General features: G+C 41.6%; 1 protein-coding gene across 2 annotated transcripts; it reads left to right on the plus strand.

Moving 5' to 3' along the window:
• The first annotated feature begins 33,309 nt into the window (after window positions 1-33,309).
• On the plus strand, window positions 33,310-98,825 carry gosr2 (golgi SNAP receptor complex member 2). Of its 2 annotated transcripts, XM_043675306.2 has the most exons (6): window positions 33,311-33,822; window positions 56,821-56,885; window positions 58,995-59,103; window positions 62,164-62,296; window positions 68,795-68,935; window positions 97,327-98,825. In XM_043675306.2, exons 1-6 carry the CDS (start codon window positions 33,794-33,796, stop codon window positions 97,486-97,488), a joined length of 639 nt encoding a protein of 212 aa, XP_043531241.1. In that variant the 5' UTR covers window positions 33,311-33,793; the 3' UTR covers window positions 97,489-98,825. The 2 variants fall into 2 exon arrangements, with proteins under 2 accessions (XP_043531242.1, XP_043531241.1); XM_043675307.2 differs by lacking the exon at window positions 68,795-68,935 and having other exon boundaries at window positions 33,310-33,822.
• Window positions 98,826-144,179: the final 45,354 nt, after the last annotated feature.

Here is a 144,179-nt window from a genome sequence, read left to right on the forward strand (position 1 = left end):
TTCAGATCTGAGCCTGATGTACTTCCTTTGATTCAGTGGAAGTAAAAACCATGAGAGATTCTCATTGTCACATTATAGGAAAGATGTGGAGACTTTGGAGAGGGTGCAGATGTTTACCAGCATGCTGCTTGGATTAGAGGGCATTAAGGAGAGGCTAGAAAAACATAGATTGTTTTGTCTGGAGCAGCGGAGGCTGAGGGGAAACTTGATAAAAGTCTGCAAAATTATGAGCTGCATAGATAGGGTTGACAGTCAGAATTGTTTTTCCGAGACTTGAAATGTCTAAAACTAGGGGGCATGCATTTTAGGTAAGAGGGGGAAAGTTCAAAGGAGATGTGAGGAACAGGTTTTTCATGTAGAGAGTGGTAGAAGTGTGAAACATGTGCCGGGGTGGTGGTGGAAGCAGGAGGGGCGTTTAAGAGACTTTTCAACAAGCACTTGAAGTGCAAGGAATGGAGGGATATGGATCAAGGGGTTCGTTTAATTTGGTGTAATGTGCGGCACACCATTGTGGATCGAATGGCCCATTTGTGTGCTGTACAGTTTTATATTCTAGATCTCTCATAGATGGTTGATCTCATAATGTCTATTATGTTATCCCTAATATCCTAAGTTACAATGACCCACATTTAGTATAGATTCCACTGAAGATACTACCATTTGTATTGTTTATCATTATTGAAGAACACTTGCACAAATGTGCAAAGGCCTTACATTCATGGTTTCCATAACTAGGTGAGGATTTCAAGCCTCTACATAATTAGAATCGATAACACAACAATCCAGTACAACTGAACTGATGCAATTCAATTTGAATCTGTATTGCTCAAATAAAATCTGAGAGTCTGGCAGAATGGACCAGGATTAGAGAATAACATAGATCTATGGAGCTGAAAAAGGCCATTTGGCCCATTCACTTCATGCTGGCAATTATGCTGAAATAAAATCTTCTCTGACATTTCCTCATCTACCTCAGTCAGTGTAACTCTTTGTCCCCTTTCGCTCCAAATGTTTATCTGGCTTCCCTTTAATGAATATTCCCCTTAACTAATCCCCATGATAGAGAATTCCACACTCTTGCCAGTCTATGAGTAAAGGTGTTTCCTGTGAATTCCCTACTGGATTACTTGGTGACTATTTTGTTATAATTGTTAACTCTAGTTATGCTCCTCCCCAGGAGAGGAAATATCCTCTATCAAAACCTTTTCTAATATTACAGACTGTTATTAGGTCACTCTTCAGCCTTTTCATTTCAAGAATAATGAAACTGAGCCTGTTAACTTTTTTTTTGTCAGGTGTAACTTCCCATTTCCGGTAACACCCTTACAAATTTTTTAATTGTTTCTATGTTTGATTTGATTTGATTTAAACTTTATTGTCAAGTCAACTCACGTACAGAAATATAGGAGTACAGTGAAAAATGTACACTGTTGCCACACATGGCACCACCTTGGATACGAAGGTACCTAGGTACAAATCTTAGGTACAAGTGGTAACATAGAAAAATGAAATTAAAGTAAAGCATTACTTCTGTTCTTAGTATTAAGCAGAAAAATAAAAGAATAAAGGTTAAACAATCTTAAGTACATGCTCTGCAAGGGCTTAGTCTCCTCCGCTTTGACCTACTGTCCAGGAAACCTCGGGCTTATCCTTATTATAATATGGTTACAATTGTACACAACGCTTGAACTTTGGTTCAATAAAGGTTTTGTGAAATAACTATACAAAGGCCGGTATCTGTCACCAAGTCACCCTTTAGTTACATGTGCACAGCACACTGGCCGTAACCAGCCAGTTTGGAGTCAGTACCTGAAGTCAGAAGACTCTCTGAATCCCTAGCTTATATCTGTCAGCCAGGGCTCGCTGATTAGCCCAGGTTAACAACCCCAATCAAGGATCTCATAGTCAATAAGATTCACCTGACTCCAATCACTACAGTTTGATACAAATTTAACTTAAGTATTTTACTTTTCATTTTGATCCTTCTAGAAATGGCCACTGATATTTGGCTTGCATTTTTTTTATGGCCTTATTAGCTGTGTGATTACTTAAGTGATTGGTACATTTATGGTCCCAGATCCCTTTGCTCCTTGATTCAATTTGGATTCTTAATTTCCAAGCAATATGTGAGCTCCTCATTTTTCTTATCAAAATGGAGTTACCTATGATGAGATATATATGCTAATACTATATCAATCTTGCAAGTCATTAATGTCTCCTTGTAATTTATTGTACCATTGAATAAGTGATGCCTGCAAATTTAGAAATTGTTTCTTTTGCTCTAAAGTCTATATCATTAACATACATTCTGGACAATTGATCCAGCTGACAGTTCCTTTAAAATGGATTTGCTTTGGCCCATTGTTTTAGCAAGTGGTTCCTTTAATTTAGTTTGCCCAGTACTGCAAAGATCTTAGTTGGCACAGTATGAAACCTGTAGGTTTTTTTGTACCTATTCACTAACCCCCTCCTCCTGTCCTCCTCACAACTCAGCAGTAATCATTGTGGGGCCTCACTGCTAGTCTGAAAAACTACCCTCACTCTCTGTTTCCTGTCTTGCAGCCAGTTAGATATCTATATTCACCTTTTCCCTTCCTCCACACACTCTGATCTGATTTCTGAATCTGTTATGAGGTACCTTACCAAAGGCCTTAGGGAAATCTAGGTGAGTTACATTTATTGCATTACCCTTGTCTACTTTGTCTGTTACTTGTTCAACAAATTCAGTGAGGTTAGTCAAGTAAGGCTTTTTATTTTGAAATGCATGGTGACTATATTTTATTGCATTTCTGGTTTCTAGATGCATTTCTATTTTGTTTGTAGCAGGGATTCCAATGTTTTATCTACTACAGATGTTAAGTTAACAAGTCTCTGGTTGTCTGGGCATGTTCTATCTCCTTTCTTAAATATAGGTTTAGAATTATTGATTGAACATTGTCTATCCATCAGGTACTAGACCTTTTATCTCATGGTGCACTAATTGTTTGTAAAAATGCTGCTTCTCTAGATTATTTTAAAATATTAGACTGTTCAAAAGAGAGAACGGTACCATTACTTAGAGGGTTAATGCTTAACTGGCTCTTTAGCTCTTTCTGGAACGTTTGATGGATGAGCTTCTTATACTCTTGTCAGGTTTATCCCCTGCAGTGGTGGAAGGCGTAGCTAGGACCTGTTTTGTGTAACAGAGACTGACAAAGCTGGGATGCGTCAGTCCATACCTCCAGGTGCTTCACTTAACGTATTCATCAGCCCTTTGCTATTCATTTCCCTCACTGCCTGCCCCAGGACATGAAGGCTCCTCCTGATAAAGCTCTTCATTTGTCCTCCTTCCTGGGTGAATCTGGTCAGAGAAATCACCTGGGGACATGTAGTACAGTGGTGGCCCACTGCTCCCAACATTCTAATCCTATTTACAATACATTGGCTTTATCTGACATGCTCCATTTGCCTGTTGCTGCTGGCTGTTGTGGCTGTGGGAACTGAGTTGCTGACTAGCTCCGGTGTGAGGGGATTGACTGGTCTTGTGATGGATTTCCTGAGGTTCACTCCCACACACCTGTCCCAATGCAGCACCATCCTTCACACAGAAAAAAAAAAGAAACTTGGCGTCATATTTTCTTACTTTGCTCTTAGTTTGTGCTTGAGTCATTTGTGAACTCCAAAAGCAAGGGCTTTGTAGCACAGCAAGTCAGAAATTTCCATATATAGGGGAATTTCTGTCTGAAATCAATAAACATTTTCTATTCCACTCGGAATTTGAAGATTATTTGTCCATAACAGGCACGGACTGTTGTGTACTTTCAGAATTTTCTGTTTCTACTTTCAGGCTTCCATCATTTTCTTTTTATATTTACAAAGTCTAAGGTTCAAAATGTACCCTGTTTTTATAAAGTTAAAAATCACACAACACCAGGTTATAGTCTAACACGTCTATTTGGAAGTATTAGCTTTCAAAGCGCTGCTCCTTCATCAGATGGTTATGGATGAAGGAGCGGCGCTCCGAAAGCTAGTGCTTCCAAATAAACCTGTCGGACTATAACCTGGTGTTGTGTGATTTTTAACTTTGTACCCCCCAGTCCAACACTGGCACCTTCAAAAAAAAGCCTATGTAACCTATTTTTAAATGAAAGGTACAGTTAACATTGTTCTTCTTCACAATTCATCTCAGCCAAGGCAGTCCCACAGCTGTTTGTTACCTGCATACTATTTCATACCTGAGCACTGCTCCAGCACTCTTTGGACGTCCATATATATCCCATTTATCTTAGCACCATGGATATCATGCTACAGTTGCTGCCAGACCTTTGGTATCTCATCCATATATGATGAAATAATCAGTCAGTAACTTGGTCAAATGTGGTTGGTATCACTGATTAACTCAGTCATAGGGTGAAGAGAAATGCCCTTTGGCCCATTGAGTTGATGATGGTCAAAAACGATCACCTAACTATTCTAATCACATTTTCCAGCCCTTGGCTCAGTCCTGTACATCCAACCAAGAATCAAAAAGCCAAAGGACTGCGGATGCTGTAAATCAGAAACAAAATCATAAATTGCTGGAAAAACTCAGCAAGGACTGGCAGCATCTGTGAGGGGACAGCAGAGCTAATGTTTAGACTTATACATTTAATAGACAATAGACAATAGGAGTAGGCCATTCTGCCCTTCGAGCCTGCACCACCATTCATTATGATCATGGCTGATCATCCTCAATCAGTATCCTGTTCCTGCTTTATCCCCATAAAACTTGATTCCACTATCCTTAAGAGCTCTATCCAACTCTTTCTTGAAAGTATTCAGAGACTTGGCCTCCACAGCCTTCTGGGGCAGGGCATTCCATACACCCACCACTCTCTGGGTGAAGAAGTTTCTCCTCAACTCTGTTCTAAGTGGCCTGCCCCTTATTTTTAAACTGTGTCCTCTGGTTTGGGACTCACCCATCAGCAGAAACGTGCTTCCTGCTCCAGAGTGTCCAATCCTTTAATAACCTTATACGTCTCAATCAGGTCCCCTCTCAGCCTTCTAAACTCAAGCATATACAAGCCCAGTCGCTCCAATCTTCCAGCGTAAGATAGTCCCCCCATTCTGGGAATTGCCCTCGTGAACCTACGCTGCACTCCCTCAATAGCCAGAATGCCTTTCCTCAAATTTGGAGACCAAACTGCACACAATATTCCAGGTGCGGTCTCACCAGGGCCTTGTACAGCTGCAGAAGGACCTCTTTGCTTCTATACTCAATTCCTCTTAATATGAAGGCCAGCATGCTATTAGCTTTCTTCATTGTCTGCTGTACCTGCATGCTGGCTTTCATTGACTGATGTACAAGAACACCTAGATCTGATGTACAAGAACACCTTTACCTAACTTGACTCCATTTAGGTAGTAATCTGCCTTCCTGTTCTTGCCACCAAAGTGGATAACCACACATTTATCCACATTAAACTGCATCTGCCATGCATCCGTCCACTCACCTAGCCTGTCCAGGTCACCCTGTATTCTCCTAACATCCTCCTCACATTTCACCCTGCCACCCAGCTTAGTATCATCAGCAAGTTTTCTAATATTACTTTTAATACCTTCATCTATATTATTAATGTACATTGTAAAAAGCTGCGGTCCCAGCACTGATCCCTGCAGCACACCATTGGTCACCGCTTGCCATTCCGAAAGGGACCTGTTTATCACTACTCTTTGTTTCCTGTCAGCCAATTTTCAATCCATGTCAGTATTTTGCCCCTAATACCATGTGCCCTAATTTTGCTCACTAACCTCCTATGTGGGACTTTATCAAAGGATTTCTGAAAGTCCAGGTATACTACATCCACTGGATCCCCCTTGTCCACCTTCAGAGTTACATCCTCAAAAAATTCCAGAAGATTAGTCAAGCATGATTTCCCTTCATAAATCCATGCTGACTCTGACCTATCCTGTTACTGTTGTCCAGATGTGTCGTAATTTCGTCCTTTATAATTGACTCCAGCACTTTTCCCACCATGTGGGAATCTACTATTACTGCTGATCCCCTTCTCTGGTGATCCTCACCCTATGGTCCAGCTACTTCCATCACTCACCAATACCCGAGTCCCTCCATCCCTGAGTCCTCAGTGGGGTGTCTTACAGGCAGTGACTACTGCCTCCCTAGTGACTCCCTAGAGGGGTCAGCCTCTGTTGGCCAAGTAGCTCATAGTAGATGGGACCTTAAGCCTGTGGGCAGGCCCATCACTGATCTGTCAAGTGGCTGAGATCTGAAGTTGTGGCACATTTTCTCAAAATGATACCAGCATGTCACCAGATCTCCAGTTGGCAGCTGACACCCCTCTATAATGTCAGACATTAAGGTACGGTCTAAATTTCTGAAGAATTTGTCTCATGTAGGAGCAGGAATTGCCATTCAGTCCATCAAACCTGTTCCACTGTTCAATAAGGCAAAAACATGGATGAGAGATAATGGCATCTTCCTCACTAAGAGAAGACATCCCTACCCTGACTATTCCTTCCACACTGACCTTAAGTTCACTTGGATCGTCTCAGACACCACCCTCTCCTTCCTGGACCACTATATCTCCATCTCCGGCGACTGACTCAACACGGTCATCTACTTCAAACCCACCGACTCCCACAGCTACCTGGACTGCACCTTCTCCCAAACCCCCTCCTGTAAAAACGTGATTGCTTACTTTCAATTCCTCCACCTCTACCGTATCTGCTCCCAGGAGGCACAATTCCACTCCAAGACAGCCCAGATGGCCTCCGATTTCAAGGACCACAATTTCCCCTCCCATGTGATCAACAATACCTTCTAGTGCATCTCCTCCACTTCTCACACCTCCGTCCTTGAATCTCACCAGTCCAACCGCAACAAGGATAGACACCCCCTCGCCTCTACCCCAATCCTCACCTTCCATCCCATTAATCTCTGGCTACAGTGCATAATCCTCCACCATTTCTGCTGCCTATAATCAGACCCCACCACCAGAGATATATTTCCCTCTCCATCCCTATCAGCATTCCACAGAGACCATTCTCTCTGCGAGTGCCTCGTTAGGTCCATGCCCCCCCACCTCCCCTCCCGACCAACCCACCCTCCAATCCCGGCACCTTCCCCTGCCACCACAAGAGGAGCAAAACCTGTGTCCATACCTCCTCCCTCACCTCTGTCCAAGGTCCCAAAGGATCCTTCCACATCCGGCAGAGATTTTCCTGCACATCCAAACACCTCATCTACTGTGTCCGTTGATGTCGATGTAGTCTCTTCTATACTGGGGAGACAGGACACCAACTCATGGAATGTTTCAGGGAAACTCTCTGGAGCACACGCGCACACACACACACACACCAAACTACCCCAACAGTCCTGTGGCCGATCACCTCAACTCCCCTTCCCACTCTTCCAAGGACATGCAAGTCCTGGGCTTCCTACACTGCCAAATCCAAAGTACCCTGACACCTGGAGGAAGAACACCTCATCTTCCATATTGAGACCCTCCAACCACATGGCATCAATGTCGATTTCACCAGTTTCCTCAAATCCCCTCCCCCAACCTCATCACAGATCCAAACCTCCAACATGGCACTGCCGTCTTGAACTGTCCTACCTGTCTATCTTCCTTCCCACCTGTTCGCTCCACCCTCTCCTCTGACCTATCACCATCATCCCCCATCTGTAACTACCTATTGCCTTTCCAGCTACCTCACCACCAACCCAACCCCCACCCTCCTATTTATCTCCTGGACCCCTTCCCCACTCCTGCACATTCCTGATGAAGAGCTTATGCCTGCAATGTCAATCATCCTGCTCCTTGGATGTTGCCTGACGTGCTGTGCTTTTCTAGGGCCACACTTTTCCACTCTGATCTGCAGTCCTCACTTTCTCCTATTCCTTCTAATAGCTAACTCACCCAAAGCATCACAGTTGCAGAATGCCTCTGATCACCAAATCACACCTTGGCCTACTCACTCTATTCCTCTGATCTGTACCTCAACTCCATCCAGATGCCTTCTGTTAAAATCCTTTAACAGCTTTAGTCTACAAAGATCTATTGGTTTCCACGTTGAAATTTTCAATTGACCTCAAGATTCAATAGCATTTAAGGGATTTCTGCCACTGTTTGTATGAAAAGTGCTTCTTCATATCAAATCTGAATGGCTGAGATCTAATTTTAAGATTCTATCACCCTCTTTTTTGCTCAAATCCAAGCAACCCGATGTCTGGAGGAAGACTGCCTTGGGACCCTTCAACTACATAGCATCAACGTTGACTTTACTAGTTTCCAAATCTCCCCTCCCTCCAGATCCAACCCTCCAACTCATGACCGCCCTCTTCACATGTCCCACCTGTCCATCTTCCTTCCTTCCATCTGCTCCACTCTCCCCACTGACCTATCACAATCACCCCCTCCCCACCTGCATCCACCACCTTCCCAGATACCTTCCCTCAGCCCTGCTCCCACCTCTCAGCCCTCTTCCCCTACCACATTCCTGATGAAAACGTATGCCCGAAACGTTGGCATTCATCCTCCTTGGATGTTGCCTGACCTGCTGTGCTTTTCCAGTACCGCACTTTTTGACTTTGTATCAAAAGAGCCCTGCAATCCTTTCTATTCTGCATTCAAGGGCCTGTGTAATTATCAGTGCTGGAAGATAGACCATTGTACAGCCCGATCAAGAACAGAATCTTGTCTTACAAGATGTGGTTTATTGCATGATAGTAAATGATATAATTAACATTACTTATTTAGGCAGAATTATAACTGTCAGGAGCCAGGTACATGATGTTTATATTCATCGGGACCTCATGAAAGACTAATTGTTTCCTCACCCAGATTTGTCAGGTTGGATGGCTCTAAAACAACAGCAACTTTTACTCTCTCAGAACTGATACCTTCTTGAACATTTGGGAGCTCAAATTAAAACAAAATGTTAATATAAAACTTCCTTCTGAAGGTAGGAATCACATATTACAATTGCCAAAATCTTAAATTATCAATACCAATAGACAATAACTTAGTTGATGTATTTTGAATATAATTATTATGTGTGGGGTGTCAGTTGTGGAGAATTATTTGTACATTTCTGAATGAAGCAGCACAAAGCAGTCATCAACAAGTTTTAATAGGTAAAAACCTATTCCTATTCCTAAACCTAAAATTTCCTGGTGAAGGGCTTTTGCCCGAAACATCCATTTTCCTGCTCCTCGGATGCTGCCTGACCTGCTGTGCTTTTCCAGCACCACTCTAATCTAGAACAAGTGTTAATATCGGAGTAAACCTGTGAGGCTTGGTGACTGCCACGGGGCCTCATTCAACATGAACATGGTTTTGAGATAGAGGATTAGCCATGGCTAATCATACTGAATAGTAGACTGGGTTCAAAAGGCTGAATGGCCTACTCCTATTCCTATGCTTCTATGTGAGTGTGTTATAGACCCAGCCCATATCTAAGAGTGTTACCACTCTCTCCCTCTGATCTGTGCTCCTGTCCAGCAGAGCTCCAACTGGTTAAAAAAAATCCTTTTAATGAACCACTCCATTCATTCTCCCCCAGAACATGCTGAACCTAAACTCAAAGAAAACAAGCTCTAATCCCACAGCAAAGATTTGACCACTTCCCAAATCAAGCATAGTGCCCCAGAGGGAGGTTTAGTTTGTGATTGCAGTTTGTCTTGATATATGGGACATATTAAACTGTAAACCATATCTGCTGTGGTTGAATGGAAATGGCGTAAATATATTTACATAATATTCTTGCAATTGACAGGTATGTTTAAAGAGCAATTAAATTCATGTTAGAGAATGTGTCTTTGTGTTGGGCCGGAAGGGATTTTATACAAATCCTCCGTCCCTCCCGGTTTGTTGGGAGTTAGCTCATCATGGAATAACATAAACAATAAAAATGTTTCTAAACAATTCCATAACAAAACATTAATAGTAATGTCTTGTTGCTGTTTGCTGAGACCACATTTGCAAGTCAGGTAATAAATGCGATTTTTGAGAAGATTCGTAGCTCAGGTTGAGGTTCAGGTTGTAAGTTTGCTCGCTGAGCTGGAAGGTTTGTTTTCAGACGTTTCATCACCATGCTGGGTAACATCAACAGTGAGTCTCTGGTGAAGTGCTGGTGTTCTGTTCTAATTTCTATTTATGTGTCTTGGTCTCTTAAGGTGGATGATATCGTATACACGAACACCAACTAGCCACCAAAAGACATGGCCCACTATCCCAAGTATCCTTAAACACAGACAAAGAAGGACACCACTTTGACTGGGACAACACATCCATCCTAGGACAGGCTAAACCGAGACACACACAGGCATTCCTAGAGGCTGGGCATTCAAACTGGAATTCCTTCAATAAACAGATCAAATTGGACCCAATTTACCAAACTCTCAAAAAGAACTGGAAATGATATCACCCACAGTATCAGACCAAGACACGTAAATAGAAAGTGGGACAGAACACCAGCGCTTCACCGGAGAGTCGCTGATGATGTTACCGAGCATGGTGATGAAACATCTGAGAACAAACCTGCCAGCTCACTGAGCAAATTTACAATCAGATAATATATATATATTGTGAGGCAGTTGTGGCAAGGATGGGTTAATGGTTCAGAACTCCCAAATGTACCAATCCTTGCAGGAAGAACATCTCATGAGCACCTGGTCAATAGTTTTCTCTTCCAATCATTTATTAGGATCCAGAACTGCAGACTGAACCAACAATTCCTTCACTACCAAGTGTTCATTAGGAAGAATTGACCATTGTATTGCCTTCCAGCAGAACCTTTCTTCATATTTATCGTTAAATTAAGTTCTTGGGGCTGAAATTGGTCCTCATAGCTTCGCATATGTGAGGACAGAAGGCCAGAGTTCTTGTGCAATGGTAATGTCCCCACCTCTAAGCCAGGAGGCTTTGGTTCAAGTGCAATCTGCTCTAGAGATGTGGAATAAAATCTCTGAATAACTTGAAATGAAAATATCTATACAGATGTGCCTAATTACAAAAAAAGGTTATAAGGATTAATTTCAGGGAGAAAGCTCTGTTCTCAAGCAATCTTAGGTGCTAACATTTTGGCATGGGCATCTGCACAGGCACATGTGTCACCTTTGTGAAACAGGAGTTAGATCCCTTTTGTATCGGAATGAGGGACCTATAGTGTCTCTTCCAGAAATTCTGCATTAAATTAGGGAATGATGGAAGAAACAAGCTCTGTGCCTGTGAAGGGGAATCAATCTTGCCTTATCTGTGACCACAGGAAATGCACTCTTGTTCCCCAAAATATGTTGGTGTGGAAACAGAAATTCCTTGTTTAGCTCCACAGTACAATTGCATCCTGCTGTTGACCTGCAAGTGGCTCTGCTCCTGTTATTGTCTTCCTGTCCTCTGGAAGCTGTCCAGGCAGGTGCCTGGAATTTGATTACTGAAAACAGATTAGTGATAAGTCCAAGATCCACCTCTGGGGACTCTTTGAGGGCCCGGACCCATTGACCAACTGGGGTCTGTTGCTACATGGAGTGGACAACTAAACCTATGCAGCCATTCAGGGAAGGGTCTATCAAGCAAAGACACTCAGTACCTGGTCAAGGGCTGGATGGGTGAGGCAGTTATTGACAGCCCTGTACCCTCTTCTCACAAATCCCATCCTGAGAAATCACACCCCTCCACCCCTTCCATATCAATGGCCTGGGTGACTCTGGGGGGGGAGGGGGGGAGGCCGTCAAGTGTTCTTTCTCCAGTGGTGACCTCCCCAGTGGAACTATTGAGCACAAGAGCTGCTGGTCTCCAACTTACCGGCAACTCTTAATGGGTGAGGCTTCTGAGAGTCTTGATTCCAGGCGATGGTTCAGGAGTGTTCTTACTACTACCTGATTGGCTCGATGTTTAATGGACCTTCTCGAAAACAGGCAGCATGGGTCACTCCAGCTGGCAAGCAGGCAAGACCCTGGGCAAAGTTCACGCTTTCTCCATCATTGATCAAAAACTTGGCTGACAGGAATCATTTCAGCTTTGTGTCTCCACACCCATAATAGTAATAATCTGATAACTCGCCTCTCATACCTCTTTCACCACTGGCAACTGTGGAGTTTTTAAGTGGAGTTGCAGGAAATTTCATCAGGGTGAGTCGGGCATGTACAACTCCTTTCCTGCAAGTTTGATTCCACAACGTTTCTGAACTGTCTCCACCCTCACATGCCGACCCCAACCAAACTGTTTCACTGCTTTTGTCATCAAATCCATACAATTTTTAATGGTAGGGTTTCTGGAGAAAAGTTCTATTTCTGGATAAGCCTCAGTTCTTTAGTCTGGGATACTCCTACAATGTGTCACAGGCACTGAATTAACCACTTGCACATACATAATGTGGTGGAGAACCATGAGTCCAGAAGGTTTTGTGAAGTTATTGCAATAACTCCTCCCACTTGACTTTTCCTTAATTTATTCACAGGATGTGGCCATTGCTAGCTGTGCTATTATTCATTGCCCATCCTTAATTACAGAGGGCAATTGAGAGTCAACCACATTGCTGTGAGTATGGAGTCTGTAGGCCAGACCAGGTAAGGATGTAAATTTCCTTGCCTAAAGGACATTAGTGAACCAAATAGGTTTTTCCTGATAATTGAGTCATGGTTGTAATCATTAGACTTCTAACTCCAGATTTTTATTGAATTCAAATTCCATCATCTGCCATGGTTTGTTTTATGCAAGACAGGAATAACTTTATTACTAATGAAAAGTACTTTACAAAATTCTAGGAATGGCAATGACACTAGCTTGTTAAATAAAACCCACTCACTAACCACTCGGACCATAAGTCCAAAATCCCCTTTCTCCCCGAGCTGGCACTTAAAACTGACTGACAAGTTAAAAGGTTAGTAGTAGAGGTTAGACTTTAGGTTAAAGATAGAGAAAGGTGGTAAGCCATGTGCCTGGACCCAGACTATTTGAATCTCAAATTAGCAGTTCCAAGCTCTGAATGTGCTAAACCCCTCAAAGTAGCTCTATGATGGTTGGTGAGTTTGGAGATAAAACCTCAGATGGAGCTACTGAGATGTGTTGGTTCCTTCTTCTGGGCAGTCTTCTTGTGGCACCCTTACAACGTGACACTCATAATACGGCTTCTTGTTGAAGATGGTTTTCCAGTTCATTCTTTACTTCTCGAGTCACATTTATATGTTCTTTGCTTCAAGCAGTGTCCCCTGTGGTTCCTGACCAAGTGGGCACTCACTGCATGACTCCTGGCCAGGAGCAATCCTTTCTCGGACCTCATTGCTGAAGCTCTAGCGATCAACTCCTCACATGGTGCTTGGCTTTACAATTCCAGTGCCTCATTTTCCCTCACATTGTAACTTTTCTTATTGGTTGGGGGTGGGAGTGTGCTGGGTGCAGACTGAATCTTGTACCTCACACAGAATCCCAGTCTTTTCTGACAAAAAAAAATTCTAAAGCATGAATGTTAGAAGTTAATTATAGAAGGAAAAGTTAGATAGAACAGATAGGGTTAGAACAAAACAAATCAAGGAATCATCAGGAGGAGCAGTATCACCAAGTACTACCGGAAAATATGGCTCCAATACGGTGGGAATACACATATAAGGATTGTGTGGTGCTGGAAAAGCATAGCAGGTCAGGCAGCATCCGAGGAGCAGGAGAATCGATGTTTCGGACATAAGCTCTTCATCAGGAATCAGGCTTATGTCTGAAACGTCGATTCTCCTGCTTCTCGGATGCTGGCTGACCTGCTGTGGTTTTCCAGCACAACATTCTTGACTCTGATCTCCAGCATCTGCATTCCTCACTTTCTCCACATATAAGGATTGTCCCTATTGGTCTTATCCTTCCAGGATACAAACCATCATGATTGCCTGTTATAGTATACAGTTATTTTGTAAATGACTTCAGCATCCTGTTTTCAATTATTATTGCTGGGAACTTATTCCAGCTGTGAATCATCCTCTGTATGACGACTTAATCCTGATTTTACCTTTCCCAATCTTGAATTTGCCCTCTCTTTTTGTTCCTGGTGTATTTTCTCAAAACCATTAAGTCATAGAGTTATACAGCATGGTAACAGACTCTTCGGTTCAACCAGTCCATGCCAAACATAATCCCAACTTAAACCAGTCCCACCTGGTCTGCCCCGGCCCATATCCTTCCAAACCTTTCCCATTAATGGAGTTACCTAAATGTCTTTTAAACCTCAGATGGAGTTACTGAGGTTTAACTGTATTGACACCCAACACTTCCTACAGTACATAGACGGGCCCTTTGGCCCAAATTGATCCATGCCGACCAAAATGCCCATCAATGCTAATCACATTTCCCTGCACTTGGCCCATATCCTTCTAATCCTTTCCTATCCATGTATTTGTCCAAATGCCTTTTAAGTGCTGTTAAAATACCTGCCTAAACCATTTCCACGGGCAGCTCATTCCATTTGTTTACCAGCCTCTGTGTAAAAAAACTGCCCCTCAGGTTCTTCTTTATTCTTTCCGCTCTAACCATAAACTGATGTCCTCTAGTCCTTCATTCCCTAACTCTGGGAAAAAGACTGAGTGCATTAACCCATCCATGCCTCACATGATCTTATACACTTCTATAAGATTGCCCCTCAGTCTCCTACGCTGTAACGAAAAAAGTCCTAGCTTCTCCAATCTCTCCCTATAACTCAGACCCTTGAGTCCTGGCAACATCTTTGTAAATTTCTTCTGCACTCTTTCCAGTTTAATAACATCCTTCCTATAGCATGGTGGCCAAAACTGAGCACAATACTCCAAGTGCGGTCTCACCAAAGTCCTATACAACTGCATCATAACTTCCCAACTTCTATACTCAATGCCTTGACTGATGAAGGCCAGTGTGCCAAAAGCCTTTTTCGCTGCTTTGTGTACCTGTGACTCCACTTTTCAAGAACAGCGCACCTGAACTCCAAAGTCCCTCTGTTCTAATACACTTCTTAAGGCTCTACTATTCAGCATGAAACTCCTGCCTTGATTTGATTTTTCAAAATGCAAGACCTCACACTTATCTATATTAAACCCCATTTGCCATTTCTCAGCCCCTCTTCCCCAGCTGATTAAGGTACTGCTGCAAGGAAAGACTGGTGGGTATAGGGAATGCTGGATGACTAAAGAAATTGAGGGTTTGGTTAAGAAAAAGAAGGAAGCATATGTCACATGTAGATAGGATAGATCGAGTGAATCCGAAGAAGAGTATAAAGGCAGTAGGAGTATACTTAAGAGGGAAATCAGGAAGGCAAAAAGGGGACATGAGACAGCTTTGGCAAATAGAATTAAGGAGAATCCAAAGGGTTTTTACAAATATATTAAGGACAAAAGGGTAACTAGGGAGAGAATTGAGCCCCTCAAAGATCAGCAAGGTGGTCTTTGTGTGGAGCCACAGAAAATGGGGGAGATACTAAATGAGTACTTTGCATCAGTAATTACTATGGAAAAGGACATGGAAGATATAAAATGTAGGGAAATAGATGGTGACATCTTGAAAAATGTCCGTATTACAGAGGAGGAAGTGCTGGATGTCTTGAAACACGTAAAGGTGGATAAATCCCCAGGACCTGATCAGGTGTACCCTAGAACTCTGTGGGAAGCTAGGGAAGTGATTGCTGGGCCTCATGCTGAGATATTTGTATCATCGATAGTCACAGGTGAGGTGCTGGAAGACTGGAGGGTGGCTAACGTGGTGCCACTGTTTAAGAAGGGTGGTAAGGAAAAGCCAGTGGACGAAAGTCCAGTTAGCTTGACGTCGGTGGTGGGCAAGTTGTTGGAGGGAATCCTGAGGGACAGGATGTACGTATCTTTGGAAAGGCAAGGACTGATTAAGGATAGTCAACATGGCTTTGTGTGTGGGAAATCATGTCTCACAAACTTGATTGAATTTTTTCAAGAAGTAACAAAGAGGATAGATGAAGGCAGAGCGGTAGATGTGATCGATATGGACTTCAGTAAGGCATTCGACAGGGTTCTAGAGACTGGTTAGCAAGGTTAGATCTCATGGAATACAGGGAGAACTAGCCATATGAATACAGAACTGGCTCAAAGTAGAAGACAGAGGGTGGTGGTGGAGCGTTGTTTTTCAGACTGGAGGCCTGTGACCAGCGGAGTGCCACAAGAATTGGTGCTGGGTCCTCGATTTATCATCATTTATATAAATGATTTGGATGGGAGCCTAAGAGGTATAGTTAGTAAGTTTGCAGATGACAGTGAAGAAGGGTACCTCAGATTACAACAGGATCTTGATCAGATGGGCCAATGGGCTGAGAAGTGGCAGGTGGGGTTTAATTCAGATAAATGTGAGGTACTGCATTCTGGGAAAGCAAATCTTAGCAGGACTGATACACTTAATGATAAAGTCCTTGGGAGAGTTGCTGAACAATGAGACCTTGGAGTGCAGGTTCATAGCTTCTTGAAAATGGAGTCGCAGGTAGATAGGATAGTGTAGAAGGCGTTTGGTATGCTTTCCTTTAGCAGTCAGAATATTGAATACAGGAGTTGGGAGGTCATGTTGCAGCTGTACAGGACATTGGTTAGGCTACAGTTGGAATATTGCATGCAATTCTGGTCTCCTTCCTATCGGAAGGATGTTGTGAAACTTGAAAGGGTTCAGAAAAGATTTAGAAGGATGTTGCCAGGGTTGGAGGATTTGAGCTATAGGGAGAGGTTGAATAGGCTGGGGCTGTTTTTCCTGGAGTGTCGGAGGCTGTGGGGTGACCTTATAGAGGTTTACAAAATCATGAGGGGCATCGATAGGATAAATAGACAAAGTCTTTTTCCTGGGGTGGGGAGTCCAGAACTAGAGGGCATAAGTTTAGGGTGAGAGGGGAAAGATATAAAAGAGACCTAAGGGACAATTTCTTCATGCAGAGGGTGGTACGTGTATGGAATGAGCTGCCAGAGGAAGTGGTGGAGGCTGGTACAATTACAACATTTAAGAGGCATTTAGATGGGTATATGAATAGGAAGAGTTTGGAAGCATATGGGCCGGGTGCTGTCAGGTGGGACTAGATTGGGTTGGGATTTCTGGTCAGCATGGACGGGTTGGACCGAAGGGTCTGTTTCCTTGCTGTACATCTTTATAACTCTGTGACTCTATAATTCCTGATAACCTTCCTCACTTTCTATGATATCTCCTATTTTAATGTCATCTGCAAACTTGCTAATCATGCTTTGTACATTCTCATCCAAATGATTGATATAGATGGCAAATAGCAATGCACCCAGCACTGACCCCTGAGGCACTCCGCTAGTCACAGGCCTCCAAACCAATTTGCATTTTTGCACTATTACCCTCTGCTTCCTACCATCAAGCCAATTATGTATCCAATTTGCCAGCTCCCACTGGATTCCATATGATCTAACCTCCCAGAGCAGCCTACCATGTAGAACCTGATCAAAGGCCTCACTGAAATCCATGTGGACTACATCTACTACCCTGCCCTCATCAACCTTCCTGTTCACTTCATCAAAGGACTCTAACAAATTTGTGAGGCATGATCTCCCATGCATAAAGCTTTGCTGATTATTCAAACCCTTTCTTTCCAAATGCATGTATATCTTATCTCTCAGAATCTTCTCAAGTAACAAACTTATCATAGATGTTAGGCTTACTGATCTATAGTTCCCAGGTTTTTGTTTAATAAGGGCACACCACTCGCTACCCTCCAGCCTTCTGAGGCCTCACCCATAGCTAACGATGATGTAAAAATATCAGCCAGGGCCCCACAATTTCTTCTCTAGTCTCTTGCAGTGTTCTTGGATGTATCTGGTCAGGACCAGGAGATTTATCGACTTTCATATATTCTAATACATCCAACACCTCCTCTATTGTGATATGGACTGTCCCCAAGATATGACCATTAACTTCCCCAAATTTACAAGTCTTCATATCTTTCACTATGGTAAACACAGATGAGAAATATGCATCGAGGAACTCACCCATCTCTTGTGGTTCTACACGTACATGTTCACTTTGCCCTCTGAAAGTTCCTTCCACAAGCAAACCACCGTCCATGTACAAAAAGCATCCTCTGTGTATGAAATTCTTGATGCCTACTATCTCCCATGGTCAGTCATTTTTCACTCTTTGCCAGGTAAATGTTCTTTCAATACACGTCCTTCTATTAATGTAGCATAGATCTCAGTAATTACAAGCTATAAATAATATTCCTCTCAACCCAATTTGTAGCCCAGAAAGAACATAGGGAACTCTGGATATGGAAATGATGGTCATGAGCGCATGCAGTCTGTGTGCCGTCACTAATCACATGAACACAAGATTATTCGAGCTTATTTTAAAACACGTGTTTTAAAACATGTTTATCCAGGCATGACATCTGATACATATTCATATGGTATTTTTCAAGGGTGCAGGTGGTTGCTTGAATTATTCAGATATATTCATATGAATATATTAATATATCTGAATAATTCAAGCAACTAGCTGCATTCTTGAAAAATATCACTTTTAAAACCAGGACCATTATCATGAATGACACAAGAGGCTTGAGGGGCTGAATGACCACCTCCTGTTTCTAAAACACAAGCATTGTGGAGTGTTCACTATTAAATATGTGCCAATATGATAATTACACTATCTTATTTATGCAATTTCAAAGGATTGGTTTTTCAATGCATCAACTAATGGCTTATTCAACATTACCCAAATATCATTCACTGCAGAGTGATTTTACTGAGAGGCTGGAAACCGAAATCTGTTTCTCCCTGGAAACTGAAATTTTCTTCTCGAAGAGAAATTTTCTTCTCTTATTTGTTGTTTTAGGACCTGAAGACAGTGCAGTAACTCAAACATGTCAATTATTGGAATAACATCAAAATTGAGGTGGATCTTTCAGAATTGAACCAGTTTGCGATGTTGTTAGACAAACAGCTCTTTCATTTTTGAACCTGAATTTCCAATACTTTCCCAATATTCATAAACATATTGACTTCCAAAGAAAGCAGTTATCCTTCATTTAAATACCTTACTTCATCTTTTGACTCCATTTTTTGTCACATCAGTTTATATAGTTTTCTTCCAATCTTGTTAGATCATAAAAGACCAAGGTCTATCTGCTTGCCTTCTATAATTCCTGTGATACAACAATAATAACACCAGTAAGTAAGCTAAAACCTCACTGTAAATATCCTTTTTGGGGAAATGCAATTCATTTGAATATTTAAGAAAGGTGGTTTTACTTATTCCAAATGCAGATAGAGCAGTCTTAGATTTGATTTTACCAAAGCTTAAAATATGGAGAAGCAATGTTTTGAGGTATAACTGATTTATTCAAAATTTTGATACAACTATTATTTATTACAAATTACTTCATAAAATTTGGGCTGCAGTTTTCCGCCAGCTAGTAGCAATTTATTGCTGACATTTTGGAGCAAAACATGTTGTATTTAATGACATTGTTATGCATCATCAAATGTAGATAAGAGCAGAAATTGAAGCATCTGATGACTGTATTCTTCATTTACACCAACTCCCATTTATTCATCACCCTCTACTTGCAGACTTACTTCAGTTCCTAGTTTGTCAAAGTCTTGATTTCCAGATTCTCATTGTCATGTTCAAATCCCTTCATGTTGCTGACCCTCTGTAATCTTTCCTCCTGGGTCTCTGTACTCCTATAATTCTGGCCTCCTGAACACCTTTGATTTTCTTTGCTTCACCATTGGTTGCCATCTAGACCGAAAGTCCCTCCCTAAATTGTCTACCTCCCTCTTCATTTAAGACACGTGTTACAGCTTAGCTGTTGGACCATGCTTTTGGTTCCTCACAATAATGGCTCCTTCTTTAAATTGGAATCAATTTTTGGCAAGTACCTTGTGACATTCTATGAGTACCATGAAGCTTACTAGATAAATGCGATTTATTGTTATTGTTTGAACTGGGTTGTATCTATGGATGGTCAAAGTAGCTGTTCATTCCCTTCTTTCTTAATGAAGGTGATGCCTTTTTGATAATTCTTCTGGAAGTACGAATGGGAATTATGCTAAAAGTGAATATATACGGCAGAACTTTTAGACCACAATTAGCTCTGACTCCATCCTGCACTCCACACTAGTATAGTTTTCCACTGGGCATGTGGAAACTCTCTGTATCATGTTCAGTGCAGTTATTCATTGCTATATGAAATGACCTTTCAAATAATCCTTCCCTTCCACCATTCTATTTTAAATCAGTATAATTAAAATTCCTCATAATAATCTTCCGCCCTTTACCCAATTCATTTTATATTTGTTCAAATAATTCCACATCAGTTTCCTCCACTTGCCCAGATGGACTGCAACAATCCCAATTATTAATTTCCTTTTGCGTCACATTTTTCCACCCAAACTGACTCATATCTCTCACCATCCAAAATCAAATCTCCTCTTTTGATAACACTCAGCTACTCCCTTTCCAAGAGTGCTTTCCCTCCTCCACCTCATTTTTCGCACCGCCTCAAAACAAAAAAAATTGTTTACGTAGAATTCTGTAATTGCTTTGAGGAAATTTGTTTGCGGAACTTGAAAGCTATTACATTTTTTCCTCTTTTTACTCTTCCGATCCAACTCTCCTAAAGTTGGCAGGTTGTGGTGAGATCTCCCTTGTAAGGGAGCTGACCATTCTTTGACAAAAAGAGAAAAAGGAACACTTGCATTTATATAGTACCTGTAATAACCTCAGAATGTCCTAAAACACTTTACAGATAATCAAGTTCTTTCAACTGTTGTAATGTGGGAAACTCAGCCAAATTGCACACAGTAATTCCCACAAGCAACAATGGCTTTGGTAGTTGAAGGATACATATTGACCAATTAGGGGGAAATTCTCCATCTCATCATCAAAAGAGTAATTTAAGACCTTTATATCCACTTCTATTGATTGTTTTCTTTAGATTACCAAATATCTCTTCAGCTGACTCCACGTTCCCCTTTTAGTGGAAGGCCCAATTCATTGCCCTAGTTATATGAAATGCTAGGGCATTGATCACACCCCAATATAAGAGAAGCCCGAATGAGTGGAACAGATTTCCCTGTCACTGATACCAGTGCCAGCCACCCCACACCCCCATGAAAAAATTTTTCGAATAAAAGCAAATCCGTTAGGATGCTGAAGGTCTGAAACAAACACAGAGAATGGTGGAGAAAGTCAGCAGGACTAAGCAGAGCTAACAGACCTGCTGAGTTTTTCCAGTATTCTCTATTTGTTTGTTATTTAATTCTCTAATCTGGTTCACCCTATGCCAACATGGTTAAGGTAATAATCCACAGAGTATTATTTCTGAGGTTCTGGCTTTTAATGTAACTGTAACTGCTCGACCTCTCTCATGATTACTTGTGCCCTCAACCCATGAAGAAATATGAGAATTTACCATAGCTTAATACCCCACTGTCAACATCTGGGGCTTACAGCTGACCAGAAACTGAACTGGACCAACAAGAGCAGATCAGAATAAAATGAAGGACTGCGCATGTGATGACCTGAAACACAAATAGAAATTGATTCACATGTCTGGCAACATTTGTGGAGAAAAAGTAGAGGGAACTTTTTGAATCCAGTGACATTTCTTTAGTACTGAATAGTTGCTAGGAAATGACATGGAGAGAGAGGTAAAGGAATGAGCAGACAGGTGGAGACAGAGCAGAGAGAGTGGAAGAAAGAAATTTAAGCAGATAAAGGATGGTTATTAGTAAAGCAGGGAAAGAGAAAAGCTGATAATGGGAACCCTGAGTGGGTGAAAATGGGTTGGCTATGCTGAAAGCAGCCCATGTTATGACAGAGCCTATGATGCAAGTAAAGGACATGGAAAAATAATTGAACCTGATATTGAGTCCAGAATGCTGCCGGGTCCCCAAGTGGAAAATGTTGTTCCAGTTTGCGCTGAGCTTCACTGAAGCACTGTAGGCAAGCCTGAGACAGCAATGCTGGCTGGCAACTAGAAGCTCAGGGTCTTTTTTGCAGACAGAACATAAGCATTCTGTGAAGCAGTCACCCAGTCTGCACTTTGTTTCCCAATGTAGAGCAAACCACGTTGTGAGCAGTGAATATAGTCGACTCAGTGGAGTGAACTGCTTCACCTGGAAAGTGTGTTTGGGTCCTTGGATAGTGAGACTGGAAAAACACAGCAGACCAGGCAGCATCCGAGGAGCAGGCGAATCGACGTTTTGGGCATAAGCTCTTCAGAAGAAGAAGGGCTTAGGCCCGAAACGTCGATTCTCCTGCTCCTCGGATGCTGCCTGGCCTGCTGTGTTTTTCCAGCACCACATTTTTCAACTCTGGTCTCCAGCATCTGCAGTCCTCATTTTTTCCTTGGATAGTGAGGAGGGAAGAAATAAACAGGCAAGTGTTGCACTTTCTGACATTATATGGGAAGGTGATGTGGAAGTGTGGGGAGGTGTTGGGAATGGAGCAGTTGACCAAGGTGTATCAGAGGGAATAGTCCATGTGGAATACTGACAAGGGAAGGGAAGGGAAGGGAATATGTGTCTGGCAGTGGCATCCTTTGGATGGAGATGCTGGTGGTGTGGTAAGTGAGGAAGAGGGGACCCTCTTGATCTTGTGGGAGGGAAGGGAAGGAGTAATGACAGAAGTGCAGGAAATGAAACGGAATGGTTAAGGGCCCTGTTGACCATGGTGGTGGGGAATCCTTAACTATGGAAAATGGTGGATATTTCGGAGGCTCCCCTATGAAAGGTAGCATCATCAGAACAGATGCAACAGAGATGAAGAAACTGGGAGAATGGGAAGGAGTCCTTACAGGAAATAGGGTGTGGGAATGTACAGTCAAGGTAACTATGGGAATTGGTGGGTTTGTAAAGAATGTTGGTGGCCAGCCTATCCAGAAATGGAAACAGAGATCTCAAGGAAGGGAAGGGAGGAGTCAGAAGTAGACCAGGTGAAGGTGAGGGCAGGGTGGAATTTGCAAGGGAAATTCATAAATGTTTCCTGTTCGGGATGAGAGAAAGAAGCAGCAGCAATGATGCCTTTGCTCTACTGGAGAAAGAGTTGTGGGTGGGGACCAGAGAAGGACTGGAACAGGAATGTTCAAAGTACCCCACAAAGAGACATAAAACAAGACTGGGGGCCATGTGGATACCCATAGCCACACCTTTGACCTGAAGAAAGTGAGAGGTGTTATTGGAGACGTTGTTCAAAGTGAGGTGAAGCTTGGACAGGTGGAGAACAGTGGTGGAGGATAGGACTGGTTCAGACTTACTTACCTGAAAGATTTGGAGATGCCGGTGTTGGACTGGGGTGTACAAAGTTAAAAATCACACAACACCAGGTTATAGTCCAACAGGTTTAATTGGAAGCATACTAGCTTTCGGAGCGTCGCTCCTTTATCAGGTGGTAGTGTAGGCCTCAACCCTAACACACAGAATTTATAGCAAGAATTTACAGTGTGATGTAACTGAAATTATACATTGAAAAATTGATTGTCTGTTAAGCTTTTCATCTGTTACAATACCGTGATAGTTTCATTTCTTTCATGTGTAAGTCACAAAACCTTTTTTTAAAAAGTTGCATTCTCAGGTTAGCTGTTAACAATGGTGATAGCTAGACAATATGTTGAAGGTGTTAGCCCCCTCTGTTCTCTGTTTATGCCATAATGTTTAGATTGATTCTAATCTAAAAAGTGAGATAACGGAGTTTTACATGAATTCATGCAGTTTTTGAGTTCAGAGTTCTACATGAATGCATGCAGTTTTTGAGCAAAGTACAATTTAATCCTGCAAGTACAAATTCACCCCACAAAATATATGTGTGCATGTGGGTCTTTGTCTGCCTGGGTGTGTGTGTGTCTGCCTGGGTTGGGGGTTGAGTTACACCATTCTGATGAGGAATGGATGTGTAATCCATGTGAAGAGGGGGCAGCTACTGATTAAAAAAAAGAGTAGAGGTAGAGAGAAATAAGTTTTGTGGGGCAGGAAAAGGCAGAAAAAATGAGTTTGTTATTTAATACAATGGTATTATACTGAAGTGGTGGTTGACACAGGGCATGCTGACATGGGGCACACAGACACAAGACGGCCACTGAGGCATAAGTTGGTCACTTAGCAGACAAAATGGTCGCTGAGCCATTACATGGAAAGGTATAGCGAAGCATTCACAGATACTGCATAAGGCCAACAGGAAACCAGCACAATAGATACAGAACATGTTTTCTTACTACCAGGTGAAACTAACCAAATAGACCAGTAGAGGGGAGGTGATGAAGGGGATTGTAAACCCATTATGTTCTGTCAATGAGCTTATTAATTCAGCCAGAGTAATGACATCCTGCTTCTACATTTGTCAACCAATCAGAGAAGGTACGATGGCTTAAATTCAGAAACTGTCCAGTTTAAGGCAGGTGATCACGACCCAAATACTGCAGCAGTGGACTTTTGCATAGCTGCTGAAACTGATAATGACTCTGTAAAGTTTTCTGTAAACAAACCATGCTGCACAAAAAAAAAGACTCGATACCTGGACCATTATACCATGCAATGTATAAAATATCGTGATATGTACTCCGAGGGGGAGAGAAGGCTCGCAGCTGACAGCCGTGCTGCTGGACGTTTCTCTCTCCCTGGAGCTCCGGTTTCTTTGTACAATAAACTCTGTCGCTGAATCCCGATTCTGACTCTGAGACTGGAGATTTTCTCCACAATAATATTAAATAACTAATTATTTTGATGAAGATAAGTAATAGCAAGTTATAATCCCCTAGTTTGGAGTCAGAAGAAGAAGATGAAAACATTCCTGGCAGTAAATTGATGAGGATAAACAGCAGCATTCCCCTTTCTCCTTCAGCATCCAATTGACATTTGCACTAAATTCCCAATTTTAGCATTTGGTTAACAAACCCTTCATTTCACAGTCACTCTTTGCTCCGCAATGCATTAAGTCAAAAGGTCCTTCGGCATATCCTTAGGTTGTGAAAGGGGTTCTAAACATAGAACATAGAACAGTACAGCACAGAACAGGCCCTTCAGCCCACGATGTTGTGCCGACCACTGATCCTCATGTATGCACCCTTAAATTTCTGTGACCATATGTATGTCGAGGAGTCTCTTAAATGTCCCCAATGACCCTGCCTCCACAACTGCTGCTGGCAACGCATTCCATGCTCTCACAACTCTCTGTGTAAAGAACCCGCCTCTGACATCCCCTCTATAATTTCCTCCAACCAGCTTAAAACTATGACCCCTCGTGTTAGTCATTTCTGCCCTGGGAAATAGTCTCTGGCTATCAACTCTATCTATGCCTCTCATTACCTTGTATATCTCAATTAGGTCCCCTCTTCTCCTCCTTTTCTCCAATGAAAAAAGTCCGAGCTCAGTCAACCTCTCCTTATAAGATAAGTCCTCCAGTCCAGGAAGCATCGTGTTAAACCTCTTCTGAACCCGCTCCAAAGCATCCACATCTTTCTTATAATAGGGCGACCAGAACTGGACGCAGTATTCCAAGTGCGGTCTGACCAAAGTTTTATAGAGCTGCAACATGATCTCATGACTCTTAAACTCAATCTCCCTGTTAATGAAAGCCAAAACACCATATGCTTTCTTAACAACCCTGTCCACTTGGGTGGCCATTTTAAGGGATCTATGTACCTGCACCCCAAGATCCCTCTGTTCCTCCACACTACCAAGAATCCTATCCTTAATCCTGTACTCAGCTTTCAAATTTGACCTTCCAAAATGCATCACCTCGCACTTATCCAGGTTGAACTCCATCTGCCACCTCTCAGCCCATCTCTGTATCCTGTCAATGTCCCGCTGCAGCCTACAACAGCCCTCTATACTGTCAACGACACCTCCAACCTTTGTGTCATCTGCAAACTTGCTGATCCATCCTTCAATCCCCTCATCCAAGTCATTCATAAAAATTGCAAACAATAGAGGCCCAAGGACAGAGTCCTGTAGAACACCACTCACCACAAACTTCCAGGCAGAATATTTTCCTTCTACTACCACTTGCTGTCTTCTGTTGGCCAGCCAATTCTGTATCCAGACAGCTATGTTCCCCTGAATCCCATTCCTCCTGACCTTCTGAATGAGCCTACCATGGGGAACCTTATCAAATGCCTTGCTAAAGTCCATATACACCACATCCACAGTTCGACCCTCATCAACTTTTCTAGTCACATCCTCAAAGAACTCGATAAGGTTTATGAGGCATGACCTGCCCCTCACATAGCCGTGTTGACTGCATTTAATCAAGCCATGATCTTCCACATGGTCATAAATCCTATCCCTCAGAATCCTTTCTAACACCTTGCAGACGACAGACGTGAGACTTACTGGTCTGTAATTGCCGGAGATTTCCCTATTTCCTTTCTTGAAGAGAGGAATTACATTTGCCTCTCCCCAGTCCTCAGGTACAACTCCAGTGTAGAGCGAGGATGAAAAGATCTTCGCGAGTGGCGAAGCAATTGCATTTCTCATTTTCCAAAGCAGCCGAGGACAAATCTGGTCCGGGCCTGGCAACTTGTCAATCTTAATGTTTGACAAAATTTTCAGCACATCAGCTTCCTCTATCTCTATCCATTTCAGCATGCACACCTGCTCTTCATTCACTACAAAGTTTGTTTCTTTCATAAAGACAGAAGCAAAAAACTCATTTAGGGCTCCCCCTACCTCCTCAGACTCCACACACAAATTCCCTATGCTATCCCTAATCGGGTCTACTCTTTCTTTGACCATTCTCTTATTCCTCACATAAGTGTAAAATGCCTTTGTGTTCTCCCTAATCCGTTCTGCCAAGCCTTTCTCGTGCCCCCTCCTGGCTCTCCTCAGACCATTTTTAAGCTCCTTCCTTGCCTGCCTGTAATCCTGTAGAGCTGAGCTTGACCCTAGCTTCCTCCACCTTACGTAAGCTACCTTTTTCCTTTTGACGAGAAGCTCCACCGCTCTCGTCATCCAAGGTTCCTTTATCTTACCACTTCTTGCCTGTCTCAGTGGGACATATTTATTCATCACTTGCAACAACTGTTCCTTAAACAGTCTCCACATGTCTATAGTGCCTTTACCATGGAACAATTGCTCCCAATCCATGCTTCCTAACTCATGTCTAATTGCATCATAGTTTCCTCTTCCCCAATTAAATATCCTCCCATTTTGCCTAATCCTCTCCTTCTCCATAGCTATGTAGAATGTGAGGCAGTTGTGGTCACTATCACCAAAATGCTCTCCCACCACAAGATCTGATACCTGCCCCGGCTCATTGCCGAGCACCAAGTCTAGAATGGCCTCTCCCCTCGTCGGCCTGTCAACGTACTGAGTTAGGAAACCCTGCTGAACACACCTTACAAAAACAGCTCCATTCAAATCTTCTGCTCGAAGGAGGTTCCAATCAATATTTTCCAAAATCTGCCGAACTATGCTTTCTTCCATCTCCCTGCTGCTATTGGGGGGCCTGTAGTAAACCCCTAAAGAGGTGAACTGCTCCCTTGCTGTTCCTAATTTCCACCCATACTGACTCGGTAGGCAGATCTTCCTCGACAATGGAAGCTTCTGTAGCTGTGATACCCTCTCTGATTAGTAGTGCTACACCCCCTCCTCTTTCCCCACCCCCCCTATTCTTTTTAAATGCTATAAACCCTGGAACATCCAGCAACCATTCCTGCCCCTGAGAAACCCATGTCTCTGTTATGGCCACAACATCATAGCACCAGGTACTGATCCATGCTCTAAGTTCGTCACTTTTATTCCTGATACTCCTTGCGTTAAAGCAAACACTCTTTAACTGACACCTTGGTTCCTTGCCAGGAAAATCCTTCCCACTAGCTGGTCTACCTCTTGCTACTGCCTCATCTGCATCAACTCTCATCTCCAGTATACAGCTCAGGTTCCCACCCCCCTGCCATACTAGTTTAAACCCTCTCGAACTACTCGAGCAAAACTTCCACGCAGGACATTGGTTCCCTTCCAGTTCAGATGCAACCCGTCCTTCTTGTACAGGTCCAACCTTCCCCAGAAGGCATCCCAATTATCTACATATCTGAAGCCCTCCCTCCTACACCAGCTGCGCAGCCACGTATTAAGCTGCACCCTCTCCCTGTTCCTGGCCTCGCTATCTCGTGGCACCGGTAGTAAACTAGAGAACACTACTCTGTTCATCCTGCTTTGCAGCTTCCATCCTAACTCCCTGAAATCACTTTTTATATCCTCGATCCTTTTCCTGGCTATATCATTAGTGCCAATATGTAACAAGATTTCTGGCTGTTCGCCCTCCCCTTTTAGAACCTTATACACCCGATTGGAGACGTCCCGGACCCTGGCACCAGGGAGGCAACATACCTTCCGGGAGTCCCGATCCTGACCACAAAATCTCCTGTCAATTCCCCTAATTATCGAGTCCCCTACCACAAGTACTTTTCTAATCTGCCCCCTTCCCTTCTTAGCCACAGTGTCAGGCTCAGTGCCAGAGAACTGACTGCTATGGCTTTCCTCTAGTAGGTCATTCCCCCCCAGCAGTATCCTGGGTAATGACATGTAATTTCTTTTTCTTCATTTCCTTCTTTCTTATATTGCCACAGTTTGTGGGGTCAACATCATTTTGCTCATGATGTCTGAAAAAAAGTAGTTCTGATTTTAAAATGATTGCAGTATCTCATTACAGATAATATCTAATCTTTCAAGGCAATGTCAATGGAAGAAATATAGTCTTCATGTCAACTCCCATTAGTGGATCAATTGGACTTGATTGTAAAGGCATATTGTAGCCAATACATTTTGATAATAGCTAACTTATATTATTATTTATGATTCATCAACAAAACATCATTAATTTAGGAAGTAAAGCATTACAGTTGGTTGGAAGATAGGAGATCCATTCAGGCATAGATGAAGATTGAACTGCTATTGCCAGACACTTGTTACTTCTTCAAATGGGCACTGTTTCTAAATAACACACACAGCAAAACCCCAAACACAACAGGCAAATCTTGCATGGATTGAGCCTGGTGAATGAAACCACTTAAGTAGACAGCACCAACTTTTGTAAGCGCGTAGCAGATGAGAGGGTGGGAATAATTGTCATTCACTCCCATGTTTTCTTACTACCAGGTGAAACGAACCAAATAGACCCAAGTAGAGGGGAGGTGATGAAGGGGATTGTAAATCCATTATGTTCTGTCAATGAGCTTTTTAATTCAGCCAGGGTAATGCCATCCTGCTTCTACATTTGTCAACCAATCAGAGAAGGTGCGATGGCTTATATTCAGAAACTGTCCATGTTATGATTTTTAGTTAAAGGGACCCTGGCAGGGTTCAGACTGCACATTGATTGGAAAGAATGAAAAAAAAAGGAATGGAGAGATCTCCTTGATTTTTTTAAAGAAATAACAAAGAGGATTGATGAGGCAGAGTGGTGGATGTGACCAATATGAATTTCAGTAATGCATTCAACAACGTTCTTCATGGTAGACTGGTTGGCAAGGTTAGATTATATGGAATCAGGAAGAACTTATTTAGAGAGCTATTTAGGTACAAAACTGACTGGAATTTAGAACTCAGAGGATAGTGGTGGACAGTTGCTTTTCAGACTGGAGGCCTGTGACCAGCAGTGTGCTACAGGGGTGGGTGCTAGGTCCACTGCTTTTTGTCATTTATATGAATGATTTGGAGGTATGGTTAGTAATTTTGCAGATGACACCAAAATGGGAAGTGTAGTGGACAGTGAAGAAGGTTATCTCAGAGTACAACGGGACCTTGATCAGATGGGTAAATGGAGTTTAATTTAGACAAATGCGAGGTGCTGCATTTTGGTTGAGCAAATCAGGGCAGGACCTCTACACTTAATGGTAAGGTCCTGGGGAGTGTTACTGAACAAAGAGACCTTGGAGTGCAAGTTCCTAGTTCCTTGAATGTGGAGTCGCAGGTAGGCAGGTTAGTGAAGAAGGTGTTTGGTATGCCTTCCTTTCTTGATCAGTGCATTGAATGTAAGAGTTGGGACGTCATGTTGTAGTCGTACAGGACATTGGTTAGGCCACTTTTGGAATATTATGAACAATTCTGGTCTCCCTCCTATTGGAAGGATGTTGCGAAACTTGAAAGGGGTCAGAAAGAATTTACAAGGATGTTGCCAGGGTTGAAGGAGTGGCTGAATAGACTGGGGCTGTTTTCTCTGGAGGTCGAAGATTGATAAAATCATGAGGGGCATGGATAGGGTAAATAGAGAAGGTCTCTTCTCTGGGGTGGGGGACTCCAGAACTAGAGGACATAGGTTTAAGGTGAGAGGGGAAAAATTAAAAAGAAACCTAAAGGACAACGTTTTCACACAAAGGGTGGTGCGGGTACGGAATGAATTGCCAGAGGAAGTGGTGCAGGCTGGTACAATTACAACATTTAAAAGGCATCTGATTGGATATGTGAATAGGAAGGGTTTAGAGAGATTTGGGCCATGTGCTGACAAATAGGACTAGATTAGGTGAGGATATCTGGTTGGCATGGGTGAGTTGGACCGAAGGGTCTGTTACATCTCTGTGACTTTATGACTTACCTGAAAGCTCCGTATTGGACTTGTGCTCACACCCAAATGAGTAGTGATAAAAATGGCTTTGGCAGTTACAATTCTGCATTTACATTTGGCATTATTGTGATTCATGTTTGCCAGTAAAATGTAAACTTGCAGGTTTAATTAGATATTCCTACCTATGATGGCACTGTTAGCCTCCAGTAGCAGGGAACATGAAATCACAATATGACAAGATCTTAATGGTAGTTTCCCATTAAGAAGCTGTCATGAAGGTTTGTGATGGAATCAATTGGAAGGAAGTATTGGCAAATACACATATTCATGTGTGGAATATTCTCAAGTCTTACTATCTGCTCTAATTCTGGCTTCACTGATTTCCTTTGTCTTGCAATTGATGGCCACGTCTTTAGTTGTCAAGATGAGGCAGTTCCAGTGTTGCACTGGGGTGGACAAAGTTAAAAATCACACAACACCAGGTTATAGTCCAACAGGTTTATTTGGAAGTACTAGCTTTTGGAGTATTGCTACAGCGCTCTGAAAGCTAGTACTACTAAATAAACCTGCTGGACTATAACCTGGTTTTGTGTGATTTTTAACTTTAGCTGTCAAGGTTGTCTCTGTACTGACTGTATGTTAATTTTGTCTAATTATATGCAGGCTATGGGCAGTAACTAGAGGTGCACTTTTGTGCCATCATATGTCAGAGGCAGGTTCTTTACGCAGAGAGTGGTAAGGGCGTGGAATGCCCTACCTGCTATTGCAGTCAACTCAGCCACATTAGGGAGATTTAAACAATCCTTAGATATGCACATAATGATTTTGGGATAGTGTAGGGGGACGAGCTGAGAATAGTTTACAGGTCGGCGCAACATTGACAGCCGAAGGGCCTGTTCTGCACTGTATTGTTCTATGTTCTATACTGTGTAATGATGGAAAACACAGAAGGTCAGGTAGCATCTGAGGAGCAGGAGATTCGACATTTCGGGCATAAGCCCTTTGTCAGGAATTCCTGATCTCAGACATCTGCAGTCCTCACTTTCTCCTGCAATCATACTGAACAAGTCAAAAGTATGCCTTTTCAGTTAGGTGCTTGCTCGTCATGTGTAACTCTGCAAATAAACGCTTGTAAAATTGTGCAGAGTTTGACTCAATTGTATTCTTCACAGCACTGCTTTCTGGAATATAATACAAAGTTCTGGAATTCTCCAACTGGACTTTCCGTGTCTTATATGAGAACTTTCCTAAAACCTACCGTATTGGCCTAACTTTTGGCCATCTGTCTTGCTCCTGTCTCTGATTTGCATCTGTTCCTATACCTGATCTAAATTGCTGCCAGCTCTGATCTTGATCTGCTCCTGTCACTGGTCCTCTGCTGTTTCTTATCCTGATTTGCTCCTGGATCTGATCTGAATTTTCTTCAGGTGTGATCTGTATCAATAGCTACTCCATTTTCTGATCCAGATATAGTTGGATGTATTCCAAATTCTGTTGTGGAGTTGGATCTACTTCAGCTTCTGATCTGAATTAAGATTTCCTCCGGTTTCTGATCCAGCGGCAGGATCTGAATCTACTCCAGTTTCTTATCTGGATCCAGATCTGCACCAGTTTCCGATTTTATCGGTACTGGTTTCCAACCCGGTTCTGAATCTGCTCCCGTTTCTGACCAAAATCTGGATCCTGCTCAAGTTTCCGATCGGGACCCGTTCCAGTTTCTGATCCGGATCCGCTTAGGTTTCTGATCTGGATTCGCTCCGGTTTCTGATCGGGACCCGCTCCGGTTTCGGATCCGGATCTGCTCCGGTTTCTGATCGGGACCCGCTCCGGTTTCTGATCGGGACCCGCTCCGGTTTCTGATCCAGATTTGCTCCGGTTACTGATCGGGATCTGCTCCGGTTTCTGATCCTGATCTGCTCTCCTCCTGATGCAGATCTGCTCCAGTTTCTGATCTGGATCCACTCCGGTTTCTGAACAGGATCCGCTCCGGTTTCTGATAAGGATCCACTCCGGTTACTGATCGGGATCCGCTCCGGTTTCTGATCGGGATCTGGTCCGGTTTCTGATCGGGATCCGGTCCGGTTTCTGATCTGGATCCATTCCGGTTTCTGATCTGGATCCGCTCCGGTTTCTGATCTGGATCCACTCCGGTTTCTGATCGGGATCCGCTCCGGTTTCTGATCTGGATCCACTCCGGTTTCTGATCAGGATCCGCTCCGGTTTCTGATCGGGATCCGCTCCGGTTTCTGATCTGGATCCATTCCGGTTTCTGATCTGGATCCGCTCCGGTTTCTGATCGGGATCCACTCCGGTTTCTGATCGGGATCCGCTCCGGTTTCTGATCTGGATCCACTCCGGTTTCTGATCTGGATCCGCTCCGGTTTCTGATCGGGATCCGCTCCGGTTTCTGATCTGGATCCGCTCCGGTTACTGATCTGGATCCACTCCGGTTTCTGATCTGGATCCGCTCCGGTTACTGATCAGGATCCGCTCCGGTTACTGATCTGGATCCACTCCGGTTTCTGATTGGGATCCGCTCCGGTTTCTGATCTGGATCCGCTCCGGTTACTGATCAGGATCCGCTCCGGTTTCTGATCTGGATCCACTCCGGTTTCTGATTGGGATCCGCTCCGGTTTCTGATCTGGATCCGCTCCGGTTACTGATCAGGATCCGCTCCGGTTTCTGATCTGGATCCGCTCCGGTTACTGATCAGGATCCGCTCCGGTTACTGATCAGGATCCGCTCCGGTTTCTGATCTGGATCCGCTCCGGTTTCTGATCTGGATCCACTCCGGTTTCTGATCTGGATCCGCTCCGGTTTCTGATCGGGATCCGCTCCGGTTTCTGATCTGGATCCGCTCCGGTTACTGATCAGGATCCGCTCCGGTTACTGATCTGGATCCACTCCGGTTTCTGATTGGGATCCGCTCCGGTTTCTGATCGGGATCCGCTCCGGTTTCTGATCGGGATCCGCTCCGGTTACTGGTGCGGCTGTGCTCCGGTTTCTCTCTCCGTGGCTCCTCCTCACTGCGGGAGTCGGGTCTCTGAAGCTGCTGCGTGAATCTTCAGCAACATCCGAGAGCGAGACCCGGGGGGAGGCGGCTGCGGGAGACACAGAGACAGAGACAGAGGGTGGGGGCAGGGCTCGGGCCTGGGCCTGGACCCGGACCCGGATCCAGATCGATCGGGGCCCGAGGCAGCGGCTGCTGACGTGTCCGTGTGTGAGAGAGGGAGAGAGCGGGAAATCCGGCCACAGCGGGATAGGCCCCGGGACCGGGACAGGGAGAGACCCCGGCACCGGCCTCGGCCTCGGCCCCTTGCCCCGACTTGCTGCCGGGATGGAGACGCTCTACCATCAGACCAACAAGTAAGTGGAGGGGCTGGATCGTGGGGCATGAGGCCTCTCAGGGTCCCCTTGGGTTCTAGGTGGGAACTGGAAGCTGATCCCAGAGTAAAGTTCAAACTGTAATTTATATTTAAAAACTAGAGAGGAAGAGTGAGATTAATTGGATTTGGTCAAGGAGCCAGCACAAACCTGATGGAGCGAATGGTCTGCAGAGCAGTTAGATTCTGTGTCTGGTGTCTGGCAGAATATGATGATATTTTGAAAATATGTTTGTAGGTAAACTTTCCCTTTTTTTATGTTGGCTGACACAAGGCTGTTACTTTTCCCTGGGCGAACACCGTTGCTTTCCTATTGCCTAACAGGTTAGGTGATGCTAGGGTGGGACTGAAAGGTGGGACTGCAGTCCATGTATTCCTTTTCTCCTGTACCACACTCTCCCCAAATAACAAGTGGTGCTTAAAAAGGATTGCTTGAATGCAATTCCCTTCGAATCTATCTTGAGCTCATCATAATTTGCAACAATTGTGCATGTTGCTACTCAGTTTCATCATCTAAATTTACAGCACTATTTTCAATTGTATGCTGTAACCAACTCCATAAGACATAGGAGTGGAAGTAAGGCCATTCGGCCCATCGAGTCCACTCCGCCATTCAATCATGGCTATGCGCATTTCAGCTCCACTTAACCAGCGTTCTCCCCGTAGCCCTTAATTCCTCTAGACAACAAGAATCTATCAATCTTGGCCTTGAAGACATTTAGCATCCCGGCTTCCACTGCACTCCGTGGCAATGAATTCCACAGGCCCACCACTCTCTGGCTGAAGAAATGTCTCCACATTTCTGTTCTGAAATGACCCCCTCTAATTCTAAGGCTGTGTCCACGGGTCCTAGTCTCCTCGTTTAACGGAAACAATTTCCTAGCATCCACCTTTTCCAAGCTATGTATTATTTTGTACGTCTCTATTAAGTCACCCCTTAATCTTCTAAACTCCAACGAATACAATCCCAGTATCCTCAGCCGTTCCTTATATGTTAGACCTGTCATTCCAGGGATCATCCGTGTGAATCTCCGCTGGACACGTTCCAGTGCCAGTATGTCCTTCCTGAGGTGTGGGGACCAAAACTGGACACAGTTCTCCAAATGGGGCCTAACTCCACCTAACCACTACCATAATCCTTGATCTCTGTATTGGTTTTGTGCTGTTATCCTGGATGAACTGATATTTCTTCTAATTGACCTTAAAGTAGTTTATGAAATTAGGAGGGGTATAGATAGGATAAATAGACAAGGTATGACTCTATGACTACAAATATTGCAAGGACAGAAGGTCTTGTCCATGGCTCCCTCCACAATCTCTGTCCCAGACACCGATTCCATTTCTTTCTCTTGACACCTTCTGCTAAATAAGAACCGTTGCAACTTTGGGACTGTGTTTCATATCGATTTGAACTTCCAACCTCATCCTCCCCATCACCAGTATGTCTCTACACTTCTGGGATGTCTTTCTCCAGTTCCCCTGCAGGCCATCTGCTTAAATCTTCATGCACAGTTGACTTCCAGAAGTGGCAGAGCAGAGTCACACGGAAACAGACCCTTCGGTCCAACCAGACCATGCCAAGCATGATTCCAAACTAAACTAGTCCTACCTGCCTGTTACTGGCCCATACCTGTTCAAACCGTTCCTATTCATGTACTTTTAAGGATTGTAAATGTGCCTCAATTCACCACTTCATCAGGAGGTTTATTCCACACACGAACCACCCTCGAATACTTTCCCCTCACCTCCTTTTAAAATTTCTCTCGTCTCATCTTAAAAATATGTTCCCATGTCTTGAAATCCAACCCCCCCAAGGAAAAAGACACTTCCCCCTTTACATTTTAATGGTGGCTGTTCTTTTGTTGTCCATGGGGAATTGTCTCCCTGAATCCCTCTTCTCCTTGAAATCCATCTTTGACCAAGCTCCAAGTCAAAATCTCTTTTTAAACTTCTGTTTGAATACACTTCTGTGAAGTGCCTTGGAACTCTTCTCCCCCAAACATGCTATATACATACATGATATTGTTGTTATTCTTATTTCAGACACTAATGAACCATGTGTGTTCTGATATTTCTATTGTTGCTTATTTTTAAATGTTAAATTAATTACGTTCCAAAAATATTTCGAAATGACTTCAAAATCCCAGAAGATATGATAATGTAGGTTCTGTAAGTTAATGTTTAACCTCAAACTCTGTACTTCCAGTGATTAAACTGAAGAACTTCTACGGTAGTTACTTTATGAGCTCTGAATTAATGCATGTGTTCAGATTGAACCAGCAATTTGCAATCAAAGTGAGAATTAATTTATTCTTGAAGAGAGTATGTTTTGGTTGTGAAATGTCTCTTCATTTGGTTCAAGAAAGTTGATGCTGAGAAATGGAATGCTTTCTATTTTGTGTATTTGGTCTCAAAATCAGACTCAGGTGTATAATATTAGAATTGAAGATCTTCTAATCTACCCAAGCTTTAGACATCCCTATGTTAAAAACATAGAAGCTGTTGCTTCTTGGAGTAGCCCTGTTAATTGAGCATCAATTTGGTACAATTTTGTATATTTGACGTAAAGCACTGAAATTGAAACTGCCCAAACCCTTTTCATATCTTGTAGCCAATAGACTAGAGACTTTATTTCAATGGTCAGCTGTATGTAACCCCACATGCCAGATCCTGGTGCTGTGTTCCAACCAGACCTGAGTTTCCCATGATCTCTGCATTACCAAGGCTGTTTATATCCACTTGCACAAGATTTTATACATTTCCTTTGGTAACTGAAACAGGCTTTTCCCACCTCTGGAATTGATTGCCATCCTTTATAAACTCAGTTGCAGCAACCTGGCTCCCATCCTACACTAATCCCATTTACCAGTTCCTTCCCATCCTCATGAACCTATGTTGGCTCTCTTTGATACAATCTATTTTATATAAAATTCTTTTCTTTCCAGATTTCTTCTCAGTTTTGCTCCATCCTACCTCTGCAACTTCCTCTCAGCTTGTAAATCTTTGCTGCTCTGTATGTGGTCTTCAATACTGTTCTCTCCTTCACCCCTCCATAAGGAATGGAACTCTTAGCTACCTCTTACCTACTCTTTTGCTTTCAAAGTCGTATCCAAAACTGAACTGTCTCATTTTAGTTTTGAAACGGCCTTCAACTCAGTTTCGGTTCACCTGTAATTGTTTCCTGCCTGTGAATGTTTTTATTTTTGAACTGTGATCTAAGTCATCAAACACACTACATTATAGTATACATTGACATTTGTATGAATTCTCTGACCACTCTCCACCCTCCCCCCAAAGAAAAACATTTTCTCGGCATTAAAGTGTTCTCAGCAATAAAGTTGTGTGTTACAAAGCTACTCTGTTCTTTGGGAAAGGAGCCATACGAAATGCAGTCATACATTTGTTTATGGAGCTATAACAGATAGCCCTGTTATCCATCTGTGTTGCCTTCAGCTGTACTTTGCACCAATATCTCTCAGGATTTGGTCTCGTGTTGCCTGTCTGCATCAAGCTTGCGCTTGCCTCGATAGCCTGAAAAGTAGTTGATGAATGAGTTGCAGCTGCATTGGATCCACTGTTGGTTTTGGATCATCCACAGACTGTCTACTGATCCAGACAATTTGGAAAGTTGCACACCTGTAATTCAGCAGTCAGCAGCTATTCTGTCATTGTCTGTAATGCATTATGTTAGTAGCAGCCGGCTATATTGAATGGATTATTTCCAGAGGAGACCACCAGTGAAATCATTGCTTCATATCACGAGACTACAGTACACTTCTATTAGACCATTGAAATGAATCAAACTATTTAAAGGAGTAGCTTGCTTAGCTTTATGGCCATCTGTTGTTGCCTTTCTTTGGTTCGAGAGAGTGGATCTGCTTTGTGTTTTGTGCTCAGGATGTGGCCCACACGACAGATAAGTGGGATTCAACCAATCTGCCCATTGGAATCACAAAATTCATACCGTACAGGACGAGGTCACTTTTGACCCATTATGTTGAACCAGTGCTCTGAATGAGCATTTCACAAAGAGCAATCTCTTGCCTTCTCCCATAATTCTGTATGTTTTTTCTTTTCAAATAATGTGTAATTCACCATTGAATGCCTCCATTGAATTTACCTCCACCAACCTTACAGGCAGTGCATTCCAGAACCACTCGCTGTGAGAAAATGTTCTATTTCATATCACTTTTTTACTATTTTTACCAATTCTCTATCCTTTCACAAATGGGAACATTTTCTCCCTGTTTGCTCTATCCATTTATCTCGTGATTTTGCATACTTCAGACCTTGTCTCAACTCTCTCTTCTTCACAGAATGCAAACCCAAACTGTCTTCATAATCTCAAAACTGAAGTTACTCAACCCTGGAGCCGCTCCTTTTTGTGAAGTGGGAATTGCAATATTGATCGGTTGAGGAATGAGGCAAACATTGGCAACAATGCTTTATTTTCTAATGACAATACTACATGAATAGAGCACTAACAGCAAACCTCTTTGTGCCTCAGGACTTAAGAGCTATTTCATGCCTATTTATATTTCAAAATTCTGCGTCTATCCCACTTGTACAATGTAGTACCATTATTGTCCCTCTATGAAAATGGCCTGCACGGTATTTGTATATTTTTTATTATGTGGGGCTGGTTTCATTTGGGATTATGGTCGCCATGGACTGGTTGAACTGAAGGATCTGTTTCTGTGCTATATCACTCTGTGAATGTGACTTGGTGCTGCTGGTTTAAAAATGTATTAGCAATCCTGAAAATCATGCAAAGCCTGTATTTAGTATATTAAAAATAATGTTCTTGTCTTAACAGGCTAGTTGTAAGGAAAACTTTGTTAAGGCAATCTTTTTGGCTTTATTTTCTCAACAATCAGTGATACTTGTCAAATCGCTGGCATGACTCACATTAATTGTTGATTCCTAGTACCCTTTAGTAAGGGTGGATCATTGCCTTGATTTACACAGTGTCTGTGATTAGTGTCCTCAGTGCTGTTGGGTTCAGTGATTTTGACCTTGGGATGAAGGAGTGGAGATGTATGAATGATTCTGATAGTCACAATGGCGTTCTCATGAACCTGCTACTTTGATCCTATGTGTTTGTGTTTGATGGTTTTGGAGATGCTACTGAAGACGGCACAATGACCTGCCATAGTGTGGATAGTACGTACTGCAGCCAAGGTATGTCAGTGGTGTCAGGTCTGTGTGTGATAGACTAATGGGATGGGGTGTCGACCAAGGGGACTGTTTTGTCCTGAATGTTGTAGAGCCACTTCATTCACCCAGGCAATTGGACATTATTTCAACCTTCTGCCAAGCCTTGTAGATAGTTGGAGGAACCTTCAGCAAATTAGCCACCTGCCACAAAATACCTAATCTTGGTTCTGCCTTAGCTTCTATGTTGCTGATTAGTTGAGGTACAGTGGAAAATAAAACAAAGTTGCTATAGTTTTCATTCAAGGATAGGCCCATGAGCAGGGAACAGAGCCCTATAACTCTAGTGATTTCTTCCAGCAGGATTGCTCTCCAACATTTGAATTTTATGAGAATTCAAGTGCCATTGAGTGCATCTCCTTGTGGTGGTGCTGCTGGTTCTCTGATTGGCTGGCAGCTTTTACAGGCAGGCAGCCATTCAGGACTGGCCATCAAACCTGATTAATGAGCCACTGTTGACAAAATTAAGGGCAGGTCCTGCTGGCCAGCCATGTGTGTTGGTGACATATATTTCTGACTACGGTCGGAACTCTTAACACGTTTCTCAGAATTCTGCTCTCTCCCTTGTCCAGTATGAAGAACCTTCCCAAAGCCCATTGTCTTATTCAAACCTCAGTTTACTGCTCCTAATTTCTCTCTCCGTGACATGCAGTCCATTCTCTTACCTATTGCCTTTTCTTCTGTGGAGTGATTTGGAATGTTCTCCAGGTTAAGAGTGCTTTATGTGTAATTTCCAGAACTAAATTGTTTGTCGTTTAGTATTTTCTTGAACATAGAATGTAGAGCAGTACAGCACAGTACAGGCCTTTCGGCCCTCGATGGTGTGCCGACCTTTTATCCTACTCTGAGGTCAAACTAGCCTTCATACCCTATGTTTTACTATCATCCATGTGCCTATCCAAGAGTTGCTTAAATGTTCCAAATGTATCTGACTCTACTACCACTGCTGGCAGTGCATTCCATGCACCCACCACCATGGGGTTCATTCAGAAAGAAAAGAGTCATGGGATACAGGGAAAATTTGCTGTCTGGATACAGAATTGGCTGGCCCACAGACGCCAGAGGATGGTAGTAGATGGAAAGTATTCAGCCTGGTGCAAGGTGACCAGTGGTGTTCTTCAGATCTATTCTGGGAGCTGGGCTCTTCGTGATTTTCATACATAACTTGGATGAGGATGTGGAAGGGTGGATTAGTAAGTTTGTCGATGACCTGAAGGTTGGTGGAGTTGTGGATAATGTGGAGGGCTGTTGTAGGTTGCTTCTGCATCATTCAGAGACAGTATGTCCTTCCCATGATTAGATGAATTCTGTATTAAATGGCATATTCCTCTAACCAATCCTCTGATGTGATGTGCAGAGTTGATCTTGTTGTACCCCTCTAGGTAGCCTTATCTGATTTGATTTCTTATTGTCACATGTTCTGTGATATAGCAAAAAGTATGGGTTTACATGCTACCAGGATAAATCACACCTTATTGAGTACATCAGGGTAAAAGAACGCTGAATATAATGTTACAGTTACAGAAAAGGTGCAGAGATAGATCAACTCTGATGTATGAGAGGTCTGTTCGTAAGTCTGATAACAGTGGGGAAGAAACTGTTCTTAAATCTATTGGTATGAACTTTCAAACTTTTGTATCTTCTGCCTGATGGAAGAGATTATAATCAAGGTGGGAACGGTCTTTAATTATGTTGATGGCTTTCTTGAGGCAGCGGGAAGTATAGATGGAGTCAATGGAAGGAAGGCTGGTTTTTGTGATGCATTTACCACTCTATAATTTCTTGTGGTCTTGGGCAGAGCAATTACCATACTAGGTTGTGATGGATATTTATTTTGAGGAATTTGAAGCTCCACCTCATTCCCATTGGTACAGACTGGCCTGTTCTCCACTCCGCTTTCTGAAGTTGATGACCAGCTCCTTGGTTTTGCTGACATGGAGGGAGAGATTGTTGTTTTTACACCATTCCAATAAGCTGACTATCTCTTTCCTGGACTCTGTTTCATCATTGTTTGAGATCTGATCCGATCCACTATGGTCATGTCGCCAGCAAGTTTGTAAATGGAGTTGGAGCTGAATTTGCCCTCACAGAGGTGAATGTATAAGTAATATAGTAAGTGGCTGAGTACACAGCCTTGTGGGGCAGTGGTGTTGAGGATTATTGTAAAGGAGGTGTTGTTACCTACCCTTATTGATTGTCATCTGCGGGTCAGGAAGTCGACGATCCAGTTGCAAAGGGGGGGAAGCAGAGTCCTAGGTCATCTGACATGGTCGGACTTGGAGGTCCTTGAACCTTATAACTGTGCAATTTTATATTGTGAACCTCCCAATGAGTGCTGGTCTATCCAGTGATGCCCACGTGTGAATGTATAAAAGCAAAAACTACCTTGAAAATAACCCAAGCATATCTGAAAAGTGCTTTTGAAAGAGCTGCCCCACTGAATTGGATGATGTTAACTCTTTTGAGGTTAATTTCTGTCCAATTTCTCCCATTCCTTGAAGATGAGCACTATTTTGCTTGACTAGCCTTTTAAACTTTTTTCTGCTGTAGATGGCCTTATCTCACCTATCCTCCCACAAATGAATTTTACCAGTGCATCTGCTGTGAAGCTGGCATACAGAAATTGCTCTCCTTTTCTCCAAAAAAAAAAGAAAATCTCCCAATGTCTGCTGAAAGCCATAATTTTTGTTGTGCTCGTTCACTACCACAGTCATTCCTCCTAAGGCAGTTTCTGTATGTGAGCTGAGGTACTGAGTGTTAACAGGCAGTTTAACCCTGGAGAAGGTTACAACTGAGATCAATTCTGTTTTCACCATTCACTCTGAGCACATGAACTCTGCTGCAGTGGACCCTGAACACAACTGGGAGACAGCGCCTGATTTATATTTTTCTTGCCACTTCTGCAGTAGGACTGAAAATAGTTGTAGCAAACAAACTGCTGACTTGGCACAAACCAGTGATGGAGCCCTCTGCAGGACTCAGTACTGTACCGGTGTGCTTGTTTTTAAAGATATTAGACTGTAATGTTATGCTGCTTCCAATATAATTTTGTTAATTATGACTTGGAGATTTAAGATAAATGTTTATGCTTTAATTCTAGCATAAACAGCATTTTGTTGACCAGAAAATGATATGATCACTCACACTATCAATACAAGAGCAGATCACAAGCTGGCATTTCTGATGTACGTAACTCACCTCCTGTCTCCCCAATGCCTGTCCATTATCCACGCAGTGCAAGTCAGAAATGTGATGGAATACTCTGAACTTAACTGGATCAGTGCAGCTTCAAGAACAGGCCACAGCAGTCCTCTTAATCATTACTGTATCCACCAATTTAAACTTTTAACTCCCTCCACCACTGATGCAGTGGCTAAATGTGTACCAAAGGCAGGTTTCAATAGAGTTACTTACCAAAACTCTTTCAACAAACTTGTGATTTCTATCACCTAGAAGAACAGGGACAAAGGATACATGGGGAAAACCATCACTTAAAAGGTTCCCTCCGAGCCACGCACCAAACTAACTGGGATCGATATCATCACTCCTCAACCGTCACTGAGTCAAAATCTTGCAACTCTCTGCTCAACAGCACTGTGAATATACCTGAACTATATGAACTGCTGTGATTCATGCAAGTGGCTAAACACTATCATCTCAAGGGTAATTCGAGATCAGCAATAAATGCTGACCTTGCTAACATTACCAAATCGTGTGGAAGAATTTGAAAGAAAGCTTTTGTCATGTCGGAAAGCCTATAACTTCCAAATCCTGAAGCTAGCTCATAAGAGGGAGGGTGTCAACATTTAGGGAGAAACCATAATTGGATGAAGAACTGATTAAAGTTCACTGATCTGTCAGGCAAAGTTTTCTCCTCCTTTAACAATTATTCAATATTCCCGAGGCATTAACTCTTCTTGAGACATTATTAAATAGGCAATGACTATTATAAAGTTATTCCATAAAGGGTAGCTTCTCAGCCATGCATGATCCAGGCTTCAGACACAAGCTGTTCCAGTGGGATCTTTGGTCCTTCTCCACTGTGGCCACAAGCTGAGTTACAAGAGCTTTGCTGGTGTCACAGGTGAAATCAGGCAAGATCACTGACCAGCGATCAACCATGGGGAAACTTTGGTCAGTTTGCCTTAGTCCTATCAGTTATCTAATGAATAACTCTCAGTTAACCCAGAATTTGTTTGAGCTTTGAGTCTATGGAAGCTGTCTCTCTATGGAAGCTGTGATCTCCAGCATTTGTTGGTTTCAGTATAAATTCCAGTGCCTGAAGTAGTTTGTTCCTAACCCAGAATGTATTTGTTTTAGTATGACACCATGTTTTGTTTAACTTGTCCATCGGCAGAGATTTGCTTTAACATTGAGTCGAATATAGTACAAAGGAGAGTAGCGCTGCCTGGAATCAATATTATGTTTCTTTTTACCTTATTTGATCTATGGCTATTTTTTAATGTTTAAATTGCATGGTGATCTCCTCAGGAGAATTGTCTGGGATGTAAAAGTGAGTATGATTTTTTTTTCTCTGAGGATCTGGTTACTTAAACCGAGAGCTGGTCATTCTCTCATGAGGTTAATGTATATTCATTGAACTTACTCCTAGCCCAAATCTTTTATGTCATCAACGAATCATAGGAAATACTTAAGAAATCAACCAAAAACCAAATCAAGATAGAGATAGGAAGTTGATAGGAGGTATGTTTTAAGTTTAGTTCAGAGCTCCCAACGGTAATTGAGGTGAATGTTTAGTCCCACACGCATATTTACCTTGGAAGTTTAACCTTCAGATAGGTGGAAGTACACACCCTGGCCCCCTCTGAGAATGTCTTTGACACTGACCTTAACATTGAAATCTTGGGCTTGCTGCACTGTACTTAAGTAGAAATTAACCTCAGGGTATTTCCACTGTTAATCACAGGCATGGAACCTGGATTAACAGTGATCGATAGAAGGAATTGTATCAGGAAGGCTTATGCATTCACTTAAAACTAAACCTGAACAATTAACACCTACCCATGCCACGTCCATAGGAAGTCCGAGCCACAGTGCTGATAAAATGTATCAGCTTACGTGTAATCACTGTTGACTGTGGCATAATTTCTGGCTGGAAGACTTTGACCAAATTGCATCCGAGCAGCTGACAGAATTTTGAAATACACAAGAAATTGACAAAGTATTAAATATTAATTAGATTCAAATCTCCACACCTGATTGTTGTTCAGAGAGTAGCTGGACCTGGATTTCTGTTTGATCTACATTTCCAGTACCAGGTATGGATAGAAGCAGAACAGGGGGGATTGACTGTCCAGCATTGGCAAATACAAAGAAGCTGAGAAAGCATGCACGGTGTAATTCAGTTGCCAACTGTGATACACATTGCACTTGAAAAAAGGCTTGCTATCATAGCTTATAAGAGGAATATTCTCTCTTTGTGAAAGTGAATATCACAAGCAAAAAACAGCATCTTTTACAGGATGGAGTGAACAAAACTGCATTTTAAGTCCGTGTTAGATGTATCAAGCTGAATCACGAAGCCCCTTACACTCTTGTAACTGACTTGAAATCTGAGGCACAGCTTGGATCTCTTAACAAACTTTGTCACTTTCTCTCAATAAGATTACCCATGCTTTTAGAAACTGAAATGTAGAAATTATGCAAATGGGCTAACTAAGGTGAATGGATAACAACAGCAACTACTTGGACAGATTGTCCAATTATCCGGCATTCAATTATCTGAATATCTGATTATTTGGCAAGATTGCATAGTCGCGATACTTGACTAAACTGTGTTATCTGGTATTCGATTATCCGGAATTCGATTAACCGAACAAAAGACTCCCAGCCTCTGTCCGTTGGATAATCGAGGTTCCTCTGTATTTGTACAGCACCTTCAACATAATCAACATGTCACAGTTATATTATAATATGAATATGACACTGAACTGCATACAACATAGTAGACAGATGACCAAAAACCTTGGCCAGAGAGAGGGCTTTTGAGGAGCAACTTAAAGTAGGTAAAAAGCTGCAAATTTTCCAGTGAATTTCAGATCTTACAGCTGTGTGAGTGAAGGGAAGCTACCAATGACGAAGTGATTAAAATCAAGGCTGCACTAGAATCTAGAACTAGAGGGATTCACTGCTTACTCTAGTGTTTGTTGCATAGCTGGAGAGTTGAAAGATTAACTTCAATCGCGTGTCCAGCGACATTATATTCCAGTTAGGGTGAAAGGAAAGGCTGATAGGTGTAGGGAAGGCTGAATGACAAGAGAAATTGAGTACTTGGTTAAAAAGAAGGGAAGTATATGTCAGGTATAGACAAGATAGATTGAATGAGTCCTTAGAAGAGTATAAAGGCAGTAGGAGTATACTTAAGAAGGAAATCATGCGGGCAAAAATGGGGCATGAGATAGCTTTGGCAAATAGAATTAAGGAGAATCCAAAGGGTTTTTACAAATACGTTAAGGACAAAAGGGTAACTAGGGAGAGAATAGGGCCCCTCAAAGATCAGCAAGGTGGCCTTTGTGTGGAGCCACAGGAGGTGGGGGAGATACTAAACGAGTATTTTGCATCAGTGTTTACTGTGAAAAAAGGCATGGAAAATATAGAATGTAGGGAAATAGATGGTGACATCTTGAAAAATGTCCATATTACAGAGGAAGAAGTGCTGAATGTCTTAAAACACATAAAAGTGGATAAATCCCTAGGACCTGATCAGGTATACCCTAGAGCTCTGAGGGAAGTGATTGCTGGGCTCCTTGCTGAGTTATTTGTATCATCGATAGTCACAGGGAAGGTGCTGGAAGACTGGATGTTGCCTAATGTGGTGCCCCTGTTTAAGAAGGGTGGTAAGGACAAGCCAGGGAACTATAGACCAATGAACTTGACGTCGGTGGTGGGCAAGTGTTGGAGAGAATCCTGTGGGACAAGGCATACATGTATTTGGAAAGGCAAGGACTGATTAGGGATAGTCAGCATGACTTTGTGAGTGGAAAATCATGTCTGACAAACTTGTTTGAGTTTTTTGAACAAGTAACAAAAAGGATTAGATTAGATTAGATTACTTACAGTGTGGAAAAAGGCCCTTCTGTCCAACAAGTCCACACGGTTCAATTTCCGCCTCAGGCAACTGTCTGTGTGGAGTTTGCACATTCTCCCCGTGTCTGCGTGGGTTTCCTCCGGGTGCTCCGGTTTCCTCCCACAGTCCAAAAATGCGCAGGTTAAGTGAATTGGCCATGCTAAATAGCCCGTAGTGTTAGGTGAAGTGGTAAATGTAGGGGAATGGGTCTGGGTGGTTGCTCTTCGGAGGGTCGGTGTGGACTTGTTGGGCCGTAGGGCCTGTTTCCACACTGTAAGTAATCTAATCAAATTTAAATTAAATGTGAAGTGCTGCATTTTGGGAAAACAAATCTTAACAGGACTTACACACTTAATGGTAAGGTCCTAGGGAGTGTTGCTGAGCAAAGAGACTTTGGAGTGCAGGTTCATAGCTCCTTGAAAGTGGAGTCGCAGGTGGATAGTATAGTGAAGAAGACGTTTGGTATACTTTCCTTTTGCAGTCAAAGTATTGAGTACAGGAGTTGGGAGGTCATGTTGAAGCTGTACAGGACATTGGTTCAGCCACTTAGAGTCATAGAGATGTACAGCATGGAAACAGACCCTTCGGTCCAACCCGTCTAAGCCGACCAGGTATCCCAACCCAATCTAGTCCCACCTGCCAGCACCCGGCTCAAGTCCCTCAAAACCCTTCCTATTCATATACCCATCCAAATGCATCTTAAATGTTACAATTGTACCAGCCTCTACCACTTCCTCTGGCAGCTCATTCCATACACGTACCACCCTCGGTGTGAAAAAGTTGCCCCGTAGATCTCTTTTATATCTTTCCCCTCTCACCCTAAATCTATGCCCTCTAGTTCTGAACTCCCCGACCCCAGGGAAAAGACTTTGTCTATTTACCCTATCCATACCCCTCATAATTTTGTAAGATTTACAAGGATGTTGGAGGGTTGGAAGATTTGAGCTATAGGGAGAGTTTGAATAGGCTGGAGCTGTTTTCTCTGGAGTGTTGGAGGCTGAGAAATGACCCCTTAGAGCTCTATAAAATCATGAGGGGCATGGATAGGATAAATAGACAAAGTCTCTTCCCTGGGGTGTGGGACTCCAGGACTAGAGGGCATAGGTTTAGGGTGAGAGAGGAAAGATATAAAGAAGACCGAAGGAGCAACTTTTTCATGCAGCGGATGGTACGTGTGTGGAGTGAGCTGCCAGAGGAAGTGGTGGAGGCTAGTACAATTGCAACACTTAAGAGGCATCTGGATGGGTATGTGAATAGGAAGGGTTTGGAGGGATGTGGGCCTGGTGCTGGCAAGTGGGACTAGATTGAGTTTGGGTATCTGGTTGGCATGGACAAGTTGGATCAAAGGGTCTGTTTCCATTCTGTACATCTTTATGACTCTATGATTAGGTGAAATGCTACTATTGTAACATTATTTTTTGAATTTCTCCAAATCCTATGATTGACACAAGTGTATTAGCTGTAATGTCAACAGTTTACTAATCACGCAAGGCCACCTACTTTCTCAGTTCTCTTGATTCTGCCTTGCCCGTTAGAATGTAGAACATAACAGCACAGTACAGGCCCTTCAACCCTCGATATTGCCTCGCCCTGTGAAACCAATCTGAAGCCCATCTAATCTACACTATTCCATTCTCATCCATGTGCCTATCCAATGACCATTTAAATGCCGTAAAGTTGACCATTCTACAACTGTTGCAGGCGGTATGTTCCACGCCGCTACTATTCTCTGAGTAAACAAACTACCTCTGACATCTGTCCTATAACTGTCACCCCTCAATTTGAAGCTATGCCCCCTCGTGCTATCCATCATCATCCTTGGAAAAAGAGTCCCCTCGATCTAACGCTCTTATTATCTTATATGTCTCAATTAAGTCACCTCTCAACCTTTTCTCTACCGAAAACAGCCTCAAGTCCCTCAACCTTTCTTCCTAAGACCTTCCCTCCATAACAGGCAACATCCTAGTAAATCTGCTCTGAACTATTTCCAAAGCTTCCACATCCTTCCTATAATGCGGTGACCAGAACTGCACTCAATACTCCAAGTGCAGCTACACCAGAGTTTTGTACAGCTGCAGCATAACCTCATGGTTCCAAAACTCCTGTTACTCCTTCCAAAGTGAATCAACTCTCACTTTTCTGCATTAAACTCCATTTGCCACCTCTCAGCCCAGGTAAACAGCTTATCTATGTCCCTCTGTAATGTACAACATCCTTCGGCACTATCCACAACTGTGCCGACCTTCGCGTCATCTGCAAATCTACTAACCTATCCTTCTACTTTCTCACTTAGGTCATTTATGAAAATAAGAAACAGTATTGGATCTAAAACAGATCCTTGTGGTACACCACAAGTAACTGAACTCCAGGGTGTACATTTCCTATCAACCACCACCCTCTGTCTTCTTTCATCTAGCCAATTTCAGATTCAAACCGCTAAATCACCCTCAATCCCATGCCTCAGTATTTTGTGCAGTAGCCTACCATTGGGAACCTTATCAAACGCCTTACTGAAATCCATATGCACCACATCAACGGCTTTACCCTCATTCACCTGTTTGGTCACCATCTCAAAGTACTCAATAAGGTTTGTGAGGCACAACCTACCCTTCACGAAACACTATTGACTATCCCTAATCACCTTGTTCCTTTCTAGATGATTATAAATCCTATCTCTTATAACCTTTTCGAACACTTTACTCACAACCAAGTACGGCTCACTGGTCTGTTGTTACCAGGGTTTTCTCTACTCCCCTTTTTGAACAAGTGAACAACATTTACTATCTTCTCGTCTTCTGGTATTATTCCAGTAGACGATGACGGCATATTCTTATCGAAAAACAGGAGATAAGGGTAGGCCATTTGGCCTCTTGAGTCTGATCCACATTCATCCAGATCGCAGTTGATCTTCTATTGTAACATTATTTCTGCATTATCTTAATTTACCTTTATAGCTATAGGTTGTTCTGCTGTAATGTGAGTTACGTTAACGCAAATTCGCTCTAACCCAATTGACGAATTGGGGTCACTGTTTCTAAAGACAAACTTGTAAAATAGTGTGTTGGCTGTAACGTGATTACATCACCAACGTGCGATATATCTATAATGTGGGGTTGCATAAGAACGTAAGCATCATATTATAGAAGAATTACCTGTATGTTATCTAAACTGTAGGTTGTTGTATGAAAGTAACAAATATTTTGTGTAAAATCTATAGTAGAAAAGAATTGGCAGCAAAATAAGCCATTCAATCTTGCAGTCTTAATGTTCGTAGATCCACAAGTTTAGTTCACATTGTTTATGTTCGGAGGACTATTTGAATCACATTAAGCTCATTGTCGCAACAGTTGCCCTCTGTAGTCCTCTGTATTGCTGTTGATAGATTTTGTCCCTGAGGCTACATGTACCTTTAGAGTTCAGTTATTTAAAGCAGGTATTTTTGTTGCAAGCCTGAGGCTGCAGCATCTCTGTTTACCATGATTTAATTGCTTACATTTCATCCAAATTGTAAATTGAATCAGAAACAAGTTTTGCAATATCTGTTAAAGATATAAGGAATCCTAAAAAGTACATCTGCTCATAAGACAGGTGCTAGAAACTTATCACTGATTTGACTGGAGCGAACTAACCAGGAGAGTTCATAGAATCCCTACAGTGTTGAAACAGGCCCTTCGGCCCAACAGGTTTACACCGATCCTTCAAAGAGTAATCCACCTAAACCCATTCCCCTACCCTATTCTATATTTACCCCTGACTAATTTACATAACCTGATCATTATAGGCAATTTAGCATGGCCAATTCACCTAACCTGCACATGTTTGCATTGTGGGAGGAAACCGGAGTACCTGGAGGAAACCCACACAGATATGAGAATGTGCAAACTCCACACAGGCAGTCGCTCGAGTTAGGAATCGAACCAAGATCCCTGTTGCTGTGAGACAGCAGTGCTAATCACTGAGCCACCGTGCTGTCCCACTGAGCCACCGTTGCAGCACTGACCTCTGTCACAGGAACATTGAGACCACCTACTTTGAATGTCATTACTGCTATACACGCTTGGTACAGGTGAGATGGAAAGGAAAGTGACCTTAAATAATCTGCCCTAAAACTCACCTGTGCTTTATCTTCTCGTTGAGGGAGCTTTAAGGATTACTATTTTAGGGATTTTTAGAAAGATTACTTCATGCAAAAATAGCCATTGAAATAAAAACTGAAGCCCAGATCTGCAATTACGTTTATGCTCTGGCAGTACTAGGGAATTTGATATCATTTTTGAAATACAGCACTCCCGGATAAGAAATTACCTGTATTATAAGTGTGCTGATGTTTGAGATTCAGCAATGTGGAATATGGTTAAATTGTATCTTGTTGGAGATGGTCATTTTCTGGCACTTGCAAGGTGTGAAAGTTTTGATTTTGTGAAGAAACTGAAATCAGAACATCTCAAAGCAATTTAAAAGCATTGAAGTATTTTTGACACATCTCTATGACTCTGTGTCATCACTGTTGTAATGGTGGAAACAGTTTGTATACAGGAAGCTGCCAAAAATCTTAACAGATTAAGCAACTAATTTCACACTGATACTCTGGACAGTCTTTGAGAGTAGAATTTTCCATAGTGGACAGCTAAACATTAATTATGTGCAAGTTATTAAACATGTTGAATGGACTGTGCTGCAAGGCTGTGGAGGCAGGTGGTCTGAGAAAAAAAATGATAATTGGATAAATTTAAAAATCACACAACACCAGGTTATAGTCCAACAGATTTATTTGAAAGTATAAGATTTTGGAGCTGTTCCTTTGTCTGGTAGCTAGTGAGGCAGGATCATGGGACACAGAATTTACAAGTAAAAGATCAAAGCGTCATACAACTAATGCAATGCATTCGACAAACCCAGATGACTGTTAAGTCTTTAATCACTTAGAATGGGGATGCTGGATTCGATTGATTGATATGTAAATCTCAGAACTTCTTTCAGGTCACAGCCCCAAGATAATTTAAGGGTTTATCAATGGATAAAAAAAGGTGTCATCTCAGCTCAGACAGTGCATTAAAGGTGTGAGGTTAGAGTCTGTCTGTGTCCCATCCTGGAGTCAGACTGCTGCACAGGACCTCCAACCAGCACAAGATACCAGATACTTTGACATTATCCTCCTCTGGATCCATGGTGAGCTGTGAAACAACTACACAGTGATTTCATCCCACCATCAGACTAATTATGGACTACTGTTTAGAATCGGTCTCATTCTTGGACACATGCACCTCCATTTAGGACGGAAACCTCAGTAACTCACTTTACCACAAGCCTATTGATAACCTCATGATGCTGCATTTCTCTAGCTCCACCTTAAACATATTAAAACAGTCATCCCCTATGGACAAGCCCTATGCAGACACAGCATCTGTTCAAATGAGGAGGAATGAGACGGACACCTTTTGGTGATGAAGGAGTCTTCATAAGAATGGTATCCATGAAGGCGACTTCAACTGGGACCTTGGGTTCATGACACAGTACAGGTGACCTCACCACACTATACACTCTCTCTCTCTCTCTCTCACACTCTCGCGCAAACACACTCACACGGACCCTCTTTCATATGTATGTCCGTACACTGTCTCATACATACACTCACTCAAGCGCGCGCACACAATCACAGGCATATATTCCATCGTACTTGTGAACTCCGTGCGCGCGCACACTCTCACACACTGTCCCTCTCCCTCTCTGTCACTCGCACATGCACACATATATATGCATATATAAGTATATGGGGTGAATTTGATTCGCCAATATATTCTATTTTGTTCAAAAAGGACACAATCTGTAGGCAGTCAGTCAATGTGACATTTTATAAATTCCTACTTTGTAAATAATACCACTGTGATATCCAGGCTAGGGTTCTAATAGGCTCTAACCTCACACCTTAATGTGTCTGTGCTGACGTGTCGCCTTTATTTTTTATCCAATGATAAAACCTTAAGTGACCTTGGGGCTGTGACTTGAAAGAAATTCTGGGATTTACATATTGATCAATTGAAACCTGCATCTCCTTTCTAAATGATTAAAAACTGAATAGCCATCTAGGTTTGTCTAATACATCACATCAGTTGTATGACACCTTGTTCCTTTACTTATGAATTCTGTGTCAAAAAGTGTGGCCCTGGAAAAAGTACATCTGATGAGGCAGAATTTGAGGAACAGGAGAGTCGATGTTTTGGGCATAAGCCCTTCAGGAATGTGGAGTGGACTAAGAGATAAGTAGGGGGATGTGGGGGTGGGACAGTGGGAAAGCTGGGTGGGATGGTGATAGGTGGGCTTTGGCCAACTACTTCAGCACCCTCTCCCACTCTCTCAAGTACATGCAAATCCTGGGCTGCCTCCACCACCAAATACAAGCCCCTCTGACTGGAGGAAGAGCATCTTCCACCTCGGGACCCTACTACCACCACAGCATCAAATTTGTCTTAAGTTTTGAAATCTCCCCATCTCATCCCAAATCCAACCCTTCAATTCGGCACCACCCTCTTGATCTGACTTACCTGTCCAAAGTCCTTTCCACCTATCTGCTCCACCGTCTCCACCAATCTTTCACAATCACCTCCTACCTGCATCCACCTATCACTATTCCACCTACCTTTCCCATCCTCCTATTTATCTTGCAGTCCCCTTCCCCCTCCACATTTGCAGTCCTCACGTTCCCCTTATAAATTCTGTGTCCTATGTACCTGACGAAGGTGCAGTGCTCCGAAAGTTTGTACTTTCAAATAAACTTATTGGACTATAACTTGGTATTGTGTGATTTTTAACTTTGTCCACCCCGGTCTAACACCGGCACCTCCACATGATAATTAGATAATTCAGTTAATGGGTGATTGAAGAGTGACAATCCGGACTGTGGTATTCTTTGCTTCCAGTGTCCCTATATACTGTATATAGAGAAAGAGAAACATCGCCAAGTTTAAGTGCATTTAAGTCGTCATTGGACGGGCATATGGATGTACGTGGAATAGTGTAGGTGGGATGGGCTTCAGATTATTATGATAGGGTGGCGCAACATCGAGGGCCGAAGGGCCTGTACTGCGCTGTTATGTTCTATGTTTATATAGTATCGTTAGCACTTTTCAGTCAATGAAATAAATTTCGAGTTTTGCAGGAAATGTGTCAAGCAATTTTGAATACTGATGGGTTAGTGATTAAATAATCTGTTTTTCTGATTTGACTGAAGAATATACATTGGCCAAGGCAATGGGTAGAACCCCCAAGCTCTTCTTTGAGATAATGACCTAAGATCTTTTCCATCTCCCTGAAAGAGCAGAAAAGTACCTTAAATTAGTTTAGATTAGATTCCCTATAGTGTGGTAACAGGCTATTCAGCTCAACAAGTCCACGCCGACCCTCTGAAGAGTAACCCACCCAGACCCATTTCTCTCTGACTAATGCACCTAATACTATGGGCAATTTAGCATGACCAATTCACCTGACCTGCACATCTTTGGACTGTGGGAGGAAACCAGAGCACCCGGAGGAAACCCACGCAGACACGGGGAGAATGTGCAAACTCCACACAGACCTCCACCTGAGGCTGGACTTGAATCCAGATCCCTGGCGCTGTGAGGCAGCAGTGCTAACCACTGAGCCACTGTGCCGCCCCGTGTAAATTTCAATTTTTAAAGCTGACACCTTTGACAGTACAAAACCCCCTAAGCACAGCACTGGAATGTGAAGGTAAATTACACAATCGTGGTGGGACTTGAACCTTTGCTCTTCTGATTCAGGTGCTAAGCAGTAATTTGAAATTTGCAGCTATTAAGAGTTCTACTTAAAATGTGTTGATCCATTGTTGATATAGCTGGAGTATTGGTAGCAGTAATTTATGGGGAAAAAGTAATCTTTGCAGTACAGAATGTGATATTCTCTTTCACCTCAAATTGCTCTCAGTTCTGCTGAAAAGCCTGCAATGCCCAGGACTTTGTCCTTGTGTCAGACAGCTAAAGTACATTTGGAGAAATGATCCAAGTTGAGAACAACCAAACTTTCGGAGCGCTGCTGGATGTCTTTCACGGTTCAAGTAAACACAATTTGAACATTTTTATTACTCTTTACTAAACATTGTTGTTCTGTCATTGAGTTGCAATTCTACATTTTAAAAAACACATGCTATGAAGCACGTGACTTTCAACTTCCATTGTTTTGAGCATTTGATTTTTGGTTTCCAAGTGATTTTTGTCTCATAAATAGGAAAAGGCAAATAAAAAAGAACTAATGTACTGGATTTAAAGCTATTTCAATAGTTGTTTCAGAGCACTGGCACAGACACAAGGCACTACCTATGTGATATGACTTTGAAAATTAATCTGACTTGTTTGGACTTGGCTTTATGTTTCATGAAAATGTACCTCATGATCATTGTAATGTAATACCGTATGAAAACTCTATAAAGTTGTAAATAAGCTGTTAATTATACAAAAATACCTTTGTCGTGGAGGTAGCTTGCTTGAATGTATATAAAATCCTGCAATTGGTTGGTAATGTCAATCTGAAATTCTCAGGAAGTCCTGGCAACATGTACAACAACTGCTATAGAATAATGTTTTTGCAAAATGTTGAAGGAATCAATAAGCATTTGAACGATGTGGATTAACCAGAAGGCCTCCAGTTAGTTTAGCCAGTTGCTCTAGAAGTCGTCCTGAAATGCCATTTAAAAAAAGTAAAATCACCTTTCCTGAATGCAGATTTTTTTTATTGTCAAGAACTTTGGTTCCTGTTTCTCATACACTAACAGTCTGCTCTGTTAAGGTTTTTTTGGTTGTGAAAACATCACCGGTCTTAGTGCTCTCCTACTCCCAAGATTAGAGAGAATCTGATCCCATCCCCCCATACCTCCCAAAGGCAATATAATTCATAGGAAAGTATCAATTGATATCACAAGGCAGATATTTGTACTGTCGTGTCTGTGTTATTTGTTTTCTGTAGTGACTTAGTAGTTCCATATCCTCCAGTAATGAAACTACATATTCACTTCTACAATAATCTGTAAAGCAAAATCCAAATATCTTGTTTGTTTGTCAGACTGTGATGTATGGTTGGTCTTGGCAAATTGATTCTTTTTGTATCTAAATGAATAATAAGCCATTTCTCCAACTAGTGGAATGTTCTATGACTGATTAGGACAGGTAAGTGTCTGCCCAATGGAAATATAGTTACTATCACATTGTGATGTAGGTAGGAAAGCTCAGCACATTCAGCAGGTAAGGTACTGCTGAAAGTGATGTGGAAAATGTTAAGTTTCTTATCAAGTGCCAAGTTTTGTTTTAACTTTCCGCATTGTTCATTTTCTCTCAATTTTAAAAAAAATATTAACTTTGGTGATGTCTGTAGATTAAATAGCTTCATCTTCCTCTTTCATCCACATGTATTTCACTTCATTCTGACCCTAATTTGGAAGGTATAATTTTTAACAGAAGTGTTTATTGGAACTGCGAGTATCAGTGGTATTTCAGCGTTTGATCAGGGATGATTTGCTGAACGCAGCACAAAGAGGAGCTACAGTAAACAGCAGTTCCTCTGGTCCACCCTCTGTCAGCATATTAAAACATTAATTTTGATGTGTGGCTTCTCATGCACCCACTCTGCCATCATCTGGCTAATTGTCAATAATAGGAGTCAGGACCTGCTTTGGATCTGTCACTGATGACCTGAATTAATACTTCTGCCCACTGCTTTGTGACACAAAAGCCTGCTGAAATATGTTGACTGAGATCAGGTTAATTGGGATCCATCAGAATTTAATTTTTTTAATATAATTGAAGTTCTGAGGTCTTTATAGCCCAACAGCTCATTCAATAACACTCTTTCATTGAATTGCATTGACTAATTTCTATGCTGTATGTTCTTCACCCCAATTGGTCCACGCCAGTGTTAATGTTCCACATGAGTTTCCTTTTGACTACAGTACCTTGTGTGACGTTCGTATGTATGAGTGTAAGTTAGTGGAAATAAACACTTGAATTTTTTAAACTATGATTCTACTTCCAAATGGTTTGAGACAAAGAGTAGCTGAGGAAAATGGCATCGATGTATTCGAGAGAAAGGTGGGTAAATACGTGTAAAAAAAAAATGAATATCTTGATGGTTTTGGATGAAACCAAGTGGGAGGATGCTTTCGTGGATTTCAACACTAAATCTCCTGAACAGTATACTGTATCCTGTTTCTGTGCTGCGAATACTTTCAAATAGTCATTTAAGTATGTAGGATCATTTATTAACATAGCATTTTCCCTTAAAGGATACTGGCAATAACGTTGCTCTCGTGTCTGTCAGTAGTGCTTGCTTGTGAAAATGTTTTTTCGCCAGGCTTGTTAACCAGCCTGTCTCACAGTGACTTGGGATGTGCAGCTACTGATTTGTGTCACCACTGTGCCCCAGATTGTATGTTACATCATTGCAATGCATGCTTCCAATCTTCCTCTATCTTTGCCATCAGCTGTGCCCTGAAAGTGGAGCCACTCCTTGTGCTTTTGTCTTGTTTTCCAAGGGCTGATAGGGAGTCCTTGCACAGAATACTGGGGGGGGGGGATTGGGGGTGGGGGGTGGAAATGTCCTCTTTCCTCTGAAGGGCTCTGCCCATGTTTGCAGATAGATGCTAACCCACCCATTTCCTCCTGTCTCTCCTCGCAGGCAGATTCATGAGGTGCAAACTCACATGGGGCAGCTGGAGAAGGCGGACGCGCAGTCTGTTCACTGTAAGTATTCATAATTAGGAGATGTAAACAGAGCCAGCCTGGTGCCAAGGCAGGGGAGCGTCTGATGTGGGCACGAAGCTCTGCCAAAAGAAATAATGACATTATTTTTAGTCCTGGTGGGGCATCTTATTACATCATCATATTATTCGGGTATGGTCCAAACCTCTTAGAGAGATGTTACAGCTTTTCATGAAGTCATTCTAAACAAACATTTTTTGATTTTTTTTATTCAGATCCCTCCAGAGTTAATCTATTATAGCTTTGATCTCATCTCTTAAAATGCTTTACATGATAAACAGTAGCTTTGTTAATTTGGAACTCTGAGGACTATTTCAGACATTAATCACTTGGGGTGACTGTCTGCCTTCATGCTTCATTACTGATCTTGCCATATATTCACTTGCTGCAGCCCAGGTGGATGGGTGGGGTTAAAAATTTCAGTAAATTTCAACTAAAATTTATATTTTAGTGGTAGTATTAATGGAAAGTATAGTAGGAAATGCATGGGGTGGGCTGTATGGCTCTACTTACCTTATAGCAGCTGCCCTCTGATATTTTTCCCTTTGTGATTTAACCCAGGCCATGCTGGACATGGAGCCAGACCTCCCGCTAACCTAATATCTGAAATTTACTGAATAACTTTAGCACCATATGCTGCAATATTGTTTTAGCAGTTGTTGCAGAGCATTGATTAGGAGCACTGGCTGAATGTTCTTTTCCCCTATTGTTCACCCAGAACATTGAGGCCTATTTGTAGCAACCATTACTGCCACCCCAGGTTAAGTCAATTTAAATCAGCAGACTGGAATGGAGCCTTGTGGGCTTTATATCTCAGTTGCTAGTTACCAACTGAGCCATCAACGAGGCATTCTGACATTCTCTTAATTGGAGTTTGTGTAATTTGGGATTGAAAGTTCATAGAATGCCTCTCTGAGCATGTTTTTATTTCATATTTTAAAAGTCAGTCCCAGTGTTGTCTTGTTATTTGATAGCAGTTGACCCTAAGGGTCTTAGCAGAAAATAAATAAAGAAAGAGTGATGCATTTATATAGCCCTTTCACCGTCTCAGGACATCCCAATCTGTAAAGTGTTTTCAGTACTTTTCTGCCAACTGTTGTAATCTAGGGAACAGGATCTCTAATTTTCACACAACTGCCTCCAAAGCAATGTGATCATGATCATGCTTTTTGAAATGCTGAGTGAGAGATAAATATTGGCGAGAACCACAAGTTAGGACCCCTGCACTACTTAGAACTGGTACTGTAGGACCTAGTGGAGGGGCCTCATACTTTCTGTGCTATATGTGAGTATCTGGCTTGATTTTTATGTTAAGGGTTGCAGATTCCATTCCCTCAGGTGCATTTCTGGCAAGGGCAGCATGCAAAATAAGGTGCCTTGCCCCACACCCCTATCATACAGGGGCTGGGTGAACAGGCACTGAAATTGGTAGCTAGCTTACCATATGTAAATGTATCATTAGGTATATTGTTTTATAAATTTGTAATGTATAATTGAATTTAAATGTAAATATTATGAACTCAGTTGACCCTAATATTACCCTGAGAACACAGAACAGTACAGCACAGTACGAGCCCTTTGGCCCTCTCTGTTGTGCCCTGCCACAGCACAATATGTTTGGTGTATGCAGGTTTTTTGTTCATGTTTTCCAAATAACAGGAAGGAAGTTGTGTTGTTTCTGAAGATGCCGTTTCCTCATCGGTGGTATGTACCCAGAAGATAGGAGCCTCCTTCATTCATGCACACAAGCACTCTCCTCACTTTCTTCTTTTACATTCTCTTCTGTCTTCTTTTTCTCCTGTCTTTCCCTCTCTCGCTTGCTCTCACACTTGCACTCTCGCATGGTCGCTCCCGTGCTGTCGTTCATGTGCGCGTGCCCTCTCTCTCACAAGCAGTCTGTCTGTTTCTCTCTCAACAACCTTCTGACTCTGATGAGAGGTGTTACCCATGCCTGACACTACAAATGTGTCATATTGACATTCAGACAAGTTGGTGTATTACATGTCTACAGTTTGGCTTTAAGAACTTGCATAGTTCATCTATTCCTACTTCTATTGTTTTAATGATTTGATAATTCTGTTGCTGCTGCAGTGGTGGAAAATGAAATACAAGCCAGAATAGATCAGATTTTCAGCAATCTGGAGCGCCTTGAAATACTGACCAGCAAAGAGCCTCCAAATAGACGGCAAAATGCTAAACTGTAAGTGTGATTGCTATATCAATACACATCATTCCATTCTTTTGTAAGCTTATTTATTTGTGATAAATGTTGAACTTTTTACAAAAGAGTCCTAGGTTTCAACAAGCTACATAAAGCATTGAGTTTTGTGTAGCTGTATTGTTCAGGAAATTCCAAGGTGGTGTCCCGAATCCAGTATAACAGGATAGTTGTAGCTTAAAAATATATACTTTTAATACATGAATTTCAATATGAAACATGCTGAGGTCCAAAACAGATGTCTCTGCAAAACATTTTAATTTTGTGTTTTTGATTGCTGCCTTCAATTAAAGAGTTATAAATCACATAGTGGCGATGTTCTTCCAATTAAATTTTTCACCTTTTGTCAAATTTTAATGAGTTGGTCATAATCAAAAAGAACCTGTCTGTTTCTGCTAATTGCCTTAGAAATTGACATGCTTGTTTTTGTGCCAAGAGTTCAAAAGATATAGGATCAAAATCAGGCCATTCAACCCATCAAGTCTGCTCCACCATTCGATCATGGCTATATGCTCCTCATCCCCATTTTCCTGCCTTCTCTCCATATCCCTCCAACCCATTACCAGTTCAAAATCTGTCGAGCTCCTCCTTAACTTTACTCACTGTCCCAGAATCTACTGCATTTTGGGGTAATGAATTCCACAGATTCGCACCCTTTTGGGAGAAGTAGTTTCTCCTTAACTCTGTTTTAAATTTGCTACCCCTTATATTAAGACTATGTTCTCTTCTCCCAGAGTGTCCCACAGGAGGAAGCAACAGCTTCACTTCTATTTTATCCACACCTTTTTATCATCTTGAATACCTCAATTTGATCTCCCCTCATTCTTCTAAATTCCAGATAGTATAAGTCTAAACTGTTCAATCTGTCTTCATATGGCAATCCCCTCATCTCTGGGATCAATCTAGTGAACCTCCACTGAACTGCCTCTAATGCCACTGCATCTTTCCTCAAATGAGGGGACCAAACCTGTGCACAATACTTCATATGCAGTCTTATCAACATCTTGTATATTTGCACCAATACTTCCTTACCTTTATATTCTATTCCCTTAGCTATAAAAGCCAACATTCACTTTCTTCATTATCTGCTGTGCCTGTATGCTATTTTTCTGTAAGTCATGAACAAGTACGCCTAGATCCTTCCACACCGGAGCACCATGAAGTCTCTCCCCATTGAGATAATAGGTTGCCTTCTCATTTTTTTTTACCCAAATGCATGACCTCACACTTATCCATGTTAAACTCCAAATGCCACATTTTGGCCCACTCTCTAAACCTATTCTATCTCCATTTGTAAGGTTCTTATTTCTCATTGCAGTTTAATATACTGCCAATTTTTATGTCGTCCACAAATTTGGCTATAAAGCCTACTATCCCTGTATCCAAAATTCTAATCAAAATATGAGGTTTCAATGCTTCAGTTGTGGTAATGTTAGAAGTCAGTCTGTTTTAAATTCAAATCTGTTCCCTAATCCCCAACCGTAAAATTTACAAAGTGATTGCCATCAGAATAAAATTAAATCACCACATCTCTTGCCTTTAATATACTGAAAAATGAAATCTCCTAGGTTCAATGATTCAAAAGGTATGGTGCCTTGGCTTGCTTTCTCTGATTGTGCAGTACATTCTAGGCAGGTGTCATTCTGTACCCAACACTTCATCTTCCACCCTCATTTCCTACTGACTGTAGATTGTTGTAATATAACTCCATATAAAATAGGAAATCCTCCTGGCGTACCAGATTTATGCCACCGAATAATTTAATAAGCGAGGGAGTAATTATTTTGTAAACTGTATATTTTGCCTCTTTGCTCTGGGCCCCAGTCATGGACGCTTTAAATGGAGTGGGGAATGGGCAGTTGTAATGACATTTCCTCTATTTGAAAATAAAAGCTGCCTTTAGTAATCTGGGCAGCATTATGAATTACAGAGTGCTGTGACTGAAATAAGAAAACCAGAAAGAAAAATTCACCTTGTAAATCTAAAGAAGAGTTGGTGATGTGGAGAAACTAATTTATCTCTTTCTTTGAAGGTTTTCTTAAGATATAGTTAAGTGAAGAAAATTCTAAAACTATGATTGAGATGTATTAAAGTTTGTTCTTGGGCTGCTATTGTGTTGCAATGTTTGCGTCAATGCAAAGCAGTTTCTAGTGTACTTTATCACAAGAGAGCCTTGAGGTGAAGCCAGCTCGGACTTCTGGCCTCAGTGTGGACGTCCGGCCTCTCAGTGAATCCAGAGTGGACTCCCAGACTTGGTTGGAAGGACTGTTACTGTGAACTTTTTATTTCTTTATTTTTCCAATTTATTCCTATTATTATGTACGTTTGTATGTAAGATAGTGCAAAGGTCTGTAATGCTGGATTGTTTATTTTTTTATTTTACCTAAGAATTTGTACTTACGAATCTGTACCTCGGTATGTTTGTGCCGAAGATCGCACCATAAGTGGCAACTTGTGAACATTTTGCTGTACTCATGTGAGTACATGTGACAATAAAATTAATTCTCATTGGACAAAATTCTTGTGGAGGGTCTGAGCACATGAAAGGGGCAATGTAGCTGCATGTTATTACTTTTTTTTAATCCTGGCTGATGATGAGGATTGTGCACCTGAAAAAGCAAATTTGGATTGAGCACTCGCCTTGCAGGCATGTGCATCAGTACATCTATTAGGCTGTGTGCATTTCAAAAAACTGTTGCAGAGGGCAGCAAGTTTTCATCCTTGGAAAAGGTTGCTGTATTCAGTTATGGGTTGCTATAGGCAAATTGGCTTCTGTGTTTGCTGACAAAGCAGCAGTAATTAATCACAGTAGTTAATTGGCATTTGAAGTGTCTTAGTTGATCCTCAGGTTGTGAAATGTGTTATATAAAAACCAGTTCTTTCTCTCAACAACTTCATGTTTCTTCCTGTGCACTAACTAGATTCCAAGATCTTTGTGATTAACACTGTCCGTAGGCCATGGCCTATTGCACTTAGGTTTTGCAGTGAAATATTTTTTGATAGTTATTAACTTATTGTTAAATTTGGTATTTTTCTCTCCAGCAAAGTGGATCAACTAAAATATGACTGCCAGCACCTGCAAACAGCTCTGAAGAATTTTCAGCACCGCCGATATGCCCGTGAACAACAGGATCGAGAGAGAGAAGAACTGTTGTCACGCACATTCACAACCAACGTAAGGAACTATTCACGCTATTTAACCCTACAATTTTTTTAAGTTTGTGAAACCAGTTGTCAATGTATAGTTCAAATGAAGACAGGTGGTGCAATAGAAGGGAAGTGTGTGGTGTAGTTGTAATGTCACTGGATTAGTAATCCAGAGTTAATCCTCTGTGAATCTGGGAATCCTCTGGAAATCCCACCATGGCAGCTATTGGAATTTCAATTCAACCAGTAATCTGTAAGAAAAAAAGACTAGTCTTGTTAATAGTGACAGTGAAGCTATCAGCAATTGTTGTAAAAACCGTTCTGGTACAATTATGTACATTAGGGAAGGAAATGTGGCCTACATGTGACTCACTCAATGGGGTTGACTTTTAACTGCAATGACCTAGCAAGTTTCTCCCATCAATGGCAATTGGGAAAGGGCAACAAAAGCTCGTGTTTTAGGATGATGCCCACAACCCATTAGCTTATAAAGAAAAAATAAGATTGGAGCACCAGGGGAAACATGGAATTTTGGTCAGTGCCTGTTATGTCTCCATATGCTAATGTGCAATGAAGTGTGGTGGAGGAGGAATCCATCCTAAGAGCAAAATACTGCAGATGCTCAAAAGCTGAATTAAATCAGAAAAAGCTCACTGTACTCAGCAATTCAGGCAACGTTTATGGAAAGAAGGAAAAATAACTTTTCAGGTCTGTAACCTTGCATCAGAATTAGAAAATTAGAAATGTACGGAGTTTTGAGCAATTGAAAGCAAGGCAGGTTGGAACAAAAAAAAAGTTGAATGTGTGATAGGTGAGGACAAGAGATATTAAATGACAATTTTTATCATATAACATCCACAGCGATTCATGATGGGATAAATAATGAAACAAAAGGAACATCTAGATGAGTTATGAATGACATAAAAGTGACCATCTAAATGCAAAGTAAAGGGATTAAGAAAGAAACAAGAGAATAACCAAACTAGCAAAAAAAGGCTAAACCCCAAGTGGAAGTTATGATCTAAAATTGTTGAACTCTTTGTTGAGCGCGGAAGGGTGTAAAATGCCCTGTCAAAAAATGAAGAGCTATTCCTCAAGCTTTTCATTGAGCATTATTGGAGAATTGTAGGAATCCAAGGGCAGAAAGGTCAGAGACGATGAAGAATTGATGTAACAGTGACAGGAAACTGCTTACTTGCTGAACAGAGGTATTCTGCAAAGTGGTCATCCAGTTTGCATTTAGTCTTACCAATGTAGAGAAAACATATGAGATTGAAAGGAAATATAAGTTTAATGTGAAAGGGATATTTGATGCCAGTGATGATAATAAAGGGATAGTAATAGAGAGGGAAGGGTCTTCTATTTCTTGCTATTGTCAGGGAGACTGTCGGATTTGAGGGAATGCTTGGGGGTGACTGAGCACTAGTCAGTGGTGTTGTGGAAAAATATTCAGAGAGTGATAAATGGTAGGGAGCAGGGCAAGAGGGCCAAATATTGTACTTCTGCAGTGTAACAATTCTGCAATTTGGGAATAGTCTTTGATGATGGCAGAAATGTTGGAGAAGAGATCTAACATTTCTCTAGTGGCTAATTTCTACACTCGTGATTGCTCGGAGGCAGCTCATTATCTGTCTAGCTGCGTTAGGTAATGGTAGGAATTGAGAAGGAGTGAAAGAAAAATAGAAGGAATTTTGCCTTCAATGCAAGAAAAAAACCTTCATATTCGCTGCTTGGATAATTCTACAGTTCAGCTTAAGAAGAAAAATGCCACTGTTAGCAGATAATTGTTAGTGCTACTGCTAAAGTTCTGAAATCATTGGAATGTATACATGGTGTAAATCTTTGTATCCCCTGTGGCAAAGGATTCAGCGAAAGGTGAGGAGGGGTACAATGGAAGAGGATGATTATATGTTGAATGTTTGCCTTCAGGTAGTAAGTTGTAGTTTGCTGTAATACTGCAATGATGGTAATAACATACATACCTTCATTTCTACATTGTTCTGTAAAGAAGCTAAGAAGTCCTTGCAAAAGTATTTTAGTTCTGGTATATTTAATTATGAAGCTACTTCTATCTGGTGGAAACTAATGTAGGGGTTTCACAAATTATCTGGTCCTGTTGCCTTCTGCTTTAGTCTTTCATTGGCATTGATCCAAAACCCAGAGGAACTAACGTTAACAAAAAATTGACGTTGGGTTATCCCTTAAGATGATGGTGTTTAATATATATTATAATGTGACATTTTGAAAAATTCCATTATACTTTTAGGCTTAAATTTCCCTCCCACCCCAAAAGATTATTCTACACTCTGCAAATTAAAATTTTGGCTAAAAAAATTGGATTGCATTAGTAAATAATGATGCTAGTTTTAGAGTATTGTTTAAGATCCAGTCTCCTCTTAGCCTACCAACTTGGACTGAGGTTGACACCACAGCGGCATAAAAGGTTATGCCAGAATTTTAGAAGTACTTGTTACTGAATCAGACTCTCTTATATAAAAAGATCACTACTTTTCTGATTCTTTTTCGAAGGGAGAAATATGCCTGCTTAATATCCCTTTGATATGGATTTAGGATTATTGGACACCGTGAATACTGCAGTTTTAAGTCTCTGTGTTACTTAAAGTTTTAGGCCTTACTGAGAAAGTTTGGTCAGTCCTCAGTAGAAAACATGTTGTGATAGTCAACTGTGCCTGAAGTAAATTTAGAAAGATTTAGTCCACTTGAATCGCTAACTTTTGCCACAGAGTTGTGACACAACACTGATGCTTCTGAATGAAGCATGGCACATGGAAAATTGCACTTGTGCAGAGAACTTCAGAAGGAATGCTTCACTTGTTGAAGCTGGAGAATGGTTGAGTCCAATTTTAAAATTGCTGTTATTTCTTACAAGTGCATGAGAATTGTTCTATACATGATATAGTTGGTTTGGCTGACTAATACCTCACCCTTGCTGTGAAATCTGTTGTGTTTGTATTAGGTGACCTGCAGCTATTTTCTCGAATGGGTGTAAGTGCTTCCTAAACTTCTGTTGAGAGATTTTGAAAGAATGAACTGGGTGAAGAGTGTGTGCAACTGGGAAGAATGGTGGCTGCTGACTGTGTCAGAGGGTGAGATTAAAAGAATGTTCTTGTAGGAAAGGAGAGTTCTATACAGCTATGAGATTAGTGTGGAAACAAAATCTTGGGAAATTGTTGAACTTGGAGGTGTTGGAGATGTGGATCATATTTTGGTGTTAATGGTATCAAAGTAATGGAGAAGGGGGCTAAAATTGCAGAGATTGAAACACAACCCAAGATACACATGGATATCTGCATCACTGAGATCTGCTTCCACCTTCATAGCATTATGTGTCTCTACTTCTATCTTGGCTCATCTGCAGTTGAGAGTCCCATGTCTTTTGTGCCCTTTTTAATTCTGGAGGTGATTATTCCAGTGCTTACCTGGTCGATCTGTCATCTTCTGCTCTCCATAAATCTGATTCATTAGAAACTCTATATGTTTCCTAACTCTCACCAAATTCTCTTCACTCAATGTTCCAATGCTCACTGAGCTACACTAATTTCTAATGACAATGCCTCACTTTTAAAAATTCACCTGGTTTCAAACTTTCTCCATGAATTACAATCCTCCGATCTCTGCCATCTTCCAGTTGTGAACTTCTGAGAATTTGTGACTTTGTAATCTCACCACTGACAACCGTGCCTTCAACTGATGAACACTTAGGCTTGTATTCTCTGGAATTCCTCCTGAAACCGCTTGCCTTTTTATCTACTTGTTAGGATGGCATCCTTAATCTCTTTCCTCTTTGACCAAGTTTTTAGCTACCTTCTCCCCCTCTCTCCCCCTCTCTCCCCCTCTCTCCCCCTCTCTCCCCCTCTCTCCCCCTCTCTCCCCCTCTCTCCCCCTCTCTCCCCCTCTCTCCCCCTCTCTCCCCCTCTCTCCCCCTCTCTCCCCCTCTCTCCCCCTCTCTCCCCCTCTCTCCCCCTCTCTCTCTCTCACCTTATGTGGCTTAATGTTTAATAATACTCCTGAAATGCCTTGGGATATTTTCCACTGTTAAAGATGCTGCATAAAAGCATGATGATGTGGGATTGAAATTTTACATCATTAGGTTCAGGCTAAACAAAGAGCTGAGAATGGGGATGTAGGAGCGAATTACTTTAGATGCTCAAGTCTGTACAGAAGATAAAAAATGCTGGAAATCACAGCGGGTTAGGCAGTGTTGAAGGGTCATCTTGACTTTGGCTTGCTCTTTCTCTATGGATGCTGCCTGACCAACCATGATTTCGAGACTGAGGATGTAGTTGTATTTAAGATACAAAGATTTTGATGATGATGCCAAAGGCTGGCATCTATTGTTCCAGTCTTCAGCTGAAGCTGCTTCTGGCTCCTTGTAACTAGTGAGCAAGTAATTGTCAAAGTCTGTGTAGTTGGGAGCACATGCTGTGGGAAATAAAGCTGGATATCAGCAGTGAGGCTATAAATGGCTTGCAGTTGATTTGATTTCCTGTCTGGACCTATGGAAATAGAACTATGGCAGGACATTCTTGTTAGAGAAGGTACTCAGTCAACCATTAAACAGAATATGCATAATTATAACATTTTGCAAAGGGTGCCGTTGACTTCTTGGTCAAAATTGTTTCCTGTGGATGGAAGGTTCCATGGTAACAATACTTGAGGCAGCTTTGGACAGAACTGAGGGATCCAGGATGGTTTCTTTTTCAGAAAAGGAGAATAATGACATTTATTTTGAAAGACAAATGAACAGTAGTAGATCAAGAATAATTAATTGTGATTAGCAGCTGAGCCAGGGACAGTCAAGAGCATAGCTAGTCTGTCTACAGGAAGGGAGAGTTTGGCGACTGGTGTTAGGAGACTGGGATGGCTTGGACTAGGAGCTGATGCAAGTGAATGGTCAGGAACAAAGGAAATGGTCAGAAAGATGGTCAGAAAAACTACTTGAATGGCCTGTTCTGAAGACAAGAATTGGTAAGTTCCTCCTCCTCCATCAAAGGTAAGGATGAAGGTACAAAGAAGGGAGCATAGTGGAATTGAACAATTAAACACCTTGGTGCTGTTTGTACAGACTATGCAAGTATGAGCATCTAGTTGTACAAAGGATAGTAGTTTTTACCTACCTGAGAACTGGCTTTGTGTCGGTGGTAGTTTGGATAATGCTTTGTGTATCTGTTTACTGCTTGTCACTAATGAGCAAATGTTTAGAGTGAGTGACTGGTGCAGTTCTCATTGAGTCCTATCCTTCCAGGCGCAAGTTCAAACCTGGTGAAGTGGAAGTGCAATTGATAAGGGTGGTTAATTTGACAGTCTTTTTTATGTACTGTTATTTGAACACTTGTAGCCCATTAGGATTTGATTACTTTTGGAATAGAGCCAAATTAGTGGGAGCATGAAATTCTTGCTACTGAGTCAGTTGTTGATGCTCTATTATTTAACGTCAGACTATCCATTGCAAGTTTTTCTTAAAATAGAGAATTAGAAAATTTAGATTTCTGCTTATTTTCTTTGAATAAGATGCTGTTGGTTATCCATGTTGTTGGAGGAGTTGCTACATTAGAGATGAGATCTTTGAGCAAGTTCCTGTGTGGTTACAGTGCAGCATTGTATCACTTTGTCCCAGTATTCATTTTCTGAGATGCAAGGAGCTTATATAAAAATAAAGAGGAACACTGAGAATCTTATGTGTGAAATACAGAGTCCTGCAGCACAGAGACAGGCCCTTTGGCCCAAACTGGTCCATGCTGACCAAAATGTCCATCTACGCTAACCCCATTTCCCTGCACTTGGCCCATATCCTTCTAACCTTTTCTGTCCATGTATTTATCCAATTGCCTTTTAAATTAACAAAGCTATAGAGGTAATTTACAAAGATGCAGTTTTGAGCTGTACGACATATTTGTGAAATAGAGTGAACTCAAATCTCCGATAAATTTGAATGCAAAAGGTCTTTCAACCTGTAGATTAGCTATTTGACTGCACTAGCAGATTGAAGCACAGTCACGGCAATTATAGACTCATTATTTCAGACCACTGTGAAGTCACAACCTAAATCCAGAGTCAGGATTTAACATGAGAGAAGCAGAGAGTTTCAATCAAAACATAAACTGGTTCAGTACTGTAGTTGCTCTGTAAAAACGCATTAAACATTATCTCCACTTTCACGTGAACTACTTCAATGAATGATTGGAGATGTGCTGTTTGGTCCTAGAGAGTACGACACTGATAGAAGACATTTACCTAAGTTTGCAAATGCATTGCAGTTCTCATGTGTTTTTATAATGTTTGACAGTTCATTTACATTTTTATTACTTTATTATTTCTCAGCCCTCTTTTCTGTTTTTTAAAAAAAATGATATTCTGACAAAAATTGAGGGATAGCCTATAATCAAATTTCCCTCATAATTGAATATTTGTAAACCCATGCTGAGATGAACCATATAAACATTGTTTTTATTTAATACCGAAAGGAATCTAAGCAGGTAATGAGGACCTCCCATTTTTTATGCAGGATGCTGACACCTCAATAGCAATAGACGAGTCCTTGCAGTTTAACACTTCTTTACACAATGCACACAAAGGAATGGATGATCTCCTGGGGAGCGGGTCCTCTATTCTGACTGGACTGCGGGATCAGCGGATGACTCTCAAGGTGGGACAAAACAGAACCTGCAGGATCTCTAAAAAGACCCTGTTATATATAACCTTTTTATATTGAATTACCTGTCTCTGACTATTAACACAGTATTTCATACCAGGTATCGTTTTTTTCATTGCCAGATTTTCTCTCCTCCCATTGCTGACTGGTGACGTTAATCTACTAGATTTTTTTATAGTGATCTGCTCCTTTCAATTCAGTGTCTTCAGTCTAAGCAGCAAGAGTAGCTATGTCAAATGATTTCCAATTATGTAGCGAGGGAATGCTTGTTAATACTTACAACGTCAATACTGGACCCCTATTGATGCTGCATTGCAGCATTTTTCATTTAGTGGGTTGTATATAGAGGTTTTACCTGGTGTTTGTGCAAAGGTTTAAGATGTCTGCTTTGTCATAATTGAAGCTACAAATATTTTTGAGAAAAAGTAGTTAAGGATCACGATCATCAAACTTACATGCGGAGTCCAACATTTTTTGACTTGGAGGTCCAAATAAGTGTCATATACATTGTCTCAATAAGGTGAATTTTTTCTCATCTAAAGGTCAGTGTTGTCAAAATGTGAGGAATAATTTGTCATTTTCACAAATGTGGTTACACATTTGACATAATAGTTTCATTCTTTAAAGAATATTTTCAGATATTTCCTTCCCAAACAGCTACAGAGAATGAAATAGAGTAATAGAGATGTGCAGCATGGAAGCAGACCCTTCGGTCCAACCCGTCCATGCCGACCGGATATCCCAACCCAATCTAGTCTCACCTGCCAGCACCCGGCCCATATCCCTCCAAAACCTTCCTATTCATATACCCATCCAAATGCCTCTTAAATGTTGCAATTGTACCAGCCTCCACCACTTCCACTGGCAGCTCATTCCATACACATACCACCCTCTGTGTGAAAAAGTTGCCCCTTAGGTCTCTTTTATATCTTTCCCCTCTCACCCTAAACCTATGCCCTCTAGTTCTGGACTCTCCTCGTCAAGGAAACGACTTTGCCTATTTACCTTATCCATGCCCCTCATAATTTTGTAAACCTCTATAAGGTCACCCCTCAGCCCCTGAAGCTCCAGGGAAAACATCCCCAGCCTGTTCAGCCTCTCCCTATAGCTCAAATCCTCCAGCCCTGGCAACATCCTTGTAAATCTTTTCTGAACCCTTTCAAATTTCACAACATTTTTCCGATAGGAAGGAGACCAGAATTGCACACAATATTCCAACAGTGGCCTAACCAATATCCTGTATAGCCGCAACATGACCTCCCAACTCCTGTACTCAATACTCTGACCAATAAAGGAAAGCATACCAAACGCCTTCTTCACTATCATATCTACTTGCGACTCCACTTTCAAGGAGCTATGAACCTGCACTCCAAGGTCTCTTTGTTCAGCAACACTCCCTAGGACCTTACCATTAAGTGTATTAAGTCCTGCTAAGATTTGCTTTCCCAAAATGCAGCACCTCGCATTTATCTGAATTAAACTCCATCTGCCGCTTCTCAGCCCATTGGCTCATCTGGTCCAGATCCTGTTGTAATCTGAGGTAACCCTCTTCGCTGTCCACTACACCTCCAATTTTGTTGTCATCTGCAAACTTACTAACTGTACCGCTTATGCTCGCAACCAAATCATTTATGTAAATGACAAAAAGTAGAGGACCCAGCACCAATCCTTGTGGCACTCCACTGGTCACAGGCCTCCAGTCTGAAAAACAACCCTCCACCACTACCCTCTGTCTTCTCCCTTTGAACCAGTTCTGTATCCAAATGGCTAGTTCCTCCTGTATTCCATGAGATCTAACCTTGCTAATCAGTCTCCCATGGGGAACCTTGTTGAACGCCTTACTGAAGTCCATATAGATCACATCTACCGCTCTGCCCTCATCAATCCTTTTTGTTACTTCCTCAAAAAACTCAATGAAGTTTGTGAGATATGATTTCCCACGCGCGCAGCCATATTGACTGTCCCTAATCAGCCCTTGAGGAGAAAGTGAGGTCTGCAGATGCTGGAGATCAGAGATGGAAATGTGTTGCTGGAAAAGCGCAGCAGGTCAGGCAGCATCTAGGGAACAGGAGAATCGACGTTTCGGGCATTAGCCCTTCTTCAGGAAGGGCTAATGCCCGAAACGTCGATTCTCCTGTTCCCTAGATGCTGCCTGACCTGCTGCGCTTTTCCAGCAACACATTTCCATCCCTAATCAGTCCTTGCCTTTCCAAATACACGTACATCCTGTCCATCAGGATTCCTTCAACAACTTGCCCACTACTGACGTCAGGCTCACTGGTCTACAGTTCCCTGGCTTGTCCTTACTACCCTTCTTAAACAGTGGCACCATGTTAGCCAACCTGCAGTCTTCTGGCACCTCACCTGTGACTATCGATGATACAAATATCTCAGCAAGGAGCCCAGCAATCACCTCTCTAGCTTCCCACAGAGTTCTAGGGTGCACCTGATCAGGTCCTGGGGATTTATCCACTTTTACCCGTTTCAAGGCATCCAGCACTCCCTCCTCTGTAATATGGACGTTTTGCAAGATGTCACCATCTATTTCCCTATAGTCTATATCTTCCATATCCTTTTCCACAGTAAATACTGATGCAAAATACTAATTTCGTATCTCCCCCATTTTCTGCAGCTCCACAGGGAATGGCAGGGAACTGAAACTTAACATTGGCAATAAATTCAGTTCTGTTTCCCTTGTACTTTTAAAATGATATTTTTGTTTTACTTAGCTCATAAACCTCTCGCACTACTTTTTTATTATTTTACACGATTAGTTCATGATATTTTTTTTTGTTTGTGCGTCTATATTTATATGTATGTTCGGTCTCAAATTATATAATGGTACCTTAGAAGGGCACCACCTATTGTACTTTCACTTTGTATCCTGTCTATGTAATGCAGGTGCTTAGCCTTGCTCTATTTATCTTGGGTACCATATACTGTCTTGTACACAGGGAAATTAATCCATGGAACTGCAGGTGAAAAATGTTTTCCTTGGGTGAAGAGTTCATTTTATTCGTTTCTCTACAAGCTCAAACTGACATATCATCATCTTGATGGAGAGAATTCTCAGAACTCCAGGTCTTTCACGAAGATCGATAGATCATCTCAACAGTTCTACTTTTGCCGTTGGATGGTTGAGTGCATCAAGTACCAAAGTACATTTTTTGGGAAGGAAACAGAGTGACAGATTGAATGGTTGTTTTATTTGTTCCTCAGCTTAACTCAGTCATGTTCCAATTGATGACATATGGAAGAGTTATGAAGGAACCCTTGCAGCTTTGTGGAATCTAATTGTTGAAGTTTAGATTAGATTAGATTACTTTAGATTACTTTACAGTGTGGAAACAGGTTCTTCGGCCCAACAAGTCCACACCGACCCGCCGAAGTGCACCCACCCAGACCCATTCCCCTACATTTACCCCTGCACCTAACACTACAGGCAATTTAGCGTGGCCAATTCACCTAATCTGCACATTTTTGGAGTGTGGGAGGAAACCGGAGCACCCGGAGGAAACCCACACAGACACGGGGAGAATGTGCAAACTCCACACAGTCAGTTGCCTGAGGCGGGAATTGAACCCGGGTCTCTGGCGCTGTGAGGCAGCAGTGCTAACCACTGTGCCACCGTACCGCCCACTAATTGATGCCATCTTTAGGCTCCCATCTTCCAAATGTTATGCCACTTAATTGTGCTCTGTGTTGTGTGGAGAGTGTAGTTTGAAAAGGATGGATTATCTACCTGTTACATAATACCTAAATGTTGTTCATCCTGCACCCATTTCCATGTAATCAAAATATTGCAGCAGAACAGTTTTCTTATTGTGGGACTGAGTAGTTTTTTTTATTGAAAAAGGTTTTTATTTTTTACAAAATTATAAAAGTACAAATGATAGTATAACAATCTTATGTTACATTAACAACAAACTACCTGCTACTTTACAAAACAAACCAAAACTATCACAAAGGTGCGGAACAATCTTTCCATGTTACAATTCGATAAATAATTGAACTTAGCAAATGAGTTTAAATTAGCTTAAATTATATTAGACTAACCTAACTTAATTTAGATGAGGTCAAATTAAATAAAATCAACTTAAATTAATTTAAATTAAATTACATCACCTGACGCACCCCCACCGAAGTTCCCATCCATGGGAGCATCAGTTATTATACCAGTATTTATTCAAGCTGCTTCCCCGCAAGGCCCCTGGACCACCAAATCTGGCCTTCACGGCTATATAAAGGCCCAGGTCAATATGGCTGACAAGTCCGTGTCTATGCAATTTAAAAGGGGCTGCCATGTCTTATAGAATAGTTCCGTTTTCTAGTGCACGACATTCCTAACAAAATCCAGAGGAACGTTCTCCATCATTAATCTACGCTGCCCCATGAGACCTTGGGGAGTTTTCTGAGGTCCAGTTCATTAAAAATGTACTTGCTTGCACAATACGTGAGAATGTTGAATAATCTCTTCCTGTGTTCACTTAGCGAAGGCAGATTCGGCAATCCCAAAAGAAGGGATACCGGATCCACCTTAACTTCAATTCTCAGGATCTCCTTCACTTCATTTGCTATGGCACCCCAGTACCTACGGATCTTATGACGTGACTACAGACAATATGTAAGGGTGCTGGTGCTTGTTTTACATTTAGGGCTCTCTAAATGAATTTTGCTAATCGCTCTGGGGCCACATGGGCTCTGTGGAGAATCTTCAACATATAGAGATCTTTTTCATATTCTCCCATATGTCCTGTCATGTTTCAGGCGAAATTTCTGCCCCTAGTTCCTGACTCCAGATTCCGTAGAGTCTTTCCATATCTTCCAAGGTGCCCCCTCTCTGTAAATGGTATAGAGCACTGACAGAGAGTGCCCATGCATCGGAGCACTCTTCTCGCCAAGTCGGATTTGTAGGGCTGAGCTAAAATTGTATGTAATCTTCCTCTGTATATAATCCCTAATCCGAAAATAATGGAAGAGGTCCCTATTAGGTAGCTCGTATTTGTGACTCAGCTGGTCAGAAGACAACAGGACCCCTCCCTCAAATAGGTCTCCCAAACTGGAGACTCCCTTGACCTCCCATGCTTTAAAGCCAAAATCTATTGATGCCAGACTGAATCCTGGGGCTCCAACTAAGGATGCAAACAGTGAGGTCTTATGCAGGTTGTCCTTACTCTGCCGCATCATCCTCCACGCTTTAACTGTGTTTATAATAATTGGACTTCTACAATGCTCCGCAACAGATTTCATCCTGTCCATAAACAGCAAATTAAGGAGGGGGCAGTTGCCTGGGAGGCTTCGATGTCAAGCCATATCAACCTCTGATCCTTCCACACCCAGTCACTCACATAGAACAATAAGGCGCTTATTTGGTATTGCTTAAAACCTGGGAGATCTAACCCCCTTCCCTGATCTGCCCCGCCTCTCCCCATACCCTGTGGGAGTTGCAACTTGGTGAATTGAATATGAGAGTGCCTACAACACCAAGTGAAGGATCCAAGCCAGCCATTGAGCTTCAGCAGCATTTGTCTGGGCAAAAACAACAGAAGCCTTCTCCTGAGGTATAGTAGCCGAGGAAGAACATCCATTTTAATCAGAACTGTCTGGCCTAACCATGATATTGGTAACCCCTCCCAACACTGACTATCCTGTTTTATCCTTTCAAACAATTGCACAAAGTTAGCTTGATACAACTGGTGGAAAGCGGAGGTAATAAAAAGACCCAAGTAAAGAAAACTTTTTTGTCACCACTGGAAAGGAAACTGTGTTCCATCCTCCAGGTCAGGCACTCTCACCAAGCCCCCCATGGGCATGGCTTCTGATTTTGTAAAATTAATTTTATACCCCAAGAAAATGCCAAATAAGTTAATCTTTTGTATTAACTGGGGTACAGACATTTCCAGGTTAGCCAAAAAGAGAAAAACTCATCAGTGTAGAGAGTAATTTTGTGCTCTCCCATCCCTACCTTTGGGGCAACTATTTTAGAGTCCTTCCGAATAGCTTCCACCAATGGTTTGATTACTAAGGTAAATAGCGGTGGCGAGAGAGCACACCCTTGTCAGCTGCCTCTCCCAATGCTAATATTATCTGATGTTATGTCATTCATAAGGACCACCGCCATAAGGTCGTTACTTAGCAGTACCACCCACCTAACGAACCCCCCAGGCAAAATGTTCAAGAACACCAAAAAGATATGCCCACTCCACCCAGTCAAACGCCCTTTCTGCATCCAAGGAGACCACCAAGGCCGGAATTGACCTCTGCTGTCATACCTGTACTATATTCAGCACTCTCCTGATAATATTGGAAGAGCTACAACCCTTAATAAAACCTGTCTGGTCTTCCTTTATGATAGTGGGCAGAACCTTCTCCAATATCAAAGCAAGCATCTTAGACAGGATTTAAAAACCTACGTTTATCAGCGAGATATGTCTATATGAGGCACAGTCCTCAGGATCTTTCCCTCCCTTTAGAATAAGGGAGATATTGGCCTCCCTAAGAGAGGGCGGAAGGCAGTCCTGGCTGTATGAGTGATTTCTATACCCAATACTGGCTGGGCCAACATGTTTATGAACTCCTTTTTGAACCTGTTCAGAAACCCATCCGGGCCAGGTGCTTTGCCACTTTGGAACTGCCTTACCACCTCTTGTGTCGTTATGGGTGCATTCGAAAGGGAGGCTTGCTCTGCATTCATACCTGAGAGGTCCAGATTCTCAAAAAAGGATTCCATCCTTGCTACTCCATCCTCACAACCCTCCGATCGATATAACTCTGCATAAAATTTCCTGAATATTGCATTAATCTTTTTAGACTCATGAGTGATAGTACCAGTTCTATCCCCAATGCACACAATGGATTGTGGCGCACTTTTCTTTCAGGCCAAATATGCCAGGTATCTATCTGGCTTATCACCGTATTCAAATAAACTTTGCTTCGCAAAGGAGATCTCTCTCTTTGCCACCTAGCTTGGCCACAGACGGTCCATTATGATATACCAATTCGGCTGTCTTCAGCCAGGCCTCAAGCATATGTTGTTGTTCTCTCGTCTTTTCCTGCTTGCTGAGTATGAAATAATTAAGCCCCTTAAATAAGCCTTGGTGGTCACCCAAAGCATCGATGGGTTACCGGCCGTACCCGAGTTAATGTCACAGAAGGTCCTAAACTCCCTTGTGAAGTACTCTGTAAATTTGCTATTCTTCAAAAGAAATTGATCCATGCGCCGATCCATGTATCTATTCCACTACCTCTAACCTTGGCATCCAAGTACACTGCTGCATGGTCTGAAATGGTTATATTCCCAATCCTGCAGAATAACACCTAATCCAGATAGATCGATAGAACAAAGAACATATTAATTCTCCTGTTTGGCACTTGCGCGAGTTGGAGTAAAAGGTGAAATCCCTACCATTAGGGTGGAGACATCTCCAAGCAGTCACCTGCTCCAACCCCCAAATAAGTCCACCGACTGTCTGGATTGCAGGGAGATACCTGAGGGACCCCTTGGCATCCTGTCCACCTTGGGATCCATGAGATGGTTGAAGTCTCCTCCTCTAATGGTGTGGCACACCCCAAGAGCCATCAATTTAGAGAATGCGTTGATTAAGAATTTAAGGAGATGTGCCAGTGGTCTTATAGACATTCAGGATGCCAGACCCTTCCCCGTGTATTAAGGCCTTGAGGATCATGATCTGCCCATATGCATCCTTAATTTGGTCTATTATCTGAAATGGGAGGTTCCTCTGTACTAGTATACCACTTTTCTGCTTTTAGAATTGAAAGTGGAAAAGAATACCCTACCAAACCCTCCCTGCTGTAATTTCAAATGTTCCTTGACACTCAAGTGTGCTTCTGGTAGCAGGGCAATGTCAACCCTCACCTCTGAGGTTTGAGAGCATCTTCTTTCTTTTGATCGAGGAATGACTCCCCTTTATGTTCTAGGTGCACCATCTAAATGAACCACCAGCCATAACGGTCTAAAGCAGCCCGCAGTCCCCTGAGGGGAAGAAGCTTATCATGTTGCGGCGAGTGGAAAAAAAGCAGGATTTATAAACTCTTAAAAACTACTGCTACAGATATTACAAAACTAAAACAATTAACCACTCCTCTTAAATTAAACAAACCTAAATACAAACAACAAATAATTCGATATTCCCCCCTTGCCCATAGGGGGATCTCACCCCAATCCCGACTACCATCATGGTTCCTTCCAGCTAAAGTTGCAACCCAATCCCAAGCAGTACAGAGACAAATCCATCCCCTCCACACTTCCACCCCATTTGTCTTGAATAAAAAAGATTACCAAACCACACCCAGAGGAAGTACTGGAATAACAGGCATTATTAAAAAAGGAATTTACATCAAAGCAATGCCAAGCATATAAAATCAACAACCAAGAGAGTAAAGGAAATACCATTGTCCATAGTTGTTTTTTCTGACCCAAACCATCTATTTCAGAGAGTCTAGGAAATCCCTTGTTTTCTCTGCTGACTCTAAATTGTAAGTAGACCATCCATGGTTAAAGCACAGTACTGCCAGGTACCTCACAGAAAATTGTATATTCAGGTCTCTCAACCTCTTCCTGGCTTCATCAAAAGATTTCCTCTTCTTACTTACAACTCCAGAAAAGTCTTGAAAGAACATAATTTTTGACACCCTGTGCACCGGGGCTTGTGAGTCTTCCCCCAGCCTTCTGGAGGCTTCCATTATCATTTGCTTCTCCTTGTAACACTGGGGTCACAGTAGAACTGGGCAGGGGCTCTGATCTGACCCGGACCAGTGGGCATCGCTATCCGGTGGGCCTGCTCCAGCTTGACTCGACACCCAGTCCCAGAAGCTGCGATAGCCACTGCTCCAGGAGGGTACCGGGTTCTCACCACCTTCACGTTCCGGGAGCCTGGTTACCCGTAAGTCCTTCCTTCGACCTCGATTCTTGAGGTCGTCGACCTGATCCAGCAAAGCCCAAACCTGGCTTTCCAGTCTTTGGATCCTTCCCTCCGAATTCTCCGCCGCGGTCGTTTGTTCAGCCGCCTTGATGCGTTGATCAAGCATTTGGATCTCCTGCTCACGCTTTTGTAGCAGCGGTTCCAGTGCCGACTGGGTTTTCTCTTGGAGTTTTACAAACATCGAGACTAAGTTCAGTTGCTCCAATGGGTTCAAAGGCGCCGCCACTGGAGTCGGGTCCGTGGCCACGGGTGTGCCTGGTACTGTAGGGGATTGCCCTGCCTGCTGTGATCCTCGTGCTCCTTGTCCTTCATTCATCTTCATCTTGTTCCCAAAATGTTAGGACCAGTATTTAAAAGGTTCTAGGGGTTTTGTTTTACTTTATTTTCCCAATTTTTCTTATAGATGGCTAGTGGGTGGGGGTGTGTGTAAAAGCACCACTTTACTTGGGTTATGGTGCAGAGCCCAGCACAGCAGACCTATCAGATCACCACCATCTTAGATCCCGATCCCTGAGTTTAGTTTCCAATTACAGTTAACTTTCTGAGATCCTGGAGGTGAAGAAGACATACGTGACATGTACTGGCGGTATGCATAACAAACATATATAACCTATCAGTAGGACCCGGTCCCTGCTGTGTGTGGGGAATGCTTATTATTTGATAAAGACTATACAAAGCAGATAATTTATTATTTCAATTGTCCACACCTCAGCCATGTTATTAATTATTTTTCTACCAAATAATTGGTGATCTATCTTAGTTCTAGACTGGCATGTGATGTTTTACTACCCATACTTTGATTCTCTGTATGGCATCCAGATAGAGGAGACTTTAAAATTTATTCATGGTATCTAGATGTCGCTGGTTTGGTGAGCATTTAGAGTCCATTCCTAGTTGTCCTTAAGGTGATGGTGAGCTGCCTTCTTGAACTGCCACAGTGTATTTGTTGTAAATAGATTCACAATCCAGTTGAGGGTGAGGGGACAGTGACACTGAAGAAATGGCAAAGTATTTACAAGTCAGGAAGCTGTCTTTTGTGAGAGGAGGTAGAGAAAATTCTGAATGCTAACCTTGGATCAGGAGGAGCATGTGCCGAAAAGTAGAGGGAAGCAAAGACCTAATGAATAGAAAATAATTAGTCAAAGATGATCGATGAACAAGCTTTTTCAAGTCATTGATCAAAGAAGGAAAAGGAAATTAAGGAAATCAAAAAAGGAAAAAGAAGGAAATCAGCTCTGATGGAGGGTCATCTAGATTTGAAACGTTAGCTTTCTGTCTCTCCATGGATGCTTTCTGACACAGTGATTTCCAGCATATTTTGTTTTCAGTACAGATTCTAACATCCGTAATTTGCTCCTAAAGAAGGAAAAGAGCTCAGTTAGTGTTTCTTTCACATGTAACTTCTTTTTGCCACTTGAATGTGTTGAGGAAAGTTATCTGGCCTCCTGCTATATGCTCTTTACGAGTGCCATTTCTAGCAGCACGTTGCAAATGTACACATGACTGGCTTGGTGATTGCAAGCCGCCTTCTTTACTGTTTGAAGTGCCTTTGATTTGAATGCATAAGCAAAAGGAAGATGGTATCTCAAAGTTTCATGTCAGCCTGCGCAATATAGTTTTCAGAATTAATAATTGGATTTCCACAGTTGAATGGATTAGATCTACCTTAGTAACTGAATGAAAACTGACTGCAGTTTTAGAGAAAATACATTGTTCGGTACTAGCTTTTTTTCATGTAGCTGTTAAGCTTTGAATTTTCAAATGCTGTTTTCTTGCTTGAAACCACATTTCAAGCTTCCTACCTTTCAGTCTGAGAGGTCTCCTTCACTTTTTAGTCTCTCCAGAGTTAATGCAGATCATTTAATAAATAATTTTGAAAGGATTCCCATTATACTTCTTTGCAAAATCACCATGAAAACATATTGATATTTAAATAGTTTACAGTAAGGAAAGTGGGCAATTGTTATGAACACATCTGTAAATTATCCTGAAGCAGCCCACTAGGGTTAATTTTCTCTTTTATCCAGTTCAGTTTGTTTTAAACTTTGAGTAAATCACTTGGTTTTCCTTTTGAGGCTCAAGTATTAGTCCTTTGAAATATTGCAGCCTTTACAGGGCAAAATACGTTGGCTGCCTAAATAATTTCTATACCGAAACAAACACAAGAAATCCAAGTGGGACTGCAAACCCAAAAAGATCCTGTTGCTTTATGCCTTTGAAGAGATATCTGTTGATGTCGATCCCAATTAATAACAATGACTGTTTTGGTTGATCATTTTTTTTTGTATTCTTATTTTGTTTTAAAAGTCTGCCCTGAGAAGGTCTTATGGAACATTCCACATTCTGGAACTAAAATTTCTTCTTCATTGTCTCTCGGACAAAGTTTCAGGTGATCTGTGGTTATGAACTGGATAAATGGTTCTGAGCAGTCACCTTAAACTTAAACAGTGAGTGGCATTTACCTTAGATCTCAGGTGCCACAGGCTAGAGATCTAACAGTGAATAGTTTAAGTACATTGATACAATGAACTCTTTATGTAAGATAATATAAGCTTTATAACCTCATCATGACACTGGGAAGATTTGGAAACCTTGCTGCTGGTAGTTCTTTCTTAATAAATCAACAAAGATTGTACAGTTTGAAAGAGCAGTTGATTAAAATTTATATCAATGTGAACATATCAGTTCCTTTTAATTTTAAAAATGTTCTTTATGTGAAAGTCTAGTTTTTCAGTAATTAGCCAACAACTTAATTATTTTCTCCACATGCTTGATATGATCACAATCTGTAGTTATAATGGAATAAGTCAGGGCTATCCAAAATGAATCTTCTATTGAGTGATGTTCCATCTTTTCTCTCTCGCTGTCTTTTATATAAGCTTACAGACTGAATGCGGTTTACTCCTCTTCAGTTTCATCTTGTCTTGTGACTCACTTGTATTCGTGCAGTTCCATAGTTACTGGCACCTCTGCTATTTTGCTACAAAGGCAGCAGTTCATACAGGAGTCAAACCATTTGTGTCCTTGTGAAAATTCATGAACACTTTCCATGAGGGATGCGAATCCAGCACAGTTTACTCTGCTTTTTTGAAATCAGGTAACTCTGGACTGACCACTGACTCCATCCCTTTCCCAGGCTACTATCTGAGGTTCACAAGACTGTTTATAGATTTGGCTTTTATTTTATTTTACTATGGATTTGGATTCCAACCCCATTTCAATTTCATCTCCACTGTAACATTGCCCATTTTTAATCTTGCTTTAGCTCATCTACTGATTGTGCATTTTTTTTTTACCTCTAGACATAACTATTTAAATAATCTTCAGTCTTCTATAAACTTGAACTCAACCAAAAAAGCTGTGATTTTGTGATTACCATTTGTCTCTTTCATATACAAATGTACAAATTATGAGAAAGCGTAGGCTACCTCTAGTCTGCTCTATCATTTAATAAGATCATAGCTTACTGATGACTCCATATTCCAGCCTACCCACAATAAAGCATCTGCAGTCCTTGTTTTTACCACAATAAAAACATTTGTCTACCTCTGTTTTCAAAAAAATTCAAAGACTTTGCTTCCAATGCCTTTCAAAGAAAAATGTTCCAAAGACTCAAGATCCTTGTGAGAAACAAAGTCTCCTTATCACTGTCTGAACTGGGCAATCCCTTTTAAAATAGGAAGCCCTCGTTCTAGGTTCTCTCACAAGCAGCCTGTCAAGAAAACCTAGGGTCTTATATGTTTCAAATAAAGTTGCCTGTCTAAACTTTGTGGTATTTACTTCATTCACCTTCCTTCACAGCCTTAACTGTTTGCCTCAGCAGAAATCTCTCCCTCTGAAGTATTCCAAGTAGATTTATTATGAGATTCCATGTTATAGGGCCACCTATGATTACAGATATCTCCATAATATTGCATTCCTGCAGCTACTGCTCTTGTCATGACCAGAGTCCAGCACTGCATGCCATGCTTTACGACACATGTTCTTGACCCCTCTATTCAGTAGCATTGACTTGCTATTTCAGAGGCGTCCTGCAATTGAATTATTTTCTTCTTTCATCTTATCGAGCGCAACAACATGCCAGTGCCTGCAAGTCCACTCTTTGGATGAGAAGCTTTCCCTGCAAAGTAGGCCCTCCCTCCTGTCTTCAGAATTCTTGTTACACCTACATCCTTCCCTCTTATCCCTTACTTGCTTTGGTCTTTTTATTGAGAACTGTCAGTGAGACTTGATCATCTCAGCTGGCTCCACTCAATTATTCTGTTCCACTCAATCATTCTGCTCCTATCTTGGGTCTGATCCTCACATTGGCATTAAACCTGCTCACAAGGACATGTTTGGCAATCCATTCTTTACACTGGAGGCTGATTGACAGTTCTTGACATTTCCTCATATTTACCTTGGACCGTAATCCTATTTTGGAGCATCAAATCATCATCTTTCAGCCTGTCTTAGCATAACCCTCATCTGACTGCCTTGATCACTCTTCTTTGTACCTAGTTCCTGTGAAGACCTGACAGCATTCTCTTTTTTTTTCTGGCTTTGTCAACATCTGCTGTTTGCATCTTCTACACCAGTACTTTTGATGTATCTTTTCCTTTCTCCTGAAACAAAGGTACACCTCCATGCTGGTTAGCAGGTACTCGACTGAATCCATTGCATTCCTAAGCTTCTCTCCATCCCTCCCACAATCATGATGAAATTCCTGTATGACATACAGTATGACATGACTATCAATTTTCCTACTCCTTTCCCTACACTTAAAACATTCTGAAAGGACTGCTTTCATTGCTGTATCTTGGTTCATGCTGTAATCTCTTCTTTCCCTTGGCAGCTTTCCATGCAAATACAGGAGATGCACCAACTGCCTTTTCACTTGTTCCAGGACATCCAGGACTGTAAACTCTCCTTCCAAACGAATTAGGAATTGACTTATTTTGTTTTCAATTGTACTTGATGGTCATGTTACAGTTTCCTACATTTGGGAAACCAAATGCAATTTGAGTGATTGGCTGGGAACAGCATCTAACCAATCAAGTTGGCACTTTATGATCTTTCCTGTCAACAGTCAGATTATAACCACCTTGCTTTCCTTTCTGATAGTGTTGGTGATGTTTCTGTTCTTGGTAGTTAAACTTCTGTTCGACCCATGTTTTATTCTTATCCGACAAACTACCAGCTCTGCTTTTGTCTTCAATCATAATTCATTTGTCATTTAATCAATTTTGCACTTGACCCTACAAGCCTTCCCTTTTGTTCTTTTGTCCCCCTTTCTCCTTTTCTTTGTCTCTGTATTTGTGTAAAACCTGTTACAGATTTTTCCAATTCTGCTATGATACCTACAGGGAAACCAGAGACCAAAGTAAATAAATTTACTGAATGGCCATCCAAATAAAGAAGTTGCAAGGGAGATTTTAAGTTTTGTAACTTTGACTTCAGTATAAATTAGAATCAGCTCAAAATAAGCATAAGCTAATAGGCCTGAGATAGCGGATATAATGGAGTTAGGACAGAATTGATCTATGTATATAGCTTAGATTTAGTCTTTCACTTTAAACATCATTCCAAATTCTTTTTGGTCACTTGTAAATTGTCTTTTCAGAGCTTCTGGACATTTATTTTCCTCCTTAATGTCAAACAGAAAATTGACCTTCACAGAGAGACTTGAATACTTCTCCTTAACAAAATTTTATGTTTTTTTTTGTCTCTGCTTTCTTATGGTGTCAGCAACTGCTTGCTGATCACCTTCTGCTCACAGCCATCCTATCTTCAGCGGTAGCTTTTTCATTTGTCTTCCCTGTGTCTTGCCACATAACTTTCATAACTACTCTCCTTTACTGCTTCCAGTCACATGGACCAGTATTTTTTATTAACCAAGAAAAGTACAATTTACTGCTTGACAATTTATGTAAACTCTTAAAAATCCTTTTCAGATATTTGGAAGGTAATTATAGCTATTCCAATGATATATTAGTAATTACAGCTCTTTCACACTGCCAGCTTCTCGTTCAAAGATTGTCACAATTTTGACTAACAGTTTTAAAAAGTGAAATGTCAATCCTATTTCTCTGCTACAGTTACTGCCTTACCTGCTGGGTATTCTCAATATTTTCTATGTCCCTATCCTAACTTGCACCTGGCATCATTTATTCATCAAACTTTACTGACTTTCAGTCCAATGATGCTTTGATTTAAAAATTCTCATTCAACCCTAACCCTAATCAATTCTCAGTGCCCCTCTCTATCTCTTTTACCTTCTTCAGCATCTCATATTCTAGTGCCTTTTGGTCTTTTGCACAATCTCAATTTTCATCACTCTACTATGAGGATTCCTCTGGGGTGGTATGAGACTTAAATGCAGATCTTGGACATTGCTTGTTTCAGGAGAGTGTTCAGCTCAGCAAATAAATTTATCAGACAAAATTCTATATTCTACATTGACTTCAAGTGTAGTACACATTGGCTTCCTTCAGTTTCCCACATTTGTTCAGAACTACCCAGATAGACTATCAGCCCTCTACAACACATTGCTCACACTAGTCTCAACATTCTTGCACAGATGTCCATACATTATCAGAGGGAAAAAAACCTAATGATGTACATTTCTTTCGAGCTTAAATAAAACATATGGCAAAATTTAGCTGTAAGTTCAATAATCAGGCAGATTTCAAGCTGTGACTAATGTGAAATAAATCTTAGTTAAATCATGGTTGACGTATCTACAACTGTTACGTAAGTTGATTCCAAATAGGAAAATAAATAGAACAGACACTGTTTTCAGTGATTGAGCCTAACAGCACTTGAACACTGATTGGTATCCCTTGATTTAGCAAAAAGCCAGGTAAATTGTTAAATCCCTCAACCCAAAATGCCTTACTGTGTTCTTCTTGCAGTTGTCAGTGATCTATACAATCTAATTATTGATAACTGGTGTCACCAAACTGTATAGTGAAAATTGTATCAGAGAATCATACAGAATCAGAGAATCAGGTGTATTTGGTTTCACAGAATCCCTACGGTTTGGAAGCAGGCCATTTGGCCCATCGAATCCACATTCCCCCTCTGAAGAGCATCCCAACCAGACCCACCACCCTACCCTATCCCTGTAACTCAGCATTTCCCATGGCTTTCCCATGGCTAATCCACCTAGCCAGCACATCCCTGGAAAGTACGGATTGTTTAGCATGGCCAATCCACTTAACCTACATTCCTTTGGACTGTGGGAGGAGCATGCAGAGGAAACCTGCGCAGACATGGGGAGAATACGCAAAGTCCACACAGACAGTTGCCTGAGGGTGTAATCAAACCTGGGTCCCTGGTGTTGTGAGGCAGCAGTGCTAACCAGTTTGTGCCAGCTCCTATGAAAGAGCTACTGATTAGTTCTACCCCGCAATATTTTCTACAACCCTGCAAATTTTTTGTTTGCATCTAAATATCTATCTCCCTTTTGATTGTTACTGTTGAATCTGTTTCAGCTGCCCTTCATTTAGAGCATTCAGTGTAATAACCCATCTGTATAAAATATATAAAATCCTTCCTCCTGGCTTTTTTGCTAATTATTTTAAATTTTCCCTCCTATCTGGGACCGCTTCACTTTTCCTTGTTCCAACGAATGGTAACGGATCTGAAATGTCCACAGTTTCTCTATCAAAATATACTGTGAGATAGACTGAATATCCCTAGCATTTTCTGATTTTAACCGTGCATTTGGAAACTGATCCTCCTTATTTAGTCAGTTAAAATCCTTTATGATTTTGAATGCCTCTATTAAATGCCTTCTCTGCTCTGATGAGAACCATTTCAGGTTTTTTAGTCTATCAATGTAACACCCCTTGTATCACCATTGTAAAATGTGCATATATGTTTTTCTGAATCAAGTTAAAAAGCCTAAGGCGCTTAGTAGTGGTTCAGCTACTGTTTCAAGTTGGCCGACTGCACGTGGAAATGAGTTTTTTGTTCAGAATTGCACAGTGATCATCATATAAATGGAATACATATTATTCCATTGTAAAAGTAAAAGGTAAAGTTGCCATTGTTTACCACTTTATTGGTCCCCCCTGAGATGAATCCTCAGGCTCCTTCCCTTTTTTTGGCAACTTCTTAAGTCTCTTTCTTTGATCTAATACAATCTTTACTTTTTCTTGTAAGCCAGAGGTAGATCATGTTTGATTTTGTGTCTCAAACGATTGTAGATTTGTTGTAATTCTCCATGTATTCTCTAAGTGCATGCTATTGCCTGCCTACTGTTATAACTTTTAATGTAATTTCTCAGTCTACCACAGCTAACTTACTCATCATACTTTCATAGTTCCCTTTATTTCATATAACGTGCTATATATCTGCTTGCCAACATTCCTGTTGCTTGCCCTCGCCCTCTCTGATCGCCCTCGCCCTCTCTGATCGCCCTCGCCCTCTCTGATCGCCTTCGCCCTCTCTGATCGCCTTCGCCCTCTCTGATCGCCTTCGCCCTCTCTGATCGCCCTCGCCCTCTCTGATCGCCCTCGCCCTCTCTGATCGCCCTCGCCCTCTCTGATCGCCCTCGCCCTCTCTGATCGCCCTCGCCCTCTCTGATCGCCCTCGCCCTCTCTGATCGCCCTCGCCCTCTCTGATCGCCCTCGCCCTCTCTGATCGCCCTCGCCCTCTCTGATCACCCTCGCCCTCTCTGATCACCCTTGCCCTCTCTGATCACCCTTGCCCTCTCTGATCGCCCACTGCCCTCTCCCATTCCTGGTGGGTGAGTCAATAGCTGCGATTGATTGTATTTTTCTAAGTATCTCTACTTTAAACAAAATTCCTTATATATCCTATTTCTGATTAAATCTTCCGCCGGCATACTACCCTTGAAGCATTTTTCTCTTCCTGACTGGGTTTCCTTGCTACTATTTGTTTTTGTTCAAAAGAGCCTCCTGAAATCTGTCCTTTCCTTAAAGTTGCTAAATATGGTGTCCAGATCAGGAGAGAAAGAGAATAGAACTGGCTCACTTTTCTCTTTGATGATGAAATCTATTAGCTGAATTCTGGTGTTATAGTCAATCACATTTGTCTTCTTAAAGCTAAAAGCTTTGAGCAGATGCTGTTAGGTAAAATTATGCAGGGATATATTTTTGTGAAACAGTTAAATGTTCTGGTCTTATTGGAGAAAGGAAGCTCAACTTGCTTGGTTTTGGTGAACCTTTGTATTTAGTATACATGGTCTTTTATTACAGATGGTTGGCCCTATACTGTGAACCTCTGAATCGAGTAATGTTCTGGGGGCTGAACCACTGTGGGTGCTGAGTTTGCACAGCAAACATGGCCACGTTCACTATTCTATCTATCTGATGGGTCATTTGGGATAAGGTTTTCATTGTGTTCACAGGAAAAAGGTGCTGTCAGGTACTATAATATATCATCATTTGTTATTCAAAGCTTCAGAACTGCCAGTGTGCATTTTGTTTAGGTCTGTTCTGATAACTGGAACTCCTCACTAAAAACACTTCTTAATTGGGGATTAATTTGAATAAAGTTAAGGAAAATAAGACTTCGGTGGCTAACATGCTGCAAGAATTCAAATTGTGTATTCTCCAGATTGCACGGCAAAAATCATCAGTGGAGCTTCAATCCTTTAGTTAACCTCCTGTGAGTGACATGTGCAATGTATTGGCTGTATTGAGACAAGTTAAACTTGATTGTTGCTCAATTGCTCCTATTCCTCAAATGTTCAATTTTTTTTACAGCAAAAGTTAGTGCAATATTGTCACTTCAGCTGTGAATGCTTTGGAACCTGCTTTGATAGTCTTGATGTAAGTCATAAGTATCAAATCTTGCAATGACTGCTCCGCCCAGTCTGTCAATCTTGGTGATAAGGGTTCTTTTATACATATTTAAAAATGATTGCAAGAACACTTATCAAACCGTGTAACTTTCCCATTGATTGATCAGTACATTTCCAACAATGACAGTACTTGTTATGTCACAGGCATTTAGCAGATTATAAACACTTAATGGATTACTTGAAGTTTGAATTGTTTTTAAATTTTCGTGGTGTGTGGAAAAAGACTGCCCAATTGCCAAGGTGGGTGTGAGAATGTGATTTGGCCCTTTTTTTTGTGTTTGTTCACTGTTCAATTCAGTTTTGCCCTCCCTCCACTTCTGTCATTGCGCCTTCCTCTATCTGTGTTGGCGGCCAGTTGGAAGCATGTCACTGTCTTTATCTAAGGTGTGGTCCCTGGGAACTGAGGAGCAGAGCTGTGAGAAATGCAAGTACTGTCTGCTTCTGTTAGGGAGCAGAGAAGTAAGTGAAGTCAGGATCACTTGCAGTATAACGTACACAGCAGGCTGGAATTTTCTTGCCAATATATGCTTTCTAGTTTTTAAATTTAACAGTCTGAGAAAAAGAATGTATGTGCTACACGTTTTGAAAAACCTGGGAACAAGAAAGTCCAGATGACCCAGCTGTTGGTTTGGATGTGGTTCTAACCTGGAATTGGGTTCCAGGCTATCTATTGATCGGTTCCCACGCTGTAGGTTTAATCATCAATTCCAAAGCGGCTGCCTCCCAATGGAAAACATCTGTGTCCTTGGGTTGTTTTTCCAACTTCAGAAATGATCTGAGCTGTAAACTTTGTAAACAACAGATAGCATGTAATCACAGTTACGTGGCCACAACAGAACTTGCTGCATCCATGGAGAAAGTTCATTTCATATTCTGTTTTGTCAGCAAGCTCTTATAGTGAAAGTGATTCTGATCTTTGTTGCTATTTTTCTAAATAGAAAGACATTCTTCCTTTCTTCATTATGTTGCTTCCTCATGAGGTAGCACTAAAGTTGGGCTTCTGGTAAAAATATATGCTGAGCAGCGTTATAGTCAGGCAGTTGTCTCCCTTATATCTTATAAAGCCCCAGAATCTGCAGTTGTAATTGGTTCCCTGGAAGGATGGAATACCCATCTGCCAGGAATTAGTCCATCGCAACCAATAAAAAATAGCTAACCTTGCACATCAAACACCTGGAAGTGAAGACAGTGGCTCTGGAATATTTCAAGTGCTTAGTACAAAGCAAATCATTACATGGGCAATTCTAGAATGCTTTGCCACATCATCAAGTAGGAGGGACTTATAGCCAAAGTTGAATGAGGAAGTGAGGGATCTTATTTCTGCTACCTGCATAACCTGCTTCTACATTTCAATGATAGCGATCTTGTCAGCCTGAAAACTGGATGATCACCCTTTGTTTTCATATACTGTATTCCTGGATCCGATATGAGTTATAGGATTGTCATCTCTGGTGTGTTCACTAAGATGCCATGTACATAGTACATTTTTATGAATAGTGACTTTAATGCATTATAATCTCGTCTTTGGAGTCTACCTTCTGTATTTTCAATTTTCTGCACTCCAACCAAATTCACTCTATTGAATTGTCACTATTTTATATCATTGATACAGAGAAAAGTAACTTGTTCCACTGCTTCTCTATATACCATCCTCACTGTGTGGAACATGATTATTCCCATAAAACTGTGTTCAAGTTGACTGATGTACTTGTGGCTTTTACACTGGTACAGGATTGCATTTAACGTTAGGAACCAAACTGTGATGTACCATATTCCTTACATTGTAGTGCTTCTTTATCATTTTTATTTCATGTAATAATGTGACTCTGTGGAGTTGTCTTTTTTTATACATCTTTTCTGTGTTGAGTCCTGTATCTGTTACTCCTTATATTTGTTAAACCTTTTATGTTCAAGGGCTTGCACTCTGCACTTGTACTAATTTGATAATAGGAAAATGGTTTAAAAAAATCAGCATACGTTACCACATTGCCCTTTCTGTGTTCAGGAGTTGTGTTTCTAATGTTGTTGGAGTTCTATACCATTTAGCATTACACTGGTTAGAGACAACCTGGGAGAATCCTTTTTATAGAGTGCTCTCCTGTTTGTGATATAATGCTGTCCCCGAACGTGCTCATACTCCTGGGACATTAAGAAATTTTGGATTAAGTGTCACCACTGACTTCAGTCATTGTTAAAGTTATAAAATCCTACATTTGATCAGGATGCTGATCGTACCTGTGAAAGGGTGGTGAAAGTACAGATGATCGTAACTAGGAAAAAAGGAACTGGAAAACGACTTGAAAAGGGAAAATTTGCAGAAGTATAGGAAATAAACCATAGAGACTAGTGGATAAGTCTTTCAAAGATCTAGCACAGAAACAGTGGGCTGAATGGTCTCTTTCTGAGCTGCACAACCACATGATGATTCATGGTCAGTCCAGCCAAAAGTCCATTATAATCATTTATCCTTATTACCTCTGCTGCTGAGCTATGCTTATCAGTGTGCTGAAGCAAACCTAATCAGTTCACTGTCACTTTATCAGTGCAACCACAGCTGTAGAACCTTGCTGTGAATATCCAGAAGGAACTTGGGAAGAGGGGAATGTCATTTAGCCCCTCAAGCCTGTATACCATTTGCTGAGGTTGTGGCTGATTTGTGACTGAACTAAAATACTTGTTTTTGTCCTTTACTTTAATGCAATTGTTCAACAAAAATCTATCTCTGTTTTATAATTAACAATTGATTTGACATTAATTGTCATTTGTGAAAACGAGTTCAAATTTCTGATACGCATTATGTGTTGGAGCATTTATTAGCTTCAGTGTGAAAGGCCTGGCTCTACTTTTTCACTGTCTCTGAAGACAAAACTCCCTAATCTGTTAGAAAGTATCTTTCTCCTTTCCCCTTAATATCCTGAATATTTTAATTAAATGACCCCATCATCCTCAAAATTCCTATAATACAAATCACATTTGTATAATCTTGCCTCAATATAATTTTTGGAGTCCAGATACCATTCTGACTAGCCCGTACTGTGCTCACAATGCCAATTTTTCCTTCTGTGATATGAAGAGCTGCATTCCATGTATGATCTACTCATAACTGCAGATGATTCCTGTCCCATTGTAGTCCTCTAGATATATAGCCAGTATTCTGTTGTGACTAATCTTTCTGTTTGGACTTGCAGTTTTGGTTGGGATGCTGTTTGGAGGGTCGGGGTGGACTCGATGAGCCGACTGGCTGCTCCCACATTGTAGAGATTCTATGAATGGCAATACTGAGTAATTGGTGAAGCTCTCCTATGGCCTCCTTACTCCCTGCTCCCTCCACTGCAATCTGTTTGCCACCATCTTGCAGAAGTTGTAGTGCGGCCTGGTTGTAGAGGAAACCTGGTCACCCGGAGTAGCAGCTACCCCTGACTGTTCAGCACTTGTTGAGGTAGTGAGCCGATCCCCTCTCCCTGTGACTCAGTTCCAGCCAAGGGCCGGCTCTCTGTACGCTGCAATTCCCACACTCTCCATGTTCCTGGCTGTGCTCTGGTACAGCCCTGACAACCTGCAGTAGCAGCGGTGCACACTCCAACTGGCTCTGCTCAGTAAAGGATAAAGGTGACAGAATCATTGGACCCATGCAGTGAGTGACAACATGATCCAACAATTGTACTGGAGCTGTTCCCCTGCCCCCCGTAATAGGGGTACTCGGTGTCAGCAGGTAAGGTTGTACTGCCATCCGAAAATATCACGGCAAACCTCTTGCTTTGTCGTGACACACTGGTTGAAAGCCATTGCTGCAAAGTACTTCTCTTAATGAATTAAGATGTGCCATCTCTTTCCTGAGTTCCTTCAATGCAACCATGTGATTTTACAAGTCTTGTTCTCTGATATAAATGCCTATTCTACCCATGTCCTACAACTGGAAAAATAAGTTCCAATTTTTAATCAAATGCCATTGGAATATTTTGCTAACGCTACTCGATATTTTCAGTCAGACAAGTGATTTGTTTCCGCAAGGCAGTTTGTAAAGCTACCAGATGTAGGGTTTTTGCTTCTTGTGTATAACTCTGTTTAAACTACTTTAATTTCAGAGCGATAAATCACTGGCCATGTTGACCACCAATTAAACTTCAACAACATTGCTGTTCCAGCCCTTTCATCAATTGAACGTGGTTCCTTTTCCAATATTTACAGCTTTATATTTATCTACATCTGGATACTTGAGTATTACCGATTATAATTTATGCCAACCCACGATTGTACACTGTTGCTGTGGGAAGAATTGGCAGTATTGTTTGCTTTAAATCTATGCAGATTTGTAGATAATTTTATGTTGATGGGTATGGAGTTCTATAATTGAACCTCAGCAGGAGTGAATGACAATTTGCCAAAATTAGTTCTAACAGCAGGAAGTTTGCAAATTGATTTACTTAATGATCTTATAATATAATGTGATTCCACTGATAACTGAAACAATCTTATAGATGTGAATTGCTGAAGCATTTCATATCGTTGTACGCTAAATTAAATCTTGAATCTCAAGCTAATGGAAGCAAATTGGCAGCTTTGCTAGCATGAGGAAAAAGGACATTGTCAAACATAAACTGTTTAATCTATAAAACCTTAACCTCACTATTGATGTCCATTTATAAAAAAATCAGTGTATTTTAAAAATGATATGCACAGTATTGTGAAAGTCTCTTTCGCCAGTGAAATCGCAGAACTAGAAATGCTATTTCTTCAAACGCTCGCTCACATCCCAAAACTGAGTGGATCCCAGAACCTGCTTTCCTTTTAGTCATTTACCTGAATCTTCTCTGCAGTATCACAGTATTTTTCCCCTGATGTCAACTTGCATTCTATAAAGTATAATGTTGTCATTCAGCCAGCGTTGTTGCTCTGACTATACAATATACAGAAAGCATTGTCAATGCAATTTGTTGACCTTTGAGGCAAAAAGCACAAGCCTAGCTTTGTGTATTGATTGTATCTTCCATGGTGCTCAGCAGTATTTTCTTGTGAGGCGTGATGGCCTTCTGAAGGATTTCCCTTACTGGGCAATGAGTAGAGTGTAGGAGGTTGAGGAGTGACCTTATAGAGATTTATAAAATCATGATGGGCATAGATAAGGTGAATAGCAAAGGTCTTTTCCCAAGGCTAAGCAAGTTCAGTTATTCTGGTCCCATTTGCCAGCACTTGGCCCAGGTGAGGAATAGGTTTAAGGTGAGCGGGGAAAGATTTAAAAGGGACCTGAGAGGCATGTTTTCACCCAGAGGTGGTTCGCATGTGGAATGAACTTCCATAGGATGCAGTAGATGCAGGTACAGTTACAACATTTAAACAACATTTGGAAAGGCCCATGAATGGATAGGAAAGTGAAAATATAGTTTGGTATGCTTTCCTTTATTGGTCAGAGTATTGAGTATAGGAGTTGGAAGGTCCTGCTATGGTTGTGTAGGACATTGGCTAGGCCACTTTTGGAATATTATGTGCAATTCTGGTCTCCCTACAGGAAGGCTGTTGTGACATGTGAAAGGGTTCAGAAAAGATTTACAAGGATGTTGCCAGGGTTGGAGGGTTTGAGCTCTTGGAAGAGGCTGAATAGGCTGGAGCCGTTTTCCCTGGAGCGTCGGAGGCCGACGGGTGACCTTATAGAGGTTTATAAAATCATGAGGGGCATGGATAGGGTAAATAGACAAAGTCTTTTCCCTGGTGTCGGGGATCCAGAACTAGAGGGCATAGGTTTAAGGTGAGAGGGGAAAATTTAAAAGGTAACTAAGGGGCAATTTTTTCACACAGAGGATGGTGCATGTATGGAATGAGCTGCCAGACGAAGTGGTGGAGGCTGGTACAGTTAAAAAACATGTAAAAGGCATCTGGATGGGGATATAAATAGGAAGGGTTTGGAGGATATGAGTGAAGTGCTGGCAAATGGGACTAGATTAATTGAGAATACCTGGTAAGCATGGACAAGTTGGGTCAAAGGGTCTGTTTCTGTGCTGTATATCTTTATGACTCTGTAATAGGCAAGGTTTAGAGGGATATGGGATTTGGAAAACTTGTTTGGAATGGACAAGTTGGACCAGAGGGTCTGTTTTTGTGCTGAGTGCTTGCTTGGCCTTTTGAATTATGCTGCTGTAGAAACAGATTATTCACATGTAAGTCTAATTTACTATTAGTTGGTCTTGAGTGCTGTTGTGTTCAGAGTAGAGACTAAGTATAATCTTCAGATGAAATGGTACTATAAGTTATAATCAGACCTTGACATGCTGACATATTCCATTCTCATTTTAAAGTCATACATTCTGTTCTCAGTTTTTTTCTGATTCTATTTCAAAACGCACCATGTTCACTTTTATAATGGAAGCTGTAATATGTAAACTTGTCATACAGCAATTACAATGCCAGTGGTGCCACACTGCCTCCACTAATGAGAAACTCATAAATCCTAAAGGTAATTATTGTAGTCCTATTCATATTGTGATTTGTCATAAACCTCATAAGGCACTTTGTACAATCACTTATTCTAAAGTGCAGTGTTTTGTAAGCAAATGTTCAGCCATTGTCAGCCAGTATTGCAGCACAGATAGCAGTAGAAAAAATAGTAAGTTAATTTACTAGCACAGGTACTTCTGGAATAATGTACGTTTTGGCAGTAGGATTTGGCTATAATGTTGCTACAGATGTAAGGAATGGTATTTTGGGGAAGGCTTACCTCTTTTGGCAATAGCATGATTGCAACAGGGATCAGTTTACGCACTTTGTTCTGCACGTGCTCTGAAATCTGTGTGCTGTTCTGCTCATGCGCCAGTGTTCTTGGTGTTCTGCGCATGCACTGGTATCTGTGCATGTGCAGTGTCAGTGCTGGTCTTCGAACCATTTTGTGCATATGCCAAAGTCTCTGTGCTGTTCTGCGCATTCATCATGTCAATGCTGGTCTATGTGCCGTTCTGCACATGTGCTGATGTCAGCTGCCAACAGAGCAGCTTTCTGTGAGAGGTACTGAACAGAGAGCAGCTTTCTTACATTTTTCAAACGTACTGTGTTAAATTTACTTTTGTTTTGCTAATAAATATGATTTCAACCTTCATTTAGGCTGTACTATACTTTGCATTAGACTTTTGGATGATTTTTGCGCGATCATGAGGATAGACAAGTCCCCTGGGCCTGACGGTATATATCCTAGGATTATGTGGGAAGCAAGAGGGGAAATTGCAGAGCCGTTGGCAATGATCTTTTCGTCTTCACTGTCAACAAGGGTGGTACCAGGGGACTGGAGAGTGTCGAATGTTGTGCTCCTGTTCAAAAAAGGGAATAGGGATAACACCCGGGAATTACAGGCCAGTTAGTCTTACTTCGGTGGTAGGCAAAGTAATGGAAAGGGTACTGAGGGATAGGATTCATGAGTATCTGGAAAGACACTGCTTGATTAGGGACAGCCAGCACGGATTTGTGAAGGGTAGGTCTTGCCTTACAAGTCTTATTGAATTCTTTGAGGAGGTGACCAAGCATGTGGATGAGGGTAGAGCAGTGGATGTAGTATACATGGATTTTAGTAAGGCATTTGATAAGGTTCCCCATGGTAGGCTTATGCGGAAAGTCAGGAGCATGGGATAGTGGGAAATTTGGCCAGTTGGATAGAAAACTGGCTAACCGGTCGAAGTCAGAGAGTGGTGGTAGATGGTAAATATTCAGCTGGAGCCCAGTTACAAGTGGAGTTCCGCAGGGATCAGTTCTGGGTCCTCTGCTGTTTGTAATTTTTATTAATGACTTGGAAGAGGGAGTCGAAGGGTGGGTCAGTAAATTTGCAGATGATACGAAGATTGGTGGAGTTGTGGATAGTGAGGAGGGCTGTTGTCGGCTGCAAAGGGACTTAGATATGATGCAGAGCTGGACTGAGGAGTGGCAGATGGAGTTCAACCCTGCCAAGTGTGAGGTTGTCCATTTTGGAAGGACAAATAAGAATGTGGAATACAGGGTTAATGGTAGGGTTCTTAGTAAGGTGGAGGAGCAGAGGGATCTTGGGTCTATGTTCATAGATCTTTGAAAGTTGCCACACAGGTGGATAGAGCTTGTAAGAAGGCCTATAGTGTATTAGCGTTCATTAGCAGAGGGATTGAATTCAAGAGTTGTGAAGTGATGTTGCAACTGTACAGGACTTTGGTTAGGCCACATTTGGAGTACGGTGTGCAGTTCTGGTCGCCTCACTTTAGGAAAGATGTGGAAGCTTTGGAGAGGGTGCAGAGAAGATTTACCAGGATGTTGCCTGGAATGGAGAATAGGTCGTACGAGGATAGGTTGAGCGTGCTAGGCCTTTTCTCATTGGAACGGAGAAGGTTGAGGGGTGACTTGATAGAGGTGTATAAGATGATCAGGGGAATAGATAGAGTAGACAATCAGAAACTTTTTCCCCGGGTACAACAGAGTGTTACAAGGGGACATAAATTTAAGGTGAAGGGTGGAAGGTACAGGGGAGATGTCAGGGGAAGGTTCTTTACCCAGAGAGTGGTGGGGGTATGGAATGCGCTACCTGTGGGAGTGGCAGAGTCAGAATCATTGGTGAACTTTAAGTGGCAATTGGATAGGTATATGGATGGGTGCTTAGGCTCGGACAAATGTTCGGCACAACATCGTGGGCCGAAGGGCCTGTTCTGTGCTGTATTGTTCTATGTTCTATGTTCTATATTCTTTGGGAAAAGTGGATTTGGAGGTAGACCAGCAAAGGCAAGGTTTCGCTGCAACGCAACTATGACATTATAGGAGAACTACCGGTATTTGTTGATGGTATTAAGTATCATCTCATGGTTTTGAATAGTATGGGCAAATTCTTTAACTGACCAAGGAGTCTTCTGTACTTCCAAAATTGCTATTAGATTAAGATGAGGAAGAAATTGCATTTATAGAGCACCTTTGAGGACCACTTTTCTCATGGACATCTTTTCTTCTTCATGGATATGAGCATCATTGATCATCGTGAGGATATATAATCTATATCTTCAATCGTACTGCTCGTTCTGAATTCTTCTTGAAAGTGATGGGGCACAGCTGTGCTAAATCAGTGCAGCCTACACTACTGTCAGAGAGAGTATTCCAGGATTTTAACTCCATGGCCATGAAAGAACAGTGATATATTTCTGAAATGGGATGGTGTGTGATGAAGGGTGGGGTGGAGAGGGGTGTGCTGTGGATGATGGGAAGGTGCATCTACTGCCCTTTTTCTTCCAGGTGGTTGAGGTTCAGGGTAAGATCAGAGTTGAAGAGTAGTCGCAGTTTTTAAAGAAAGAAATGAGACAGCTGATTTACACTGAGCGAAGTCCCACAAAAAGTAGTGTAATAATGAGGAACTAAACATGTTTCTTTCATGTTTACTGGTGTTGGTTACTATTTGTCAGGACAATGTGTACAACTCACTTGCTGATCTTCTGAATAGTGCCGTAGGATCTTTTTGTGACTACATGAGACAGAGGGAGAGAGTGTTGAGTCATTATTTTTGTTAATTTATGTATTTGAAATGATATCAGGATGAGAAAAGAATGATCCTGTCCAAGTTGTTTTGAAGCTATCTGTTGCTTCACTCTTGTGCTCTGTTTTTTCTGACTGTACCATTTTGTCTAATATTGTATCTATCATTGCAGGGAGCACAGAAGAAGATTCTGGATGTGGCAAATATGTTGGGAATGTCAAATACTGTGATGCGTCTAATTGAGAAGCGAGCATTCCAGGACAAGTTCATTATGATTGGTGGGATGGTGATCACCTGCATTATCATGGTCTTGGCGGTTAAATATTTGACATGAGTCAATTTTGTCTTGTGGACTCTGCTTCAGGGAAAATAAAGAATCAGTATTTCCATGAAAAGACTGCCCAAGTGATTGTCTGGCTCGTTGCTTTCAGACTCCTTCCCCCTCCCTCCCCTAACCTCCTATTGCCCTGAAACTATTTCAGATTAATGACTACTAGTCTGGACAAAAAGCCTTTACACAATCTGTAACAATGATGCCAATTCTTTTGGCCAGCACCATTGATCAAAGATTTGATAAAGGCCAATAATTCCAATTCTAATAAATAAAAATGATGCATTATAATCGTTTTAATTTTGTAGTACCTGGAGGAGGAAAAAAATCTTTGTTTAATAAAAAGAAACCTGTAAAAAAGCTGAATTTGACGATACTGCCAGGAAGCCACTTTGTACTAATTGCTCCTATCCCATCTCCAGGCATTTTCCTGCAGAAATAAACAAGTAATTTCAGGTGGCTGACGTGACCTTCTCAGAAATAGCATTTTCAACCTTTTGATGCATTCAGATGAGGCATTCCATATTTCCCCCAACAAATGTTGCAACCTGGTGTTTCAGGTAATAGCCAGATGTACTATCCCCATTTGCCACCCGTTGAGCTCTCAATTCTTGAGAGAGCAAGTTCCTGATCTCAGCCAAGCTTTGGAGGCAGTTGTTGACTTGAAGGTGTATTTGCCGCATTGTCAATGAAAAGCTCTTGAGGATGAGTGAACCCAGGCTACTTACATAGATCATCTAATAGTGGGCTCCAAACAGCATCACAGGGACAGTGTGTAAGGTATCCTCTTCCTGTCCCTAAATTCATCTAGTGGCAATTTTTTTAAAAAGTCTCATCTGAAGAAAAATTGGAATTGGACTTAAAGGAAAAAGGTACTGCTCTGATAATTGAAAGTTTTTTTCTATTGCTGTTGGAGGCTGTATTTATTATAAAACAGCAAACTACGTTTTACTTATTCAGTCTAGATGGTGCCCAAGTGACATCATATTCACTGTGAAGCTGAGAAATGGTATCCTTAGTCTGTTTGCACTAGTGGGAAATGGATGTGATGTGAATTGTTTCTCATTGGAATAGCCTGTATGCTTACTGTGCATCAAATTGTGTGGTCATGTTCCATGATATTGACTCTCAGCCTGCAGGATACTTTGGAATAACTGAAAGATAGCTTCTGTACTCAATAAAAGAAAAAGCTAAATTGCCTCACCCTTATTGCTATTTTGTCATTAGTTCAATGTTCTTTTGTCTGTGTTCAATGCTTATAGCAAGTGTACTTGCCAGTTTCACTGTAGGCTGGCCCTAAACTATACTTAAAATGATTAAACCAAGCTCCATTCAGTAGATATCCAATGACTCCTGTAAATCTGTTAAAGATTCTTCTACTTTCTGAATGTTAAGGTGCAGTGTACATCCTGCATTATGGAATGTCTCTAGACATGGTTTGAAATGCAACTGTGTATATATGATTAATGGTTTAATGCTACCGATACACAGATATGAGTTGTAATTTCTTTTGACATTCTGTCTATCAGACTGTGAATCCTGTCTTTCCACCTCAATAGGTTTGAGTAAATAATGTAAATTTCAATCCAAATCTTATGAGGCAGGCTTTCCTCTTCCTGTGCCTGGGACTATTGGATTGCTTGGGCTGTGAGAAATGAGAATACACAGGAAGTCAGGCTGGGAGGAGTGCACAGTCATAAGGGAGCTTGTCTGATCTTTTGTCTATTTAAAGTAATTGTGGAAATTAAGCTGACTCCAGTAGGGTGTGCGTACTTCCCACCCAACTTTCCTGTATTCACTACGCCCAGGTGATCCAGTAGCCCAAAGCACGGGAACATTTGCCCTGCAAATAGTTGGCTTGCCATATATTGATTAATTTTGCAAATGAGAGTGCTTTGACCTGTCCCCATATGATATGTTTGTTTAACTGTTCCCTTTGGTAAGTGATTGTCAAGGTTGATGATGGTTGAAAAGTCCATTTGCTTTCCACTAATCACTTCTGGTTAGAGTTATTCAAGAACTTAATATAAATGCAAACATTCTGTACTTTAAAAACTGTTTCATCTCAATTATTGAAGAACATTTCAGTACATTGTTTAATAAGTTTGATCCTGGGCACTTGTCAAGTGAGCTAGACATTTTGCAGCATTTAAAGCATTGTAGTTAAATCTATGAGCTTTAATGTTGTGATGTTCTCTGTCTGTCACTACCAATTGGTAATGATTGGTTGTGAAACTTCTGGTTCTAGTGGGGTCTATGTGTTGTACTGGTTTCTTTTAGTTCCAGGTAAGTTTCCAGGATATTTTCTGACAACCTATTTCAAATCTTCACCAACCACTGTTCTGGAAAAGTTTCTCTCACCATTTTAATGGACATTCCCAAAATTATAAACTCTGCAGGATTGAATGAAATCAAAACCATGAATTAACAATATGTTTGCGCATATAGGTACAGATGTTCATAAAGATAGAGATAAAAGACAGCTGGACACATCATTGCTTATCCTGCAGGATGCAATCTGTGTCAAATCACTGTCCAACTTTAACAAACTCACTTGGAAAATATTCCCCTCCTGCTTTGGTGAATCAATCAAGCAAGGTGACTATTACGGTTTGCAAACATGTCAGAAATTCCTGGACACGCTGCATGACTTCCTACTACAATGATTAGAAGTTTGTGTATAGCAGACAACATTGTTTATAATGTGCTCTCAATGGACTGAGCTCCATGGTGTCATCTTCCAGCTACCCTATCACAAGGACAATTATAATAATATGCCTGTCCTGGGAAGTACTGATAACTGAAAATTTATCTGTAAAACTGAAAAGTACACATAAAAACTTTGCTTCAAATTATTTCAGAAGGTATCACAAACATAATAACAGTGCAAGTTTCACAAAGTTAATAGTTCCAAATTCATTTCGATGTAGTTTTGACCTATGATTACTTTGTTCATACTGCTGTTTTGGATTTCTGCAAAGATTAACTGTGTAAAGATACATTGCACACAATTTGTAAAATGCATTCAGGAAGTCTTCTACCTGTTGATAAGAGAAGAAGCAGCTGCAGGCTTAGTTTTAGAGAATGAGTTTGGGCAGGTGTGAATGGTCAGAGGGAGAGCATCTTAATGAGGTGTTTCATATAGACTTAGAGTAGTTCTGGAAAAGATGAAAGATAAAGGAAGAATCGGGGTGCCATGGTGGCTCAGTGGTTAGCACTGCTGCCTCACAGCGCCAGGGACCCAGGTTTGATTCCAGTCTCTGGTGACTGTGCAAACTCCACGCAGACATTCTCCCTGTGATTGCGTGTGTTTCCTCCGGGTGCTCTGGTTTCCTCCCACAGTCTAAAGATGTGAATTGGCCATGCTAAATTGCCCATAGTGTTAGGTGCATTAGTCAGAAATGGATCTGGGTGGGTTACTCTTCGGAAGGTCGGTGTGGACTTGTTGGGCCGACAGGCCTTTTTCCATACTGTAGGGAATCTAATCTAATTAAAGTTTTAACTTTTTGCAGGGAAAGGCCAGTTTACAAAGCAGAGATGAAATTTGACAAATGTGGACTAGCAGCAGCTACTTGAAGACAAATCAGTGTCAGAACTGTGAGAGGTACTCACGAAAGAAGTTGAGGGTTCAGAATAAATATAAGCCAAGAAAATGTGTGGCTCTCTTACATCTGAACTCCAGAGATCTTTAGACAACATCGAGCTTGGATAAAACAAAGGGAAAAAGTTTATTTCAGATATCCCAGGCTCAATATTGCAGAAAGCCTAGTGGGCTATTGAAAGTGCAGGAGGGAAAATAAAAGAAAATTAGGAAAGCAAAGAGGCAACACTTTTTTTAAAAAAAAAAGCAAGTTAAATCACAGAAAACCCAATATGATTTAAAAATCCAAGAAGATAGTTAAGGTTAAGCAAATTAGAAACTTGTTTGCAGATGTGAGCCAGAGTGGGAGGTAATCTCATTGAAGCTTACAAAATACTGAAGGTGTTAGTTTGGGTAGATGCACATAAAATGTTTCAGTTGATTATAGCATCTAAAACCAACAGAAATTTAAAAATAAGGGGGATTTCACTTTGGTCTAAGATGCGGATAATCTTTTTACTTGTTGTTAACCTTTGGAATCCTCTGTCACAGAGGACTGTAAAAACTCTAGAGGTATAGTTTTAAGGGAAAAAGGCAGGTGGCTTTAAAGAGATGGAAGGAAAAAACAATCACCCAAAGGTTGGTGGGAATCTGGAACTCACTGCCTGTAAGGGTGGTAGAGACATAAACACTCATAATATTTAAGAAGTATTTGGATGTGCACTTGGGATATCAAGGCATGCATGCTGGAAAATGGGATTAGAATAGGTGATCATTTTTATTCACCATAGACTTGGGCCAATGAATTTTTTTCTGTACTGTAGACCTCCAGGATTATGGTGATTGGGGATAAGACATTGAGGAGTTTGATCAGCCATGATTGTGTTGAAGGATGGGGCAGGCTCAATGGTACTGAATGGCCTACACCTTTTCCTATATTCCTGATGTCAGGTACGGTATTGTTACATACAGTGCCAGCCTTGTCTCACTGATAGCAGTCTTGACCTTGAGCCATTAGGTTTTGTGTTCAAGCTCCATTTCAGTGATTCAAACATATAATTTTGGCTGACATCCTAGTGCTATACCTTATGAATGCTGTACTATCTTTCATTTGAAATGTTAAATAGAGGGACCATGTGACCTTTTTTCCCCACCTAGTGTGATCCATTCATTTACAGAGTTGTTACGATCCAGAAGGAGGCTATTTGTTCCATTGTGTCTACACTGGCTCTGTGAGCATTTTAATGCAATACCAATCTCGTTCCTTTCCATGCAACTCTACACATTGCTACTATTTAAGTAATCATCTAACGCTCTCTTAGATTCTTAAATTGAGCCTGACTGTACCATGCTTCCAGGCAGTGCTTTCCAGACCCTAAGTACTTAGTGTGTGAAAAATATTTTCCTCACTTTGCATTTGCTTCTTTTTGCTAAACATCTTAAAACTATGCTTTCTGATTCTCAATCCATTTAAGATCATTTTTTCCCTATCTAGTCTGTCCAGATGCCTCATGATTTTGATAATTTGCAGAAAAAAGGTACTCTTATCCTTCTCCTATCCAAAGAAAACAGTCCCGGGTTATCCAAACCTTTCTCACTATGATGTTTCTTTTTATTCATTCATTGAATGAGGATGTCACTGCTGGCCCAACATTTATTGCCCATCCCTAATTGCTGCAGAAGGCTATTAAGTGTCAACCACATTTCTGTTTGTCTGGAGTCACTTGTAGTCCAGGCTGGGTAAGGACAGCAGATTTTGCTCCCTTGAGGACATTGGTGAACTAGATGGACTTTTGCCAACAAACGGCAATGGTTTAATGGTTATTGTTAGACTCTTAATTCGGGATTCCACCTTCTGACGTGGCAGGATTTGGACTCTGGTCCCCAGAACATTACCCAGGTCTTTCGATTAATTTTCTAGTGATCATAGCACTAGGCCATTGCCTCCTTCTCTCATTCCTGAAACTATTCTGCACTCTCTCCAATGTGTTCACACTCTTATAGTGTGGCTCCAGGTATCGAATGTTTTCAATGAGTTTTGGGCAGCATGGCGGGTCAGTGGTTCGCACTACTGCCTCACAGCACCAGGGATCCGGGTTCAATTCTCACCTCGAGCAACTGTCTGTGTGAAGTATGCAGTCTCCCTGTGTCTGCGTGGATTTCCTCCGGGTACTTCAGTTTCCTCCCACAATCCAAAGATGTGCAGGTCAGGTGACTTGGCCATGCTAAATTGCCCATGGTGTTAGGTGCATTAGTCAGGGGTAAATATAGTGTAAGGAATGGGTCTGGGTGGGTTACTCTTTGGAGGGTTGGTGTGGACTTGTTGGGCCAGAGGCCTGTTTCCATACTGTAGGGAATCTAGACTATAACTTCCTTATTCTTGTACTCTGTGGCCCTATTAGTGAAGTGAAGAATATTGTAAGCTGTATTAACAGCTCTCTCTACCTGTCCCGCTAACTTTAATATCTTCTGTACATTTATACTTTGGTCAGTCTGGTCCTGAACACCATTCAGAATAGTATCCTTCATACTGTCTCTCCATGTTCCTTGTACCAAAGTATATCACTTCATGCTCATTCACATTGACCTTCATTTGCCATGTTGTGAACGTCCTTTTGAAGTTCTGTAGTGTCTCTACAGTGAACAAGTTTAGTGTCATCTGAAAGCTTTGAAATTGTCTCCTGCACATCAAGATTTAGATCACTCAAAAACTATGATCCTAATACTGTCCCTGGGGAAATCCACTCCAAACAAGCTTCTGGTCTGGAAAAGGCCCATTAATCATTACTCTCTCTTTCCTATCCCTCAGGTAGTTTTGCATTGATCACTCTTTTATTCATGACCTTTAACTTCCATCCCAAGGGTTTTGTGTGGCACTGTACTAAAAGCCTTTTGGAAGTCCATGCAAACCACATTTATCAGCCCTCCCCACATCAACCCTCCCTGTTACTGCTTCAAAAAACCTCAAAAAGGATATTGACAAGTTGGTGAAGCGGAGAGATAGGTGGCAGATGAAATTCAACATGGATAGGTGTGAGGTGAAATGCGTTGGTACAAGGAACATGGAGAGACAATAATAAAGGGTACTATTCTAAATGCAGGAGCAGAGTGGCCAGGATGTAAAAGTACATATAATCCCTGCCTCCTTCAACATCATGTTATTTACTATTTGATTGGGAGTAATGGTGTCCTGTCGAAATCAAGTAGAGATTGAATTGTGATACTCTGATCATTTAACCATGAAGATGGTAAAAGGCAGTGAGGAACATTTAAAGAGAGGTATGAGGGTATAGTGGAAGGAAGTAACAGTCACGTGCATTGCATTTAATATCAGTGTGTTTATTTAGTTTTGACAAGCCAACTTGTGTTTTGGGTATTGCTTTCTACAATATTTAATTGCTTTTGGTATTATCTTGATTTGAATTTCATAGCTCGTTATTATCTCTTTTTAAGTGCTTGTTTAAAATATTTAGTTTGTGATAAATTGTGGGGGATTATATTAAAGATAAATATATTTCTTAATATACCCATTGATGTCTTTGAGTTCGCTGCCACAGCTATGAAATAGAAATCATCAAACGAGGATTAAAGTAACAGTCAAATTAAATGCTTTCTTATAAGCGGTAGGACATCTTGACTTTTGCTCAAAATGGATGTGCGGTTGAGAGGATCAGAACGTCTTCTGCAAATATATAAAATTAATAGACAGGACACACAGTTGATCCAACAATTTTGCCCACACTGATAGAACATAGAACAATACAGCACAGAACAGGCCCTTCGGCCCACGATGTTGTGCCGAACATTTGTCCTAGCTTAAGCACCCATCCATGTACCTATCCAATTGCCGCTTAAAGGTCACCAAAGATTCTGACTCTACCACTCCCACAGGCAGCGCATTCCATGCCCCCACCACTCTCTGGGTAAAGAACCCAACCCTGACATCTCCCCTATACCTTCCACCCTTCACCTTAAATTTATGTCCCCTTGTAACCCTCTGTTGTACCCGGGGAAAAAGTTTCTGACTGTCTATCTATTCCTCTGATTATCTTATAAACCTCTATCAGGTCACCCCTCATCCTTCGCCGTTCCAACGAGAAAAGGCCTAGCACTCTCAACCTATCCTCGTACGACCTATTCTCCATTCCAGGCAACATCCTGGTAAATCTTCTCTGCACCCTCTCCAAAGCTTCCACATCTTTCCTAAAGTGAGGCGACCAGAACTGCACACCGTACTCCAAATGTGGCCTAACCAAAGTCCTGTACAGTTGCAACATCCCTTCACGACTCTTGAATTCAATCCCTCTGCTAATGAATGCTAATACACCATAGGCCTTCTTACAAGCTCTATCCACCTGAGTGGCAACTTTCAAAGATCTATGAACGTAGACCCCAAGATCCCTCTGTTCCTCCACCTTACTAAGAACCCTACCGTTAACCCTGTATTCCGCATTCTTATTTGTCCTTCCAAAATGGACAACCTCACACTTGGCAGGGTTGAACTCCATCTGCCACTCCTCAGTCCAGCTCTGCATCATATCCAAGTCCCTTTGCAGCCGACAACAGCCCTCCTCACTATCCACAACTGCACCAATCTTCGTATCATCTGCAAATTTACTGACCCACCCTTCGACTCCCTCATCCAAGTCATTAATAAAAATTACAAACAGCAGAGGACCCAGAACTGATCCCTGCGGAACTCCACTTGTAACTGGGCTCATGAGGGAGTGTCGTGACTGGTCACTACCTTGGGATCCAGGCTACATGTGAATGACAGCAGTGAGATATGAGTATGTGCTGCGGCTCATCCATGGGAAAGCTGGACATAGGCTCTCTCTCATACTCTCTCATGGATAGGCATGAAGGGGAAACTGGCCCTATAGGCCATCAAGTATGGTGTTGAGTGGCCTGAGTATTACTGTGAGCACTGTAACAGCACTCCTGATTCTTGCAAATTTTCTCCCAGAGAAACGTATAGAGTCATATATGAGTCATACAGCATGGAAACAGACCCTTCGGTCCAACTAGTCCACACCGATTATGTTCCTAAAGTGAATTAGTCCCACTTGCCTGCTTTTGGCCCATATCCCAACAAACCCTTCTTATTCTTGAAATTATCCAATGTCTTTTAAATGTTGTAACTATATCTTATCCCTTTTTCTGCAGCAGTCCCTATTGTTCCTCAAGATTGTGCTAGTGTGCTACCGTAATTTGTACATTGAGGAGACACCAGTTGGAAACAGGCCAGACAACTCTGGCAGACAAGAAATTGGTGGCTTACAGTTGCGATTGTTAACTAGGAGTTTTAACTGTGATCTGGAGAGTCATGACAGGTAACTCCTAAAAATCATTTTATAAAATTACCAGAGAGGGGAGACACCTATGGATTGATACTTTGGGGTCTTCACAACAGATTATTCAGAATTTCATAAGCTTGGCAGCATCTGTGTTTCAAGGGAGAGGCACTGGCCTAGTGGTATTATCATTGGATTATTAATTCAGAAACTCAGCTAATATTCTGGGGACCTGGGTTTAAATCTTGCCAATGTCAGATGGCAGAATTTGAATTCATTAAAAAAACCTCAGGAATTAAGGGTCTAATGTGACCGTGAAATCATTGTTGATCATCAAAAAACCCCATCTAGTATAATAATGTTCTTTACTACTTTGGGGCGGCACGGTGGCTCAGTGGTTAGCACTGCCACTTTACAGCACCAGGGTCCCAGGATTCCAGCCTCAGGCGACTGCTAGTGTGGAGTTTGTACATTCTCCCCATGTTTGTGTGGGTTTCCTCGGAGAGCTCAGGTTTCCTCCCACAGTCCAAAGATGTGCAGGCCAGGTGAATTGGCCATGCTAAGTTGCCCTTTGTATTAGGTGCATTAGTCAGAGGGAAATGGGTCTGGGTGGGTTACTCTTCAGAGAGTTGGTGCGGACTGGTTGAGCTGAAGGGCCTATTTCCACACTGTAGGGAATCTAATCTAATCTACCATCTTTACTTGGTCTGGCCTATATGTGACTCCAGACCCATAAGCATTGGAGGGTTTGAGCTACAGGGACAGACTGAATAGGCTAGGGCTTTTATTCCCTGGAGCATCGGAGACTGAGGGGTAACCTTCTAGAGGTTTATAAGATCATGAAAAGCATGGATAGGGTAAATAGCCAAGTGTTTTTCCCAGGGTAGAGAAATCCAAACCTAGAAGGCATAAGTTTAAAGTGAGAGAAAAAATTTAAAAGGGACCTGAGGGATAACTTTTTTCATGCAGGGGGTGGTGTGAGTATGTACTGAGCTGCAAGAGGAGATGGTGGAGGCATTTGGTCAGTTACATGAATAGGAAAGGTTTAGAGGGATATGGGCCAAATGCTGGCAAATGGGACTAGATCAGTTTTACAATATCTGGTCAGCACAGATGCACTGGAAGGGCTTGTTTCTGTGCTGTACAACTCTGATTATGACTTTTAACTGCCCTCTGGGTAATTAGGGATGGACAATAAATGTTGGCCGAGCCAGAGACCCCCCCACATCCTGTGAGTGAATTAAAAAATTTATCCCAATAATCCCTGAATTTGCTTACCTTATTCAGATTTAGCATCCATATCCAAACCATTTCTGCTATCTTTCTTCCATTTTCTAAATAATGATATCACTACTGAGGGAATCTTTTAGTTGACATGAGTAGGGTAAACCGTGGCTTATTCTCACGCCTGAGTCAGAAGCTCGCACAGTGCAGTACTGAGCAAGTGTTCTACTTTTCAAGGAGCTGTCTTTCTGCTGAGCTATAAAACTATGGCACAATTACCCTTTCAGGTGGTTGTAAACAAGCTAATGCAAAGAGAAGCAGGGACAATGTCTGCAGTGGCTAACCAATATCTCTTCCCTGAACCAACAGCATTAAAACAAATGATCTGTTCATTACCTTACTGCTTTTCAATGGATTTTACACAATTTATCTCGGTGTCTGCATTACAACAGTGACTACAGTTAAAGATATTTAATTAATCATAAAGATCGTCAAATGCACAATATTAATGTAAGTGTGTTTGCTGTCTATCCCACCAGTCACTTTATTTAAATTCAGTTCTGTCTTTTCTTTGGTCCTATTTTCTTTGAAAAGATCTTTATTTCAATAACATTTGGCCTTTTGATATTCATCTGACATGATGCCATGAGCCTTAATGCCTCCAGGACCTCATTAATTTCCATTGTTTTTCCTTTATTGTCCAATAACACTGTATCCTTTTGCATGTAATAAAATATTCATTGGTTGAAGTAATTAGAAAGTTATTAGCCAAGCAGTCGAAGTCTATGTTCTTAATGAGGACTTTACTTCCTCAAACTGCTCTCTTCAGGTACAACAATTGGAAAATATGGGGGTGTTAACGTTTTCAAAAGATCATAAGAAATTAGAGCAGGCCAATCCATTCAATCTATCTAGGTTGATCGACCATTCAGTATGATCATACCTGAATTGATTGTGGCCTTAACTCCAATTTCCTGCTTAGACACCCTTAATAACCCTTAATTTCCTTGTCAACCAAACATCTGTCTAACTTAGTCTTGAATATATTCAATGAACCAGTCTCCATTGCCTGCTGGCTCCAAGACTAATGGGTCTCTGAGAGGAATTCCTTTTTGTGCCCATCTTAAATGGGAGTTCACATATTTTGAAACGGTGGCTCTAGTTTTAAATTCTGGTATGAGAGGTCACATCCTTTCAGCATTAAACTCATCAAGATTCCTCCGAATCCCACGTCTCAATAACCATTATTTTACACTCCATGATCACGGGCCCATTTTGCTTCATCATTCCTCAGAAAACAGCCCCCATATTCTAAGTATCAACCTAGTGAACCTTCTTTGAACTGCCTTCTGTGTAATTGTCGCTGACTGTCATCATTAACATATTAATTGATTCAATATAGTATAAAACCCTCAACTTATTTCACAATATTTTGCGTTGTTGTGCCCTTCTAGTCAGAATAATGACTCTCTTTGAGGCCCTTATCAATACGAAAATACATTAATTGGCTGTTTTACATTATTGATCTGTTTAATGTTCACAAGAATCACGCAAAATTGCTTCACTTCGAGTTTTACTCCAATTTTTCCACATGGACCTTATTGTAAATTTATTTCAAGGGCTTCTTGAGAGTTGTTCTAATTGTGCTGGACTGACCTCTGTTTTTATCCCACCCATAAATCTGATGTATACTTGTCTTTTCCAAATGCTCAATTCCTTAAACATTGCCTTTCTGGCTTGGTGAACCACATTCATTACAGGTAACCTTGGCTATACTTGAAAAGAACAAATTGATAATTTACCTTTTTAATAAAGTCCATTCAAGTATTTTGGGAATAGTTTCAGACAATTTCCCCATGAGTCAGAATATCTTTACTTTGCCATTTTAAATATGTTTGATCATCAATTGTTTGTGAACATTTGGTGCCTGATAATTTTCAGTGATGAATGGAAATGCAGCAAGTTTAAACAAGATTGTGAGTTATTAATATCCTGAACAAACACACAATCAGCAATAGCAGCGATTCAATTGTGAAAAGGCTTATCAATCAATACTTGGCATTGCAACACCAAACTAGTGAGTTCAGGATGTCTGCTTTTTGGCTCTCATCACATACGGAGCTCTTTGAAATTGTTAAAGGTAGGACAGCGAGCACAGGGACGATGGATGAAAATGGGCAGGTTCAGAGTGGTGGCTGACTTCAGGTTTATGGAGGGGAGAATGTCAGAAACCAAAAGGATCGCTTTGAGTTTGACAAATCTGGAGGTAACAAAGGCATGGATGAGTGTTTCAGAATCAAATAAGCTGAGGCGTAAGGTTGTGCCTTTCACAGAGGTAGAAATAGAAAGTCTTAGTGAAGGCATAGTTATGTGGATGGAAAATCACTTTAGGGTCAAATAAGATACCAGGGTTGACTGAGCCTCTAACGGTTGCTGGGAGAGGGATGGATTCAGAGGCTTAAGAGTTGAATCGGGGCTGAAGGCAATAGTCCATACTTAATTGGAGGAAATTTTAGTACTGAATGTCTGACAAGCACTTTGATAAATTGAGAGGTAGTGCTATGTCAGTGTACATATACTGTCTTTTCAGATAATGTTACTGGCAGCATTCAAATGAGAAACAGCAGGAGGCCAAGGATGAATCTTTTGAGATTTAACCCTCAACTTAAAGTTGAGGGAGAAGGAAGAGAAACCATTGCAGATAATTTTCTGACTATGATAGTCAGTCTAGGTAGTCTAGGCAGCTGGACATAGAGAGGAATAGAGGAGGAAGATGTTATCAGCCTTGTCAAAGGATGCAAACAAGAGCCAGGAAACATAGACATGGATTTGAGAGGGATAACATCTTCAAGGCCTTTAGAAAGGAAAGGGCAGTTGGAGATGGAGTAGTATTTTACAACGTTGACAAGCCCAATAATCCTTTTGGGGATGAAGGTCATGATGGCAGATATGAAGGCTATGGAGATAGTACCGCAGGAAGGAGAATGATTCAGGAGATGTAGTAGTGAGCAAAGGAAGTTTTTTTTGTTGGTAGTTTAGTAGAAATTGGATCAAGACAGTATGAGGTGGGTCTCATGGGCAACATGAGCACAGAGAAAAACTCAAAAGTTGCAAGATCAGGGATCGGGCAAGGAGAGGAAGTTTGGCCCGTGGGTTGGGAGAAAGAATTGAAGGGCAATGAACTTTGGACAAAAATTGTGAAGTGTTGAGGATGGAATCAAGAATGAGAATTAGTTGGAGCAGAAACTAGGAAGAAAAGCAGTGAACTCTGAACAATTTGGTGTCCTCTGGTGGGTGGTAGAGAATGAGGGTTTTAAATGAGAGATGAAAAGGAAAGAGTGGAACAAGATAAGATGCTCAGAGGAACAGTAAATATCAGTTTGGGGGCAGATCAAGGTGTTACTTTATGATAAGATCGACAACAGAACAGCAAGACTCTGGGCAAGTCAAGTAGTGAAGTGTGTAGTTAGGAGGGAATGCTTCAGTTAATGGGGAATTGTCATCACTCTTCAGCCATATCTTCTTCAAGGCCATGCTGCAGGCATCTGTAATAAACTACTGGAGTTATGGGCTTCGTTCCTGACTGACTGGGCATTCTGAGGGGAGTTGAGAGAAGGGATATTGGGGATGACTTGCTGACCTCAGGATCACCACAGGAGCAGTGAGGTGGACTGGACAGATTATTCTCCAAGTTGGGCGATTAGCAAGAAGCGGAGTCAGTTTTGGATTCTAGTAGTATGGAGACAGCACTCCGTAGGCACTTTGGAGGATACTAAAAGAGACATAGAGAACTGTATCTTTATCCAAGAAGGTAACAAGCCTGGGATGCTGGTAGAAGAATAGGCTCATCATAGCCTATAAATAGTGGAGTGCCACAAGGATCAGTTCTGGGACCTCTACTATTTTCAATCTCTATTCATGACTTAGCTTAGATACATTTCGCTCTATTTCTTATGTTTTCTGACATTACAAGGTGGGAATTCAAACTATGAGAAGGACTAAAAGAGGCTGCAAGGAGATATAGACATTAGACAAGCAGGAGGCTGGAAGAACACGGCAAGCCAAGTAGCATCAGGAGGTGGAGAAGTCAACATTTTGGGTGTAATCCTTCAGGACCTGGGGTGGGTGTAAGGAATGCTGCAGATACAGGGACACGTGGAGGTGGGGGACGATTTTGGGTGGTGAGACGGGTGGGATGGTCGGTTGGATTAGGTGAACACAGGTAGAGGGTATGATCTGGAGGTCGGTGGGAGAAATGAATCCGGTTAGTAGCTGGAAGAAAGGGTCGGTCAGAGGAATAGAAAGGATGGAGAGGGAGGTTATTTTGAAATTGGAGAAGTCAGTGTTGAGTCCTCCAAGCTGTAGGCTGACCAGGCGGAAGATGAGGTTGTGTTTCTCCAATTTGCGGTCTGATTCACTTTGACAACGGAGGAGGCCAAGGGTGGTCATATTGGAAAGGGAGTGGGAGACAGAATTAAAATGGACAGTGACTGGGAAGTCAGGTTGGCCCCTGCATGCCTGGCTGAGATGCTCGGCGAAATGTACCCTGAATTTAAGTTTGGTCTCACCGATATAGACAGATTAAGCAGCAATTGGAGTGTAACGTGGGAAAAGTCGACACTATTTGGTCATAGCAGTAGAAGAGCAGTTTTTTTAAAGCTGTGAAACTTCTAAGTGTTGACTTGAATTGCTTTTAGAAGGAATACAGATAGCATACAGCAAGCAAAAAGGCAAATTGTACATGGGCATTTATTACAAGAGAATTGAAGTACAGGATAGTAACTATAGGCCGGTGAGTCTCACTTCTGTTGTGGGTAAAATCTTAGAGAGAATTGTAAGGGATAGGATTTATGAACATCTGGATAGGAATAATGTGATCAAGGATAGTCAGCATGGTTTTGTGAAGGGCAGGTCGTGCCTCACGAACCTTATTGAATTCTTTGAGAAGGTGACTAAGGAGGTGGACGAGGGGAAAGCAGTAGATGTGGTGTATATGGATTTTAGTAAGGCGTTTGATAAGGTTCCCCATGGTAGACTACTGCAAAAAATACGGAGGTATGGCATTGAGGGTGAGTTGGAGGTTTGGATTAGGAGTTGGCTGGCTGGAAGAAGACAGAGGGTAGTAGTTGATGGCAAAGGTTCATCTTGGAGTGCTGTCACTAGCGGTGTTCCGCAAGGATCTGTTTTGGGACCATTGCTGTTTGTCATTTTTATAAATGACCTGGAGGAGGGGTTAGAAGGTTGGGTGAGCAAGTTTGCGGATGATACGAAAGTCGGAGGAGTGGTAGACAGTGAGGAAGGATGTGGCATGTTACAGCGGGATATTGATAAGCTGCAGAACTGGGCAGAAAGGTGGCAAATGGAGTTCAATGTAGCTAAGTGTGAGGTGATTCATTTTGGTAAGAGTAATAAAAAGATGGGGTACTGGGCTAACGGTCGGATACTTGGTAGTGTGGATGAGCAGAAAGATCTTGGTGTCCATGTACACAAATCTTTGAAAGTTGCCACCCAGGTAAATAGTGCGGTGAAGAAGGCATATGGCGTACTGGCTTTTATTGGTAGAGGAATTGAGTTCCGGAGTACTGAGGTAATGTTGCAGTTGTATAAGACTCTGGTGCGGCCGCATCTGGAGTATTGTGTGCAGTTTTGGTCCCCATACTATAGGAAGGATGTGGAGGCACTGGAACGGGTGCAGAGGAGGTTTACCAGGATGTTGCCTGGTATGGTAGGAAGATCGTATGAGGAAAGGCTGAGGCACTTGGGGCTGTTTTCATTGGAGAAAAGAAGGTTTAGGGGTGACTTGATAGAGGTGTACAAGATGATTAGGCGTTTAGATAGGGTCGATAGTGAGAATCTTTTTCCACGTATGGAGTCAGCTATTACAAGGGGGCATAGCTTTAAATTAAGGGGGGGTAGGTATAGGACAGATGTTAGGGGTAGATTCTTTACTCAGCGAGTCGTGAGTTCATGGAATGCCCTGCCAGTAGCAGTGGTGGACTCTCCTTCATTATGGGCATTTAAACGTGCATTGGATAGGCATATGGAGGATAGTGGGCTAGTGTAGGTTAGGTGGGCTTGGATCGGCGCAACATCGAGGGCCAAAGGGCCTGTACTGCGCTGTATTCTTCTATGTTCTATGATTAAAGATAATTGATACAATTATCCTGGACTTTGCTCTGACATTTGTAATATTGTGTGCAGTTTCAGTCTTCATAGGTAAAGAAAGACTTGTAATGGGGGCAGATAGCAAAAGTTCCTGGGCTGAGGAGTTGTTCTGTGATGAAAGACTGAGTAGATTATGTCTGTGTTCTCTGGAGAATGAGAGGCAATCTAATTGAGGCATACAAGATTCTGAAGAGACTGGAGAAGATAGAGGTTGAGGGACTCTTTCTGCTGTTGGGGAATCTGCAAAGTCAAAAAGTATGGTGGTGGAGAAGCACAGCTGGTCAGGCAGCATCAGAGAAGCAGGAGAGTCGATATTTTGAGCATATTTTGAGCCTGACGGCTGTGCTTTTCCAGCAGCACACTTTTTGATTCTTATCTCCAGCATCTGCAATCCTGTCTTTCTCCTGGAAAATCTATAACACAGGATGCCATCTCAGGATAGTGAGCTGATCATTTAACACTGAGATAAGGAGAAATCGTTTCACTGAGTGTTGTGAATGTTTGGAAGTCTTTACCCAAAAGGATGGAGAATGATTGATTGCTGATTGTTGTTAAAGCTGGGATAGTTTATTTGGTTTAACATGGAATCAGTAGGACCAATTGAGTCTTGGTTGTTTTCGATGTCAGGCTTGTCTAGCTGAATGGTCTATCCCTGCTCCTGTTTCTAAAGTTCTAAAAGACTAGGACTTGGGATGGCAGAATAACCAAGCGGGAGAGATGAAAGGAGGCATGATAGCTGGTACGAAGGTATTAAATATACACTTTGTAAGATCACAGGGGAGACATAGATGAGCTGTTGTCTACAATAATTTTGGCAGTTACACCTGATAAAGAAACAAATAATTCAGGGAAAGGAATGTGTAGCCCCAGATTTCTGGCTGTGACATCAAGCGTTTGGGAAAACATTCTGCAACTTTTGGTTGGAAGGAAAATTAAACTGATTGTGGAGAAAAAAAGGCTGAGATCAGATTTCACCAGGAGGTCAAGGTAACACAGATTTTAAGGAGCTGTGCGTGTGAGACAGCTAAGCAACAATGGAAACTGAAGAGTTGGTTTAGAAAGGGGAATGGTATAACTTGGTTACCACCACGACTTCAGTTTTTACCAGAGCCAGCCATGCAGTGTACTGGGGTGGTGCTAAGTGGTCAGATGACTGTGACTGTGGGAAATCCAAGTCATTGGGGCAGTTATGAAAGAGTGAAGGATGTTCTGTACCTTTTTTGGTGATGACTATGTCTGTGGGCCTTGATTAGAACATAGATGTTGGCAGAATCAAATGTTGTGTAACAAAAAATTAAACTCTACCAGTCAAAGAAAGAGCTGTGAAGGACTTTGAGCTGTGCATAGCATCACTAGTGCTAAGGGGGTTCTATGAATCTATGAAAGCTGTCTTTTTGGTATTAGCTTTTAAAAATATTTCTTTATAACAACATAGCAATTGAAGAGCTAAGATATGTGATTATTTTGGCAATTTTACATGTAACTTGCCCATCATTGTGCTATTTCCAACTGTTCAGATGATGAGCACTCCAATCTTTAAATATCATCACTTGACTATGATTTGCTAGACACTTGCATCTACTCCTGAAGACATGTGGATTGCATAGAAGAGCTCATGGAATATCCATTTGTGTCTAAAACTGATGATATCATAACTGCTTATGTGAAGAAATGGTGTCCTGTATTTCAATCACTCACTGCTGTGAGCAATTTGCAGATTTAATGTTGAGGTTGTAGAAGGCTCACTGTTAGGGTTTTTTAGATCTGTGTCATGTGAAGAACTGAATCCTCAAGCATATTGAAATGGAATCTCTGCAACACAATGGCAACTCTGAATTAATTTGAAATATCAGCAGGATAGAGTCATGGAGTTTTACAGCATGGAAACAGACCTTTCGGTCCAACTTGTCTATGCCGACCAGATAGCCTAAATTAATCTAGTCCCATTTGCCAGCATTTGGCCCATATCTCTCTCAATCCTTCCTATTCATATACCCATCCAGAAGTCTTTTCAATGTTGTAGTTGTACCAGCTTCCACCTCTTCCTCTTGTGTAGAATGGATTTTATTTATCAAGTCAGCTTTAGGTTTAACTAATCGTGCTTTTGTTTTCATATTCTTATTTCTTGCATTAATTTCCACCCTTCTCCCTGTTTAACAGCTTCAAGTCTGTGTCTGTAATGGTTCGTCCACAGGTACGTCAGCTCTACAGCAACACTACTGGCCACTTAAACACAGGGCGACTGCCGTATCCACGGATTCTGTTTCAGTGATCTGCGGTTTACTGCAGCCCAAACATATTACAGGGAATTTTCCAGAACCAGGGACCAGGTGGCTACTGGGAAGGTATATTTCCCAATTAAATGAATGGATTTGCTCCTATCCATAGGTTTGGTTTCTGCGGTAGGTCTTGGAATGTATCCCCCATGGGTACGGAGGGGAATATTGTAACTGCAGCAGGTGCGAACATGCTCAACTTGTTGCTGCAGTACCTTGACCTGACAGTAGTGTTGCCGTTGAACAGATCTATTCGTTACATGGAAAAGGCAAACTACTTAAGGTGCCTTGGAAATGGAACAAATAGCAAGGTATTATGATTTCACGGCAACAGCAGAATGCAAAGAAAACTGATATTATGCCTTAGGAATTGCCATACACCAACACATAACTTTGTGCACTTTAATGTTGAGGTTAACTTTTCCTGACTGTTCAAAATGGAGCACATTTAAGATCAGAAGCATCTCAAACTTACTGAAAAACAAACACTGCAGCATTAGTGGTTCACTAATTTCCTTAGGGAAGGAATCTTGTGCTTATTCAGTCTGTTATATATGTGGAGAAAGTGAGGTCTGCAGATGCTGGCGATCAGAGCTGAAAATGTGTTGCTGGAAAAGCGCAGCAGGTCAGGCAGCATCCAGGGAACAGGAGAATCGACGTTTCGGGCATAAGCCCTTCTTCAGGAATGCCCTTCATAAGCCCTGAAGAAGGGCTTATGCCCGAAACGTCGATTCTCCTGTTCCCTTGATGCTGCCTGACCTGCTGCGCTTTTCCAGCAACACATTTTCAGCTCTGTTATATATGTGATTCCAGTCTCACAGCATCATGATTAGTCAACTGTCCTTTGAAGTCACCTAAAAGGCCCCTCAGTTGCATCAAGTTTGGGGCACTAATTGATGGATAGTAAATGCCAGATAATATATGCTATATATTGACAAGTATTAAACATGTTGTCTTGTGTTATATTTCTCACTGATGGTGACACTGGATATGTCAGAACCCAGAGTAGACTCTGGCTTGAGAGATCATAGTTTTACTTTCTATTTTGTTCATCATAGGGGCCAGTAAGTGAACATAATCACAAGAGGCTGCAAGTGTACTTTCAACAAAAGCATAAAAATTGATTGCACAGAAGACATATGAACAAGAACATGAGCTATTGTCATCTGAATTACAAATTTCAGAAAGAAAGATTAAATTCCTTTTGCCCAGAAATGCTCTGACGCCTCAGTGAAGAGCCATCCTTATCTCCACACGAAAGCATCTTGCTCTGCTGATAATCAGTTTTGTCTTGGCAAATTTCTCTGCATTCATTCAATGCTATTTTCTTCAGGTAATGCTTTCTTCCCCAATCCTTAAAACAAGCTGCTAATTTCTCTGTCTCTTTCTCCCTCTTGCTCCCCACCCCCTCTCCCTGTCTTCCTCCATTTCCTCTCGGTCAAAAAATTGAAGTCAGCAAACACCTTGGTGTCCTGCTGGTCATTTAGCTAACATCACATGACTTTTATAAATGCGGTTTAGAAATCAATATTCAAAATAACATTGACCCCTAAAATAAAAGTCAGACCTTCACAGACCAAAGAAAAATCCACTTTCTCCACTTAGGACCCAATATCATAAACATGTTATTAATTTTTATTACACTTGTTAAATAATATTAGTGATTGTCACTTCCTGTGATTGAGGTTTGATTGGTTTATCTATTGTATTTACTGAAGTGGCTTCAGCTATATACCAATGATGGAGTGGCAATAAAACTCAGGACACAAACTGGCAAGTTTAAGATCCTAGATGTCAGACTTTGTCCTAGAGGCATGTTTTGAGTTTGGTTGACTGTGGTTTAACTCCTGTCTAAGTCTCAAAGAAAAAAAACCAGCCAATCTAATAAATCTGCCCAAGACCAAAATTCCAATCAACTTACATAAAAAGTGGAAGAAAATAATGAAATTTAAAATCCTTCAAGCCTTGTTCTAGAATAAGTTGAAAAATTATTCAATAGAACAAAGCTAAAGCATGAAACTGATTGTGTTGTCTAACAACCCTATTAACTAACTGAGACTAGATTCTAAAATATACCATTCATATTGTTCATTGATATCCTTGCTGAGTCCCTCTCAAGTTTAACTCTGTAATTTAGTTCTGTATTTTTTTTTCAGTTTTGAAGGTCATATAATTTGAGTTGACATAATATGTGCTCCATTGTGCAATGATTTCCCTTTCAGATCTCTATCTTCTCCAGATTGACTGCACTTTCTTTTACTGTCTGAATGATTGGTAATCTTTGTGATAGTTTACACCAGCAGGAAATTCCTAAAAGCACACAATTACTGTTTTCTGGTTATTAGTTAAGACCTTAGTACAATATAACCACTTTAACCTTCTGTTCTTATCTGTCTATTCTTACCCTTAGAATTTGGTCTGTTGAAGGTTCTATTCTAGACTGTACAGAGGCCGACTAATCTCCTTAAGAAAATGATCTTCCTGCTCTGCCAAAAATCTGTATAGTAATGTGCTAAAATGGTTAGCTGCCTCTAACATCCTACAAGACACATTGTGGGCTATTTTATTTCATTGTATTTACCAGCTTTACAATTTACACATGTACCACAAGAATTAATTTACTTTTGCCACAAACTGCACTTCTGTAGATCATAATGTTTCTAGAATTCATATAGTTATCTGACAGTGATCTTAGGTGTAAAGCAATATATACTAAATGCTTCAAGATTCTATCCTGCAGTCGAATGGAATAAAAAGAAATCCTTCAATTTTTGATGTCATGATTTGGAGATGCCGGTGTTGGACTGGGGTGTACAAGTTAAAAATCACACAACACCAGGTTATAGTCCAACAGGTTTAATTGGAAGCACTAGCTTTCGGAGCGACACCTGATGAAGGAGCGACACTCCGAAAGCTAGTGTGCTTCCAATTAAACCTGTTGGACTATAACCTGGTGTTGTGTGATTTTTAACTTCAATTTTTGTGTACTTTTTTGAGCCTCACTGAGATCAAAGGAAGGCCACAAAACAACTCATTGACTTCAAGCTTTGAATTGAAATTTCCAAATTAAATCCATTTATGTTATCTGTTCTTTCTCAGCTTTAACAATCCACTCTATGATTTTCCCAGTGGAATCTCTGTGAATCTTTCTTTATTAATCTCAAAGTTCTCTTTAAACCAGTTTTACAATTTTTTAAATAAAGTTGCCTTGACAGGATGGCCAGAAATCAGATGTATGATTCACATGATGTTTCATAGTTTGGATTGTATGATTGGTGGTGGAGATCATTCAGGTGATAATTTACAAAATCCATGTCAATATTCTACATGAATTTCAGCAGTGGTTTACACAAGGTTAGAATAACTTGCTTCTGCTTGAATTTGAATGCCCTGCAGATATTCCTTATAGCAACTTCAAGTATATATTGATATGATACAATATAATACAGCACAGGAACAGGGCCTTCGGCCCACCAAACATGCACCAAATCCTAATCTTTATTTAGACCCGCTACATTTTGCGTGATTCCTATTCCTCTGTTAGCCTCCTGTTTATGTGCCTTAAATGTTGCTAACATGTCTGCTGCCACTAGCTGTGTGTTCCAGGCACCCACCACCTTCTAGGTGAAACATTTTCCCCACACTTCTTCCCCAAACCTTCCCCCTCACCTTGAACCTGTGCCCTCTTGTGGTTGACCTTACCACCCTGGGAAAAGGCCTCCGACTATCCATCCTATCTATGTTTCTCACAATTTTTTTATACAAAGAACAAAGAAAATTTACAGCCCAGGAACAGGCCCTTCGGCCCTCTAAGCCTGAGCCGATACAAATATACTGTCTAAACCTGTCGGTCAATTCCTAAGCATCTGTTCCCCACCTACTCATGCATCTGTCCAGACGCATCTTCAATGAATCTACCGTGCCTACCTCTACCACCTCTGTTGGCAACACGTTTCAAACGCCCACCACCCTCTGTGTGAAATACTTGCTGCGTGTATCCCCCTTAAACTTTCCACCTCTCACCCTGAAAGCATGACCTCTCGTTATTGAATCTTTCACCCTGGGAAAAAGCTTGTCTCTATCCACCCTGTCTATACCCTTCATGATTTAGTAAACCACAATCAGGTCCCCCCTCAATCTCCTTTTTTCTAGTGAAAATAAACCTAACCTACTCAACCTCTCTTCATAGCTAGCACCTTCCATACCAGGCAACATCCTCAAACCTTCTCTGCACCCTTTCCAAAGCGTCCACATCCTTTTGGTAATGTGCCGACCAGAATTGTACACAGTATTCTAAGTGCGGCCGAACCAATGTTTTGTACAATTTTAACATGACTTGCCAGCTCTTATACTCAATACCCTGTCCAATGAAGGCAAGCATACTTATGCCTTCTTGACCACCCTATCCACCTGTGCAGCAACCTTCAGGGTACAATGGACCTGCACTCCCAGATCTCTCTGTGCATCAACTTTTCCCAAGGCTCTTCCATTCATTGTATAATTTGCTTTAGAATTAGACTTGCCAAAATGCATCACCTCACATTTGTCAGGATTGAAATCCATCTGCCACTTTTCCGCCCAACTCTCCAGTCTATCTATATCCTCCTGTATTCTCTGACAGTCCCTTATGCTTTCTGCTATACCACCAATCTTTATGTCATCTGCAAACTTGCTGATCATACCAACAGTGCCCTCTTCTAGATCATTTATGTATGTTACAAACAACACAGTGGCCCCAATACTGATCCCTGTGGAACATCACTGTTCACCTTTCTCCATTTCAAGAAACTCCCTTCAACTAGTACTGTCTCCTGTTGCTCAACCAGTTCTTTATCCAACTAGCTAGAACACCCTACACACCATGTGACTTCACTTTCGTCATTAGTCTACCATGGGGAACCTTATCAAATGCCTTACTAAAGTCCATGTATATGACATCAACAGCCCTTCCTTCATCTAACAACTTGGTCACTTCCTTGAAGAACTCTATTAAGTTGGTAAGACACGATCTCCCCCGCACAAAACCATTTTGCCTATCACTGATAGAATCTATGTATATTTAGAAAAGAATGAGCTTATCTCTCAGTACCCTCTCCAGTAACTTCCCCACCACCGACGTTAGGCTCACTGGTCTGTAGTTACCCAGAATATCCCTATTACCCTTCTTGTACAGGGGGACAACATGAGCAACCTTCCAGTCCTCCGGCTCCTCACCTCTATTTAAGGATGCCACAAAGCTATCTGTCAGGGCCCCAGCTATTTCCTCTCTGCAACCTGGGATAGATCCCATCTGGTCCTGGGGATTTGTCCACCTTAATAACCTCTAGCATACCCAACACATCTTCCCTACTTATGCCAATGTGATCCAGACTAATCAAACTTCTATCTCTAATCTCAAGAGTCATCATTTTCCTCTCCTCAGTGAATACTGATGTAAAGTAATCATTCAGAATCTCACCCATTCTCTCAGGTTCGACACACAGCCTTCCTTCATTATCTTTTAGTGGACCAATCCTTTCACTAGTTACCTGCTTGCTTCTTATATAAGAATAAAATGTTTTGGGATTTTCCTTAATTCTGCTCGCTAAAGCTATTTCGTGACCCTTTTTAGCCCACTTGATTCCTTGTTTAAGACTTGTCCTACTCTTCCAATATTCCTCCAGGGCCCGTTCTGTTCTTAGCTGCCTAGACCTTATGTGCACTTCCCTTTTCCTCTTGGCTAGTCGTACAATCTCTCCTGTCATCCACTGTTTACGAATCTTGCCCTTCCTATCCTTTGCCTTCAATGGGACATGCCTATCCTGCACTATCGTTGAAAGCCTCCCACATCTCAAATGTGGACTTCCCTTCAAATAGCTATGTCCAATCCACATTTCCCAGCTCCTACCTAATTTTGATATAATTGGCCTTGGTCCAGTTTAGTAGTCTTTCCTTAGGACCACTCACTTTATCTTTGAGTATTCTAAAACTTACAGAATTGTGGTCACTGTTCCCAAAGAAATCCCCCACCGCAACTTCTACCACTTGTCCTGGATCATTCCCCAGTACAAGGTCCAATATGGCCCCTTCCCTCGTTGGACTATTGACATATTGCTCTAGAACACTCTCCTGGATGCGTCTTACAAATTCTACTCCATCCAGACCTCAGACTCTGAGCTTATCCCAGTCAATGTTGGGAAAAGTAAAATCTCCCATCACCACTACCCTATTGCCTCTATATCTATTCATAATCTGTTTACATGAAAGTACAACTTTGTGCATCTAATTTAGCGTCTATCAATTTGTTTCATGTGACCTTCAAATTGTAGAAACCTTTAATTCCAATTTTCTTCTTCAACAGCTGTGGCTTTAAAACTAAACTTGGCTAATGACAAGTTCTCTTCACCGCCTTTTAACCTCATTTCTCTTTCACTATGGGCCTTGGACTTTCATGAAGTTTTCTCAAAATATTTACCTGTCCCTTATTTGGTCCAAAACTCCACTATGTTTACTTTGCAGATTTTTTTTTTTAAACAATGCCAAAGAGTGAGTTTTGCCAAGACTTTTTAGGTGTTTGTGTCAGCTTGACTGAGTTTGGGAGACATATATTCAAGCTCTACTCCAGGAACTAAATGTATAACCTGAGATGACAGTTCAGTGTATGAGGAGGGAGTCCACCCTGTTAGATAAAACTGATTTTGGTTAAAATAATTTCCAATTTGCCTGTTAGGAATGCATAAAAGATTCCATGGCAATATCTGTAGAAGAGCAGAATACTCCCAATGTCCTGGTCATCACTTACCCCTTAAATAATATCACTAAAAGCAGGTAGAAAGTTATTTGTTTAATAATTTCTTTCCTATTTGTGGGTCTGTGCTCTGTGCATATTGGCTGTCATGCTTCCTACATTATGAGTGATTAAAAAATCCTTTACTGGGCACTCGATGTGAGGTCCTTTCAGACAGCTGGAGGTCATAAGAGGCACTTTATGTATGAAAGTCATTGTGTAGATATACAAAAAACAACAGCTCTGCAGCTCTTCGTTATATCTGATAAACATAGTTCTGCACACGGCAAACTGGGAAAGAGTTGCAGAAGATACCACTCTCTATTTTAGTTATTCTGACAAGCAGGTTGTATATTCTGAATTTATTTCAATAACAAAAGAAAAATAGCTTTAACGTCTTCAAAATGTCCCAAAGTACTATACAGCCAATTATTCACAGAGAAAACTCATTCTCTGATATCACGCATTTCGGCAGTGCGATTTGCTTTTAATGTTGCTGAGGAACGAAGAAACTTGAGTTTTCGAGAACGCTTACCTCTTCGCAATAGCTAGATTCCAGCGGTGATCGTTTCACTTGCTTTGTTCTGCGCATGTGCCAATGTCAGCTGCCCACAGAGTTGCTTTCTGTGAGAGTTAATGTACAGAGAGCAGCTTCTTGTGAAAGGTTAACTACTCCGAGATTATCCACTTTTTTGAAAAAAATGGAGGGGCAGAGTGACAAGACTGTTAGCAAGAAGCGTCTTGGTAACAAAATATTGGGTGGTAAATGCAAAAGAAAGGCTACAACACTGGAAGAGAAACTATATTATAAAGCATTGAGTGTAAGGAGATAATATGTGATATAGTTCACATAACAGGAATGAGGGAGTCTGCCGTATGCACCATGATGACCCTCTGTCCCTGTGTAAGCAATATTTTTTAAATGTACGGTGTTAAATTTACTTTTGTTTTGTTGATAAATATGATTTATACTTTTATTCAGGCTATGCTCTGATTTGTGTTAGACATTTGGGTGATTTTTGAGTGATTGAGAGTGCTATGTTTTTGTTGGTCTGCCTCCTAACCCCACTTTTCCCATAGGCCCCATTATTCTATTGAATGATTTTCTATTAAGCGAGGTTTCACTGAAATGCAACTATGGCATTACAGGAGAACTACCTGTACTTTTGAGACAAACATAGCAGCCAACTTACATGCAGTAAGATCCCACATTAGGCATCACGGTAAGGGCATTAGATTACCAATTCTACTCCTTTCCTGCTGCTATACTTTCTCAGCCCCACATTGATGTGTCAGTATAGATGCTGACGTACATTTGGAGTTACAGTCTGACACGAGGTAAGAGTGCTACTACTGAGTATCCAGATGCTGCATATTGGAGTCTCTATTCAACAAGCAACAAATAAAGGGTTCTTTGAACAGGAAACTTAGGTTCAGGTCCTACTTATTTCAGAGGTGTGTTATAACAGGTTGCATCAAAAAAGTATCAAGCTACAAATGTTTCTCCTTGGAGAGGGAATATGTGGTGTCCACCAATACTGGTGATGCTTTTAGAGACCGCAAGATGAGCTCTGCAAGGGCAGGGTGAGGATTGCCTTATTTCCCGTTAGAATTCCATTCGATTTATACCCATACCTCTCCCTCAATTTTGGGGAGATTGAATTCTCCTTAATGGGCTCTGCAGGTAAATTGAACAATTTGAATCAGATTGATTTTATGGCATGGCTAATAGATGAACATTGCTACAGATGATGTGGTGATGGAATAAGCTGTTTTGTTGTGCTTAATAGCCTTTCTGGGCACAAAAAAAACCCCACAAGTATTTGCACTGTCCCCAGTGGACTTTGCAGGTAAATTGGTTAATTAGAACCACAAGTCATTAGTGGCGGCAAAATCCTGTATGTAAGAGCATTTCTGGTTTTAAAAAAAGAAAAAAAATAATACAGCCCACAAATAAATTGAATGTTAGTGATATTGTCATTGGACTAATATTTCAAAGTTCCAGCCTGATGTTCTGGATTCAGGTGTTCAAATCCCAGGATGGTAGATGGTGAAATTTGAATTTAATAAAGTCAGAAATTAAAGACTAACCTTTCAGCGATCATGTAGTTAAAACCCATCTAGTTTATCCATACCTTAAAAAAAGGGGAAAAAGTAAGCCACAAATACTCTACATATCTATATAACAGATCAATGTTGAGGTAAAGTGTACAGTATATTTAGCTATTCCTTTAACACGATCCAATACACTTGGATAAGAACCAATTGGCCTGCAGTCTTTTACTGTAACACTTAATGGACAGAGGCAGGTTTACACTCCGTTCCAGAGAGAAGCAAATTCATCTTCAAGCGAATGTCTTTAGTTCAGAGCCACAGAAAATTCTTTTCGTTTGCATTAGCAGCTTTGCCGCCTGAGGGTTCCTCTCTCAGACAGTTTCTCACCACCCTCGAAGATAAAAGCTCAGTCTGGCCAAGTCCTGACTGGAGAGAAATTCCTTTTTATTTTGGGGATTAAAAACATCAATTCTTGAGGATTGTAAAAGTTAGCCACTGCCCATCATTGGTTCTTTACTGAATTTAGACATCAACTATCAGTGGACACTGGCACTGAACAACAGGAAGCAGCCACCTTCAACCAGTTCTATCTTGTAAAATATTCAAGCATCACATCTTAGAGAAATAGGTAACTGTCACAATTGTTTTACATTCCAGTAATTTATTTGACATGATGAACAATTGTACATCAATCTTACTCCCTTGATTGTTCAATAGTAGGGTAGGGGTCAGAGATTTATTTAGAAATATTGGGGCTGTTAACACAGCGTAAGACCCTGTATTCGGTGCAAATACAGAACTGATTACATCAGCCACAGGCAGTAGTGTGACAAACACAGGATACAGGCCCAGTGTGAAAACCTGCATTGAGTGCAAGCACAGTGTGACGCTTTTCTCCCCCGAAGACCGGTACTTTTTTTTTTCCATTTGATTTATTATTGTCATGCAATTGGGTACAGTGAAAAGATTGGTTTTGTTTTGTGTGCAGATCATTCCATACAAGGTGCATAAGGTTAATAGAACAGAATGAGGAATACAATGTTAAAACTGCAGAGAAGGTGCAAAAAAAAAAGCGAGGCCAACATTAAATTTGAACTTTGAGTCGTCCATTCAGAAGTCTAATAACAGCAGGGAAGAAACTGTTCTTGAATCTATTTGTACATGTAATTAAGGTTTTGTATCTTCTGTCTGACGGAATAGGTTAGAAGGGATTGTAACTGGGTGGGAGAGGTCTTTATTATGTCCATGGGACCATGTCCAGTTTAAGACCTCCACAGTCATGGTTCACTTTACATCTGTCCAGAAGAGAATTATTGAGGTGCAATGGCATCAAGAGGCAATAAAGAAACACCCAGGGCTGGATCCAGATAATATAGGAGCCCAACTTAATTTATTTACAGAAATTTAACAAACAAGTCGCATGCAGAAGAAAAGAAAAATGCAATGAGAGGTGTTCACATTCTTTATAAATACAGTCTATTGGTGCCAGGTGGCTAAACCATCTATAAAAGATTCCAAAAGTAACTTTCAACTCAGTGCCACTCATGAGCATCTTGACTCCCTTGGTTCCATCCCCCATTCTCTGTCTCTCTCCCAGAGGTGTAACAATTCCAGTAATTTTAAATTATGGAGATTATTCCATCCTCTGAATGTGCCATCTCCCAGCCAAGTAATCCACAGAAGGGAAATGATCCAAATGGTCAGGAAGGAAATCAAGCAACATTAACAACAACTTGCATCATATAGTGCCTTTAGTGTTGCATAGGAGCATTATTAATTAAAACTTCATAAGCCATCCCATTGGGCGATACTAGAAATAAAAGCAGAAAATGCCAAAAAATACTCAGGTAGCAGAAAGTGCTGAAAATACCCTGGAGAGAGAACCTGAGCTAATATTTGAGGACAATGATCCTATCAAAACTGGAAGAAGTGCTGGAGATGTAACAGGTTTTAAACAATAACAGAGAGGTCTACATTAGGGTTAGGGTTAGAGTTAGCTTAAAGTGTGGGCTGGGGAGGTCCACATTAGAATGGAAGATAGATTAAAAGAAGGGATGATGGTGGGAGGGAAAATGGAGATAGCACGAACAAATAGTGAAAGGTGATGGGTCTGGTGGAGGTGTGTCTGAGAACAGTAGAGTCATTAACAACAGTTGCTGAAAACATTAGCATCAGGGGCTATAGTCTGGACTGTTGAACTCAATGCTAAGTCCAGAGATCTGTAAAATACGATTTAAAGATATTAGAACAGGTGACCAAATGATCAAAGAGGCTGGTTTCAGATATGCCTTAAACAATGAGAGAGGAAGAGTGCTTTCAGAATGGATTTCAGAATATCCAGAGAACAACGGTGAAGTGTTGTACAAGGGGCCTGAGTCAGATGAGTACACTCAGTTGTAAGGACAGTTTATAAATTCAAATCCAACCTAAATAGTTTGTCTCACAGTGAGATCTTTTTCCTGGTGCCAGTGGTATCTCTGGATTCTCATGCACCACATTCATGTAATATCAGTAAAAGAGGCATCTTTTGTCTCATCATCCACTTCAACCAATCAAGTATCAGGGTCAGCATCAAGGTAGTCCTTGATCCTTGCTGTCTACACATTCAATTAATCAATTAATTAACTACTCTGGTCAGTGAGCACTTCTTATTCAGTTTGTAGCTATTGATTGTTTCTACCTCGATGTAAAATGTCTTTTTGAATCTAGCTCTGAAGAATCACAGTACTGTTATAGCACCGAAAAGGGCATTCAGCACATTATGAATCGGCCAACTCTCTGAATAAGTTAGCCATTTTGTAACACCCAGCCTCCTCCTCTCTGTAGACTTGCACATTCTTCCTTTTCAGATTGTACTGTAACACCCTTTTAAAAGTCTCAGTTGGACCTGCCTCCACCTCACAATAAGGTAGCATATTTCCAGACATTGTGCTCCTGGGTATAGAGCATTCTTATTGCAAAATGTTTAGTAATATTATAATTGTTTTTGAACGTATTCTTGAGTTCAGATACTTAGTTGCTTGATTCCTTTTCATAGATTGCCCTCTTGCTGTGGGGAAAGAGGCTCGAGGGTTCCATTATTCCTGAAAACGGTGATGTCAGGAATTTTTGCTCTGGGCAGGTCACCCAAGATGGTGAGGTCAGAGGGCAGGCACCTGACAAAGTGCAATCGAAACAAGTCCAAAATGGTGATCCAGGCAGAAGATACTTGTGATATCAATGGCATAGATAAGGTGTATAGTCAAGGTCTTTACCTCAGGGTAGGGGAGTCTAAAACGAAAGGACATAGGTTTAAAGGCGAGAGGGGAAAGATTAAAAAAAAAGGACCTTAGGGGCAACTTCTCCATACAGCAGATGGTGTGTGTATGGAATGAGCTGCTAGAGGTGAATACAATTACGTTAAAAGACATTTGGACAGATACATGAATAGGAAAGGTTTAGAGGGATATGGGCCAAATGCAGGCAAATGGGACTAGTTCAGTTTGGGAAACTTGGTCAGTGCGGAGGAGCCTGTTTCTGTGCTATGACATGCCCAGGGTTTACCTGGTCATTCGCACAAATGTGGGGGAGCTGCTGACAGTGTGTCCTTGTTGGCACACTGAGCACTGCCTCACCAACACAGCTATGTCAGCATCCAATCCTGGGCACCAGATATAACTTCTCATCCACATCTTCACATTGGAAACTCCTGGACATTTCTGGTGGAGTTCAGCCAATGTCTGGCAGCGATCTATGCTCAGGATAACCAGTATTGCTCCCCGTAATAATATGCCATCCTGTACAGTGATCTGTTCTCTCTGGGTCCAAATGTTTTCAATTCTGGTTGTATGGCACTTTGATTTCTGCCATCACCACCAGCTGTTTCAGTTTTGCCTGGACCGAATCTTTCTGCATCTAAAGTCTGATATTGTCAGCTGTGTATGGAAGAGGGTCCAGAAAATTTAAAACCATTACAGATTCTTCCAGTGGCGGTCCACCATAGGTGTATCTACCAGTGGGAGGTGGCTCAATACATCCACATTTGCGACTTGGCCTCCTGGATGGTGTCAGTAGAATTAGTTGCTGCTTTTCATATGTCCCAGTGTTATTTGCCCAGAAAAATGACTGCATTCTTTCCACATACTGAGCTCAGTCTTTGCCAGCAAGATCAAATGAAGCTTCCCAAATAATGGCATAATGCCAGAAATTACCCCCCAACTCAAAGATGACTGTTGGGAGCGAATGTCTTCAGGAGTGAGCTTTACTCTCATTGCTACTGACATACCTTCACAGAGGTCGGTATCCCGTCACCAGGACACCCTTTATTAATCCTTGACATGGATCCAGCTTCCTCAGAGCCAAATCTCAAAGTGAACAAAATCTCTGATACCCCTGTTTGTATTTCTTTTATTTTAATAAACAGTACAAATTACAAACAAACAGTTAACAGTGAACAGCAGTTTACAAGAAACAGCAATTTACAGGGGAAAGGGGCAGCAAAGCCAGACCCCCAAGCCCCAGCGTATGACCAGTTCACAGGGAAAACAGGACAAACCTCAAATCCCATCTTACCATATCAAAAAGGAAACAGCAAACGCAATCACATACAAACAATCTGATAAACTGAGCAGGGCATATATCACAGACACCCCACAACACAGCAAACACCCTATCCCTCCCACCTTCCAGCCACTCAAAGGCATCCTACTGCAAAAAGACAGAGTCAATTACCAAAAACAGAGTCCCCTCTTGTACACAGAGTCTATTACCAATAACAGTTCTCGTCAGACTCCAGAGTCCGTTCCCAGGAATAGAGTCCACTCTGGTATGCAAAGACCATTGCCAAAATCAGAGTCCACAACCGTGAGCAGAGTCCATTCCAGAAGGCAGCAAATGCACACCCCACAGCACACACACAGGTGTTCAGTCTCCATTGAGGCTTGGCCCATCTATTGAGAAGGTAAAAACAATGACTGCAGATGCTGGAAACCAGATTCTGGATTAGTGGTGCTGGAAGAGCACAGCAGTTCAGGCAGCATCCAAGGAGCAGCGAAATCGACGTTTCGGGCAAAAGCCCTATTGAGAACCAGACCCACTCACAGGAACACAGTACATTGTAAAGGTGCAGTTAACTCACAGGGGTTTGGTCCACTCCCAAAGACAGAGTCCACTCCAGGATGCAGCAGATGCTCACCTCCCAGTGCACACACAGGTGGTCAGTCTTTACAGAGGCCCAGTCCACCCATAGAGGAACAGTCATTCCATACACACACCATCCACTGAATGGAGACGTTGCCCCTAAGGTCCTTTTTAAATCTTTCCCCTCTCACCTTTAAACCTATGCCATTTAGTTTTAGACTCCCCTAACCTCCAGGCCAATGAAACAACAGTTCCCTGAGAACTTAAATACACCTGTAACACATTGACTGTATAAATCAGCCAGTTTAGACATCAGTCCTCAATAAAAAAGGAATACCAGTTAACAAATTGTCTATATAGTTCAGCCAGTTTAGGAATCAGGTTCCCCAAACAATACTGAAACCAACAGCAGTAACACACTGACTGTGGGCAGCCAGCTCAGAGTCAGTCCCCTCTCTGAGGCAAATGGAAAGTCTTTGGCACTGATCCAGCTCTGTCAGAGCCAGTTCTCCGAGTGAACAGAATCTCTGACACTCCTGTTTGTATTATTTTAGTAAACAGTACAAAATACAGTTAACAATAAAAAGAAAGCAGCAGTTCACAAAAACATCCACTACATACAGGGGAAAGGGCAGCAAAGCCAAACCCCAAGCCCCACCGTTCAACCAGTTTCCAGATAGATGCGGACAAACCTCAAGTCCCACTTTCAGTCAACGATAACAGTAACAAACACAGATAAGACAGTGCAATCAACTGAAAAACAGTGCATGGAACACAGACCCAATATAGCTGTATTAAAAAAACCTGACACCTGTCCGCACTATACGTTGATCAGACCGACCTTGGCTAGCCTTTCTGCAGGACAGTTATCAGCCTTCCTGTCTCTAGATGCCCTGCATACTAACTGACCCTCCCCAGCCTGCTTTCCTCCGGGACGGACATTAGCCACCAGCTGCCGGTCAGCTGGCAAACCAACCTGACCTGTTTTCCTACAGTCGGGCTGAGGGCCTTCCAGCACACGGCCACCCCATGTCCAGCTCACTGGTCGGCCTTCCTACGGGCTGCAATGGCCGCCTGACTCAGCCTCCCTGCATACTGACCGGCCTGCTCTCTACTGGCCTTCCTGCGAGGATGCTATCAGTTGTCTCACCCCACTACTGACAGGTTCCTCCTGGCCCACTTCCCTCCAGGCTGGCCATTGACCGTGTGGCCCCTAGCCACCCTGAGTACTGGCTGCCCCTCCCCTGACCAGCTTTCCAATGGGCATGCTGTCGACTGCTTAGCCCCCATCCATCCTGCGTACTAACAGACACCCCCAGCACGTCTTTCCCTAGGCCAGTCATTGACCGTCCAGCTCCCGGCCGCCCCACATACCGACTAGCCCACTCTGGCCCGCACTCAGATACAATCAATTACAAAACCCACATTCATTAACAGAATTCTCAAAAGTCCTCACAATACAGTTTCCAGTACCAAGGTAGAGTCCACGCCAATAGGCAGCAAATGCACACCCCACAGCGCACACACAGGTGTTCAGCCTCCATAGAGGTGTGGCCCATCCACAGAGAACCGGGCCCACTCACAGGAACACAATACATTGTAAAGGCACAGTTAACTCACAGGGATTTGGTCCACTCTGGATGCAGAGTCCACTCCAGAATGTAGCAATTGCTCACCTCCTAGCACACACACAGTTGTTCAGTCTTTACTGAGGCCTAGTCACCCACAAAGGGCCAGGCCTACTCACACAGGAACAGCTTATCTGGAAAGACGTATTTTCTCACAAGGGCTCAGTTCAAACATTAAAAAAAAGTGAAAACATGTTAAAATAAAACAAAGAAAACCAGAATGCAAGGGCTCAGTCCTGCCACAAAATCAACATAGTCCTTTTCTCAAAATAAAGGAGAAAAGAGTAATACCGGCTGTAACTTGCCAGTGAAAGAACAGTTCCCTAATGAAAACTGAAACACGCCTGAAACACATTGACTGTGTAAATCAGCCAGTTTAAAAGTCTGTCTTCAATAAAAAGCAATGCCAGTTATCAAACTGGCGATATGGTTCAGCCAGATCAGGAATCAGGTTTCCTCCAAAACAAAACAAACAGAAACTAGCAGCAGCAGTAACACACTGGATGTATGCAGCAAGCTCAGAGCCTGTGCCCTCCCTGACACAAATGGAGAGTCCTTGACACTGATCCAGCTCCCTCAGAGCTGAAAATGTGTTGCTGGAAAAGCGCAGCAGGTCAGGCAGCATCCAAGCAACAGGAGAATCGGGCATAAGCCCTTCTTCAGGAATCTGCAGCATCTGCAGTCCTCACTTTCTCCAGCTCCCTCAGAGCCAGTTCTCAGAGTAAACAGAATCTCTGACACTCCTGTTTGTATCTGTCAGCCAGGGCTCCCTGATTGAGCCAGGTTAACAGTCCCAGTCAGGGAACATGGAATTTTGTAAGATCCATCTGGCTGACCTCATTACAATCACTACAGGAACAAGAGATACAATGAAACAAAGAACAAAAGAATATAGATGCTGGATGTGATGAATTGCTGATGTAAAAAAAACCTAGCAAATCTATGGTATTAAAAGGTGAGGCTGATGATTCAGATTAACAATGCTTTGTCAGTTCTGCAGAGAACTGTTTGAGTTGAAATGTCGAACCTTTTGCCTTCTCTCCAGAGATACTGTGGATTAGGGATTATAATGGAGGATAGTTTAGGGAGGGAGGGAGGTTAAGGACATGGACAGGAGAGAAATCTTCTGACTCAATCCCTTTCCCTTGGAACAATGTGAGATTAAGTCAGTCTGTACACAACCTTTAGCCTTGAGAGGAACTTCCAATCTCATGCTTGCCCCTTCACGATGACTGCCTATATCCTTCTCTGAAGTGCTCAATGTCAGCCGATATCCTTCTCTGAAGTGCTCAATGTCAGCCGTGCCTCAGCTCCTCTGCTGCTTAAACCCTTATCCGTGTCTTTGATAGCTCTGGACCCAGCCCATTCCCTGCTGGTTTCCTACATTCTACCCCATGTAAACTTGAGGTTGTCCCAAACTGTGTTGGGCACAACTCACTGCCCAAATCCTGTATCTCTATCCACTCAGCACACATTGACTGATTATGCTTCCTTGTCATACAACATCTTTGATTTTACAATTGTTATCCTTATTTTGACATTTTTCTATGCTTCCACCTCTTGAACAACAATATCCACTAGCCTGACAATCCTCCAAAGTATCTATACTCCTCTTGTGCATTCCCAATCACTGTTGCTCCACAATTGGTCACCATACCTTGTGTTGGTTAAACCCCAAGCTCAGGGATTCCCTTCCTACATCTCCCCACCTCACTTTCTACTGTGAAGAAACTCCTCAAAAGTTAATTAAGCAAAGAGCTGTGGATGCTGGTGATTTGAAACAATACAAACAGGAAGAACTGGAGAAACTCAATAGGTCTGGTGTGGAGAGAGAAAGCAAGTCAAGTGATCCTTTTCATCAGAACTGGTCTTTCCTTAAACTTTACTTCTTTAGAATCATAGAATCTTAGAGATGTACACCACAGAAACAGACCCTTTCATCCATGCCGACCAGATACCCTAAACTGATCTAGTCCCATTTGCCAGTATTTGGCCCATATCCTTCTAAGTCCTTCCTATTCTTGTACCCATCCAGGTGCCTTTTAAATGTTGTAATTGTACTAATTTGACTATATATTTTATCATGTGATCTAATGTCTCCTCATGTGGTATCAGTCTTAATTTTATATTGATCTTGTGAAACACTTCGGGACTTTTAATTGTGTTAAAGGTACTACATATAAAAAAGTTATTGTTGTCTTGAGAAAGGTGTTAAAGTCAAGCACTTGGACTTTGATATTTGCATGTTGAAATGTGAACAATCTGATGATTTCTGTCAAATGCACATTTTGCATGAATATTGATTTAAATTTATTGTCAAATAAAGGTTTAAGAAATACCCAAAATAAATCAAACATCCTCTGAATTGGGAGGAAATGATTGCTCTGGGAGAATATGCCCAGTCCTTCCTGTTTATTATGTTTTGTTTTGAGAATTGCTTTATTCAGTAATCATCTTGTTTTGAGAAAGTTTGGATGATAGCTAATTAGAAACTGATTGTGTAGAAGAAACACAAAGATTGGGAGCCTCTCCCTCTGCATTCATGGAAATGAACTTACTGCAAAACCCAAACAAGCATTAGCATTAGTCAGAAGCTAGGAGGCATTTCAGATCCTTTTCTTAAATTAGGGAACTTTCCCAGCATTAGAAACATAGAATCCCTACAGTGTGGAAACAGGTCCTATGGCCCAACAAGCCCACACCAACCCTCCAAAGAATAACCCAAATCCCCACTACTCTACATTTACCCCTGCCTAATGCACCTAACCTACACATCCCTGAACACTATGGGCAATTTAGCTTGGCCAATCCACCCTAACCTGCACATCTTTGGTCTGTGGGAGGAAACCAGAGCACCAGAGAAAAACCACGCAAACACAGACTGTTGCCCAAGTCTGGGATTGAACCCGAGTCCCTGGTGTTATGAGGCAGCAGTGCTAACCACTGAGCCACTGATTGTATTGCACTTGTAAACTGAAGTAGAATGGTCACTGAAACATTCGGACACATTTTAAAAGAGCATCTGCAGCAAGGGGAGATTGTGGTGTGGTGTAGTGACAGTGCCACTCTGTTAATAATCCAATGTCTTTGAAATCTTCAGGATCTGCGTTCAAATCCCAAGCTAGCAGAAGGTGAATTTTAATTCTGTAAAAATCTGGCATTAAAAGCTATCTTAATAGTCACTGCTTTTGTTAAAATCCATCTGCTGAAAAATGTGTTGCTGGAAAAGCGCAGCAGGTCAGGCAGCATCAAAGGAGCAGGAGAATCGACGTTTCGGGCATGAGCCCTTCTTCAGGAAGGATTCCTGAAGAAGGGCTCATGCCCGAAACGTCGATTCTCCTGCTCCTTTGATGCTGCCTGACCTGCTGCGCTTTTCCAGCAACACATTTTTCAGCTCTGATCTCCAGCATCTGCAGTCCTCACTTTCTCCTCCTTAAAATCCATCTGGTTAATTAATGAAAGGAAATCCGCTGTCCGTCCTTGGTCTACCCTAGATGTGAATTCAGTAACGTTGCCGACTCTTCAATGCCCTCTGAAACTGCCAAGCAAGCAGCTCAGTTCATGGGCAATAAATGATGGCCCATGAATTAATGAAAATGAATTACATCCATATTTAATCAGTGTTTGTCATCCCTTGGCAGCATTCTATATTTCCAACTAGATTTTAACTATCAAACTTGGCATGACAGACATTAGATAAAACCCCAGAGAGAAGCCCATTGAGAAGCACAGTTCATCAGTGATTTGAAAGTTTTCAGCCCAGAGGCTTGGATGAAATGGTGGCTCGAATAGTGGTTAGCACTGCTGGCTCATAGCTCCAGGGACCCAGTTTTGATTCCACCCTCGGGCAACAGGAGTTTGCACATTCTCCCTGTGTCTGTGTGGATTTCTTCCATGTGCTCCAGTTTCCTCCCACAGTCCAAAGGTGTGCAGGTTAGGTGGATTGGCCATGTTAAATTGCCCCGTAGTGTCTAGGCATATGTTGGCTCAGTGGATTAACCATGGGAAATGCAAGGTTATGGTGATGGGATCTTTTTGGAGGGTTGGTGTGATCCCAATGGGCCACGTGGCCTGCTTCCACACTGTCGAGATTCTATGATTCTAAGTTTGGGACTTGTATCACCACTGGCTCAGGTGCTGTTGAGTCTAATCTCCAGTCAAAGTCATGAGACTCTAATGTATGTGCAGCATGGAGGGAGCCCTGACTTGTTGGAGGTACCACTCTATGGGTGTGAGCTCTGTGAGTAGTAGGTTTTTGCAGAGACTGGAAGCACATCTGTCAAGATATTTCACTGGAGTAGAGTCAGTGCTGCACAGTCAGACATGCTGACTCTCCAATACAATATTAAATCATGGCCTAGTCTGTCTCCTTTCAGATAGATAGAAATGTGTGCACCTACTATTTGAAGAAAAGAAGGTATCTTTTCTACAGAACAGCAGTGACTACACCATGTGCTTACAGCACTTTGGGTTCACTCAACATCATGAAAGGTGCTATGTAAAGACCTTTTGTTTAGTTCTCCCTATTATGCTGGCAAATTTTAACCAACGTCACTAAAACAGGTAATCTGGTCATTAAAACAATCAAGGATTCTGACCTGTAGTGAAACTTGGCTGACTAATTTTAACCAATCCTTTCTGCCACAGTTCTGGATTGGAGTGGGACTTGGATATAGGATCATTTGGCTCTAACATAGGGAGACAACTACAGCCACCACAACAGCCTTTCACTGACCATTGCTTCAGATAACACAGTGATTAACAGCTCAATCTGTAAAACTTTGTTTTGAATGACTTGCCTGGAGTTCTCTAATCAATTATTAGATTCTGGATTAGTGTCCTCTCCATTTACTTTTGTACCTAATTTGCAGGGAGTTTATTTTGATATGTTGCTTCTCTGGCCCTGTTCTGTCCATTTTTAAAACTTCCCAGACAGTTGGTTCTCATTGGTGCCAAAATAGGGAGAGGTGGGAAGGAGAGACCCCGGGTGTTTTGGCAAGGGTTTGTGGTCTGGAATATTGAAACAGCCTCAAAGGTTAAGTGAGGTGATGAGTTCATTGTGTGACGTAAAATATTTATTTAGGTTGTAGCTCCTTACCCTACTTGATGTTTGAATAATTTCTTCATCCAAAGCCAGGTATACTGTATCAAATATATAGTTACACCTTGCAACTCTAGGAATACCATATGTGTGCTGAATGTGGAGATAATACCCCTTAGTTCCTGTTCTTAAATGATCTGCCTAATCTGTCGCCACAGGATGGAAGGGTGATTGGCAGCACTACTGGGGAAAATACACAGTGTCTGGTGCCATCTCACCATCTTCAATCCTAAACTGAGTTTGTAGCTTTAATTCCTCCCTATCTCCACCCTCAGCTGTCAGCTAAGGTGAATTTATCTTTGAGAAAGAACTTGGAAGGTTCAGATCCTACACTCGCGGAGTTGAGGTTGGAATTTTCACCTTGGAAGCAGGAACCAGGAGCCAGCTGTCAGTGAATCAGAAATCTGCAAGTGATGGGAAACTGATTTTCACAGGGATGCATCCTTAATTCACTTGGAAACAGGTTTTCTGCCCATGTAGAGCCACTATGGATGGGAATGGAGGCAGTTCAGATGAAATGTAGGAATGATTTTCACTTCCACGGCAGCCTTCCCTGAGGCAGCTCATTTTTCATGGTATCACCATATTCACAAGAAGCTGTCAATGTATTTTTTAATAAAAGATCTATCAAAGCTCATTACACATAAAGATAGCTACTTGAAACAGTCTCACTACAACTATCAAAAATAAAGATTCATTTTTTCCCCAAAATTACAAATTCTCAAACCTTAGTGAAGAATCAACTCTCTTTCCATTTTAAAGTTCCTTGTTCAGTGGGAATGTTTCTTTCCAGCAAACCTCTGCATCTTCTTTAGTTCTTGTCTCTTCCTGAAACCTTAAACAAAATTCTACCTCAGCTCATTTATTTCTTCAAAATGTGGTCCTTCAACTCATGCATTCAACAGCCTTGTAGAGAATGTCTTTTTTTTTGACACTTCAATTTCTGAAGGTTGTACACCACTGATCTTCTCAGTCATTCAGGATGGTTTTTTATATGCTGATGGTTTTGGAGCCTGCTAAACTATACTGTTAATGTTACAGACCTCTCTTGTTTAAATGAGCCTGCTTCTTTTTGAAAGAAATTTGTGCTGTCACGAACGTTCCCAAGAATAGACTGTTTGCAAAAGGTAGGTTGTTACTGTCTCTGTCCCATTGTGTCACTGGACATCTTGTTGCTCGGTTACTGCCCATTCTTTGCCCCTTACTTCTACCTTAATTTCTGAAGAATGAAAATACTTATCTCAAGGTTTTCTATGAAGTCTGATTTCAATATGTGGAACCAAAGTGTCCAAACAACCAAATACCACTCACAGAACACAAAAAATGAAACTTAGAACATTTTAACACACACAGCATAGAAATACAAAAAAAAACTTAAATCTATACATGGCTCAGCCTACTTTAGAACCCAAGTTTTATAACAATACGATGTAAAAGCTTCACATTTTTATTTTCGTCAATGGACTGAAAGTGGGAAAAATAGACACTGCTTTAAAAAAGGAAAAAGTGTGCAAGAAGTTTGTTTGCAATTGGGGAAAAAAGAACTGAAGTTAAATAATATAATGTTACTCTTTTTGCATGCTAAGTCCAGACAAATGGCACCACCTGTTGTGGGTTCAGGGGAGCTCAGCATAGTAACAGGGGTTTAGATTGGTCCAGCTACAGCTTAGCACAAAACTCCATAAGCTGGTTGCATCAGCACCCCTCTGTCTTTGTCTTTGCTGAGTGCTCTCTCCCTTTCTCTGCAAAGAAAATAGAAGAAATTACAGTCTAGAAGGCTGGCACGGGGGCTCAGTGGTCAGCACTGCTGCCTCGCAGCAGCAGGGACTTGGGTTTGATTCCAGCCTCGGGCAACTGTCTGTGTGGAGTTTGCACATTCTCCCCATGTCAGCGTGGGTTTTCTCCGAGTGCTCCAGTTTCCTCCCACAGTCCAAAGATGTGCAGGTTGGGTGAATTGGCCATGCTAAATTGTCCATAGTGTTCAGGGATGTGTAGGTTAGGTGCATTAGTTAGGGGAATGGGTCTGGGAGGGTTACTCTTTGGAGGGTCGGTGTGTTTTTTTTGGGCCAAAGGGCCTGTTTCCACACTGTAGGGATCCTATGAATTTGAAAACATAAAAAGAAAAGGAAAGCAGACTCCAGGTTCAATTGACCAACCAATGAAGTAAAGAATGTGCATCATTCTTTGTTGACATCATCATATTGCCATTGCTAATCATCAGAGAATTGTGAGAACCGCCCATTCTATTTTTATGATATGGACTAGTGACACAGACCTATGTTTTCTGTGATTACTTTTCTCCCACCAATAGTATTTGGGTCAAACTGTCTGTCTGTTATTTGTGAATTACTTTGTATTTGAGGTAAAAGGGTATAGTTTTAGTTTAATAGTATTAGTTTAATAGTTAATTATCTATTTTTGTCATTTTATTAAACTATAAGTGTTTTTAAGAAATAATTATTTCTCTTGTTCGTGACAAAACTTGATGTCTATTACTACTAGTTTTGAATTTCAGCCAGTCATTCAGGTCAATTGATCTTTGTGATTCAATTAGGTTCATATACATGGGGAGGATTATCTATTATCAGAGCAAGAAGTAACAGAATGATACATCTTTTGCTTCCAAGATGCCAGGTACAGACTCCAGGCTTTATCACCTGCATTGCAGCACACATCCATTTAGCAAGTATGGTATTGATCAATGCATTGAGTATAGGAGCTCAGAGGTCATGGAGTGGTTTTGCTGGACATTGAGTAGGCCACATTTGGAATATTGTGTCCAGTTCTGGCCTCTCTGCTATAGGAAAGATGTTGTGAAACTTGAAAGGGTTCAGAAAAGATTTGCAAGGATGTTGCCAGGGTTGGGGGAGGGGGAGGGGGGGTTTGAGGTGTAGGCTGTGGCTATTTTCCCTGGAGCGTTTGTAAAGTCATGAGGGGCATGGATAGCGTGAATAGTCAAGATCTGTTCCCCAGGGTAAGTGAGTCCAAAGCTAGAGGGCATAGGTTTAAGGTGAGAGGGGAAAGATTTAGGAGACCAAAGGTGCTAATTTTTTACGCAGAAGGTGGTGTGTGTATTGAATGAGCTGTCAGAGCAAGTGATGGAGGCTGGTGCAATTACAACATTTAAAAGGCGTCTGGATAGGTATATGAATAGGAAGGGTTCAGAGAGAAATGGGCCAAAAGCTGGCAAATGGGACGAGATTAATGTAGGCTATCCGGTCAGCATGGATGAGTTGGACTGAAGGGTCTGTTTCCATGCTGTACAGTTCTATGACACAAAGTAGCTGGCCCTTATCGTACCAGTGACCTTGTTATCATGTCAGGATGATTCAGTGAGACAGCCGTGATTGGCTTCTCACTCTGTACCCCACCTCACCTGATCTGTTTCTGAATAAACCATGTGCAACCCTTTAAAATTTAAATCTCGAACCTGGACAAGTTTGTCATGAGCTTTTAAATTGTATAATTAATAGTTTAATGGAATTTCTATCCTACCTTGCCTCTCCCCTGAACCTGTCACTGATGGAGTGCCACAGACATTGACGAAATGAGAGCTAAATATCCAAGCAATGTAGCTGTTCAGTAGACATCCCCTAGAGGGCACTCTTTACTACAGAATGCAACTTGTAAGCATACTATACATACAAAACTTGTGCTCAGAAAGTTATCACATATCCATAACCATTCTTTGGGGGAGTAGAGGGCAGGAACGAGTCGATAACTGTTCTGTGGAGGGATGGGGAGGAAATAGATCGAGTTTGTGTTCATAATTGTTTCACTGCCTTGCAAACCAGCTGTAAAATGCTATGGCAAAATTTATCAGCAAGCAAACTGCCTGATAATCTGAATATGCAACAACAACTTTGCCTAACAGTGAAACATAACCACAGAGACTACGATTCCCTTGCTTGAATCTTATTGCCAATGCACCACAGAGGGTGCTGGGAGGTTGTAGTGCGGCGATGAAATGATGAGGCTTCAATGAGGTTGTGCAGGTGAACTTCCAAAAGGCAGTCGATCAATCTCACAGTATATTTGGAAAATAGGAACACGTGAGATTGAAGGGGCAGCAGCAACATTGGTAGGTAAGTTATTAAGGAATCGGAAAGTAGTAGAAAGGAGACAAATAGTGAGTGATTGCTCCTCAGTCTGAACAAAATTTGGATGAAGAGCATGTTGTGAGGGAGCCATTGCTTTTGATAGATCTATCATGACCCGATCTGGAGATACTGGGCACCATTTCAAAGTTTATAGATAGCGCGCACCTCAGCAATGCCGTAAACAGTGAAAGGAAGAGGGGCAAACTTCAGGAATACATATGCAGGCTACTGGACAGATAAGATGTAATACAGAAAATGTGAAGTGATTCACATTGGTAGGAAGAATGGAGCGAGGCAAAATAAAATGAGTGATACAATTTTAAACGGGATACAGGAACTGAAAGACTAAGAGTACATGTACACAATTCATTGTACAGGGGCAAGACAAAGTGAGGACTCTGTTGTTACAGTCTGTAACATTTAAAGAGCAATCTGAGCACATTGTTTTGACCAATAAAACTATGCTACAAGATTTATTTTTAAATAAAACAAACGTCATTGCAAATAAAAGAATTAAACAAATCAAGCACTATTACCTTAATAAGATAATTTACAACCATCAATAATATGCAGTCCAGATTACTTCTTATGTTTCCTAAGAATTCTCTCATAAAGCAAATCAATCTTAACATGATTTACTTTTGTAGGGACCACCCTTGAAAAGATGTGAGGGACAGACCAAATACAGATCAGTCGGTTTCATGTCCCTTGTGGACAAATTACTGCATTGAATATTAAACAATAGGACTCACTGTTACTTGAAAAGGCATAAATTAGTCAGGGATAGTCAGCATGGTTTTGTTAAGGGAAGAGTCGAAAAGTGTGATGCTGGAAAAACACAGCAGGTCAGGCAGCACCCTAGGAGCAACAGAGTCGACATTTTGGTCATAAGCCCTTCATCAGGAATGGGGGAGGGTGGATTTGGGGAAGGAGGCTGAGAGATAAATAGGAGGGTGAGATTGGGGATGGGGGAAGGTGATAATTAGATGAAGGTATGGAGTGATTGTGATAGAGTCACAGAGGAGGATGAAGCAGATAGGTGGGAATGAAGATGGACAGATAGGACAGTTCAAGAGAGTTCCTCGGCTGCTGCCCGGCCTGCTGTGCTTTTCCAGTGCCATACTTTTCAATTCTGATCTCTGGCATTGCAGTCCTCTCTTTCTTTCTTTGTTAAGGAAGTTCTTACTAACTAAATTACACTTTTTTGGAAGTAATGAGGAGAGTTGATGAGGTAGTGTGGTGGATGTTTGACAAGGTTTCACATGGCCAACTTGTCAGAAAAATTAAAGACTCTGTGATTCAGAGAAATGTAACAAGGTAGATCCAAAATTTCTTAGTGATAGGAAACAAAGGCTGATAGTCCATGGATGTTTTGTTGTCAATGGAACCTGGTTTGCAGTAATGTTCCATGGGGCTCCATATTGGCTCCCTTGCTGTTTGTGGTAGATACTCATGATTTAAACTTGAGTGTGAGAGGCATGACTAGGAAATTTTCAGACTGCATTGATATTGACCAAGTGGTGAGGTAGATGGTTGATGACGCAGGAAGATATCAATAGTTTGGATGAGTGAGCAGGAAACTGGAAATGGGATTCAATCTAGAGAAGTGCAAGGTTATGCATTTGAGAAGGCAAACAAAGTATGGGAATACACAGTAGACAGGAGAGTAATGAGGGTGAAGGAAGTGTGAGATTGTGAAATTAATATCCTGAAAGTGACAGGATGGGTAGATAAGGTGGTAAGGAATGCATATGGGATGCTTCTTCCCTTCATTGAGCAAGGTGTTGGGTGAAGCAGGGATAGAATGGTGGACTATATGAATCATTGGTTAGGCCCCAGCTACATTTAGTGCACGGTTCTGGTATACCGCATTATAGGAAGACCATTTGGTCTAGACAGAGTATGGAGGAGATTTACAAGAATGTTACCTTGAAAGTTGCAGTTATGAGGAATGATTAACAGACATAGGTTGGTGCCACTTGGGGCAGCACGGTGGCTCAGTTGTCAGCACTGCTGCCTCACAATGCTGAGGACCTGGGTTTGATTCCAGCCTCGGGTGACTGTCTGTGTGGAGTTTGCACATTCTCCTTGTGTCTGTGTGGGTTTCCTCCGGGTGCTCTGGTTTCCTCCCACAGTCTAAAGATGTGCAAGTTAGGTGAATTGGCTGTGCTAAATTGCCAACAGTGTTCAGGGATGTGTAGGTTATGTTTATCTTTACGTAAGGGAATGGGTCTGGCTAGGTTGCACTTCGGAGGGTCGGTGGACTTGAGCCAAAGGGCCTGTTTCCACACTGTTAGGATTCTAATTCCAGTTCTATTCTTAGAATATAGGAGAATAAGGGTTACCTTACAGTGCCAGAGACCTGGGTTCAATCCCAGCCTTGGGTGACTGTCCGTGTGGAGTTTGCACATTCTCACTGTGTTTGTGTGGGTTTCCTCCCACAGTCCAAAGATGTGCAGGTTAGGGTAGATTGGCTGTGGTAGATGCAAGGTTATCGGCTTAGAAGGGGTGCTGGGACTGGATGGGATGCACTTCGGAAGGTTGGTGCAGAGCTAATGGGCCAGATGTCCTTTTTCCACAAGGTAGGGATTCTATGATTAATTGAAGAGCTCAAAATAATGAGGACTAGGCAAGCCCTATTTCCATTTTTTTTTAGATTAGATTACTTACTGTGTGGAAACAGGCCCTTCGGCCCAACAAGTCCACGCTGACCCTCCGAAGAGCAACCCACCTAGACCCATTCCCCTACATCTAACACTGACCAATTCACCTAACCTGCACATTTTTGGACTGTGGGAGGAAACCGGAACACCCAGAGGAAACCCATGCAGACACGGGGAGAATGTGCAAACTCCACACAGTCAGTTGCCTGAAGCTGGAATTGAACCTGGGTCTCTGGCGCTGTGAGGCAGCAGGGCCAACCACTGTGCCACCCTGCCGCCCACAGTGGAGAGGTCAATGTACAAGGAGATCCAGATTTAAGGTTTATTGGATTAGAGGGAACATAAGGAAAACTCTTTTCACTGTGAGGTTGCTGGGCATCTGAAATTCACTGTCCAGTTTGGTGGTGGAGGAAGAAACTCTCTACTCATTTAGGAGGAACTTGGATCTACACCTGGAGCTCTGGAATCCGCAAGGCTATGGACCAGATGCTGGATATTGGGAACAGAATGTGTGGCTATTTGATTCAACCAGCACAGACAGAATGGCCTCTTTCTCTGCTGTAACGTTTTGATTGTTAAAGTGTACGACAGTCCTTTGGAGAATTCTCCTCAGCTCCACCTCTTCTGAAAGGTAACCTTCCACTTTCCCTCTCTTGACCATACAGTCATTTGCCATGTTTGTTTTTCCAATGAAAACTTAAGCAGGGCTACATTATGCAGCTTG

Source organism: Chiloscyllium plagiosum, unplaced genomic scaffold (genome assembly GCF_037043375.1).
Source record: "Chiloscyllium plagiosum isolate Xiang-an unplaced genomic scaffold, Cpla_swu_hap1 HiC_scaffold_32, whole genome shotgun sequence".
Taxonomy (NCBI): Eukaryota; Metazoa; Chordata; class Chondrichthyes; order Orectolobiformes; family Hemiscylliidae; genus Chiloscyllium; species Chiloscyllium plagiosum.

Excerpts from the sequence above, each read along its gene's own strand:
- gosr2 (XM_043675306.2), top strand. The coding sequence starts at position 33,794 with ATGGAGACGCTCTACCATCAGACCAACAA. Across the intron at positions 56,886-58,994 it reads GGACGCGCAGTCTGTTCACT|TGGTGGAAAATGAAATACAA; the intron begins GTAAGTATTCAT and ends TTGCTGCTGCAG. Across the intron at positions 68,936-97,326 it reads ATCAGCGGATGACTCTCAAG|GGAGCACAGAAGAAGATTCT; the intron begins GTGGGACAAAAC and ends CTATCATTGCAG.